Raw genomic sequence first — 120,086 nt, forward strand, 5'->3', positions numbered from 1 at the left:
GAGTTGGCTTGCAGACATCTTGGGAGACCCCCAGCCTGCCCACCCCGGCCCTGAACTTGCCCAACCTGGTCGTCTGCACCCGCTGTGGAAGCATCCAGAATGCCTGCACCTCAGCCACAAGGAAGACCCCTTCCAGGGTTGCCTGTCCCTGGCTCGTGGTCTGCGGGCCACTGGGAGACGCGGGTGCTGCAAATAGGGTACAGAGTCTGACACGGGGACCTACCTGGGGAGGTGGAGTGGGTCAACAGTGAGTGTTGAGATGTGTCCTCTGGGAAGGTTGGCAGCAGATGCGGCTGCAGGCTGAATTAGCAGCTGTGATCACCTGCCTGCAGCCTGGGGGAGGCCAGAGGGTCTGTCGGTGGGGTCTTGTCTTTGCTCCTGGGCTGGCTTCCCCATTTCGCTGTGGTGGGTTTCGCGTGTACTTGAGTAGAGATCAGTAAAATGGCCCCATGTGCCCCCCACCCCATCCCCTCCTCTGACAGGGCTTCCGGAAGGTTTCTCTGGGTGGAGAAAGGAAGGGAGGGGGCAGAGGCAGTGGGGGTGGGGGGCTATCGTCGGAGGCACGAGTAGTGCTAGCCAGTGGTGATGGGAGAGAAGGGGACAGGTCTGTAGGGTGTTTGGGGCCCAACCAGAAAGCCTGGGGACGTAGGGTGGGACGGTGGAGGTGCCAGCCAGGGCCAGATGTCCCCGCATGGAGGTGTGCCACCCTGCCCTCCCAAGCGCCCGTGTAGCTGTGGCAGGGCCGCTGCCCCACCGTCTCCCAGGCTGCCTCTCACCTCTGTGTAAGGTCGGTGCCCATTGGCAGCGTGAGGGCTCTTCAGGGAACAGGGAGCCAAAGCCCCAGCTCTGCAGTGGGAAACACCACTCTGAACCGTGGGATGGCAAGGCGGTGCTCGCTCACTCATTCCTTCGCTTGTCCACCCTTTCCGTCCTGCACAGGCTTTGTGGAGACTGGCAGGCCTGGGCTCCGGCCGGGGGACAGGCGATCCCCACCCATGGGCTCCCAGCCCTAAGCACGCGTGCCCGGCACGAAGTGGGTGCCTTTCAAGACTCGGACTTTCACAGTTATTTAAAAACAGTCTGAATGACGGAACACTTTACAAAAGAAAAGTCACCTATAATCCCTGCTCTAACAGCCTGTCTTCACCGTTCAGTGTTTTCTTCTGGTGTTTCTTTCTCTCTGCGCATGTACACACACCCATACACACCCATACGTGTGCACATATTCACACACTCGCGTATGTACGTGTATGCATACACATACACATATTCTCCTTTTGTATGTACCCTGTGCATGTACGTTCTATATACCTTCTTTATATATATATGTACTCTATATATGTATGTGTATATACATAGATATTATACATGTAAATGTAAATATACAAGTAAGCAAATTTAATTTAAACGAATACTCACCGGTTTACCCACCAGCTTTGTACTTGTCATTTTTATTGTCTGGATGATATCTCAATCTGTGACTATAACGTTATTTCTCAAAATATTCCTTGGATACTGAATGTTTGGTTCATTTTCAAAGTCCTATTCTCTAAATCTGCAGGTGCTTGGCAACCGCCCCCGCACCGGCCCTGGTAGACCTGGGCCTCACCGTGTACAACACAGACCTGCCCCCAGCACACACGGTGTGGGGGCGGCAGGCAGCGAGCAGGTGACTAGACAAAGGACGGTCACAAAGGGAGTGTGCGCTGAGGGAGGGACAGAGCGGCGGCTCTGGGACGGGCGGACAGCTGTCCTCATCACATGGGAACGGGCTTCCGCTGGCGGGGTATTTCTCTCCAGGGGGCTGAGGCGCCTTGGCTGGGCTGCGTGAGCACATCGTGCGGGTTCACCTGTTACCAAGCACCTTGGGGCCAGCGTGCGGGTGGCGGCTGGGGAAACTCTGCACGTCCCTGCGGCCCCTGCGAGAGGCCGCCGAGACGGGCTTTCAGAGTCCCGTAAAATTCGGCGGAACTGCAGCCCTCAAAACTGTGCTCGAAGCACCGGATCGCAGTCGGTGACACAGAGCGCCTGTCCCAGGTGCGCCTATGAGGCATGAGTTCGGTCCAGTTCAGGTTACGGGCGGGATCTCCAGTCCTGATTTGCTATCTTGAGTCTCTGGCCAGGAATACTGCCTTTTCCGAGCCCAGCGGGCACGTCCACGGGCAGCAGGCTCTTTACCCACTTGGTGGTAACGTCCGGACCCTGCACCTGCCCGGCCCCCTCAGTCCGCCACACAGGCCCGGGCACGTCAGGGCAGGACAGGCACAGGGCCAGGCACAAATCGAAACTCAGACCCCTTGCTCGTAACTTGTTAATAATTTCAAAACAGTGACAATGAGCCTCCAACCACGCGCTGGCCTGTCCACAAGGCCTTTGCTGCCTCTTTGGGTCAGAAGAGCTGATGTTGATATCCTGGCCTAACTGTGTCCCCGCGTTGGGGAGAAAAAAGTACTCACCCCATTGCTAACAGGGGTAAGGGACTTTTTCCAGGGGACCAGCCCAGCGGGGGGGAGGTCAGGCGCAACTCTGACCACAGCCCCCAAACGTGTGACTTATGGAGGCCAGAGAGCAGGCGAGGTGCCTCAGGGCGGATGGAGGAGACACCCCGAGGCACTGGGCCCAGCCTCTGGGCCAGGCCAGGTGATCAGCATGCGACAGTGGCCCCAGCACCAGCACGTGATGGCATCTGGAGACAGGGTCTTACAGAGGCGATTGGGTTAAAATGAGGTCACAAGGGTGGGTCCGACCCCAATGTGACTGGGTCCTTATGAGAAGAGGAGATCAGGACGCAGATACACACAGAGGGAGGGCCTGGTGAGGACTATGGCGGGGCCGGGGTGGGGAGGACAGAGCCAGCCCCGCCCCTGCCTGGTCCTCGGACATGCAGCCTCCAGGACAGAGAATGACAGCTTGCTGCCTGAGCCGCCCGCCTGTCCACCGCGGGAAAGCAGTGTGGCTGGTGTGTGTCTGCCAGACCCGTGATGCTGGCTCATTCCAGCACGAACCGCTCACGTGCTTGGCACACAGACGCTTCAGGGTATTACAAAGGCGGCCGCCGTTCCAGAGCTGGACGAGCCAGACAGACTTCGCCCCCACAGAGAGACAGACAAGAACAAGTAGACACAGGATCGCTGCGGGAATGTCAGCTCTGGGCCGGGCCCACCTGGGAGGCCGCCCTGGTCACTTGTGTTACTGTTTACGGTTCCAGATACCCCCCGGGGAAGGTTCCAGGCGATGGGAACGCAGGCTGGCACCGGGCCAGGAGTGAGAGGCGGAAGACAGGCGCGCAAGCCCCTGCCCGGCCTCCCCCACCCTGCCTGCCCTGGTTGGGGTCCTTCTGCAACCCCCGCCCATGCGCGGCACAGGGCGAGCGAGCCTGGGCCTGCATGTGGCGCTCCCTCCCAATCCCTGTCTCTGTCTGTCCCCGCCAGGAATGTGACCCACCCTCTGAGCGTCCCAGGTAGGCCTGCCCCTCCCCCCCGCCAAGGGGGCCCTGGAGGTCTCGGGAGTGACAGCCAGACCCCTGAGAGGCCGTGAGCCGTGGGACCCTCCTCCTGCTGTTGTCCCCACCTGGGCTTTCCTGGGCTGGGGACACGTGTCCCAGCTCTGCAGCCCACACGTGGCAAGGCCTGTGGCCACTCCCTCCCTCCCCATCCGGGCGTTCTACCACGGGGTCCCTGCAGGTGGGGGCTCTAGCAGCACTGACATCTGCCAACACCACCCCAACAGCTGTGCCCTACACAGGGTCCTGGGTCCCGGGCCCCCAGCCACGGCCCGTCTTCTGACTGTGGCAGGTGCCGTGAGGAAAGTAAGGCACGGTGCTGTCCGCGTGGCCTGCTGCCCCCCAACCGCCTGACTTCCTGTCTGTCCCTCACACCCTGCCTGCTCCCGTCTCCGCCTCGTCCTGCTTCATGCTCCACAGTGGTCACCCCACCTGAGGTCACCTGCTTCTGGCACGTGATCTGTCCCTCCCACTGGAACACCCCCCTCAGACCCCCGTGCCAGGACGACGTGCACCATAGAGATGACCCACAACAGAGCTTTCTCGAGTAAATGTCCGACTGGACGAGGAGGTGGCACTGAAAGGGATGTATCACGATGAGGAAACAGACGTGCGAAGGCCCTGGGGTGGGGATGAGCTGGGCCCTAGGACGGGGGAGGAGGGAGGAGCCCATGGGGGTGCAGCAGAGGTGGGCGGGCCCAGACCTCATGCTTGGACCATACTGGGGGCTCCGGGGAGCACTGGAGTGCTCCCAGCAGAGACAGGAGCACGCTGTCCACTTCTGGGGGCCATTCCCACCTGCGGGCGTCTCCCTTCCAGCCCGCGTGACCGACACTTCAGGCACCAGAAACGCAGGGGCACGGAGCCCCCAAAGCAAACACACCCCGTGAAGAGCACATTGAAACCCCACAGAAGTGGTTTTTATTTCAGTGTGCACGGCGCTCTACGTGTCCACGAAGACGGGCTGTGTCTGCGGGCCCAGTGTGGGCGACACCCGGACCTTTCGGTTTTTCTCGGTCCTAATGTGACCGGCTTCCGGGGATGGGAAGCGTGTCCTGTCGGTCCCTCTCAGGGCGGGTCACCGTGAGCACGAGTGGGAAGTCGCTGGCCTCTGTTGATTCGGAGATGGGAGGGAGGGTCCGCTCTCAGCTGAGGCCGCATCTACGGGGGCCTCCCCTCCCCCGGTGCTGCCCCGCAGACCCACGCCGTGCCGGATCAGGAGGGGAAGGTGGGCGCCTCGGCCAGCGGGCGGGCCATGCTCTGGATGGCCCACTGCAGGATGCCATCGAAGGAGTGCTGGAAGACAGGAGAGCAGAGGACTGGGAGACCTGCCTGAGCCCCCAGGGGACAGGTGCACACACCCTGGGTTCCAGCGTCCCCTGGGGTCACGAGCATCCCGCCCCTCCTAGTCACAGGTGGGGAAACTGAAGCCTGAAGCACCACAGGGCACGTCAGGCGAGGGAAGACTCCTCTTTTGGTGCTCTGCCATAGCATCCTGCAAACACGGGGCATGGCCGCCACGGCTCTCCTGCCTCCGTCTTCTTTCTGGCTCCGAGGCAAGACCCGTTCTTTCCATCGTGTGCTCCCGCAGGACGGAGGGGGCATGGGGAGACCCAACATTCCAGCATAATGGGGCGACTGCCCCCTTTCTCCAACGGCATCCGGCGACCGCCCCGCCAGAGCCACAGGGCCAACCCTGAAAGACTCCTGCCCTGAGACCCACCCGTGCCCAGCCCACCACACCGGGCAGGGCCCCACAGCCCCAGGAGGCCACGGGCGGGCCACCTGGGTGTGGGAATGGCTGGAGGGGTCTGACCTCCTGTCAAAAGAAGATGGAACCCCAAAAAGGCCCATTTTCTTCACAGCGACTATAGCTGTTGATCTTAGGGTGGAGAGGCTGGGGCTGGGAGGGGCCGTGAGAGGTCCACCGGAGGCAGAGGTTCCGGGGCGCCCCACCCCCAGGGGGAGTCATGGCATCAGAGTCAGGCTTCCGCGGTGCTGGTGCTGAGGTCCTGCAGCCACTGCCCCCCCCACCCCGGATCCGGGAACTCTGGACCAGGCTAGAAGCAGCTCCTTTGTGCGCTAGGGGCTCCCGCATGTGCTGGGGGGCCAGAGCCGTGCCCGAAGCAGCCTGGGCCTGTGGTGCTCAGTGCACCCAGCAGGGTCTCCCAGGCCCTCCTCTGGCTCCCGTGCTGGCTGCTTGGGGCTGGGGGGGGGGGGGGGGGAAGGGAGGAGAAGGAGGAGCCCCAGCCAGGTGACGCATTACCTCGCTTAGGAGGGATTCCAGGTCGTCCCTGTGCACACCCGGCTCGTGACCAGCAGAACCGTCCCCTGCCTGCAGCCCAGGAAAGGGAGGTCAGCCCAACTCCCGCACCCCTGCCGGGCACAGCTGGAACAAAGCGGGACACCGTGCAGAGGCAACAAGGGTCTAGGGGACAGTGGCTAATGCCAGGACAGAGGGCGTGCTGCCCCGAGCAGGGCCCTGGGAACTGAATTCTAACACCCAGCTCCTGCCAGGGTCGTGGGCACGAGCGAGCTTGGGGCTCTGGAAGCTGGCTGCCCAAGGCCCCCAGGCCTGCCTGCCTCCACGTGCTGCATGCAACCTTCTGGGGAAAGCCAGGTGACTCAGAACCAGCTAGAAGGGACCGTCGGGGATGGAGAAACTGAGGCCCAAAGAGGAAAGCGTCTGGTGTGGTGCCAGCCATTCACCCATCCGACTAGCATTGCCAGGGCCAACCGTGCCCCCTCCCACCCAACCCCCCCCAAGGGGCCAGGGCCTAGAGTGCCCCCCCCCCCCTTAAGGGGCCAGAGCCCGGCAGCAGGCTGTCCATGAACAGCCTAGGAGGGAGAGACGACCATGCTAAGTGGACCCACATGAGACTGCCAGGTTCTGGCTCAAAATAGCCAAATCTGAGCTCCTAAACACAGGCCCTTGGAGGCAACATCAGCCCCTGGGGCGTGAAAAGGGACCCAGCTCCAAGGTGGGGGCGGGTGGGGGGGCTGCTGGGGAAAGCGCTGGGGCCACACCCACATTTTCAGGACCGCCCCTGGGAAGGGAGCCAAGGGGCTGGGACTTCTTAGTCTCCAAAATCGTTACATTTTGCATCACAAAGACAAGGGGGTCTTTGCTAAATTGAGAAAAGAACCCAAGAGTCAATGAAGAAGCATCTTCTGGAGGGAGGGACCCTCTCTGGGGCGGGGTGGCACCCGGAAGGGCTGAGCCGTGGGCGTGCATGTAAGCCCCCTCGTGGGCAGAACAGGGGCCCCCGTGCCTGGGCTGGCATCAAACAGGCACAGTGTGTTCGCGGGAGGATGCGGCGTGGCTGGGGAGCATGACGGGGCACCGGTGGGGTAGGACTTGCCACCACCCAGGGCCCTGAGAGGTTCTTGCGGGTGGGGCGGCAGGGACACGGTCAGGCAGGATGAGGTGCGCCACCCCGAGGCTCCCGGGAACACACAGGTTCTGAGGGAGCCCGGGGTGACTGCTGGGTAGGAGGGCAGACGGAGGCCACTTCTCCCCGATGGCTCCCGGCCGCAGGATGGGGCTGGACAGGGCCCCGGGACAGGGCCACGGGGGGACTGGGGTCACACTGGGGAGTCAAGCGTGCTTGCTCATCCCCGGTGGAGCCTTCTTGCTGCGGCCGCTTCACCCCCCACCCCACTGTGGGGATCGTGCGCCCCAGGTGCTGGGAGAAGGAGGCCTTCGGGGGGGGGGGGGAGCCCTGCGCTGGGAGACCAGGGACCTAGGGGGGCCCTGCGCTGGGAGAAGGGGGCCTGGGGGGGCCCTGGCTCGGCCATCACGAAAGAACAGCCATCCCACAGCCGCTGGTTTCCAACAGACGTGATCCGAAGGGAAGCTATTTAAACAACTAAATTGTATGAAACAGTGAACGCAGGGCCACGGGGCGCGGCGCATCCGCGAAGCTGGCACTCGAGTGTCCCTGGAGGTGTGCTCGCCACCTAGACCCCGCGGGGTCCCCGCCTCCCTGGGCAGCACTGACCTTGGCGGTCCCGGGCGCGGCTCGGGCGGGGGTCGGGGCGGGCGCGCCCTCCTCGGGGGCCGGGGCGGTGTCTCCGGAGCAGGATCGGCAGCGCGGGACGGCCCTGCGCACAGCGGAGGATGGTGTCGTGGGCTGCCGGTCCCCCGCGGTGTCCCTCCCGGTCCTGCGCCCAAGCCGCCGCGCTCACCCGGGCCGCGCTGCGCCCGCGGGGAAGTGGCAGCGCCAGTGGAAGGCGGCGGCGCAGTGCGCGCACCGCAGCGCGTCCGCGCCGTCCCCGCACACGCCGCACCGCGCACCTGCCGGGCCCTGTGGGGGAACAGAGTGGTCACGGTGGGGGGGAGGGGCGCCCACGCCCTCTGCCCCGCCCCCGGGAGCCCAGCGACACCCAGCACCTTTGCTCTGCAGTCCCAAGAGACCTTGCTCCGCCTTAATGGACCCGGACCCCCTTTAGGGCTGGTCAAGGGGACCCCAGAACCGCCTCCCTTATTGTCCTGCCCCTGTGAGGGTGGGCTGGGGTAGGGGTTCTAGGAACCGGGGCGGAATGTATCACCCCTGCTGGAATCCCTCCGGGAGCCTCCCCTCCCTGGTTCTGCGTGCACAACCCCTGCCCCCCCACCCCCGTCTGGCTCCTCCTCCCTCAGCCCTGACCCCAGCCCCCCACCTGACTACTGCCCCCTTTCCCCGCATGTCACTCCTATTTCGGCTCCGTCTGGTTGTCCTGCGGGCCCTGAGCTCCCAGAAAACAGCCACCCCCACCTCAGCACCCCCTCACCTGCTGCCCCTCGGGGCCCACACACAGTAGGGGGCGCAGGGCTGAGGGGTTCAGCACCGGCAAGGGGGCTGCAGAAGGCGGGGCCAGCAGGTGCTTGTAGGGGCCGGCAGCGTCCATCCCTGCTGAGCACTCCCTGGACGGCCCCTTGGCCTCTTCCCCCGTCAGCTTCAGCCCCAGGAGGACCTGGAAGCAGAGGGCCGGTGCTTGGAGAGGCCACGGTGGCCTGTGTCTCACCACCCAGGGAGTCAGCGATCACTGGGACCCGGGAAAGCCCCGGGGGCTGGCGTGGGAACCCCACATGGGGTTGGAAAGGTTTGGGTGAAGCTCCTGGCTCTGTGTCCTCAGCAAGGTACTTGACCCTTTTGCCATCTACAGACGGGGTGCCCGTGGCCCTCACGGGCTGTCAGGGAGGACTCCGGATCTACCTGGACGTGTGTTGTATCATTCCTGTCTCTGCTGCAACAAAACGCTTAAAACATTTTTAGAGAATGTTATTAGTAGCCAAAGTGCATCCCCTGAGCCGGGTGACAGAGCCAAGGCCCCACATGGGAACATTTCCCAGTGTTAGAAGCCAAGCTGATGAGGCCAGGCCGGGGGTGGGGAGTCCCGGTTCCAAGCCTGGGGCCCCACCCATGGGAGTGGCCAGGAAGCCGGGGGTGGGGGGGGGGTGGGGGGTGGGAGGTGGGGGGGGGGCTGCGGTGGGCCTGGGCCTGGGCCCGGGCGTACCTGGGTCTCCGCGGGCGGCTCCTGGGGCTGGGACTCCTCGGCCTGGGGAGGGTCCCGCTGGCCTCCTCCCCGGAGACAACTGTAGCACCTCCAGGTCCCACTGCTCACGTGGTCCACGTGGTCACCAGCCAAAGACATGCAAGGGGGGCAGAGGGGACCGCAGACTCCCAGATACACAGGCAGGGGAGGCCTGAGTTCTCCTCCACATTGCCACTTGCCTTTCGCAGATGGGGAAACTGAGGCCCAGGCTGGACAGTGGGCAGAGCCAGGATGGGAGGACTGCCCCGGCCAGTGAGCAGGAGGGCCGGGAGGCTGGGAAGCTGAGCCCCGGGGGTGGGGGGGGGGGTGGCCCTCGCCAGTATGGTCAGTGTTCCCTCTGCTGAGCCCCAAGAATCCGGACATCTGTTGACCTGCAGAGCCCCGTGCGTGGCTCTCGCTGGCCTTGCCCTCCCGACGGGACCTCTCTGAACGGGGGACCCACCCCCGTTTCCGCAAGCGGGACAGTGCCCAGCAGAAGGGGACACGGTCAAGGGCAGGAAAAAAGAGAAGATGACCGCCCCACCCTTGGAGGCGAATGATGACCTCGGCTGAACGCCCTCATTTAGTGACAAGCATCAGAGACAAGTGGCCTGGTGAAGGCCACTCAGGGAGCAGGGGCAGGGCCAGGGCTCGAAGGTGGGTCACTTCTCCCACGCAGGCTCTTCCCCGCCAGCTGTGGTCACCCGTGGGAGCTGGCAGTAGAGGGCAGGACGCGGTGGGCGGGGGGAAGGGAGCGCCAGGAGGTAGGCGTGGGAGGACTCTGGCCCTGCCCAGGACGGGCACCCACTCTGCCCGACTTCAAGTAGGACCTTGTTTGGAGGAGGGGGGCCGGCTGCTTGTGGGACTTTGGGCTGGGGGTGTGTGGAGAGATGGGACAAGGTGGCCGCTCTTCACTGGGGGGCCTCATTCTGCTTCTCTGCCCTCTGGGGCCCTGCTGGCCAGGCTGAGAGGACCCAGCCTGGGTGACCCGAACAGAGACACTTCCGGGCAGCCCCACACCCAGGTCAGTCGGGCAGAAGAGGCCGTGAAGCCAGCTGGGGGCGGAGAGCGGCCTGCCGGGCTCACCTGGGAATCTCCCGGAGCGGCGGGGACAGGCAGGCCAGGTGGAAGGCCCGGGGGCAGCCGTCACAGCAGATGAGCTCCCCGCCGTCCCGGCACACGGCACACTCGTCCTCGTTCTTCTGACACGGGCAAGACACGCGTATCCTCTGGAAGATCCGGGGCGGCGCGGCGCCCTCCCCGAGAACCTCTCGCAACAGCTCCGCCGCGGCATCCCCAGGGGCCCCCAAGTCCCCTGCCTGCCCCCAGCCCTCCCCCACGACACTCTCCATCTCGGAGACCCTGGTCCCCTGCGCACACCCCCGGGCCAGGCCATCCCTCTTGGGAGGACGGAGCCTCCAGAAAGCCCCGTTTCCCGTGGGTGCCTGTGTCCCCAGCAGCGTCCACACTGCCCACCCCACACGCCCTTCATCACAGCGCAGTGGAGCGATGGCCGGCGGCGTTGCCATCAGCCCCAAGCACCCGCCGTCCCCGCGCCTGGAGCCTGGACGCTGCCTGTGCCCCTGCCTGAATGGCACCACAGGGCCCTCCGGGATGCCTCCTCCAGGCCAGGCCGCCCTGCACAGCAATGAGATCGCTCACTGTAATCACCCCCTGATCCTGCCAGCCGAGAGCTTGGAGGGGGGCAGGGAGACACGGGTCCTGCTCCCTCCTGGGCACCCGGGGCCCAACAGCGCCTGGCGGGGGGCTGGAGGCGGTCAGATCTGTGGTGGGTTCTGTGCTGTGCTGGATGCTCAGGTCCCTGGCTCCCAGGAGGGGCCACCTCCCCACCCCCTGGCCTGCTGGGAGACTGTGAGACCAGGGACAAGGGCACCCAGCCCAGACCCGTGGTTTTAAACACCTGGTAGGACTCACTTTCTCTGAGTTATTTGAACACAAGTTGTGTGTTATCAGGAAAACTGTTACTAAACAAGGAAGCTCGACCCTGTGAACAGAAGCTTAAGTCTCTGTCCTTATCACCCAAGGGAGAGCCCTGGACAGAGGCAAAGGGGCAGAGGGACCCCCTGTGGACGGTGGAGATGAGGGAGTTCCACTGTGGCCTGGGCATTACCTGGTGGGCCTGGGGCTCGCTGGGGAGGGCGGGAGGGGCCTGCACCCTGCCCTGTACGCCTGCTCTCGGGTCGCCTCCACCCTGCTAGGGAGAAGGGGGCGGGTCACCAGAGTGTGGAGCACCCTCTGGGCAGGCCCAGCCCCAGCTGAGCTCTGTGTTGGGGGGTGGCTATCAAGGGCAGGGCTTACAGGGGCGGAAGCCTGGGTCCCCTTGGCTCGGACCAGGGTCTTTGGACCACCGCTACGGGCCTTGTTCTTCCCGGCACTGGGGTCTTCGAACTTGCTGGGAGTATAAAACTCCCCCCCAACCTGGATGCACTTCTTGGAGCCACCTGGGAGGAGAGGCTGGCTGGCCTGGGAGGCCCAGGAGGGTGGGGGGCAGAGTGGGGGGACAGAGAGGTGGGGGGGTGGAGTGGGGGGGCACTCTGCAGCTGGCTGCGCCCCAGCCCCAGGCAGCTCTGGGACCAGGGTCCTGGGCACAGCAGGGGTCCTCTGCAGGGGACAAGGGGGTTGCTGCACCCGGCCAAGCGTGTCCACCTGGAACCTCAGAGTGTGGCCTTAGTTGGAAGCAGGGTCTTTGGTGACGGGATTAGTTAAGATGGGCTCCCGAGGGACACTGAGTCCAGTGACGGGTGTCCTCAGGAAGAGTAGAGAGGACACAGAGAGATACAGGGAGGACACCCTGAGACTTGGGGGCAGCGGCCGCGGCGGTGGGGCCCGTAGCAAGGACTGCTTGCGGGGAGAGGCAGGAAGGACTCTGCCCCGGGGCCTCTGGAGGGAGCACGGCCGCCCACATCTCCGCTTTGGAACCTCCTGCTGTTTTAAGGGCCCGGTGCGTGGCCACTGGTTATAACTGCCATGGTGAACTACTTCGGGGTCCCCGGGACCCTCCCTGGGGGCTGAGACCAGGGCCCGCATTGGCTCCCGGGGGCCAGCTGGCCCTGGCCGTCCACAGCATCCCCGGCCAGCGTCCAGCGGGAGGGAGGGGAAGGGGGTGGTATGGGGGTGGGGCAGGTGGGGCAGAACTTCCCGGAAGGGGATGAGCCCAAGACCCTGAGGGGCCCCTCCGGGTGGACAGAGTGACCCGGGAGGTGGCCCTGGACCGCTGACCTCCCAGAAGCCCAGGAGCCCCCACCCTGAGGGACGCCCTCGGTGCCCGTCCCCCCTGCAGAGGTGGCCGCCTGCGCGCCAGCTGCACGTGCACCTGGGGCCTGCGTCCCCCTGGCAGCACCCTGGCCTGGCAGTGCCGTCTACCTGACTCAAACACCTGCTGGATGAGGATGCCCTCCACTGCCCCATGGGTTCCGGGGACGTCCCCAGACGACACGGTCACGGCTCTCTGGACCGAAGTGGACGACATGGTCTGAATTCCTGGGGAAGGGAGCACGGGGCGGGGGGCGGGGGGGGGGGCGGTCATCGATTGGAAAGATGGCCCCTGAGCACCCCCTCCCTGCAGGCCGTGGGGAGTGAGAGGTGCCTTGGCTGCGGAAGCCTTTCCTTCCATCCAGGGCAGGCCTTGGAGGGGGCCCAGCCCCTCCACGGACAGCCAGCCAGCCCATGTGTAAGTGCAGAAACAGGCCATGGGTGTGTGGGGGGGTTGAGGCTGTGTGGTGTGTGTGTGCGTGTGGAGTGTGGTGTGCGAGCTGACCGAACACAGCAGGCAGGGCCGGACAGGGACCCCCAGGACATGGCCCCGGGTGGTGCTGGGAGGGAGGCCGGGTTCCCAGGGTCTGTCTTCAGGTCAGGTGACTCAGGTCTCCGGGACCCCCCACCCTGGGGCAAGGAGGGGACAGAAACGTGCCAGGCTTCATCCGGCTGAGGGACCAAGAAGGATCCTGCGGAGGAAGCACAGTCTGGGCCGGCCCTGAGGACGGGGACACTGAGACGGGCACACGTGGGGTAACCCGAGGTGCCCCTCTTTCCCCAGTGAGGCTGTGCAGCCAAGGCTGTGGGGTGGCATGCCAGGCCTGCAGGGTCCCAGCTCCCAGGACAGGCCGGCAGAGGGCAGCACCCCACGGGGCCCTTGACTCCGTGACCCCAGCCCAGGAGGTCGGGGAACCTGGCTCACCGTTCCCCAGCAGGGGGCGCTGCGGCTCTGCGTTGCTCTCCAGCTTCCTGGGGTGCTTGGCCTTTGCCTGGGAACCTGTAGGGGGAGTGTGCAGGGGGAGCCACACCAGCCTGGCCCTCCGCTCCCCACGGAAGTGGGGGGGGGGGGGTGAATGCTGGCGGCCAAGGGCGCATGCATGTGGGCGGGGCCTCCCAACTCCCGTGGTCCCCTTGCTTTACTGGCTCTGGTGTCCCCGTCAGTAAAAGGAAGTGACCCCCACCTGCCTACTTCTCGGGGTCCTGGGACGAGGGTCGGCTGGGCTCACCCACGAAGCACCCACAGGGATTCTCCGCAGCCCCGGTGGCTGGCCAGGGCGGCGGGGGCAGGGGGGCTCCACGGCAAGACAGGAGGGGGGACGGCCAGTGGTGTCGGGCCATCTGTGACCGATCAGTACCTCCGACCAGATACCTGGGGTGGAGGTGCCCCTAGGAGACAGTGCCCCGGGTGGGGCGGCCCTGGGCTCCTCCAGGGCCTTCCTCTTGGAGGGGGGTCTGGGCAGCAGCACTGGGGCCTTGGGGCCCGTCGGGGGCTTTCTCCCCTTCCTCGGCTGGCTGAGGTCCACGTCTGCGGGGCGAGCAGGGACCGGGCCTCAAGACCAGAGCCGACGCCCTGGCGAGGTGCCCGAGAGCTCGGCCCTTTGACGCTCAGGAGCCAGGACGGTCCTCGGTGGTGTCGGGGGGCTCCCTGGCCACCCCCCTCCCTTTTACAGTCCGGCTGGGATGACTCCAGCCGCCCCCGGCTCCCGCAGAACCCCAGTTCCTCTCGCAGCACTCCACCCCCCCCACCCCCGACCTTTGGGGAGACACTCTAGGATGGGCTGCAGCCGGGCGTATCTCTCCAGATTGTAGTCCTTAAAGAGAACCCTCCAGAAGTCCAGGATGGCAACTGCGTCTTGGGTCAGGAGCCACGAAAGGAGCGCGTGGAAGGCCTGCGGGCAGCCTTCCTTCTCCTTCAGGCGCAGGGTCTCCTGAAGCAAGAGTGGGGGCTGGGAGGCCCCACCTCCTGCACCCCCCCCACAGCACCCGCCTCCTGACCCCCGCCACTCCACACTGCCCCCTCCTCCTGACTCCCCCCTCCTCCCGCCCCCCCTCCTCCACGGCACCCCCACCTCCCGACACCCCTTCTGTCTTTCTGGAGGGCGGAACACCGTCCCAGAGGGTGCTGCAGGTGACCTGGGCACCGTGTCCAGGCCATCAGCTTGCAGCGGGCATGAGGCTGCCTGGGGGTGCTGGGGGTGAAGAAGGCCCACCTGGAACCCATGCTAGGGGAGCCCCTAGCTTAGAGGGCAGCTTGAGGAGGGCTGGGCAGGGGCGCTGGGGAGGCACAGGAAGTCGCCCTGGAGACCCTGTGCCTTCTCCTCTTCACCAAAACAGCCCGCCCACCCCCCCCTTCCTTCCCCCCCACGGGCGGGGCGGAGTCCGTCTGGAGCTCATCTTGCCAGACATTGGCTAGAGGGCAAGGCTTGGGGAAGGCGAGGGGGACATCGGGGGTCTGTCTGGGCCCACCTGGAACTTGTCCTCGGGGACCACGTCGTGGTCCGCCAGCGCGTGCAGCAGCGGGAAGGCGCTGTCCACAGCCATGGCGATCTCAGTGCGGTACAGCCTCAGGAGGTGACGAAGCACCGTGTCCCCACCTGCCTGGGCCTCACCCGCCGTCGCGGGGTCTGGGGGCGCGGGGCTGGGGGCCCCCTCTCCCCGCCTGGGGTCCCGCGGCCTCGGGGTACCACTGGACTTGTGGGGTGTCTGGGCCATCTCTGCCTTCTGGCCCCCGCGCTGCCCCTGACCTGCCGGGCTCCCGGGCGGGCACCCCTGGTCAGGCGCACCTGGAGGGGCACCTCTGTGAGCCAGAGCCCCGTCTCTATTATACTAGGCTCCCCAAGGACAGAGCAAAGGCCGTGTTTCCCTTGAGCCAATCAGGGCGGGAGGGAGGGGCAGGGATGGAAAGTTCCCTGTGACCCAGTAAAGAGAAGGTCCCATCCGCTCCATTCACACCTGCCAGCAGGCTGCTGGCTTCTCTTTCCTCTGTAAAGGAAGCTTCCGGACCGGACCAGGGCCCGACCCCTCCGTGAGAGGGCTGGGAGGGCTGTCAACTCCCCAGCTGTGGTTCTGTTCGAATGGGAGACAGCCAGGACAGGTGCCCTCGGCCTCACCTGGGGCCCCGTGTCTTGGGCACCAGCAGGCACTGTCCAGGTGCTCTGGGGACCGTGGGGCTGATGGGGGCAGCGTCCCAGGTGGGGAGGGGGCATTACCATCCCCACTGCGCCAGCTCAGAGCCCTGGGGCCGGGCTGTAGGGGGGCCAGACGGAAGAGTCCCTGTCTGATGGAGGACCGGGCATATGACGAGAGTCAGTGGGCACAGCAGTGGGCGTCGCCTGGAGGCTGTGTGATGCTGGGCGAGTTGCTTTCCTTCTCTGAGCCTCAGTCCCTCATCTCTAACTTGAGCACATCCCCCACTGGGGGACCCAGCTGCCCCCTACCCTCCCCTTCCTCCAGGTGTGTTAGAAAAAAGACAGCTGACCCCGTGGACTGAGGCCAGTGCGCGCCTTGTCCCACTCCCAGCCCCGGGGGAAGGGAGGGACGCCCCAGGAGCCTTCTAGGGCTGGCGACAGAGGCTGGGGGGGTGGTGTCCCAGAGGGGGTTGCAGCAGAGGGGGGCCGCATCCCAAGCTCTGGCAGGCAAGGGCCGGGGACTGGGATCTGCACGATGGTCACCCACGGTGGCCCAGTGTGGCGGGGGGCGGAGGGGCCAGGCCGTCCCCGGGCCCAGCCGCAGAGCCACAAGAGGACTTCCGGAAGAAGGACCTGGTCAGGCTGGGGTGGGGCTGGAGGTGAGCGCAGGTGCTGGGAAGCCTGGGGTCAGCACAGCGTCGCGTGCAGAGGGGCCAGGATTCTCTACTGACGTGGGAGTTTGGGCTGACACGGGAGTCCTGTCTCGGTGTGTCCCCCTCTCCAGGCCAGGGTCCCTGGGAGTTCAGTCCTAGACAAGCTGAGGCTGTCCCAGGGCGGTGTCCTGGGGCGTGTGGGAGCAAGATAGGGCTCGGTGGGGCGGGAGTGGTGGGGCTGTGGGGCTGGTCACCTCAGAGAGCTGGGCCCCGTGAGGGCAGTGAGGCTCAGAACAGGCCGGGGCTGCCGTGGAATGTTCTGGGGCTCTCGCCGGGGAGCAGGGCCCTTGGGATGCCCGCCTCTGGGGCTCCGAGCCCCCGGGCTGCGGTGCTGTGGGCGGTGGCAGTGGAGGTGTGGGACTTGGGGCGGGCCCGCCTGTCCCGCACTGTGCCACCCGCAGACACCCAGAGGGGACGCCCCCTCGGGCCCACACCGGGGCTGCCCTCTCGGAGGGCACGGGCTCGCCCCAGCCCGGGCCTGGCAGCCGCCTCCTGGCCTTTTCCTGTGCCCTCTGGCACGTGTACATCCACGGAAGCACCTGAAGGAAAGGAGAAGTCGAAGTCGCTCCTGAACGCCCCGTCCTCTGGGGCAGCCCTAGTGTCCTCACTCGTGGGGGTCGGGTCTCAGGGAGCAAAGCTCCTTCGTGGCACCTGCTGGGCCCGCCAGCTGCAGAGTTCCCACATAAAGGTCCCAGGGGCTCTGGGGCCCGGGGGCTCAGCGTCCACCTCCTTTGGGCCAGGCTGCCCCCCAGTGCCACTCCATGCTGGCAGAGTTTTCCCCCGTGGCCGACTGACCAAGGGACACTTTAGCCACCAGACAATGGTCCCCGGGGGATTGGAAACGGCCAACGATATCAAGGTCTTCACCTCACTTTTCTGGAGCCACGAAAGCCTTGTGGGTGCACCTGTGTCAGCAGCCAGGCCTGGCTCTGCAAAGAGGCTCCTTGGAGAATTTTGGACTTTCCGCCAGGCGGGGGGTTTCCCTGGCGACCCCTCGCTGCAGGTGACCTGGAGCCACCGGGGCTGGTGGGGGCGGCCTGTGAGACCCACGGAGGGGCCGGGCAAGGGGCCCCGCCCTGCCTTCGGCTGGTCACTCCTCCCGTGGGGCTGAGCCTCGCTCCGTGCCTCGGCGAGCCACCGGGCACGGCGACATGCCTGCCCCTTGATGGGCCATCTGAGCCTCTGTCCTCGCCTGCGAGGCGTCTCTTCCTCCAGCACGGTCGTTTTATGTTTCAGACACGGCTAGCCCACCCTGCACCACGCCCTGTTGTGGGCACGTTGCAATCACACTCAATCTCAGAACCGCCCTGTTAGGTCAGCGTTACTACCCCCATTCTACACATGAGGGGGGTGAGGATCAGAGAGGCTAAGGAACTTGACCAAAGTCACACGGCAAGTAAATAGCCGTGGATGGATAGTGTCTGGGCCCATGCTCTCAGCACGCAGGACACTCCTCACGTGCCCAGGCCATGTTGGGTATGTCAGCTGCAGAGAGGGGGGAACGCTTCCTGTGTGAAGTGCCCACAGATTGGGGATGAGCGAGGTCCCTGCGGCAGGGTAGGGTGGGGCCTAGAGGGACCTGCTCCTTGGCCGCTTGGCCTCGGCTCCCTCAAAGAAGCCCGGACACAGTGATCTTCTCTCCTGCCGCAGAGGGACGCTTCAGTCCAAGTGGTTCCCTGGAAAGGGCTAGGCTCCCAGCGGTAAGGAGGTACGAGGTCCCTCAGGAGCCTTAGAACACCAGCCCAGGCCTCGGCTCGGGGACCAGGGCAGGAGGGGCCCTGGGACCTGTCCCCTGGGGACTTCCCAGCTGGTGGGGTATCAGGGCAGGTTCAGTCTCCTGGTGACACTCTGTCTCTCGGCCACCAGCTAGCTGTGTGACCCTTTCTGGGTCTCAGTTTGCCCATGAAAGATGCTCCACATCATTACTCATTCGGGGGTGCAAATTAAAGCCAAATGAGATACCACCGCACCCCCAGTAGGAGAGCCATTATCAAAAAAAAGACAGAAAAGAAAGTGTTGGCGAAACCCTGGAGAAATCAGAGTGCTCCTGTACTGATGGCAGAATGCAAAATGGTGCCTCCACTGAGAAGAAGGTTGGCTGATTCAAGAAGTCTCTTAATAAGTTAATTTTTTTTAAGATTTGATTTTATATTATTTTTAATTAATTAATTTGTTTTATTTTTAGAGAAAGAGAGAGAGAGAGGCAGAGAGAGAGGGAGACACAGAATCTGAAGCAGGTCCAGGCTCTGAGCTGTCAGCACAGAGCCCGACGCGGGGCTCGAACCCACAAAATGAGAGATCATGACCTGAGCCAAAGTCGGATGCTTAACCAACTGAGCCACCCAGGAGCCCCTTAAGATTTTATTTGTAAGTAATCACATCCAGTGTGAGGCTGGAACCCACAACCCCGAGATCAAGAGTTGCATGCTCCGTTGACTGAGCCAGCTGGGGGCCCCAATATGCTAAGTTCTTAAATAAGAATTACCATATGACCCAACCGGCCCCCTCCCAGATATACCCCCCAAGAACGGAAAGGAGTTGTTCAAACAAAAATGGGTACACAAATGCTCACAGCAGCATTACTCACCACAGCTAAAGGGTGGAAATAACCCAGATATTCGTCTACAGAAGAATGGATCAATCAAATGTGGTCTGTCCACAACAGAATTATTCAGCCATGAAAAAAGATGAAGTGTTGACATGCATTACAATGTGGATACACCTCAAAAACATTATGCTAAGTGAAATAAGGCAGACATCAAAGGCCACTTATTGTATGATTTCATTTATATGAAATACCCAGAGGAGGCAAATCCACAGAGGGGATTGGGGCTGGGGGGACGGGTAAGGAGATTGCTGATGGGTATGGAGTTACCATTTGGAGTGACGGAAAGTTCTGCAAATAGACAGTGACGGTTACACAACATTACAAGATACTAATCACCGTTGCATTATCAACTTCCATAAAAATTATTAATTTTATGCGTATCTTACTACAAATAAAAATGCTAAAAATCAATCGGACATATTTGTGTGGGTCTATTCCTGGGTTCTCTACTCTGTTGCATTGATCTGTGTGTCTATCCCTCCACCAGTACCACACGGTCTTGACTACTGTAACTATATAATAAATCCAGTAGATTGCTTCTCGGCCTTTTGGCTAAGATCAAGTGTAGTATGATAAATCCAGTAGACCATCTCCTCCCATTTTATCCTTTGTTTTCAAAATTGTTTCAGTTTCTCTAGTTCCTTTGATTTACCATATACATTTTAGAATAATTCTATTTATAAAAGATCTTTCCAGGATTTTGATAGGAATTGCATTAAATCTATACATCAATTTGAAAAAACAGGAAAAAAGGGGGTGCCAGGGTGGCTCAGTAGGTTAAGTGTCTGACTTCAGCTCAGTTCATGATCTCACAGTTTGTGGGTTCGAGCCCTGTGTCAGGCTCTGTGCTGACAGCTCGGAGCCTGGAGCCTCCCTCCCATTCTGTCTCCCTTTCTGCAGCCCTCCACACTCTGTCTCTCTCTCAAAAATAAATAAACATTAAGAAATTAAAAAAAACTCTATATATCAATTTGAGGGCAATTGACATCTGGGTATTGCAATCCATGAACATGGTATGTCTCTCCATTTATACAGAGCTTCATTGATTTCTTTCATCAGGGTTTTGTAGTTTTCAGCAAACAAGTCTTAAACATGTTTTGTTAGACTTACACCTAAGCACTCACTTTTAAGTGTAAATAGTTTTGTGATTTTACTTCTGGTGTCCACCTGTTTGCTCATTATTAGCATACAAATGCTTTTTTGCATATTCATCTTGTATCCTACAACCTTGCTGAACTCCCTCTATTGGTTCTAGAAGTTTTAGGGTTTTGTTTTGTTTTGTTATAGAATCTTTGGGATTTTCTACAAACCAAATCATGTCATCTGGAAACAGAACAGTTTGAGCTCTTCCTTCCCAATCTATATGCCTGTTAATTTCCTTGCCTTGCCTTACTGCACTGCCTAGAACTTCCAGCACTATGTTGAATAAAAATGGTGAGAGGGGCGCCTGGGTGGTTCAGTCAGTTAGGCATCTGACTCTTGATTTCGGCTCAGGTCATGATCTCATGGTTCATGAGTTCAACCCCAGCACTGGGTTCTCTGCAGTCAGCACAGAACCCACTTCGGATCCTCTGTCCCCTTCTCTCTCTGCCCTTCCCTCCCTTGCTCATGCTTTTTCTCTCTAAAATAAGTAAACATTAAAACAAAACAAACAGACAAAAAAGTGGTGAGAATGGACATCCTTGCCTTGTTCCTGATCTCAGAGAGAATGTCTCCAGTCTAGCACATTAAGTATAATGTTAGCTGCAGGTTTTTTGGTAAGTTTTCTTTATCAATTTTAGAAAGCCCCTTTCTATTCCTATATTTATGAGAGTTTTTATCATGAATGTGTGTCAAAATTGTCAGATGCTTTTTCTGCATTGATCAATATGATCATGCGATTTTTTCTCTTTTTTTTAGGACTTTTAAAAAAGATTAATTTATTTTTGAGAGAGAGGGAAAGAAACAGAGCATAAGCAGAGGAGGGGCAGAGAGAGAGAGAGAAAGAGAGAGAGAGAGAATCCAAAGCAGGCTCCAGGCTCTGAGCTGTCAGCACAGAGCCCAACGAGAGGCTCAAACTCACAAGTTGTGAGTTCATGACCTGAGCCAAAGTTGGATGTTCAACTGACTGAGCCACCCAGGCACCCCTTCTCCCTTTTTTTCTTTGTCAGTCTTGCTAGATGTGTATTGATTTTTCAAAAAAATTTCTCAGAGAATCAGCTCTATTTCATGGATTTTTTCTATTATTTTCTGTTTTCACTTTTATTGATTTTTGCTCTTATTTTGACTATTTCTTTTTTTCTGCTTGCTTTGGTTTTATTTTTCTCTTTTTCTTATTATTTTTAGAGAGAGAGAGAGAGCACACAAGTGTGGGAGAGGGACAGAGGGAGAGAGAGAATCTTAAGCAGGCTCCACACTCAGCACAGAGCCCGATGTGGGGCTCAATCCCACAACCCTGGGATCGCGACTCGAATTGAAATCAAGAGTCAGGCATTCAACCAACTGAGCCACCCAGGCACCCCTGCTCTTTTTCTTCTAAGTCCTTGATGTGGGTGCATAGACTTTTGGTTTGAGACGTTTCCTCTTTCCAAGGTCTGCATGAGTGCCACAACATTCTCTTAGCTCTGTTTACCTGCATCTCACAATACTGGGTATGTTGCTGTGTTCATTTTCATTCAGTTCAATGTGTTTCTCTTTAGCTCAGGGATTATTTAGAAGCGTGGTGTTTAGTTTTCACGTGACTGGAGACTTTTCTGTCAGCCCTCTGCTATTAATTTCTAGTTTGACTCCAGTGTGATCGGAAAACACATTTTATACGATTCCACTTCTTTTAAGTTTGTTGGGGTTTGTTTTATGACCCAGGATACAGTCTGTCTTGGTACACAACTGTGGACACTTGAAAAGAAAGTGTGTGTGCTGCTGTTGGGTGGAGTGTTCTGTAAATGTTGATTAGATGTTGGCTATTAGCTGATGGTGACGTAGGGTTTCTCTACGCCTTTGTTGAAAGAGGGATGCTGATGTCTCCAGTTACCTTGTGGATTTCTCTCTTCCTTTCAGTTCTATTTGGGTTGCCATATATGTTTTTCAGCTCCATTGTTTGTTGCATACATGTCTAGGCTTTCATGAATTCCTGCTGGATTAACTGTTTCATCACTATAAATGGTGAAAGGGTCCATTTTCATTGTTCTGGTCATTTTCTTTGCTTTGAAATGTACTTTAATATAAGATGGCCATGCTGTTTTCTTCTGATCAATGTTTGCATGATACATCTTTTCCCATCCATCCTGTGACTTCCCATCTACCTACATTGTTATAGTTGAGGTGAAGTTCTTGTACACAGCATATAGTTGGTCATTTAAAAAACTCTACTCTGCCAAACCAGGCTTTTAACTGGTATACTTAGAAAATCGACATTTAATGTAATTATTGATGCGTTGGGACTTAAATCCTCTGCTTTACGTTTGTTTTCTGTGCCTTCTCTCTGCTTTTTATTTCACTGTTTTCTTTTTCCTGCCTTCCTGTAGGTTATCTGAACTTTTTGGAGTCCCATTGTGATTTGTCTATTGTATCTTCTTGTATAGATTGTTTGTGGTTGCTTCAGGTATGATATTCTCTATACATAAATTATCACAGTCTACCGGTGTCGACATTTTACCAATTTGAGTAAAGTACAGAAACCTCACCTTACTCTATCCTTTTAGCATCCCCATTTATAATGTAATTGTCTTAAATATTTCTTCTGAGTACATTTAGAACCAGTGTGATAATCTTTGCTTCCACTGTCAGACATAAATCTGTAAAACTCAAAAGAAGAAGGAAAATGGATTTACCCACATTTTTACTCTCTTCATTGTTCCTCTTTCCTTATTGATGTCCAGAATTCCTTCTTTAATCATTTCCTTACTGGTTGGGTGGGTTTTGTTTTTTTTGGTTTTGTTTTGTTTTTTCCTGTTTGGGTATTCTTTTAGGGTCAGTCTGCTGGTGACAAATCCTTTTCGTTTTCCTTTATCGGAGAACGTCTTGGCTCCTCCTTCATTTCTGAAGGAACTTGTCGCCGGATACAGAACTCTGGGTTAGCAGTTCTCCTTTCTCAACGCCTGAAAAATGGTTCTGAAATTTGGTGTCATTTGAACTGTTTTTCCTATTATAGGTATGACGTCAGATCTCACTGCTTTCAAGACTTCCTCATCTTCAGTTTTCACAAGTTTTACTGTGATGTGTCTCGGTGTGAATTTCTTTGGGTTTGTCCTATTTGGGATTTGTTCGGCTTCCTGAATCTCTAGGGCTTTTTGACTTTTGCCAAAATTTGAGACCTTTCCAGACATCGTTTCTTCAAGCACTTTTCAGGCCCGTGCTCTTTCTCTCCTCCTTCTGGGGTGGCAATGATGAATCCTGTGCTGGAGTCACCCAGGTCCCTTGAGCTCCATTCACTCTCCTCAGTATATTGTGTCTGTGTTGTTCAGACTGGGTACCTCTGTTCTGTCTTCCAGTTCACCGATTCTTTCCTCCAATCCCTCCATGGAGTTATACATTTTTTAAAAATTTTTAGTTATTTAGTTGTTATATATGTAGCTATTATATTTTCATTTCATTTTCACTGGTCTCTTCTTTGTATCTTCTGTTTCTTGTCGAGACTTTTTCTCGACTGAAACTTGCTATTTTTCCATTTCTCATGTGTTTGTCATTGTTCACTGAAGCATTAAAATTTTTTTTAATGTTTATTTATTTTGAGAGAGACAGAATGCAAGTGGGGGAGGGGCGGTGAGAGAAGGAAACACAGAATCCAGAGCAGGATCCAGGTTCCGAGCTGTCAGCACAGTGCCTGACGTGGGGCTCGAACTCACGAACCTCGAGATCATGACCTGAGCCGAAGTCGGACGCTTAACCGGCTGAGCCACCCAGGTGCCCCAACATTGCTATTTTAAAAGCACGTATTAAATACACACTCGTCCGTCCTGTGCGTGGCTGCCTAGGTGGTGTTTGCTTTGACAGAAGGTTCTGAGCTTCCTTCGCTTCCATTTTCGAGCAAGAGGCATCGGTGGGGGGACACCAGCGTGCTCCCTGCTGCAGACCCCAGGTGAGCCAGGTGCGCGTGCAGCGTGAAGTGCATGAGCATTTCTTTAGCACCTGCTCTGTGCCAGGCAGTGGTCCAGGAGAGCAAAACTGACCAAACTCCCTGCCCAGGAAGCTCCTACTCTGGCAGGAGACTATAAGCAAGTGACCCACACTGCATCCGCGGGTGGTGGGTGCAGAGGAGGAAAACAGAGCAGGACAGAAGAGACAAAGGGGCCTGGGGCAGGCGGGGCCAGTGTCTACAGAAGTGAAGCAGCCTGAGCAGACAACTCTGAATAAAGATCCTGAGTAGGGGTGCCTGGGCGGGGGGGGGGGGGGGGGTCCGAGTGGAGAGTTCTCTCTGTGGCTCCCCACTCACAGCCCCCCACCACCTTCGGCCCTCCCTGGCATTCCACTCCCAGGACCAAGGTCAAGCTTGGGCGTCCATCGAACACGCCGGGAGCAAGAGCCCACCGCTTTGAGGCCCCTCAGCCCCTGGAGGGAACCCAGCGTGGGTGTGGGTTTCCAAGGGTTTAACGAGCAGAGCCCCCCTGTCCCCTCGGCACCTTCCCTTTGCCAGGCCAGTGGCGGCGCAGGACCTTCCCGTGTGGCCCCGGCCCTCGGCGGCCTCCCCTCTGCCAGGCCTTCTACCCAGAGCCGAGGGGTGGGCGGTGGGGCATCAGAAGGACCCCGGCTCTGAGCCTCGCCCCTGGACGTGGACCCGGTCAGCCGCGGGTGTGTACCCGGAGCCCTCACTCCTGGGGGGTGGAAAGCACACCACAAGCGGCTGGCACCACAGAAAAGCCCAGAAGGAGACATGCCGGGCGCTGAACAAAGGGGGAAGCACGTTGGGGCAGCTGGGGTCTCAGCAGGGGCTTCCCACGGACAGCCCCACACGGCGGGGCCGTGACAGACGACGGCACGGCAGGACCCCTGATGTGGACTCAGATGGGAAGTGATGCCTGAGCCCTGACGGCAGATGGGGCCAGTGGAGCCGGCACAGGGGGCCCCGGAGAAACGTGTCGTCCTGACCCAGCGGGGGTCATGGTCTCTCATGTGAAGATTCCCCTTTGCCAAGACGCGCCTTCCCTGCTGGCCGCCCCAGGCAGCCCTCATGGCCCTTCCTCTGAGCCCCGGCTCAGCCTAACCTCCCCTCGCCCCCCACCCCTGTCCTCGGGCCCCTGCCCGCCTGGCCACCGGCTCCCGCCCTCCTGGCCTCTGCCAGGGCCCGTCCCGGAGCAGGGCCACACCGTGCTCGCCGAGAGGACAAGGGGATGAGCCTCCCACCCGGCCAGGTATGGGGGATGGGGAGCCAGCCCAGGAAGTGCTTGTGGCCCAGTGCTGGGGAGAGCGGAACCCTTCTGGAAGGAGGGGGGCAGGGTGCTCCACAGCATGAACGGGAAAACACAGAAGGCGCCCCCGAACCAGCGTCCCAGCCTCCCCCCTCCCCCGCCCCCCAGGGCAGACCCTGGCCACTCACTGGCCCTGCCAGGTGTCTGGTGGCGGGGACCCTGAGCCACGCAGTTGTGGACACACTGAGACCAGTGTCCCCCGGGGACATCACTCCCAAAGCACATGTCGGGAGCTGGCCCATCCCTACCTGCCTCTGTCCTGCCGAGTCTGCGGAGAACAAAGGACAGATGTGACCCGCTTCACGGTTGCAGGGGAGGCCCCTGCTGATTATGAGGAGGAAGGGTCGGAAACCACCAAAGTGTCCCTCGACAGAAGCAGGTTAGCGGCCAGACAGAGCTCTCCACAGACGCTGGACAAGCCGGCAGGGGAGACAGGGCGTGAGCACCTGCCCATGAGCATTAACTAACTGCTGTGCGTGGTGACCCAGCGTGTGCGGGGCGACTGATGATTGTGGAGAACACAGAAGGGAGGACGCTTCTGCATCTGGAAGGATCCATAGCCCATGTGAGCCCTGGGTCACTGGTGGGGTGGGGTTCACTGTGCAATCAGGATACTTCAGTATGGCTGGAGCTTTGTAACATGCATCTATATTCATTTTTCTGTAAAAGGTAGAGGATAAAAGGTAATGGAAAATATTCACAAGACCAATCAAAACATCAAATAATTAGAAATAAAGATAAGAAACGTGCAGCACCCACTTTATTTAAAACGCAGCAAGAGGGGCCCCTGGGTGGCTCAGCTGGTTGAGCGTCTGACCCTTGATTTCAGCTCAGGTCATGGTCCCAGGGTCGTGGGATTGAGCCCTAAGCTGGGCTCCGTGCTGAGTGTGGAGTCTGCTTAAGATTCTCTGTCCCTCTGCCCCTTCCTTGTGCACGCGCGCGCACACACACACACACACACACACACACACGCTGTCTCTCAAATAAAAAATTAAATAAAATAAAAAGAAGAAAGAAACAGAAAGGTAGACCATTTTCCTGGATTTAATTTCTTTAAATATTTTTTTAACGTTTCATTTTTTTCTTGAGAGAGAGAGAACATGAGTGGGGAGGGGCAGAGAGAGAGGGAGACATAGAATCAGAAACAGGCTCCAGGCCCTGAGCTGTCAGCCCGGAGCCCGACGCGGGGCTCGAACTCACGGACCGCGAGATCAGACCGGAGCCGAAGTCGGACGCTCAACCGCCTGAGCCACCCAGGCGTCCCCTTAATTTTCTTGACAGTGGATCCACAGCCCAGCGAACCCAGGACCAGCACGTGGCACCGGGATTCCGAGGTCCCCTTTGGGATTCCTGAACACTGGACGGTGCAGATACAGCGCCTGTGCACAGGTAGCAGGCGCCTCGCACTTGATGCCCGTAAATGTGCCGTAAGGACGCTGCCTCTGCATAATGCAGGTTAGCAGAGTGAGTGGAGGTGTCATCGTGGCGCGTGTCCCCCCCAGTCGCCCGGCAGCCCCATTCCCAAGGCCCCCATCCCCCGCGGCAGCCCCGGATGGGGTGCTGTTGAGAAGGGGCGCAGTTCTGGGGCTGGCTGTCTCCAGGAACCTCATCCCCAGGCGGGGGCTGGGGGGCGGCCAGTGGAATCCCCACTTCAGCCAGGAGAGGGGGATGTCTGGTCACTTTTGTGGGTGGCGTGTGCTTACGCTTACACACAGCTTGGAAGGGCATCTTGCGTCTTTCACTCCCGGTCACAGAGTGGCCTTGTCTGGGGTCGTCGGTGTGCAGCAGGAGCACACGGGGCCCGGCCAGCTCTAAGGTGTCCGGGCCGCCTTCTCTCCCTTACGCGCATCCGTCACTGAAGCTCTGAACCCACAGTTGTTCGTCCCGGTGGCCGCCGTGCCCAGCCTGGGGCCAGCGGCCAGCAGCTTCTCCCTGCTTTCGGAAATACGGTCACACGGAGCCTTGGGAACAAGGTCTGGTGGCCAGATTGGCCCAGGACATGCTTGTGCCTGTCCTCTGCTTGGGGATTCGTGACTCCCTACAATGTATAAAGTCTCTGAGAAGTCCTGCGGGAGACGTGCCAAGCCCTCCATCTGCCCAAACGTACTTAGCAGAGAATGTTCCCCTCACAGTGCATTTAAAAGCACTACACGTGAAATTGTGTTCACAGAGCTCCGGGGAATCAGCTCCAGAGTGTCGGGTGGTGACTGGGCTCAGCCTCCCACCCCCCCCCACCCCCCCCCGCCGCAGCCCCAACCCCGCTGCTTGCCATCTAGGGAGGTGTCAAGTCTGCGAGCTCCCGTACCCAGGGGCCGTTTCTGTGTCGCCTCCTTCTGAATGATCTGCAGGCAGCCAGGAGTTCCCCACTGACATCTGGAGAAAAAGTTGGACACTCACACCCTGTTGCTTCCCAGACGCTGCTTCAGGGGACTCCTGCCGCCACCTGCCCCCGGCCCCCGGCCAACAGGCGAATCAGGTGAGTCTCATGCCAGGCCCCCCTCTCTCGGCTTCATTCGCCCGAGGTTCCCCTCCGGTTGCCTGGCGTGGGGCCCCGAGCCCCTCCTGCTACTCCCAAGGCCACGGCAGCAACACAGGACAGCGTGAAGGCTGGTGTGGGGTGGGGGCATCTCTCACCGTTGCCAGGATCCAAGTGTCAAACCTGGTCGGCGCCCTGGAACCGGGGTGGGATCCACCCCCAGACCCAGCTGGGCCGGGGGCCACCTGGAGTCTGCTGGAGGCCCCCAGGCCCCAAAGCATCTGAACCCACTGAGGATCAAGCGGCGGGTGACCCTGCCAGGCCGGAAGAGGGTGTCAGCGGCCATGTGAGAGTCACCATCTGGCCAAGCGGGGCCTAATCACATAGCCCCTGTGGCTCAGAGGGTGGAGGGGCTCCCAACAAGAGTGTCAGTGGGCACCAAACCTGCGGGTGCCCTGGCCATGGAAAGGCAGGGGTAGCAGGCAGCCTGGTCTGGGTTGGGCGGGGCTAGAGAGGTTCGGGCTCAGCGAGTAATTCCCGTGGAGCTGGAGAAGGCCTGTGTTAGGTCCTGCCCTTTGCTCCCACGTGGAACCTTCCACATGTGGGATCCTAGGCTTCCTGGGGTTTCCCTGGGTGAGCACAGGTGTCCGGAGGTCCACCCAGGCCTGGCACCCGTGGCCAGCAGAATGAGCCTGCGCACCTCAGGGTCTGATCTCAGGGGGTGGCCTTGGGGACTGAGCCGGTCACCAAGAGGCCAGCACCTCTGAGGCCTGTTTCCATTCCAGCAGGGTGTCCTCTCTCTGTTCCCTGCTCCGGACAGCCACCACGGGGCACACGGGGACCCCAAGACTGACAGGAAGGCACCTGCCGTGGGGGCATCCCGGGCCACATCCGTGCTTGTCCTCCCACCCCGGGCAGAACCTTCCGTGAGCCTCTGCCTCACCGCTGCCCCTGCCCGCCAGGGTGCTCCTCCTGCTGGCTGGGCCCAACAGTGAGCACACCGTCCCTCCATGGAGCCCCCAGCCCCTTCTGGGAGCAGGAACAGTGTGGACGGGTCAGGGGTTCAGGCGCGATGCTGGGCCAGGCGGTAACTGCTCCTGGCCCTGTGATGATTTTCACTCTGGCATCTTTGTTAAAAAACGAAACTACGCTAAATAAAAGGAGGGAAAAGCAACAAAGACAATTTCCATTTAAAAAACTTAGAATTATATAAGTTATAATGTCTGTATTGCCCAAAGCAACCTACAGGCTCAAAGTAATCTCTAGCAAAACTCCGACGGCCTCTTTCACGGAAATAGAGAAAATGATCTAAAATGTGAACGGAACCACAAAGGACCCCAAACAGCCAAAGCAATCTTGAAGAACAAAGCTGGAGGCATCACCCGTCTTGATTTTAAACTATATCACAGAGCTGTAGTCGTTAAAACAGCTTGATATCGGCCTAAAAACAAACACACAGATCAGTAGACAGACACAGAAAAGAGAACGCAGAAATAAAGCCACGCATACATGGCCAATTAGCTTATGACAAAGGAGCCAAGAATACACACTGGGGAAGGGACGGTCTTCAATCAGCGGTGCTGGGAAAACCCGGCTGCCACATGCAGAAGAATGAAACCGGACCCCTATCTTATACCATCCACAAAAATCAAGTCAAAATGGATTAAAGACTTGAATGTGGGGCGCCTGGGTGGCTCAGTTGGTTAAGCATCCGGCTTGCTCAGGTCATGATCTCACGGTTCGTGGGTTCAAGCCCCGTGTCGGGCTGTGTGCTGACAGCTCGGAGCCTGGAGCCAGCTTCTGATTCTGTGTCTCCCTCTCTCCCTGCCCCTCCCCTGCTCATGCTCGGTCTTTCTCTCTCAAAAATAAATAAACATTTAAAAAAGTTAAAAAATATCTTTTAAAAGACTCAAATTTAAGACCTGAAACCATAAAACCCCACATTTGTGAATTCCGTGTCGATAAGGTGTTAATATTCCAAATATATAAGGAACGCATATAATTCAATAGCAATAAAACAATCTTATTTTAAAAATGGGCAGCAGATCTGAACAGTACATCTTTTTTCACCGAAAACCTACAGATGTCCAACAGGTACATAAAAAGATGCTCAACATCACTCATCAGGGAAACGCAAACCAAAACCACAACGAGCTCACCCTACATCTTCAGAATGGCTAGAATCAAAAAGACAAGAGACGTAGGTGTCGGTGAGGATGTGGAGAAAAGGGAACCCTTGTGCACTTCTGACGGGAACGCAAACTGGTGCAGCCGCTGTGGAGAACAGTGTGGAGGTTCCTCAAAAAGTTAAAGATAGAACCCTATGAGCCAGCAGTCCCACTTCTGGAGATGCATCCAAAGAAAACGAAAATTCGAAAACATATCCGCACCGTCCCCACCCCCGTGCTCACCGCAGCTTTGGTTGCAACAGCCAAGACATGGAAACACCCTAAGTGCCCAGCGATGGATGAATGGATAGCGAAAACATTGTGTAGATGCACCTTGGAATATTACCGTAAAAAAGAAGGAAATCTTGTCATTTGCAGCAATGTGGATGGACCTTGAGGACGTTATGCTCACTGAAATAAGACAGAGAAAGACAGATACCATACGATCTCTCTTCTCTATGTGGAATCTGAAACACACACACACACACACACACACACACACACACACACCCTGAGCACGTAGATACAGAGAACAGGTTAAAGGTTGTCAAAAGGCACAAACTTACAAAGTAAGCAAGTCATGGGAATGTAACACGCAGCATGACGGCTATAGTTAACGACACTATATTGCAAAAAAAAAAAAAAGTCATAATTTTAGAACAGTTTTATATTTACAGAAAATTCGCAGACCTGGTGATACACGGTTCCCATAAACGCCGGAGCTTCCGCATTATTAACTCCTTGTGTTTGTGTTCGTGCGACAGCTTGGTTACAATTAATGAGCCAATACTGATAGAGTGTTAACTAAACGAATACACCACAGTTTAGTCCCATTTTCTTAGTTTTCCCCCGATTCCCTTCTCTGTCCCGAGATCCCACGTGACATTTCCCCATCAGGTCCCCTGAGGCTCCTCTCGGCCGTGATGGTGTTTTGGACTTTCTTTGCTTTTGATGACTATGACAGTTTTCGGAACTTCTAGGCAGGTATTTTTTTAACACATAATTTTCTTTTTTTTTTAAGTTTATTTATTTTGAGAGACACAGAGAGAGAGAGAGAGAGAGAAAGAGAGAGAGAGAGAATCCCAAGCAGGCTCTACACCATCAGCAGAACCCCATGTGGGGCTCAGACTCACAAACTGTGAGATCATGACCTGAGCTGAAATCAAGAATGGGACGCTTAACTGACAGAGCCCCCCAGGCGCCCCCGTGGGCAGGTATTTTGTAGGGTGTCCCTCAACTGGAATCTTCCGGTGATTTTCTCATGGGTAGAGGTAGGGGTCATGGGCTGTTGGCAGGAAGGCCACGGAGGTCACGTCATGTCCAGGGGACATGCAGTCAAGGCAGGCCGTCACTGTTGAAGTCAACCCTGGGCACCCGGCAGAGCCCTGCAGAGTTACACCCCAGCCTCCCCGATTCTGCGACTTTTCACGGGGAAGTCGTCACCAGGCCCACACCCAAACTGGGAGAAAGGGAGTTATGCCCCCTCCCCAGGTGTTTCCCCAACTTCTGCCCAGCACCATAACCGTCCCGAGGGGCAGCCAGGTGGTCCCCTGCCTCTGGGCACAGCCCCTGCGCAATCCCCAGAAGGGCCCAGATGAGCCCCTCCGACCACGGCCTCCCATCGGGTGTCCCCGGGCCTGTCCCACCTGCAGTAAATGCCCTCTGCCTCCTTTTGCCTCACCCCTACTCTGGATGCCACTCCGCCCACGGGCTACCTAGCCTCCACAGATCTTCCTCGCCCTGAGCTTTGCCTGTCCTGCATCCTCCTGCTGGAGCCCTGCCTCCACCCGGGCCTGGGAGCACCAAGCCCTCTAAACCCCGCCCCTGAGTCCCTCCCCCCACCCTCCCCCACTGGGCCCCCAACCCCCATCCATCAGGAACAAGCCCCCTGCCCCCCCATGAGCCCGCACCCTTCACCCCCTGACAATGAGGGTTTTCTCGCCCCTCCCCCGCGCCTCCCCGCCCCCACACGTCACGTCACGTGGCAACCTTGCGCGCCCCCCGCTCCCCCCGACAGTGCTCCTCTGCGGGTCCTGTACCTGTGGCCCCCAGTCCTTCCACCCCACCTGTCTCCTGCTGCTTTCTGGGGAGCCCCTTTCCCTGCGTTCATGGCCCTGTCCCCGCAAGGGACCGTGAGCGTGGAGACCCTGGACGTCTCAGACCCTGACCCGCCAGAGGCGAGCTCCTGTAAGCCCTCTCTGCTCCTCCCAGCCTCAGGCCGGGTGGCCTCCGGGGAGACCACCAGCTGTGGTCTGGGGGACGCCGTGGGAGGAGAGAGCATGGGGGTGTCCAAGGGACCCACGGGGGGCCTCCATCGCCCCACCCCTCCCAAGGCCCCCTGTCCTCCCCTTTGTGGGGAGAAGCCCACCTAGCCCACACTGTGGCGGGGGCCTGGGCAGGGAGGGACGCCGCGGGGAACACACTGAGCCCCCGTCCAGATCGGCGCTCACCATAGGTCCTCCTGGCCCTGTGTCCTGGGTCCCCTGGGTCCAGAGGGAAAGGTGTCACCAAAGGAGGCGGGCGGGGCCTGAGCTGGGGCCAGGGGCTCCCAGGCAGCCGCCGACAGGCCGTTTTCCCCCTCTGTTTGTACGCGTCCCGTTTGCCCATGGGTCTCCACGGCGGTGGCCCCAGTCCCGGAGCCAGAGGCAGAGCACCACACGGACATCATCCTGCTGGGCTCCAGCGAGCCTTCAGAGCTGTCATCCCCCGCTTCCCCAGGGCCCAGCAGAGGTGAGGTGTCTTCCCTTAGGAGGTCAGCCCCAGGCCTGGCGGCGTCTGAGGCCCCAGGCTTCTGGAATAGTCACACCTCATTCACAGACGCCCCAGGCTTCTGGAATAGTCACACCTCATTCACGAGCCCCCTCCACTCCTCTGACATCACATCTGGGCCAGGTTTACATTAGAAAAAGCAGGAGAGGGAAGGATCCCCTTTTGTTTCCTTTTCAGAGCTCATTGCATATGAAGTCAAGGTCAACGAGAGGAACATAGAAGGTGAGCCCTTGCCCAGCCGAGGGGGAGCAGCTCTGGAAAGACTCAGGCGCGGGGAGCCCACCCTGGTGTCTCCCAGATACTTAGAGTTGTGCAGCCAGTTTTAGGGCCTTTTCAACACCCTTGAGAGAGACCCTGTTCCCATTAACAGTCCCTCCCCGCCCCTGCTGCTGCCTCCCCTTTTCAACCACTTTCTTTCCCTATGGATTTGCCTGTTGTGGATTCCTTGGGTTTCCACACGCAGTTCAGGATCAGTTCGTCAATTTTTGCCAAAAAAAAAAAAAAAATGGGGATTTTGAGAGGGGTCTGGGGGCCCTCTGGGGAGGCCTGGCCTTCCAACTGCGGTGTCTTCTGACCCGTTGCCCAAGGTACCTGCCCACTTCTTTAGATCTTTCAATTCTGTCCACGGCGTTCTGTGGTTTTCATTGTACGGGGCCTGCTCTCCCCTTGTTACATTTATTCCTAAACCTGTTGCTCTGCTTGCTGGTGTCGTGACACGTGTTGCACTGTGGGTGCCCACCTTAGACATCTGCATCTGCTGTGGAAGTTTCCAGGTGCACACGCAGCACCCTTTGTTTGAGGGAGGGATGTGCGCTCCGTGCAAGGTAAGCGGGGTGGTGGGGCGGCTGGGAGGCAGGGAGCCTGGGGAGGCTGGGGTGGCAGGACAGGGGGGGAGGCCGGGAGGCAGGGAGCCTGGGGAGGTGGGGAGCCTGGGAGGCTGGGCAGCAGGGAGGCGGGGAGGGGGGAGGCCGGGGCAGGGGGGAGGCTGGGGCAGCGGAGAGGCAGGCAGGGAGGCTGGGAGGAGGGGAGCCCGGGGAACCGAGGAGGCACCGGCCAGGCTCTGCCCCTTGCCAAGGACAAGTTCCTGGGCCACCTGTTCCTGTATGACGATGACGGGTACCAGTCCTACTGCTCTGTCTGCTGCTCCGGGGACACGCTGCTCATCTGTGAGAACCCCGACTGTACCCGGTGAGCCTGGGGGCAGCCCCGGGGCAGGTGCCACCACCCACCGCCCAGGCATCTCCGTCCTCGGGCTCCTCGTCCCAGAGTGTGGAGGACGTCCCCCCAAGACGAGTTCCCCCCGAGCTTCCCGTTTCCATCCCAAATATTTTGTTCGGTGTAGAGCCTTCACACGCGGGAGGCGGGGCATCGAGAGATTTGTGTTCCTGAGTTTTCTCTTTATTATCGTCACCGCCAGGATGGGCGGCACCCTCAGCGGGGACGGGGAAGCGAGGGCTGGTGGTCACAGGCAGGGGCCGGGCAGGGGCAGTTCCCCGTGGAGCTCCAGCACCCGTGGTACTTAATCTCCCTCCTCCCAAATCTGTCCCCCCCCCCCCGCCCCCAGCTGGCGTCCTTGACCCCGACTTCCTGCAGGCTCTGGAGGGTGGGGAAGACGGGCGGCCCCCCACCTCACCGACGGCAGATGGCTCCTTCCTGCCCCTCGAGGTCCCTGAGACGGACTGGACCCCCTTTCGGGGTGACGGCTCCCCCTCGCCCCCGCCCGGTGCCCGTCAGCCTGAGGGCGGCTCCCGCCCCTCGTCCCCCTGCCTGGCGGCCAGCGGATGCCCCTTCGGTCGCTGTGATGTTCTGTTTGGCTCCAGGTGCTACTGCTTCGAGTGCGTGGACACCCTGGTGGGCCCCGGGACCTCGGGGAGAGTCCAGGCCGTGAGCAACTGGGTGTGCTTCCTGTGTCTGCCCTTTCCCCGCAGCGGCCTCCTGCGGCGGCGCAAGAAGTGGCGGGGCTGGCTGAAGGCCTTCTGCGACAGCGAGTCGGTGAGGGGCGGCGGGGGGGGGGGGGGGGGGGGGGCGACCGTCAATTTCCTCACGACGCCCACCTGCGCTGACACCGGCGATGACGGAGCCCAGGCTTCCAAGCAGACGCGCTCTTCTCGTTTTCCTCTCCGGTCCCGGCTCCGCGGGGTCTAGTTTGTGGAAACGACTCTGAACTGGCAGTTTTGCTGCTTCCGAGCGGGGGACGGGGGACCTGGCAGGAGACGGACCCAGCACGGGTTGCCTCCAGGTCCGGCACGTGGGGACAAACACCCAGTCAGAGGGCAGGATGGGTGTGGAGTTGAGGCACAGATGTGGGGCACGGGCTCGGGGCACAGGTGTGGAGCTCAGACTTGGGGCACAGGCTCGGGGCACAGGCTCGGGGCACAGGCTTGGGGCACAGGCTCGGGGCATGGAACGGAGCACAGCTGCGGGACCTCCTGTGGGAGGCCAGGAGCCGTGAGCCAGGCGGGACCTATGGGCTCATCAAAGCAGGTTGCAGTATGTCCCCCAAGACCTAACACCTGGTACCCGAGAGTGTGGCTGATGCTGGAACCAGGGTCTTTGCAGATGAGGTCTTCCTGGATGGGGTGAGGCAGGAGGACAGGTGTCAGAGGGAAAGCGGAGGGGGATGGAGACATCCGGGGGGAGGCTGGCCACACGACACTGCGAGAGGGGCTGGAGTCCAGCCCAGGACTGCGGCCAGGACAGGGGATGCTCGGGGGAGGCAGGAGGACCCTCCCTGCGAGCCCCCAGAGGGAGCCAGACCCGCCACACCTGGACCTGGGACTTCTGGTGTCCACATAGAAATGCGGTAGTGGTTTTGTGCCACTGTTTATATTCACTGTTAGGGCAGCTCCGGGAAACTAAGGCTCGAGAGGGACCACCCCGGGTAAGCGGGTGCCGCGTGGGGCCCACACATAGGTCTGCAGAACTAGGGATCCCCCTGGGCCTCTCAGCCTCCTGTCCCCGCCTCTGCCTCTCCCTCCCCCTCAGCCTCACTCTCTCCCTCAGCCTCTGGCTGCTGTTTGGTGGGAGCAGGTCGGGGGAGAGGGCCGTCCAGGCCCTGGGTGTGCCCGTGCCGGCTCTCACTGGAGGGGCGGGGGGCGCTGGAAGGGGGTGTGTGCTGACCCTGGGGCACCTCCCCACCTCCATGGGCGCCCCTCTCTCCTGGAGCCAGGACTGCCCTCCCACCCCCCCGACCCTTCCCGGGTTCTCGGCCACCAGAGTTCTGGGGACTTGCTGGCCTCCAGGCACAGGCCCTGAGGCTGGACGGCGTGGGCCCCGTGGCTGAAGTGTGTTTATAGTGCTTTTCAGAAAAGGAGACGCAGCCTGGTAGTGCTTTTTTTCCGCTCTATGGGTGGGGTGCGTCCCAGGAGGGGCCATGCTCCCCAGTTGTAGGAAGTTTCCTTTCATGTTCACAAGTGTCCTTAATGCCCCAGTGCTGGGGGGAGAGAGGGAGGAAGGAGCCCCCCGCCGACAGTCACAGCAGAGGGGACCAGGACGCCCCCCCCGGCGCCCATCAGAGCCGCGCCTGTGCTGGACCAGCTGCCCTCCTCACGCCCACCTGCAAACTCACCAGCCCCCCAGCCCGTGGGCTCCAGCCACAGACAGGCCCTTCCCCACGTGGCTCGGGGTCTCCCACTCCGGCCCGGCCAGTGCACGCTCCTGGGGGCGGGGAGTCTGGGGTGCTTGTTTTACAAGTGGGCGTCCTGGGAGGGGTGGGGGGGTTTACCCATGGGCTTTCGGGTCCTTTGTCCTCAGCGGGCAGCCGTGAGGGCCACCAGGCGCCTCGGGGCCCACACTGAGGAAGGACAGTCGGGCGATCCCCCTGCTGTCCATATGCAGGATCCCCCAAGAGATCCAGAGGAAGTGCTTCCTCTTGGGATAGAATTTTCTTCCTCTGCGATCAGGAAAAGCCCCTTGCACCTGCCTTCCCTGTGTTAGAAATGGCCCGGCCTGGGGGGGCCAGCCTGCCCTGAAGGCACGTTCAGGGGTGTCTCCCCTGGTGGGGAATTGCCTCTGCTGGGGCAGAAAGAATTTTCCCTGGGCCTCATGGGCTCTGCAACTGGGCCACAGTGAGAACTGCGTTTTCTTTCGATAGGAGAACACGCTGGAGACCTACAAAACGGTGCCCGTGTGGAAGAGGGAGCCGGTCCGGGTGCTGTCCCTGTTTGGGGACATCAGGAACGGTGAGTGCAGTGAGGTCACGCCGGACCGCAACGGTCTGCCCCCAGGGAGGTCCGCGGGGGACCCGGTGTGTTCAGGCGGCTGGCAGGAAGGGAAGGGCACCAGAGAGAGCAGCGGGAGCTCACTCCTTCAGAATTGCCGACAGGACAGAAAATGCAGGAAGCAAGTATGGATGCGAGATGCCACCAAGCAGAGCTGCGGGGCCCAGGCTTTGTGCAGAGGGCAGCAGTCCAGGCCAGGCCCTGCCCGTGGCCACCCCACACACCTGACCACCCGCAGGGCTCCCTGCCCCTCCCTCTACCCAAATGTCCCAGCCTGTGCAGGCCGGCCACGTGATGCGTCCCAGCCTTGTCCTGCCCATCCCCACCCCCGGGGCCCTTCGCGGACCCCCACCTGCTGGTGCCTTGGAAATCCTGTGGATGCTTCCGGGCCCAGCAGACCTGAGAATCCATGAAAACACTCCTTAGTCTCTGGCCAGATAGAATCAGGACGTGCCCCACTTCCTGCACTGTGCCACCGCGAGCCTCGCGAACCGTGGTCACAGCGGCCCCGCGTGCACCTGTGCTGCCGACGGGGTGTCCGCGAGACATGGGGGGCAAAGCCTGCCGGCTGAAGGGGCGCAGGAGTCACGACCCCAGGCCACCCCGGCCTGCGTCTCCCCACCCAGACCATGCGTCCCTTACTCCCGTTTGTAAGGTCCTTTCTGAACTCGCCTTCCCGCCCCCAGGCCGAGGACTCTCTGAGGCTGTGACGGGGGGCCTGCAGGTCACGCCCGCCGGGTCACACAGCCAGGCTGGGTGACCTCAGCGTGGACACCACGGCCTGGCGGATTTCCTAACCCAGAGACGACACAGCAGCCCACGAAGGCCTGGTTTTGCAACCAATTGCCTGACTTTCTTAAATCCATACTCAGCGGAGTTGGCTGCTTAGCGGGTAGCGAACGGGACCTTCATCCTTCCTGCCGGTGCCCTGTCCTTGAAAAGACAGAGTTTGCTCATTAAGACAGAGACATGTTGTCTAATCAACCCTTGGCCTTTGGGTCTGTGTGGGGCCAACATCGACGCCACCCTTCTGAGCCCTATTTCTCCCCGCGCAGAACTAACGAGTTTGGGCTTCTTGGAACCTGGTTCTGACCCAGGAAGACTGAAACACTTAGAGGACGCCACCGATGTAGTGAGGAGGGACGTAAGTACCGTGGGGTGCCTCCAGATGCCAAGATGAGGGCACACGTGCAAGACCCCCACGGGTGCTGCGGGGGTTGGGGTCCCTGAGCCAGGGTGTGCGTGGGGGGCCCGCAGGAACCGGCGCCCCGCAGGCAGTGGGGGAGGCGAGAGGGGTGTTTTCGCGGCCCCCACGCCGCCCACAGCCCAGAGCGATGGGCCAGAACTCTGGTTCTTGTGGTTGTCATCCAGGGGCCCGATCCCAACACAGATGGGATGAAACGCCACCTGCCCCTTCAGATAAAATCGTGAACTGAACGGTCACTGTTTGGGGGCATTCTCCAAACACAGCCTGGAATGTTCTGGTTCCCTTGAAGGCTGTTTCCTGCTGTCCCGGACAGTGACCTTGGAGGAAGTGCCTAAAAAGTGACTCACTGGCATCCAGCTGGGCCAGGAGCCCTTGGCGACGGATGGCAAGGGTCTGGGAAGCCTCCTCCTGGTGGTCCTGGGACAGGAGTACCCGGTCCTTCGGTCTCTGGGCCCAGGAGAGAGGATTAGAGCCCATCGTCCTGAGAGCCACTAACCGTGGGCAGAGGGTCTGGGGCCAGGAGTGCTGGCCGTGGAAGGGGCCACAAGGAGGGGGCCGACGTGGGGGTTCTGTTCTGCCAGGGGCCGGCCAGGTCCTCACCTCTCTGCTCCCCGTGGGGCCTGGGAGCCTGTGGTCCAGGGGGCTAGCGCCCCGCTCTGGCCATGCCTGGAGAAGCCCCACAGCCTCGTCCCACCGAGGGCTCCCCTGCCCGGAGGCCCCGAGGACAGGTCTCTCCGTGGGACAGGGCACACCTGAACCTCATGACCTTAAACTTCATCACCATGGGCCTCATCCAAGATCCCACACGCTGCCCTCACCCTGACCCCTTGAGAGGACTGACCATTTCGAGAATCTGTCCTGCAGGCACGCCCATCCTGCCTCCTCTCCCGCCCCCGGGACCAGAGTCCGCCCTCACGGGGCAAGGCAGGGTGTGGAACGTGACGGTGACACAGGCCTCCCCTATAGCGGGGCTGCAGGGGACACCAGGGCACCGCCCTGCATGCCAGCTGTGGCTCCCAGACACCCCGTCTTCCTTAGAGAGGCCCACTGCCAACAGCAATGGGCACCCCCTGTCATCCGCAGCAAAACGGGGCCCCTGTTTTCTCAGCGATAACCTGGCCTCTATTAGCAATAGGAACGTGTCACACCCCCTATGACAGCAATGTGGGACCTCTATTTCTGATCGTGACACTGGAAACCTGTTTATTGTAGCCGTGTGTGACACCCGTGAGTGACACCTGTTACCACAGTAATCACGACTCAGGTGCGTGCAGCATCTCTGAGCGCCCCCACACCACGCCTCCTGACCTCACCTCTTTCCACGAGGCCTGTGACACGGGCTGTGCCCTTGCAGCCCCACCTAGAGACGGGGGGGTGGCCGGCTCCCACCTCCTCCTGGCCGTGGGTTTCTGTTCCAGCCCGGAGTGGGGGGCAGACAGCTTGGGGGGGGGGACCGCGTGTTCCCTCCAAGACTCCGGTGTCTTCTCCGTGAGCTGCTTCGAGGCAGCACGTACTGGGGGCCAGCGGGTGGGTGACTGCGGGGGTGCTGGTCTGGGACCGCCCGCCCGTGCTCGCCTCCTTGCCCCCCTCCCCGACCACCCTGCCTGGACAGCACCTTTGTGCCTTTGCTCCGGTCACTAGGCCGTGACGGAGGCCGGTGCCCAGACGCCCCCAGTAGCTCTCGGGGACACGGGAAGGTGCCGGAGGAGGCACAGGCTCGGGGGCTCACCGAGGGATGGGGGCTTTGGTTACGCGGTCTGGGGGACGGCCCGGGGAAGGGGGTCTGCCCTGGGGCAGGACCCGTCGGAAAACCAGCGATCCAGCACCTGGGTCTCTGTTAATGTTCTTTTAGTAGAAAGACGGGGGCTACGATTGTCATTAACGGGAGTCCCTCGGGTCCTGCAGGAGAGGGGCACGTGGGTCACTGTGGTTCCGGAGCATCCTCGTTGGCTCAGGCACGGTTGGAGGGGCGGCTTCCTCCCCCCGCCCGCAGTGACCGGCTGACTGTGGCCGGTCAGGGAAGGCTGTGGCCCCGCTGTCCGCTCCCGGCTGTCACGTCAGGCGCACGTCATACGCTTTCCGGCAAAGCACAGGAAATGCGTGTGAATCCCGGGGTCCGCGTGCCAGCCTTCCCGGGGGCGGGTCTATGAGGCCAGCGCCTGGCACGAAGGGCTCGCCTCACGTTCCAAGTGCCCTGCGGGGGGCTGGCCTCCCCTCGGGTGACGGAGGCCGGGCTCCGTGCGTCCCTGAGGCCAGTGGCGGCTGTGACCTGGGGGGGTGTCACTGCTCCCGCCAGGGCGCTGTGGGGGCTCGGCCTCATCGCGAGCCACTCACCTGGGCGCACAGGTGCCTGCTGCGGTGGGGGCCGCTCGGTGCCCGGGAGCCACCTGCCAGAACAGGCCGTCCCCACCTGCCTTCTGTGTGCCCGTGTCCTGCAGGTGGAAGGATGGGGCCCGTTCGACCTCGTGTACGGCTCCACGCCCCCCATCGGCCACGCCTGTGACCATCCTCCGGGTAAGAGACGGCGGTCTGCGCGCGTTCCCTGGCCGTCTGGTCCCCAAACCCGTTTGCACGCCCCGCCCTCGGTGCTCTGCGTCCCTGTAGCAGGTGCTCCGAGTGGGGTCATTGGCGGGAGGACGCGCACGTGCGCTCCCCACGCCGTTTTCACTGCCCTGTCCCCTCATAATGGGGGGGGGGGGGAGGCGGTCTGCGCTCAGGCCACGGCGACCGGGGCCCTTGAGGCTCAGCTGCTCTGGCGGGGACAGGCCTGCCCCGGGGAGAGGCGGGCGCCGGGTCCGGGCAGTCACCGCCGCGCCCCTCTGCCGCGACCCCACACGCACCCGGACGCCCCTCCCCCAGTGTGGTACCTGCTCCAGTTCCACCGCGTCCTGCAGTACGCGAGGCCCCGGCCGGCCCGCCAGCAGCCCTTCTTCTGGATGTTCGTGGACAATCTGGTGCTGACCCAAGAGGACCGGACCGTAGCCACTCGCTTCCTGGAGGTACGTGCCGCGCTGCGGTCCGGGGGCCGGTCCGGGGGCCTCCCCGGGACAGGCCGGCTTCCTCGGAGCCCGGCCCCTGAGCCTCCTTTTCACCCGGTTCGCGGGGGTCACCGCGCTCCCGGGGCCCAGACCCTTCAAGGTGGCCTTGGTCGGCGTGCCCTGCACGCTGCTCCCGCACTTCAGGACAGGCCAGCGTGGGGCTCTTCCTTTGAGCACACGCACGTCTCGCACACCGCACACACATCGCACGCACTGTCCCTCTGGGGCACCGACAGCCTCGTGTCTTCTCTCCGCCGACCCGAATCCTGACCACGAGAGCAGCCGCCCTGGGCTGACTGGCTCAGGGCCCCGGCCGCAGGGCCCCCCCATGGGACAGCCCCCGGTGGGGCCTGACGCCCCCCTCTCGGGAAGTCTCCCTCATGCTGAGATGCTCACAGAGTCACGGCAGAAAGTCTCGCTGCCCGCCCCGCCCCGTCCCCCTCGCCAGTCCTGTCGCCGGGGACGGTGCTTGCCCCTGCACGCAGGTGTGCGGACGCCCGCCCCGCCGCGGGCTTGAGTCACTTAGCGACCACCCTGGACGGGCCTGTTCTGGGCGGTTTTACTTTGGACGTAAAAAACGTATTTGATCTGTTCCCTAGTGGGAATGGGGTCGCTGTAGTCTTGAGGTCTAACAGACAAGCCCGCGCTGCGGGGCGTGTATGGGGACACTCGTGGGACGGTTCCAGAAGTGACACTGCTGGGCCAAGTTGTGGCATATTCGCTGCTGCACCCACCTGCCCGGTCGGGCTGTCCCAGCCCCTAGACCCCTGCAGGGACGCAGGGCCCACAGGGTCAGGCTGTCCCATGCAGTCTCGCTGTGTTTCTGCCCGTGCGTCACCGCACCTTACGTTCTCCTAGAGTACAATCTGTGAATTATAGTTGTTTTTATTAAAAAAATTTTTTTTAATGTTTATTTATTTTGGGGGGGGAGGGGCAGAGAGGGGGAGACAGAATCCAAAACAGGCTCCAGGCTCCGAGCTGTCAGTACAGAGCCCGACGTGGGGCTCGAACCCACGGACCGTGAGATCGTGACCCGAGCCGAAGTCGGACGCTCAACCGACTGAGCCACCCAGGCGCCCCCTGTGACTTACGGTTTTAAAAGTCATTTTCACAGGGCTGAGCAAAACGTTCCCATGATTCTTCCGCTTCCCTCCGCGTCTGTGGTTATTCTCCTCGTTAGGAAGTCTGGAATTTTTAAAATAGCAACATGCCCCCCTAGAAGCTGCCAGGACCAGGTTTGAATCCTGAATCATTTATCAAAAAAAACAAAACAAAAAAAATCTAAGAGTAAGTGATAGCGGGTCCAGCCACAAGGTGCAGGTTCCAAACCTGGACGCCAGTGATCCGCACACGTAGAGCCCATCAAAAATCCTGCCTTTGGATGGTTTTGCACACACGTTTGGGAGGTCACAACTGGTCCCAGATCAGGATGGCCAGAAAGGGAGCGTCCCGCATTTCCTGTGACGGCTCCCGTCTCGCTGTGGAACATCGCTCCTGCTGAAGGCAGGGAAGATCTAGACATTCGGTCTCCTTCGGCTCTGGCGAGTGCCGGGCTGTCTGGTGTCTCTCTCCCGGCGAGGTGTCTGGGTCCAGGAGGAGGCTGGGGTGTCCACGGGCGGGGTGGGGGGGCCCGGGAACGGTGCACATGGGACTCTGTAGGCTCCCTGAGTCCATGTGGGTGGGGTCAGCCTACCTTGCGTTGGGCGTCAGGGGCCAGGGGGCTTCTTGCCTCAGTTTCTCCTCTAGCCTCTCCCCCTCCCACTGGCGGAAGGCCCGTCTCCCTCCCGCCCCCTCCCCTTCCAGGGCCCTCTAGGGTCCAGGCAGCCCGCTTGGCTCCTGAAACACCGGCACTTTAGAAAACCCTTCGTTGCCAGCAAAGCCTCTTATCTTCCTGAGGCAGAAAGGCTGTTGGCTCAAAGATAAAGGACCCCTTTATCCTTCAGGGAAGTTCACCTCCGAGCTGGAGCCCGTGGGGAAGCCCTGCCCACGTGACCTCTGGGACTGGAAGGTCTGCTGGTAAAGGTTTCCCAGCGATGTCTCAGCCTCCTTCCCGCAGAGGATTTCTAGGAAATCAGATGCGAGACGTCAGCAACGGTGACTGACAGCCACAGTCTGTCTAGAAAGGTGGCCGAGGCCTGTGGGCACCGTGAGGGGCAGAGGTCGTTGCCCGGGTCACGCCGAGCCGCAGCCCAAGTCTCCCTCCCCCAGGCCGACCCCGTGACCATCCAGGACATCTGTGGCAGAACCATCCAGAACGTGAACGCCGTGCACGTGTGGAGCAACATCCCGGCCGTGAGAAGGTGCTCCCGGCGCGCCCCAGGGCCTCGGGGTGCTTGCAGTGGGGGTGGGGACGCCGGCCCAGCATAAGTCTGGGAACGTGGAGTTTTCTAGACGGAGCCATGCCCGGGCAGCCTCCGTGCCCCGGTCAGTGGCTGTGTCCGGTGTGCCTCTTTTCCGCCAGATTCTGGGCTTGATCCAGGTCAGGAATGCCCGCTCCCACTTTGGGGACCTTTCCCCAGCCTCTTGCATCAAGGCTGCCTGAGGCTGTCCCCTCAGGACTTTGCAGGGCCTCCCTGGGTCCTGAGAAGAAAGTCAACTCCCGGACACCCGTCACCTGGCCCTGGAAACCACCCAGCCTTCTGGAGCTCTGCCCTGCCCTGCCCTGCCCTGCCCTGCACACGTGCACACCCACTCCCACCCACCTGCTCACACTCATTCACACACACAGCCTCACACACACTGTCACACTCACACAAGCTCACTCACAGTGCATTTCTGGCCTGTACGAACCACTCAAACACACCAGGCCTTGGGCCCTTCTCTGTTGCCAGAACATGCCTGGGACCATTCATTCTCGTGAGCATCCAGCCCCCCCACCCACGCCCCCTGCCCCCTCCCCTGGATAGCTTTCTGCTCCTCGGACACCCGCCCTCGCTCATCCGTCCTCATCCACACAATGTGCCCCAGAGCCCCTGAGGACACGGCCGCCTCCCTCCCCCACAGCCCACACCGTGCGGCACCTGCCCTGTGGTGAGCCAGTGTTGACGGCATCTGAGCTAAGCCACGCCTTCTGCTTCTGACAGAGAGTTTCTGGAAACTTCTATGCCCCCCCCCCCGACCATGTCCAGCATTCCCCACATTGCAGTGTGGCGTGTGCTCGTGGCAGGAAGTGCCAAGGCTTGGCGTGTGCCAGGCCCACACCCAGGCTCCGTGTTCGGTGGAGCGGAGCGAAGCAGCTTTCCCCATGTCTTCGGAAGCGTTGAGCGTCAGGCCGCCTCCTCTCCCTGCCCTCCTCCCTCTTCCCCACCCCCCGGAGTTCTGCCGGTGCAGGCGCCTGGTTCCCAGAATAAAGCTGGAAGCAGCGTCTTCACGTGGGCCTTTGCCTCCAGGCTCATGTCTCAGTAGCGAGGACAGAGCCTCACGCTCGCTGAGAGTGGAAGCATTGAGCTGAGATGGTTGGCAGCTGCCTGTGGATGGCCACGGCCACGGCCACGGCCACGGTCATCCCTCAGGCAGTAGGCCTGTCCCCGGGGAGGCATTTGGGGAGGGTGCTGGGATGGGCGCCGTGTGTTTCTGCCGCCTCACCTGTGGCCTTCATCCCTAACGTAAACCCAGTGATGTCCCCCGACCCTAGTGTGGGTGCTGGGCACCAAGTCCGTGAAGACTTGAGTCCTACGGGCGACATCAAATCGCAGGCCAGGGTGCACGTGATCTCCCCATGCACCTGCCCCACACACAGGGCCCCCAGCACTGGGGGCCACGGCACCCTCAGGGGACATGCGTGGTACCGTCCTGGGTCTCGGGTATAGGAAGTCCTTGGGAGTGATACACGGCGCAGTCTGGCCAACCTTGGCCGCGCAGTCCCGCCCCTTCTTGTGCACGGGTTTTCTCCATGGTGGCTCTTCACACTGAAAGTGGACTGCCGAGCTGGGCCCGGGGCTCCGGCTGCTCCCCAGAGGAGCCATCTGGTCCCCTGCTGTCCAAGGACTGCTTGTCATTCTACGCTGGCTGGAAAGCTTACGGAAGATGGGTGGGGGCTTCCAAGGATGTCTATTTCCGAGGCCTCTGGATAATCCGGTGGGAGCCCGTGCGCCCACTCACGGCGCCACCACCCCCACCCCTGGGGAGCCTGTGCGGGGCCCGGGTTGGTAATGAGCCTCCTTCTCTCCTTTGCAGCAAGCATTCCGCCCTGGTTTCCCAAGAGGCATTGTCCTCGCTGGCTCAGGACAGGCGGAGAATGAAGCCCCCCGCCCAGGGGCCAGCCAAGCTGGTGAAGAATTGTTTTCTCCCCCTGAGAGAATATTTTAAGTGTTTTTCAACAGGGCTCACTTCCTCTTTATAAATGATTCATTTTACCATGAAAAAAAAAAAAGTCTTCCTAGAACCGGGCAACTTTCCTTGCATTGTTTCTTTTTTTTCTCTCTTCAAACTATTATTTTATTTGGCTGACTTTGGATTTCCCAAGGTGGCCTCAGACAGAGGCACCTCCTGCTCGGTGCGGTGATGCAGGGCCCGGCCCGGCCGGCCCCGCCCTTTCTCATGGGGGCGACATTCTCAGCCTCTAACCTTGGACAAGACCCTGACGTTATGAAGCATATTTGTTGCTGAAAACGTTTGTGTGTGCCGGTTGAGACGTTACAAATATATTCATTGTGGTTGTTACTGGTCATATTCTGGTGTTTTTATGTGCAAGGATAGCCTTTCTTTTATCCCGTAGGACGTGGGAGTGTGTGTGAGGAAGATAGGCAGGACAGGTTGTCACGGTGGGTGTGGCCCGTGTCCCCTGTGCACATGTGGCCCCTGTGGGTGCGTGACTGCCGCCGGCTGAGAGTGAACCCCGCTCCCCCCGATTATAGCCGCACCAAACATCCCAAACCCTTGCAAAGCGTAGACTAGGACGGTTGGTAAACAAAGGGAGAAAGAGCTGAGTGGACAGCACAGAGGCCAAGGTCCGATCCCCGTTCGAGCCCACGGGTGCTCCTTAAACCAGAGGCAATTGCCCGTAGGAAGTGGGATTCCCGCTCGCCACGGGTCCCGGTGAGGACAGACGTGTTACAGGGCATCGACTCAAGCTGGCTTCAAATCACATGTAATGAATCCCAAAGGGACCTTTCCAGATTAGCCAGAAACTCCCCCAAAGTGAGGTAGACTTAATGAAACAGACCCAGCTTATCCTGGGCGTCGCAACTGGGGTGAGGGGAGCCTCGGGGCCCACGCTTTGCGGAAGAAAAGTGGGGTTAAAATTGGGCCTTCTCAAGATAAAAAAAAAAAAAAAATACCTGGAAGGAGAATAGAAGTTGTAATGGTTAATTTTATGTTTCGACTTGGCTGGGCCACGGGGCCCAGATACTTGTTCAAACGTTATTCCGGATGCTTCTGTGAAGGTGTTTTTTGGATGAAATTGACATTTAAGTTGGTGGGCTTGGAGTAAAGGAGACTGCCCTCCATAATGCGGGTGGGTGCTACCGGCTGAAGGTCTGTGTCTCCCCAAGATTTACATGTTGAAATCCTAACCCCCCAGATGGTGGTGTTGGGACATGGGGCCTTCAGGAGGGGACTCCAAAATGGGACCAGCGCCCTCATCCACGAGGCCCCAGAGGGCCCCCTCGCCCCTTCTGCCACTCGAGGCTGCACTGAAAGTGTGTGATGAGGAAGAGGGTTCTCACGTGACCCTGCAGGCCTCCTGACCTCAGACTTCCCTTCTCCAGAACCGTGAGCCACACGTTCGGGCCCTTTAGAAGCCATTCGGCGTACGATAGCGTGTTATGGCAGCCCAATCAGACTGACACGCGGGCCTCTACCGGTCCACCGAAGGCTGACTAGAGCCAGCTGACCTCCTCCGAGCAGGGGATTCTTCAGCAGGCCGCCCGCGGGCTCCCCTCCTCCCCGGGTCTCTGGACAGCCAGCGCACCCCCAAACTGTGGAATTACCAAGCCTCCATGGTCCCATGAGCCCCTTCCTTGAAGTAAGTTTCCCTCTGTATATATAGGCACATCCCGTGGGTTCCGTTTCTCTAGAGAGCCCTGATTAATTCAGAGGCCTTCACGGAGTCCCTAGGAACCTTCTCTCCTGGGTGGACAGGAGGACAATGCTGGGCTTTGATGTCACAGGTCTTGGGTCCAGGGGCTCATTTAGCATGATCTGTAATGGGACAGAGGCCACAGGAGCCCCAGAAAAGGTGGGGAGTGGAGACCACATCATACAAGCACAGATAGGACCTTCCCGGTAGGTCAAGTTCTGGGGCCAGTCTGACAAAAATGCGAGCTCATCACAACTGTCTGGACAGGGTGAGGTGACGGGGGTGGGGGGGATAGGAGGGTGGGGAGGGGCTGACTCCAGGCTGCTTCCACCCCAGGGAACCAGTGCTGTGGGGCCAATGTGTTAGTGTCCACTTTCTTTTTCTTTTCTTTTTAATTTTTTAATGTGTATTTATTTTTGAGAGAGAGAGAGAGAGACAGAGTGTGAGTGGGGGAGTTGCAGGGAGAGAGGGAGACACAGAATCGGAAGCAGGCTCCAGGCTCCGAGCTGTCGGCACAGAGCCAGACGCGGGGCTCGAACCCCCAACCCGGAGGTCATGACCTGAGCTGAAGTGGGACGCTCAACCCACCAAGCCCCCCAGGCGCCCCTGGTGTGTGCTTTCTATCAGACTGCTCCCAAGTAGGGGCCCAGAGCTGCTCAAACAGCAGAACACCGTCGATCCTCAAATACCCCAAAATTCTCCAAGTATTTAATCCCACCCACAGATCCCAAAAGATGTCCCTGTCCTACTCCCTGCAGCCTGTGAATGTCACCTTATATGGCAAAAAAGATGTAGCTGACATTGTGAAATCGAGATGGGGAGCCTGTCGGGAATTACTGGTGGGGGGGGGGGGCTAAATGTGATCACAAAGGTTCTTATGGGGAGAGGCAGAGGGAGACTTGACCTCATACAGAGGAGAAGGTCATGACCCTGGAGACAGAGAAGCAGCTGCAAGCCGCGGGAGCCGGGGGCCACCAAGAGCAGAAGACATGGGAAGTAGCCTCATGTCAAGTCCCCAAAGGAGCTCTGATTCCAGACCTCCAGCCTCCAGAACTTTGAGAGAATACATTTCTGTTGTTTTAAGACGCCAAGTTTTGGTGATTCGTTACGGCTCGCCCAGGAAACTGGCACACGCACCAGAAGGGTGGGCTCTCTGGGACCAGGGACGCCCACATGTCAACAGCAAGGCGCTGTGCCAGACCCCAAGGGAGCTGCTCGGGACAGCTGACAGGAAGCCTGGGTCTCCAGCAGCAAAGTGCAGCCTGCTCCTTCCTCGTCTGTGCCAAGGACTTCCAATTCCCAGCACGAATACAACTGCTGCTTGGTGCCCAGGGAGGCCTGGATGTTCTCTCTCTCCACTCTCTGACCACCTGAGAAACAGGGTCACTGTCAAGGGGAAGAAAGGGAAACCTTTCCTCCACTGCAGGAAGCCTTCAGAGGAATGTTCTGTTTTTCCACTTGTCTTAAAATCCTCGTGCCATTATTGGTGTGAATGTTTTATGTGTATCCGCTCGCAATAGCCACGTATTAAGTCAGCTGCTTTTCTGAGGAAGGTGTTGTAACTGTCTCCGCTCCGCAGATGAGCAAAGGCAGGCACAGAGGAGTTAACTAACTTGTCTCAGGTCACACAGCTCCTGAACCCAACATGCATTCATCAGGCTGAGGTCCCTGAGACTGGTCTTGGGTGCGCCACTTCCCCCAGACCCGGGTCCTGCCCGGATGTCCCTTCCGACCCAGCTGCTGCTCTCCCTGCCACTCCTCTACCTGCTCAACAAACAGCGCTTCCTTGGTCCGAGTGCCCATTCTTGGCTGGCCTGGCAGCAGCACTTGACCTTCTGGGGTCTGCGGCGAGGGGTGGGGGCGCTGCTCAGAAAGCAGAACCTGGTGCCTCCCCACCAGCCACAGCACCCCTCAGCTCTGCAGATTAGCCCCTGCAAGCCCCCTCCCTCCCGCCTCCCCGCTGCCGTGGGGCACTGCCCGGGCTGCATCGAGGGCCTGCGTTTCCGGGGCCCACCCGACTGGGCACCTTCCTTGCCCTCGCCAGCGACTCCGGCGGCGATCGCACTGGGGGTGGGGGTGGGGCAACCAGACCCGCGGAGTGGGCTCCCCGGGGAGCTTCCGGAGGTGGAGCGCCACCCAGGCGTTGGCCAATCAGTGCAGCGTAGCCCGTTCCCCGCCCAATCAGAGGGAACCCCGGCGCTTGTGGGCGGGGCTGGACCCCCGAGGGCCGGGAGGTGGAGTTGCTCCCACCCGGCGCTCTCGCTCCTCACCCGCGGGCCCTCCGCTGCCAGTCGCTGCCAACCCAAGGGGCAGCAAGGCCACCCGCGTCGTGTCCCCTTGCGGACCCGCTGGGTCTGAGCCGGTGCCCTTCCCCCAAGCGTGCCCGGCTGCGCGCAGAATATGGCCCTGGCGTTCTGGTTCCGGGAATAGGAAGCGTCCTGAGACCTCTCTAGGATTTGATTCACGCCCACACCCTGCTCTCCCAGCCGTATCTTACCTTTCCTGCGGGCCCCCATCTCCCGCCCCCTTCACGACGCCGCCACACGCCGAGTTCGGACGGCCCGGCCCCTCTCCGGACACGTGAATGGAGCCCTGGCCTGGCCCCCTGGCCCTGGCTCCCCGGCTAAAACGGAGGGCGGCCCCGCTTGGCCTGGGTACGCCCTCCACCCAATTTCCCAGAGGCCCGGAAGGGGTGCAGCCCTAGAGCTTCGGGACTGCCGGCCCCGCCCCTGCCTGGCCGCGGGTCTCACCTGCAGGCTCCGCCCCTCCCTGGCCGCCCTCCCCGGCGGTCGGCCCAGTCTCCCGGGCCCCGCTTCCTCCCTTGTTTCCCCGGGAATGTTCACTTTCCCGGGACGGCCTGTCTGGTTTTAACAGTCGGTCCTTGGCGCTCACAAAGGACCTGGCCCGCGGTGGGTGTGCGCTACATCTTTGGTGAACGGAGGACGGGCTGCTGGAGGTGGCTGGGCTCAGGGGACCCCTCCTCGTTGGCCCTCACCTCCAAAGGCCGGCCTCTGCCTCCCCATCGGGGCGCGGACGTTCTGCGCGACACCGGGGGGCAGCACTTAGCCTCCCACGGCCCCGCCAGCCCCGCCAGCCTCCCGCAGAGCCCTCGGCCGCCCTCCTCCCCGGGACCACGCACCACCCTCCCAACTCGGCGCCCAGCGGCCGGGGAGGGCTTAACTTTGTGGAGCCTGTGACTGAGCTTCCGTTTTTCCGAGCCCCGCCTGCGGCCAAGGGCGTGGGAGGGACTGGGCAGGGGGTGGGAACAGGGGCGAGGCCCCGGGCGGGCGCCGGGGAAAGTCAGCTCTTGCGATTCACTTAGCGCGCAGAGCGGCGGAGGCGCGCAGTGAGACCTGGGCTCCCGCGCTCCGACGCCTCCGGCGGCCCGAGGACTTTCTCGCTCCGACGGCTCCGGCGGCCCGAGGTCCCGCCCCCACCATGCGGCTGACAAGGTGAGCGTGCGGGGGCGGGGAGGACGGGTCCTGCGGGTGCACCGGAAGAAGAGAAGCTGGAGCAGGGAGCAGGATCCCCAGGGGGCCGGGTAGGATCCCCCCCCCCCCCCCCCCGCCCACCTGGCGGCGCCGGCCGGATCCGCGGGCAGGGCCGGCCGCTGGGAGCGCCGCTGCGCCCGGAGCCCTACCTGCAGGAGGGTGGCCTCCGCCCAGCGGCGGGGCGCGCTGTGGGGGGCCGACGGCGGCGCGTGGGTGTGCCTGGGGGCGGGTGCCCGCCGCGAGAGGGCGAGAGCGAAAGCTAAAGGAGAGCAGCCGCGCGCCGCACTAAGGGGACGAGGGCACGGACTGCCCAGCGGTGGGGCGCGACCTCGCAGTGCCGTGGCCACTCCCTCCAAGGCCAGCTGGTGCCCACTGTTGGGTGACATGTCTTCCCGTCGGCAGAACCAACCCGGAGGAGATGCGAAGCTGGCACCCCGGCTCAGCTCACCGCTCGCGGTGCCGGCGGGAGAGCTGGGGGACTCTGCCTTGCTCTCCGCTTTTGGCCAGAGCGCCCCCTTCAGGTCAGGTCGGGGGCGTGCCCGCCTTGATAAGCTGGCTGCCACCGGGTGTCCCCAGTTATAAATGCAGGTAGTTACAACCATTTTCTCAAGCGAAGAAAATACGTCCTCATGGTCACCCACACCCCAGAGTCTGGGGTGTAGGCTGGGGACCAGGTGGGCCAGCATGGGGCCCAGGGCGCACCTAGGAAGCAGGCCGACCCAGCTCCCTCCCCAGAGCCAGTGCTTGTGACCCAGGTTGCCCCCAGATAACCAGAGGAGGCCCAGCAGGTGTATGCTCCCTGGATCCTCAGTGCAGAAGGGGGTCTGATGGGCACCACGGGAGCCACCAGGGTGTTCGCAGCTCTTGTGTTTTGGAAGGTTGCTCTGGCTCCAGGGAAGGGGGCTGCAGGTGGCGGTTATGGGAGCTGTCCCCGCGAGCAGCAATGGTGGCCCCAACAGAGACAGGAGAGACGACAGGCCTGTCTGCAGGCTGTGGCCTCTGGCGTGAGGGAGCCCCTGGTGGCCTGGGCCCAGCTGGGCCGGACAGCCATGCAGACCTGAGTTTACTCGGCAAGGGACACGCGTCTGTGCACATTCAGATGACGGCTGTGGCGGACGAGGCAGGGGTTTCTCTGGGTCCAGAGCTCAGCGGACACCGAAGCCTGGGAGGCCTTCAGGAGGGGGTGGCTGGGCTGAGCTGCACATGGTGTGGAGTCCCTGGGGTCAAAGGTCTGGGTCGAAGAGCCTCGGAAGTCCCCAGAGGGGTTTGCTGGCCCCGGGCAGCTGAGCCACCCACCTGCTCTGGAAGAGCCACCAGATGCAGTCAGCAATCGTGTCCTTTCAGAACGCCGCCCTGCACTCAGTCGACCCTGCCGCGGGGCGTGTTACAGCCTCTCTGTCTCCCCAAACCTAAGTGTAGCTCTGACTAGAAACACCCTGAAAGCGTATTCTCCTTTTTTCTTTCTTTTTTGTTTAAGATTTATTTACTTTTGAGAGAGAGAGAGAGAGAGCACAAGTGGGGGGGGGGGGCAAAGAGAGAGAGGGGGGCACAGGATCGGAAGCAGGCTCCAGGCTCTGCGCTGACAGCAGTGAGCCCGACGCGGGGCTCGAACTCACAAACCGCAAGATAGTGACCTGAGCCGAAGTCGGACACTTAACTGACCTAGCCACCCAGGTGTCCCTGAGAGTGTATTTTTCTGATTTCATGTAGTCTCTTGGAATCCATCCCCGGCAAAGGCCAGGCGGGCACAGGGTTGAAGGCAGTGGCTTGGGGGGTGGCTCCCTCCACCCTGTGAGCTGGCTGGTGGCTCCGGACTTGCTGTGCGTGGGGGGAGGGCGCGTCCGACCGGCTGGGCTGTGGGTGTGTTCACATTCCTCTGTGGGCATGAGCACCGCTGCCCACGAGGTTGGGGAGGAGCGGGAACTCACCTGCCTTTCCGGTCGTTTCTTTCCAGCGCTGGAATGTTCCTGCTCCTGTTCAGCGCCCTGCAAGCCAGTAAGTTCAGAGAGGCTCCTGCCGGGGCTGCGGATGCGGGTGCCACCTCACTGCGGCCCTTCTGGCCTTTGCAGGGGGCCCTACGGGAAAGCGGGGCTCGGGGCCAAGGGGAACGTGCAGATTCAAGGCCACGAAGGGGCCGCTTGTGCAGCCCCTGCAGTTCTTGTCTTAGTTCGTGTTTAGCGACAGTCGTTTCCGTCCCTCCGCGTTCCAGATGAGCTGGGGCTTCCCACTTCTCTTGACCCCTTTGCCCCAGTCAGCCCCGGGGAGCCTCCAGAGCCACCACCTTCCAGAAGAGCAAGGAACAGGGATCTGGCACCACAGCCGAGGCTGAGACCTTGCGGAGCCTTCCAACCCCGAGGGTGGCAGGACAGGGGACACGGGCATTGCCGTGGCCGCACCGGTGGTGCGGCAGCTCTAGACTCGGCACGTGGGCCTTTCTGATGCCCTGCGAGCAGCGTCTTAATACAATGCTGTTGCTGAGAAACTGCTTTCTTGTAAATGTCCTAATTAAAAAAAAAAAAACTTTTTACTTTGAGTTAATTATAAACACCCAAGAGGTGGCCCAAACCGTGCAGAGCTGTCCTGGGTGCCCGCCCCTCCCCTGACTCCTCCCGATGCCGGCCTCTCCCACCGGGGCGGAAATCCACGCCAGAGAATATAGTGCTTTCCAAAACTGTTTGAATTTTAAACATGCCAGCACATTCCTATGTCTGTTTGATTAATGCATTAACATTTCTACTGAAATGAGTCAGAATAGGTATCTGATTGACCCTTGCTACCCAAAAGCCTCCCTCCCCCTAGTTAGAGAACTTCGCGGGCTAGGAATCAACCGTAGCAGGTAAATTTCGTGCTTTCTGAACCACAGCAGATGTTCAAGAGAAAGAAGTCAGGGCGCTGGTGGGCAGCGACGTGGAGCTCAGCTGCGTTTTCCCCGAAAGACACAGTTTTGATTTAAATGACCTTTATGTGTACTGGCAAACCAGTGTCGTCGGCACACCGAAGACCGTGGTCACCTACTACCTCTCCGGGAACAGCTCCGCGGGCCACGAGGACAACCGCTACAGGGACAGGGCCCGGCTGTCGCTGGAGAGCATGAAGCGGGGTGACTTCTCTCTCCATCTGCACAACATCACCCCCCAGGACGAACAGAGGTTCAACTGCCTGGTGTTTAGGAAATCCCTGGAGTTAGAAAAGATTCTGGATGTTGTGGTGACGTTACACGTGGCAGGTAAGACCGTGGAAGCTGACGGGACAGACCCCACCCCAGCCTTGCGTCCCAGAGAAAGTATTAACGAGGCCCATTCTCGGGCTCATTCACCTGTTTCTTCCGTAAAGAACGTCCTAGTCTCTGCCAGCGGGTTTCTGTCCAACCGAGCGGGAAGCTGAACTGGTTGAAAACTCATTCAGCTCGTGGGAAGTTTTCCGTAGCCTGAGGTCACCTGGTGTCACAGAAGAACTCCTAACCTTGCTGTCTGGGCCTTAAATTCTGCATCTCAAGTCCAACTAGGTGTTCTTAATGAAATTAGGGGAGAATGCTGTGAAGCACCAAGGGAGATCCGAGTTTAGGAAGAAAATTAAAGTCGACCAAGGACCCCGGACCCTGTCCCCTCCGGAAGGCCTGCGAGCCTCCCGTGTCACCGGAGATCCACACGCGCCCCGCGCCTGCTCACATGGGGGAAGGGGTGCGGGCCCAGCAGCCCTGCTGGGGGGCGGCGGTGTGTGCGGGCTGCCCGGCCCGCAGCCCCGGTCCTGCCTCTCCCCCCGCGGTCAGGGCACGCTGGGCCACCTCCCCTCTACCCTGGCCCTGGGCACCAACCGTGTGCCCCTCTGTTTCTGACCTTCAGAACCTGCCTCCCTCACCACCCATCTCCCCCCTGCAGCCAACTACAGTATGCCCGTGGTCAGGGCCCCAAGCGGCCCCTCCGAGAACGAGGAGCTGACGTTCACGTGCACGTCCGTGAATGGCTACCCGAGGCCCAACGTGTACTGGATCAACAGGACGGACAACAGCCTGCTGAATGAGACCTTGCAGAACAACACGGTCTCCTTGAATGCGCAGGGCTTGTACGACGTGGTCAGTGTCCTGACGATCCGGCAGACCCCCAGCGTGAACGTCGGCTGCTGCATAGAGAACGTGCTCTTGCACCAAAACTTGACGACGATCAGCACCCAGGCAGGTAAGGTCCCCCGGGGTCTGTCCCCTGACACCGACCCAAGACTGTGGGCCTGCGGTGACTCAGGAGGTCCTCTGAGCCAGAAGACCGAGCCCCTGCAAGGTGCCTGGGCAGTGGCTTCCGGAAGCTGGAAGGAAGGGGGAGGAGGTGACAGGCAGCACTCGACGACGAAATTCACCACGGCTGCCGAGGGCGGGAATGGGGCCGGGCGCTCAGTGCTTAAGTGGTTTCACTTAATCTTCGCTCTCAAGCTCGGGTTTGGTGACTCACTTCACAGACGAGGGGCTGAGGCCTGGAAGGTTGTGTAGGACCGGGCAGCGGCGGCATCAGGGTTGAAGGCATGGCTGAGCCTCTGCCGCTTAGAGGGCCAGAGCGCCCATGCTGGGGTTCCAGCCGCCGGCAGCTGGCCCGGCTGCGGGCTCGGGGCTTCCCCGTGGGAGGGGTGCAGGCAGGCGACTCCACAGAGGCCTTGGGCTCTCTCATTCTGCGTCCCTGTCACTAGTGTTGAGATGACAGGTCCCCTGGGTGGAGGCGGGAGAGCTCCAGGATGGATGGACTCTGTGGGCCTGCCCGTGCCCTACAGGGCCGCGCACAGGTTGGAGAGAAAGCACAGCTCCTGGTTCGGGCCTTATGAGAGTCCCAGGGGGCCGTGGCAGCAGTCATGCCGAGCACAAGCCCCTGAGTGTGGGCCCGTGAGCCCGCGTGGGTCGCATGCTGTGAGACTGGCCCTGACCCCCAGGAATCTCTGCGGGCCCGACATCTTCCTCCCTGAAGTCAACGCACGGCCTCGTGACCCAGTGGTCCTGGCCTCTCTGCCCAAATGGACCAAGACGAGGGCTGTACCAAAAAGCCTGCCTCTGATGGCCGCCTCCCAGCAGTGGTCTCCCCGGCAAGGCGGCCCCGGCAGCAGGTGAAAGGGGAACCAGAAGGTTCTCTTAGGGCTGTGGTCTCGGCTCCTGTGCTGTGGGATGGCTGGGAAGCCCATAAAAGTCCCCAAGCCCCGACCCATTGGATTTGCTCCCCTGGGCTAGCCGGGCACCAGGACACGTTTAAAGGCTTCCAGATGATTCCAAGGTGCATTCAAGGCCTAGCCACTGAGTGGTGTCTCCCATTTTGGAGACGTACGGGGCATTTATCACAAGCTTCCCTTCCTCGTGTGCCCGGGAGAGCCACTTTCCAAGGGGCTAAGCGATCACGTTAAGAGAGGAGGGATGAACCCTTCATGCACTGTGGGGGGTGGGGGGGTGGGGACGCAAAATGGTGCAGCCACTTTGGAAAACAGCCTGGCGGTGCCTCTGAAGGTCGTTGTAGCGTCTCCATGTGACCCAGCGATTCCGCTCCTGGGTTGTACACCCGGCAGCATTGCAGTGAATGTTCACAGCAGCATTACTCACAACGAGCAGCGAACGGATTAGCACTTCCGTCCAGGCACTGATACTCACTGCCACGCGGATGGAGCTGGAGAACGCCGTGGTCAGTGAGGAGCCAGAAAGCACACACGCCGTGTGACCGCGTTTCTATGAAACGTCCAGAATAGGTCAATCCTTAGAGACAGAAAGTCCATGAGTGGGGGCGGGGGCAGGGGAAGGGCGGTGGCTGCCAATGGAGACGGCGTCTCCGGGAGCGACGCAGAAGCTCTGCACCCAGACGGTGGCGATGGCCGTGCCCCACTGGAAACGTACAAAATGCTGCTGCTCTGTTCACTGCCTTATGTGACTTTTGCCTTTCTTTTTTTAAATCTGTCTATAAGACTAAATAATAATAATAAAAATAAAAATAAAATGATACATTAAATCACAGTAAACATTTTTTTGAAAGCCAGGAGGACCCTGTGCTTCCCACCATGCCCTGCCCAGGTGGCGGCGGCTAGAAAGGGCTGGGGTTCCAGGTCGCGAAAAGGTGGAGTTCCACCCCCCCCCACCCCCCCGGAAGAGCCGCAGATTTTAAACATCACAGAGCAAAGCCAGGGAAGTTCTGAGGCCTCGGTGCCTCCCCCGGTTCTCTCCTGCTCAGGATGGAAGGGGTCCCTCCCCTTTCCTCCCCACCCTTTCAGTCTTGTGTTATTTTCCTCTCCCATAGAAACGGTCACCGGAACTGAATATGGCATCACCGAGAGCCAAGCCGATGCCCCGAAGAAACAAGGGGCGGTCCTCAGCGCCCTCATCGTGCTGGGCGTGGTCGTGGCCGTGGCCGTGGCTACAGGCTGGGTGTGCCGAAGCAGGTGCCCCCCGCGGGATCCACGCAGGTACCCGTTAAAAGTTCCGCAAGACGTTGCTTTCCTGCGAAGTGCGGCTTTAATAGCGTTCACGCTCACGAGTTCTAGCGGCTCTGAACTCTGGGACGTGGGTCCTGGGCGTGGCCCCTGATGTTGTGGGCTCCATAGTTCTGACACAGCCGAGTCGAGGGCGCCTTGTGAGGCTTTCTCCCAGTGTGGGGTGGGAGTGCCAGCTTCTGAATTTAGACGTCAGGACGGAGCCCTTTTCTATGGAGGCCAAGCCGCCTTTGGTCCTGACGAGGCTGTTGAACTCTGGCCAAACTCAAAGGGGTTTAGAAAGAGTGAGAAAGGCTGGGTGTTGACCCTACAAAACAAAGCAGCAGAACTCACAGAAGAGGCAGGAAAGCCCAGAACATGAACACGGTCACAACCATGTCAACCAGGGTCAGTAGGGAAGGCCCTGAGCGGGGGGCACAGGGAAGAGGCGTCTCCCCAGCTCGGCCTGGCGGGCATCCCCCAAGATACTGACAGAGTTGGGGATCTCCCGGGTCTTCCGGGAGGGTCGGGGCACGGGGAGCGCTGGTTCCCTGATGTAAGTCTGCATGTGCTGCTGGAGTTTCTGGTTTGTTGCCAATGCCTTCATCCCAGAAACACTTCCCACGGCCCATGGCCCACTGCCGATCTGGCCAGGCCCTGGAGAGGCGCCTTGAGTCCGGAGCACAGACCTCTTACAAAGCATCTTCCCGGAAAACCAGGTGGCCCGAGGGACCCTCCCCTGTGAATCTGTCCCTGCTGTGCGTGGCACCCAGGGCCACTGGGGACTCTAGAGCAACGCCTCTCTACCCCTGCTACCTGCCCTGAGTGTTTCCGGTTTGTTCCAACAGGAGCTGGGCTGCAAGGCCAGAGCAGACGTTCTCTTCGGTGAGTTTGCCAGGAGGGAAGGGGGCCCGTGGACAGCAGGTGCAGGTTCACGTGAGCGGATGGCTGGGCGGTGGCTTTGTCAGTGTTGGCCTCTGGCACGAGCTATCCTCGATGACGGGGAGCTGGATGTGGACATTTTCAGAAACACGATGAGCCCCTAGAGAAGGCGTGTCACGCTTTCCCCTTCGGCATGCAATCCTATCCTTGTATACGCTTGCTGACTGACCTTGGGTTACAGAATTCTCCAGACATTCACGAAAGCAGTGAGCCTCTGATGATGACCCCCGGGCACGTCTGCCAAACTTCATCCCTTCTCCCTGGGCCCCCTCCTCCCTACCCTTCCCACCCCACCCCCACGGGGGTCTCAAGGGAGTCCGGACGCTAAGCCCTTTGTCACAGAACAGTTACTCCGGGTCTCCTGGTAGAAGCAGGCAGCCCGCTGTCCCAGGAGCAAAGGTCGAGTGATTCCCACCCAGTTTGGGAAAAGCGTCCACACACAAGAGCCTCCAGTTTCCCAAGTGGCAGGTGCCTCGGGCTGCAAAGGGCAGTGGGGCTCGTAGGGGGGCTGGCCCGCACTGGACACTTTCGGCAGACGGCCACCCCTCTCTGAGCCCCGTCTGCACCCCTGTGAGCCACGCTTGTCCTGGGGAGGCTGGGCCGGGCTGAGCCTGGTCACACCGGTGCTCCTGAGGCCACGCAAGCCAGTTTCAGACAACTGCAGAACACAACTTGCCAAAACACCAGGGCCCGCCCGTCAGGCAAAGGACACTGTTTGTGGGTTTTCCGAGTTTCCGGTCCTTCGTTTCCACCATCCTATGTCCTGAGAAAGCAGCCGCCCGCCCGCGAGAGGAGGGAAGCAGTCACAGTGCTCCGTGACGCTCTCCCTTCTGTTTCTTTCCAAGACCGTGTCTGATGAGAACTCACCACCCGGAGCGTGGACAGGGTTTCTGTGAGATCCCACCAGGAGGGACGGCGGATGGCAGCTTGGGAGTTGACTCTGGTGGCCAAGAGGGGACCGTCTGCCCCCATCGGTGCCATTAACAAGGGGGCTTCACGGACACGGGGGCTCTCTGGCCTGGAAGGGACACGTAGGACCATGCCTGATCCCAGGGAGAATGTTCCAGGTGCCGCCCGGATCCTGGAACGAGGACCTCTCACAAGGGCCAACAGCTCCGAACGCATATGCCCCCAAGTGAGCGGGCTCCCCGCCTTTGCTGCCAAATGCAGGAGGGAGGTGCCTCGTGATGGCTCCTCCCCCCGCCCCAGCCCCCCGGAGCCCACGGAACCCTTCTCAATCCCAAAAACGCGTGGGGGTTTTGGGGGATGGGGGCTCTCTGAGACCAGAGGAAGGGTGGCTCTTTTAGGAAGGAGTGAGGCGAGCTGGGTCTCCTCCAGGACCTCCCCTGCCGGCTGGAGGTCACTCAGGGCTGTTGGGAGAGGCACACGTGCGGGGCCCCCTCCCCTCCTGCACCCTGAGCTGCGTGTGCGTGTGTGAGTACGTGTGTCTGTGCGTGTGTGAGTGTGTCCAGAATGCAGGAACCGGTCAACACTGGAAGGTCCCTGGGAGCTCCTTTTCCTCTGGGATCTTCACCGGGGAGAAAACCTGACCTTGTTTGTTTTAGTCAAAAGCTGGATGTCCCTCCTAAAAAGGCACAGTGGAGTTTTTTCGAGAAGACATTGTGCTGCTGGGGCCATCGTGACAGAAGCAGGGGAAAGAGCAGAACGCAGAAACTTGCTCAGGCAGGACTGGGGACCCGTGTTTCCAGTGGACACGGGCTTCACTGCGTGGCCATCGAGGTCCTTCAACTTGGTGCCGTGACGCGCACGGAGGGGGCGCTCTCCCCGCAGAGTGACAGCCGTTCAAAATGTGGCACTAATTCCATGCCACCCTCCGCACCTGTCACCCCCGGCTTCCCCCGGGACCTGCACGGCTGCCGTGGGGCCCACGAGGCCCAGCGGGGGACGGGAGAGGCGCGGTGGCCCAAGTCCACCCAGGGGTGTGCGGCCCGTGGCCTCGACCCTCGCCGCGTGGTTTCCATGTTGTTGCCCCCACTGAATCTAGCAGCTGACGTTTCTGGAAGGTTCTGCACAGCCGGCTGCCCACTAACCCTGGTGTGCACGCCCCTGGGAAAGGCGGTGTCCCGCCCGCGGTCATTCAGCACTGGTGGCGGGCGTGATGGCAAAAACAAGGACCAGGCTCAGTGGGAATGCTGAGCCCAGTCCGTTACAAGAAGTGTTCACTGTCTGTGTTTGTACCCAAAACTCCTTGCCTGGCTGTCACAGCGTGCCGCGGACTGCACCCAGACTTTACCCGAAAGCATCAGGAGAGGCGTGTTCCCAAAGGGGGACGAGAAGGTCGCCGACTGGCATCCAGAGCAAAAAGCAGAAGGACCACTTGGGTGCAGGCAGGGGCTGCGGAGCCTGCCTATGGCCTCGGGCAGGGGTGCCGGCATAGCCGCCCTCCCCGGGGGCCCCCCGAGTCCAGGCTGAGGGTCCTGCATCTCCTGCAGCCCGCCCGTCCACAGCAGACCCTGGTCACTGGGCGCCCACCCAGACGGGACGGAATGGGGTCTGTTTCCAGTGCTCCCCTGTCCGAGCGGGCTTCTCCCTGGGGGGGGGCAAGGGGGGCCAGCTGCCCAGACCCCCAGCCGCTCTCCCACCACCGCCTGTTTGTGGGTCTGCCTGGACCCGGGGCTCCCAAGGGATGCCAGCAGGACCCCCCCCCACTCCCTCGGGCCTGGGAGGGTGCACAGTGACCCCTTGCCCTTCGGCCTGGACGTCACTGTCCACTCCTTACGCTGTACTGTGAACAGGCCGAAGGCCAGTGTTTTTACATCTGTTTCTGGAAACCTGATTTATAAGAATAACAAGATGGAAAGTGGTGTCTGTGTCCAGTGGTTTTGGTCAGCGTGACAGTCACCTGCACACTCAGCTCGGCTCGTCCTTACTGTCGGCCTCAGGGGTGCCTGCAGGGCTCAGCCGGTTAAGCATCTGACTTCGGCTCGGGTCATGATCTCGCGGTTCGTGGGTTCGAGCCCCGCGCCCGGTGTCGGGCTCTGTGCAGACAGCTCAGAGCCTGGAGCCCGCTTCGGATTTTGTGTCTCCCTCTCTCTCTGCCCCTCCCCCATTTGCAATCTCTCTCTCTCAAAAATAAACATTAAAACAAAACCTTACTGCCAGCCTAGGGACCCTGCCCCTGTCCCATTGGTTTTCACCCAGGAAAGGTCTGTCCCCCAGGGGACGCTGGACACGGTCTGGTGGCAGTTTTGGTCGTCACACTTGGGGTTGCCACTGGCCTTTAATGTGTAGAGGCACATGGGACGGCCCAGCACAGAGAAGTAGCCACGTTAGAGGTCAGTGGCCCGAGAGTCAGAACCTGTGCCTTCCTGTGGGAGGCGGGGGGGGGGGGGGGGGGGCGCTTCCTGTCCCCGTCCGCGCTGGGGCCCCTGCCCACGGCTGGCTGTGGCATAGGTGAGGGGTTCCTGGTTAACAGGTCCAGGCTGGGGGATGCCCTAGCTCGGGGTTGGGGGCCTCCCTCCCACTCAGCTCAGCCCACTGCCTGTCTGACCCTCCGTGTGGGGCCCGGAAGCTGCCCGTCCCGTTGCTCTCGGAGCCTGGCCGGTGGGCGCCTGGCAGTGCTGTGGGCAGAGGCCCCGCCAGACACGCGAGCCTTCGGGAATCCCGCGACGCTGCCCACCTGCGCATAGCAGGTGCGGCGAAACCCATGGGGAGGCGGAGCCAAAGCCAACAAACAGGGTGGCCCATCACTAGGGCAGGGGACAGAGCAGGGTCAGCTGCCCGTGTGACCTGAGCACGTCACTTCTCCCTGCACCTCGGTTTCCCCTCCTGTGAGGCGAGGAGGCTGAAACTAGGCTCCGCGAACGGGCCCCTGCCGCTCGGATGCTTCCTACGACCGACCGTGGCCACTGCGGCCGTTCTGTTCGACCCGGGGGAGGGCAGCCGTGGCTTTGGAATGGCCGTTCAGGCCCGGACTCCTCGAGAGTAGGCCCCAGGAGCTGGTCAGGGGCAGAAGCCAGCAGGCTGACTCTGGGCAGTGCTGAGAAACCCCCAGCCGCACATCTGATTTTCACCCCCCTCCACGCTCAGCTTTCCCAAACAGAAGGCGGCTCTCCTGATTTAATCTGAGATAATTCTATCCTTAGAGAAGGAGTCCACCCTGACGGCCCCTGGCCCGTCAGGACCCACACCCCAGCCCGCGGGCCGCCGCTGCATTCCTGAGCGTTCTCTGGCCCTGGCACAGCCCGCCCCAGCCCCCTCCTTCCCCGGCATCGGGTCTGCTCACTCCCACTCTCCCAGTGAGGGTCCCCCCTCTCGGTGAATCCAGGGGGGTCCTGCCGGAACCGGGGCAAGGCAGGCAGCTGGGGGCAACTGTGAGGGGGGGCAGGGGCAGCCCAGCTCCCGACACGGGGGGCTGGATTCCGAGCCCCAGGGCCCGGGGGTGCTGTAGGCTGACAATCCAGGGGCCTCCCGTGCTGTCAGCCTGCCTTCCGTGTCCAGAAGCTGAGCTGGGGGGGGGGGGGGGCTTCTCCTGCCACGGTCCCTGCTGGGAGGTGCTGGGGAGGACCCTGGGCCCCCATTAACACGCACGAACAGAAGCTCTGATGTGCGGGTGTCCTGTCACATCCTGCCAGCCAGCTCCCTGTATGACCGGGCCGGGCTGGACACTGCAGCAAAGGCCCTGCACCCTGATCTGGGCCCTGGGGTGTGCAAGCCGAGACCGGTCCAGGGCCCTCCTTCCCTCCTGTGTGCTCCCTCCCTGTCCTCCTTCCTACTGTGTTCCTGCCCCCTGCCCTCCCTTCCCCACTACCTTCCCTCCCCCCATCCCCCCCACTGTGCTCCCTCCCCCCTCGTCCTCCCTCTGACTTCCCCCCCTCATCCTCCCTCCCACTGTCCTCCCCCCCCCATCCCCTCTCAGGGTCTTGGCCTGAGCTCAGGGCTGCACCCCTCCCCTGGGAGAGTGTGATTCATCTCCCTGCCCGCCCCCCACGACCCCAGGTCTGTCGGGGCACGTGCCACCAGGAAGGCAGAGGACACCTGTCCCATCAGAGTGGCGGCTCCTAGGCTGTGAGGGGGGGTCGCCCAAAGGGCCCCGTGGATCTGCACTCGAGGTGCCCGCACAGCGTAGTTTCTCAGAGAGTGTAGACGCCACAGGTGTGGTGCAAAGTGTGGCCAAGAACGGACCCGTGGTGGGGACAAGGGGACGGCGAAGACTCCTGCCCTCGGATCCGGGCTGAGTCCCTCCCTCACGCTGTCCTTGAGCCCAGAGAGTGACCAGAAGGTAACAAGAGCAAACGCCAGGATTCGGCAAAATACAAACCCGGGAGCTTCGGGGCCCGGATGGCGAGGGCCAGGCGGAGGCTGTGAGGCTGCAGCCCAAGAGGAAGGTGCTGGCGGGCCGGTCCTGTAGGCGCTCGGAGGGAGGACCCTCAACGCCCCCTCCAGCTGCTGGCGGCTCACAGCCATTCCTGGGTGAGCTGTGCCCCGTCTCTGCTGCTCCCCGCGTCTGTCTCCCCCGGAGCACCACACCCCGACCCAGGCTGACCTCAACTTGACTAAAACTGGGGCGGGGGGGGACACCATTCAGCCCAATCCAGCGGCCAAGAGGAGGAGAGGAAGAGGGAGACAGCAGACAGGGGCCAGGGAGCAGGTGAGGAGAGGGGAGAGGGGCCCGGGTGGGGTTCCGCAGTCCGGCTGAGGTCCAGACGCGCTTGCGGGGTGCGGGGGCAGCACGACGCTCACCGGCCTGGGTCCCGGCTCCATGTGGCACGGACACCCGTGTTCACTCCTCTCCAGGGAGCATCTACCACGGGGCAGACCCAGCGGTGAGTCCCGCCCTGCCGGCTCACCCGCTACACAGGCACTGGCCCTGGCACCGTGTCACCCTTCCGTGGCCCCACTCTTAGCCAGTCTCTAACGGTGGGGACCGGGGTCGGGCCGTAGTCCACAATGCAGCTGGCAAGGGAGGCTGACTGGGGAGCGGGGCATCCCAGCGCCCCCCAGGCCCCTGCCTTCCTTAGAGCCCATCCCCCTCCCTGCAGGGGCCTCCCCACCCAAGGACGTGCACTCTGGACACGGCTCTGCTGCAAGGGGTGCTGGGAAACAGGGCTGGGTGCGGCCTGGGCTGAGGCCGGAGGAAGCCATGGGGGTCTGGCGGCAGGGGTGGGGCAAGGCTGGTGGGGAGTCCTTAGAAAGAGAAGTGGCCGATCCCAGAGGTGTGATAGGGAAGATACAACACGTGGCAAAGGCCACCAGGGAGGGGTTTCAGGATCAGGAATCCCCAGGCTCTGGAGGACTGAGAGCCAGCAGAGCCCATTTAACCGCAAACATCAGGCTCTGTCCTCGGTGGCCCCACCCCCTGCCCTGCGAGGCCCCCACTGGCAAAGAGCGACGAGATCCACGGAGGCCAGCCTCTACCTGGCCAAAAGGAGGCCGGTGGCCCGACTCTGGCCGGGGTGCAGAAGTCCCTGATGAGATTTCACTCCAGACTCCAAGAGCAAGAGGCTAGAGCCACACTGTAGTCTTTAGGGGGCAGAAAAGTTACTTTTTAAAAAAGTCACTTCCTAGAAAAGCAAGGGCGGGGAATGGATCGCAAACCTGGGATGTAATGGCTTTTCTCTCTTAGCTGTAGGTGAGGCGCAGCGATCACGGCAGAGCCACGGCCCCGTCAGATGTCTCAGGGCCGTGCTGACCATGCAGGGCGCATTCAGGGTCTAGTGCAGTCTGTGTAGGGGCCCCCGGACTCTGCCGCACGGTGTCAGGGGCGTGTCGGGCAGGAGGGCCGTGGAGCCCGCCACCCGGGGAAGGCGTGGGCTCTCCCACGTGGCCCGGCTGCTGCCTGGCAGCCCGGCACCCGGGCTCGCCACGGACTCTGCACGCTGCCCTCGACCCCGGACGGGCCACGGCTGGGGCTGTTTGCACAAAGGGGTTCAGCATCTCAGGCTTCCGGGCAAGTTTCCACTTGCTCCTGTGCCTGTAATCGAGATCCCGGAGCCCTCCACGTGTGTTTTACCACTGACTGGGTTTCTGTTCGTCCTCCAACAAAACCTCCAAATTTGAAAAAGAAAATCGGTTCCTGTGAGTCTCAGCAGACCTGGTGGGGAAGGAAGAGAACTCCGGTCACCACCTAAAAGTGACCTGTCCCCTCCGGGGCCAGGTGGAAATGAGACAGAGGGTCAGGCTGGCGGGAACCTGCGCGGAGGAGCCGGCACTGTGTCCTTCCGAGGACAGGAAAGCCCACCGGGGCGGGTTGTTTATAGAACAGACTTAATGACGAACACGCTCGGGATTCCTTTTCCCACTGGAATAAAATAAGCATCAAGCAAAGGCTGGGAGTAACATATGCCAATAAAGGGCACAATGCAAGATCGTTCATTACGAGGGCCCGAGTCTGGGAAAGGCTACTGGCTGCAGACGGGGGACCCCCAGTAGAGGGGAGACCCAGAGTCAGAAGGGGACCCACAGTCGGGGTGGAGCCCACAGTCAGAGGGGGGACCCACGGTCAGAGGGGGAGACCCATAGTCGGGGGAGACCCAAGGTCAGAAGGAGACCTGTGGCCGGGGGGTACCCACAGTTGGGGGGGGACCAAGGTCAGAGAGGGGACCCACCATGCCCTGAGGAAGGGATTGTGCTGGGTTGTTATGAACAATTGTGACACAAGATCAGAATTTGAGCTGCTCGTGAATAAGGTGTTCCAGCTGAGGACTTCCTGGCGACGGCTGCCAGCTGGTGTCCTGGCCTGTAAGCCCTTCTCGGGGGGCAGCGGGGCCTGGGCACCGGAGAGCGAGCGCGGGGAGCATTCGCTTCTGGGCTGAGTTCTGGGCTTTGGGAGAGTGGCTCCGAGCTGCCCAGGACACACGCTTTAACCAGCGAGCACGTTCCGCGTGGGCCAGAAGCGCCCTTGACAAACGTTGGCAACGGCCACAGGGAAAACTGCATAAAACCCAACCTGCTTAGAGGAAAAGGCAACAGACTTTTAGTTAAAATTACCTCCCTGAACTTCCTGTCTGCTCTTTGGGCCAGAAAGAGGAAGTGACACTTTCATAGCCCAAGATGCCAATTCGGAAAGGACCCTCTCGAACTTGTAGGCTTTCCCAGAGCCGGCCCTGGTGCTCCTTCCAGAACAGGGAGAATTGAGGTGGGGGGGGGCTCCCCAGTTCCCATGGAGGCACGGGGGCAGTTGGGCAGCCGCAGCTGGGAGCCAGGGCCCAAACCAGCCAGTCCTGACCACTATGCTGTGCACTCAGCCAAGTGACTCAGCCCCTCTGTGGGGACAAAGGAGAGGGCACGCTCTTCTGGCAGCCTCTTGACTGAACTCCTGGGGCTCCCCAGAGAGGCTGATGGTGTCCCATATGGAGGTGAGACTAGTAAGGTCAGGGGAGGGGGTCCCACATCCCTCCTGGACCCCTGCTGTGGGCCTTCAGAAGTGTGCCTGGGGCCACCCATGGTGCCCCACCCAAGGGAGGGCCTGTCCGGGGCCACAGCCGGTGGACGTGCAGCCACGCTCCAGGGTTGGTCCCTGCCAGACCACAGGGTGTCCCTGAGCCCTGAGATGTCAGCGAGTGCAGTTCACGGCATCGTGTGCAGACGCGAGCCTGGCAGCAGGCAGCCCAGGGAGGCAGAGGTGAGGCAGCCGTGTAGGAGGGGAAGGTTCAGACAGGAAACCATGGGCAACCGATGGACACGATTACATAAATATACAAACCAGTTTTCAAAGTTTTTGCATCAAATTCCACAACGCTTGCAATTTTTTTCCGGAAAAAAAAAAAAAAAATCCAGAACAGCTGGATTCCCCGCTCTAGACCCTCAGGCCAACCTCCTGATCTCACTCCGCAAATGAGAGACTGGGCTCCTTCGTTCAGACACGAACATCTAAGAGATGGACCCCAATCCCTGGGGACCTCGGGTTCTGCTGGCGGAGGGGCGGGGGAGGGGGAGAGGACTGGCATCTCCCGGCAGCTCCCTCTGCAGGGGATCCATCCGGCTGCGCTGGGCTCAGGGCCCTGACGCAGGTGTGGCCACTGCAGGTGCCCACACACAGCCGGAGCAGTCACACTCTGTGGCTTGCGTGTGTGTGTGTGTCGCTTGTGGGCGCTAACGCCCCCAGACGTGGAAACAAGCCTCTTGGCCCTATTGTGCCTTCCTCTGAAGCCACACCACCAGTGGGGAGCATTTGCATGGCAGGTTGTTAGAAGTCACGGCTCATTGATCTTCATAACATTGTTGAGCAGGCAGAGCAAGCAAGGTGGCTCCTTCCCAGTGGCAACAAAAGAAAAAAGAATCCCATCACAGAGCTAATGGCGGAATCTTCCAGTTCCACATTACGGCCTCCTTCTACGGTGCTAAAGAGTCCCCGCCGCACCAGCTGAGCTCCTCGGTGTCCTCCCGGCGGGTCCAAATGTTGGTACACATGCTGGGATCATGTTAGGACTTCTTGGGCCCTGCTAGCAAAATCTAGCAAAATTCCACCCCAGGCCAATGACATCACAAGGTCTGGAGCAGACCCCAGGCACCGGGTGTTTAAAGCTCCCCGGATGAAGAACCACCGTGAACGTTCCGGGAGCCAACCCAGCCTGGCTCTGGGGACCGGGGGAGCTTGTGACACCTACAACTGAAGGAAGTCCCACCTCCCAATTTTTCTGAAAGGTCAGGCCCCAGGGTCTGTGACCCAAGGCAGGAACTGAGTGGGGCCCAAGTCCAGGACGGCACCCGGGGGGAAAGTCGGAGGCAGTGTTCACCCACAGGGGCTCAAACCCCCCAGCATGCCTCCCTATAGCTTGGAGCTCCGGGCACGGTGCCTCAGTGCCTCGTTCTGGCCCTGCTGACCCCAGACAGCGGGAAACAGTGGTTGGGTGTTCAGAAATTCTGCAGCCGGTTGAAAGGGGCTGGTAGCGTGCAGACGGCTGCAGCAGGTAAGTCGCGCTCTGGCTGCAGAGATTGGCACGCGCCGCAGGGCTGCTGTGGGGCTCCACCCGGTCTTGGAAGGACACTTAGCCAGCACACACTGTTGCCGGGTCTCTGAGCCTAGGACCCTCCCCAAGTTATTCATCTGGACCTTTGCATTTCCCGTCCGAATGTCCTACCTTGTGGAGTGCTGTTTGTCGACACAAATTAGCCAAGGGCATTTTGTCTCAATGACTACCCTCTAGATGAGGCTCACAGTTTATGTGCAAAGCCCAGGAGTGAACGGTCAGTGTCTTTTTAAAATGTTGAATGGCTGCTTTCCGCAGGACCACCCCCCACCCCAAAGGACTGCCAGCACATGCGCAGCTCTCCCCGGCAGCAGAGGTCACTTAGGCTCCCCCAGGGAAACCCCCAGAGATTACACCGTGGGCCCAAGAAACAGTCCTCAGCTCCTGGACACACCACGTTTGTGGCTTGATCTACAGTAGTTCCTTTGATAAGGGGAATTTCCATCAGTTCGTTACAAAACGTTTTTAACAGCCTCTATTTTTAACACTTTCAGCTAGGCCCCCTTTGTCTTTGTGAGTCCAGGATCCAAGTGTTTTCTCTTCTCAGAAACTGTCTTGCTATAGCAGTCTTGACACAGCACATGTGGTGGCTTTCAGTCATGCATGTATCCATCCACCCACCCATCCATCCATCCATTCATCCATCCATCCACCCACCCATCTATACATCCACTCACCTACCCACCCACCCACCCATCCATCCATTCATCTATCCATCCATCCATCCATCCATCCACCCATCTATACATCTGCTCACCTACCCACCCACCCACCCACCCACCCATCTATCCATCCACCCACCCATCCATCCATTCATCCATCCATCCACCCACCCGTCTATACATCTGCTCACCTACCCACCCATCTATCCATCCACCCACCCATCCATCCATTCATCCATCCATCCACCCACCCGTCTATACATCTGCTCACCTACCCACCCACCCACCCACCCATCTATCCATCCACCCACCCATCCATCCATTCATCCATCCATCCACCCACCCGTCTATACATCTGCTCACCTACCCACCCACCCACCCACCCATCTATCCATCCACCCACCCATCCATCCATTCATCCATCCATCCACCCACCCGTCTATACATCTGCTCACCTACCCACCCACCCACCCATCTATCCATCCACCCATCCATCCACCCACCCATCTATACATCCGCTCACCTACCCACCCACCCACCCACCTATCCATCCATCCACCCATCTATACATCCGCTCACCTACCCACCCACCCACCCACCCATCTATCCATCCACCCACCCATCTGTCCATTCATCCATCCATCCACCCACCTGTCTATACATCCGCTCACCTACCTACCCACCCATCTATCCATCCACCCACCCATGCACCCATCCATCGATCCATCAATCCATCCATCCATCCATCCATCCATCCATCCATCCATCCATCCATCCACCTACCCATCTATACATTCACTCACCTACCCACCCACCTACCTATCCATCCATCCATCCATACCCACACAGCATCCATCCACCATCCACCCATCTACCTACCTATCCATCCATTCACCCATCCACCTATCCATCCATCCATCTACCCACCCATCTATACATCCACCCACCCACCCACCCACCCATCTATCCACCGATCCATCGACCCACCCATCTGCCTACCTATCCATCCATCCACCTATCCATCTATCCATCCATCCATCCATCCATCCATCCATCCACCTATCCATCCATCCCACCCACACAGCTTCTATCCACCATCTAGCCATCTACCTACCTATCCATCCATCATCTACCCATCCACCTATTCATCCATCTATCCATCCACCCACTCATCCACTCATCCATCCATCCATCCATCCATCCATCCACCTACCCATCTACCTACCATTCATCCATCCATCCACTCATCTATCCACTTATCTATCCATCCATCAATCCACCCACTCACCTACATATCCATCCATCCACCCACCATTCATCCACCCACCCACCCACCCAGCATCCACCCACTCAGCATCCATCCATCCACCGACCCACCCACAAAGCATCCACCCATCCATCCATCCATCTACCCACCATTCATTCACTTGATATTCACTCTGCCCCCCCAAGAGGGTTCAAATGTTCACTGAGTGCTGAGTTGGGGCAGGAACTATTCTAGACATTGGGGATGTGGGTGTGCTACACGGAAATCAGGTGAGCGCCTGCCCTCTCCTGACATCACCACCTCCAGCTACACGGAAATCAGGTGAACAAGAGAGTATCGGAGCGATCGGGACTCTGGAAGAGAAAAAAGAGGGTAGCAGGGTTGAAGGACACCTTCTTGTGTTCTTTAGAAGGTTCTGAGGAGGTGATGTGTGTGCAGACGTAATCCCTGTATCCACCATGCATTCATTCCAGGCAGTGAGGAGCAGTGACCTGCTGGAGAGAGGACACATGCTCAGCTACCAACCCTTGCCCAGGGGTGAGCCTGAGCCAACACTCACCGATGGAGAAACCAGTAATGTTCCTCCCACAGTGGTTGGGGAGGCCAGTGGAGGAGGGGAGCTTTGCCTACAGGGGCAGGGCTCGCTCAGTGGTGAGTCAGGACTCGGGGCCCCGCAGACCCACTCCTTAAGACAGAGAATGGCTACGCTTATCTTGAAGCTGGTGGGTTTTTGAAGAGTTAGAACGTATGCTAAGTTGATAAGGATGTTCCCTCATGGAGACAATGAATGCTCCTTGTTCCCTCGCCTTTCCTTAGTTCTAGCTGTGTGTCATTTTGCCTGAATCCACAGCCCGCTGGCTTGGGAGGGCTCTTCCTGCCAGGGGGGGCCCAGTCATCCAGGGACCTGGCTGGGTGTGTCACGAGTGCCTGATAACTGCGTGGGGTTTGCCGCCCACAGCATGACGTGTCTGCACAGGCTCCAGATCCCCTGGGGTGTTTTGGCACTGGTGGGGGTGGGGCCGGGGGCTGGCACGCATGTCTGGAAGGGTGCTGGGTGAGCAGGGTGGGAGCGCCTGCCCTCTCCTGACATCACCACCTCCAGATGCTGGAAAGGCCCCAAATCTCAGCGTCTCAGCACTGTTAAGGGCCTGCCCACCGTGAGGGCTGGGGGGTTAATGGCTGTTGGCAGGGAAGGGCGGGGACGCAGACTCTGAGACAGCGGTCAATTTTCCCTTGGTGGGTGGAGGAAGGAGGGAGAGCTGAGCCTCTCTCTCATGTTGGATAGGAGCCTGGTGAACCTTCTTCCAGAATCAGTCCCGAGACAACTTCTGACATTATCTGACACGGGTGATGCCTCTGTGTTTCAGCCACAAAAGACCTGAAAATGACCCACCAGTGCCCTTGGCTTTCAGGTCCCAGTGGTCTGTCAGATGTCACGTGATGGGGCCCTGCTCTGTGGTCCAGACCCCCATGGGGCCCACCTCTGCGGTCCTGACTTCATGGGGCCCATCTCTGTGGTCCTGACCCCCATGGGACCCACCTCTGTGGTCCTGACCTCCACTGACCCCACCTCTGTGGTCCCAACCCCCACGGAGATATGCTCTGCAGTTAATGGAACAAGCTATACGTTCATCTTCTGACCTGAAAACACAAAAAAGGAGTTCGAATGATATGCCCAGGAGAGTCCCTTAAGCATGTGCCTGTGCACCCAGGGGACGGCCTTCTGTGAGCAGGAGGAGGCACAGAAGTGGACACCGCTGAGGGGACACCCTCCAGGTCAGCGTCCTGATGTTGAGCCTCTGCCCCTGTCTCCAGGGCCAGCCTCACGGCTGTGTTACGGCCCCCCCCCCCCCCCCCGACCTCACAGAGCTCATGTGACCAGTAGACAAGACGGCCCGGGTCTGTGTGGCACGTCAGGGCCCACTGCTCCGTTCGCCACCTCCGTGGGCTCACGCCGTCCCTGGCCTTCTGAGGGGCCTTGATTCCCCCCACGGTGTCCCCTCACCTGCCCTGCCTCTGCTTCCCTCCCGGGCCCACCCCACTCACACGTGCCTCAGGCCCCCCGGGGACCCCCACATCCCGCACAAAGCCTTCCCCGTGGCTCCAGTGGTGACAGCAGGACAGGATGCCATCACCTCTGCAGGAGGCAGAGAGCAACAATGTGGGGCCCAACGGGTCACCCAGGCCTGGTATTCTTCACCTGCTGTGAGGAGCCGGAACCCAGTGATGCGGGTTTTAACACCACCACCCCCTGCGACTCATTCTGCCATCGTGTGTCCCCGGAGAGAGGACAGCTTCTCCAGGCGAGGAGGAAGGACGCGGAGGGACAGGAGGACACAGATGCGGAAGGCACGCCCACCGCAGCCGGGGCTGAAGAGAGCAACGTGGGCTTGGGGGGATGTGCCGAGCAGGACGGGTCACGGGGCAGTGGGCACGGGCGACGTCAACATGCCAACGTCAACCCGAGGAGTTAAGCGCAGGTTTGTCTAGAGTGGGCTTCTCCCCAGGCTCCACGGACTCCGGGGCCACGTCACTCTCTGTCCTGGGCGCCGTGGGATGCGCGGCAGCCCGGCCGTCCCCACCCCTTGCCGGCAGCACCGGTCCCCGGCGGTGACAGCCCAGAATGCCTCCAGACTCTGAGTTTTGAGAACTCTTGTGTGGGCCAAGCTGTGCCCCTGGATAAGGACGGTATCCTAGCCGCCCGGCCCCGGAGGGTCCGAGTTACCCGGCCGGGCCAGGGCGGTGGTGACACTGGTCACTCTGTGTGTGCAGCAGACCCCCGTCTTCCCGGTGGCCGCGACAGTGTCGGGGACAAGCACACCACCGCGCGTAAGGATGAGTGGCAGGGGGTCCCGGGGGACAGCGGCCTGTGTGGATTTGAGCTTCTGCACCACAGCCCCCTTCCCCCCCACCCCTGCCCTGAAGGAGAATTCGCTGTCTAACTTCGGAAAACCCCTCCAGAAAAGCCTGATAAAAGCAGGTGTGTGGTTTACCGTGGGAGGAAATAAAACACAACAGAGCCGCGTCGAGCTTGGGCAGCCGTCGGTGAACAGCCGGGGCCCGGAACCCTTCCTGCGCGGGGTCAGGGGGCGAGGCCGGGCTCAGAGCTGGCCCGGTGCGCTTGCTGGTGGTCTGTCCCTCTGTGGCCAGTGCTGGGCGGCGGGGTCTCCCGGGAGGCGCCAGCAGTGTGAATGACCGCCCCCGGCCTCAAGTGATCTTGTGTGTAGCGCCTGTGGCCGGGCGGCCCTGCAGGTGCCGGGTGGGAGGGGCGGCCCCTGGACAGAGCGGAGGTCACAGACCAGGCGGGCAGTGAGGCCCAGCCCACCGACGCCCGCTAGGATCACCATCACTGCCTTTGTGGCCGGCAGTGGTGGTACTGGATTCTATGGCGTGGGAGCAGGACGCGGCAGGAGCCACGTGAGCGGTCGGGCGAAGAGGGGCCGCTTGAGAAGCGGCTGCGGCCCGCTGGGCACTCCAGCCACCTGGAGAGGGGCCAGGGCTGAGCAGGTGCCAGAGGCCTTGCTCACGGCCCAGGCCCCAGTGGCGCCTTCTCTGCACGGCCACGGAGGAGGCCCCGGGGGTGCAGGGCCCCGGCTGCCCCGGTGTCGGGGGCCCCACTCGGGACCTCACTGGTGCACAAGGAGAGCGGGCCGCGTCCCCCTAGACGACATCCTGACTGCCGGAACCAGCCGTTTCCTGAGGCCCCACCAGACCTGAACAGGCCTGCTCTCAGGGGCTCATTTCCTCTGGTTTCAAAGCTGATTATGCCTCCTGGGATTACAGCCATTTCCCCCATGAGCACTTTGACTTATTTATTTTCTTGAATCATGAGTAAGTAGTTGGCACAGGTGTTTGGATCGGCAGCCAAGAGGCCGACTTTATATCCAGAAGTTTCTATTTCACAGTCCGGACATCACACAAGCTCCGAGATAATCTTCGCCAAGAGGTAAAATCATGTCTCATACAGACATAAAAAGAATGCGTGTTAGAGATTTCACGTAACTTATTGTTAGCGAGGGACCCGTTAAGCCCTTCCAGAGAGTTCGGAGCAGAAGCGAGAAGGCACAAATTCGAGGGGAGCAAGGGAATGGCAACAGGAGTTCAGGGGCAGGTGGGTGGCTTTCCCAGGGGTGGGCGGAGGAAGCTGACCGCAGGGCAGAATTGACCTGCAGGCCGAGTTAGCCTGGGCGGTGGGGGGGAGGCTGGCACAGCCTGGGTAGCTGCAGCCGAGCAGACACTGGCACTCTCGGGCTCTCAAGGTCTGGAGGCCAGGAGTCTTAAGTCACGGATGCCTCCCGCCTCCTCCCCAGCTGCTGTTGGCAGCCATCCCCGGCTGTTCCTCCTGTGAATGTCCCGTCTCACGCCTCCTTTCCCTTTCTCTGACAAGCACACCAGCCTTGGGTTTTAGGGCCAGCCTAATTCAGGATGATCTCATCCCAAGGTCCTTACGTTGGTTAACATCTGCAAATACTACTTCCGTTCATCCGCGCTGGGGGCAGGGGGCAGGCGGCAAGCAGATCTCTTTGGGGCCAAGGTTCAACCTCGTCCATGAGTAAGAATTACCCGCTTCAGGCTATCGGTTGTGTATAACGTACAGAGAGCAGAACTGCTCAAAGGCAGCAGAAGCCTAGTACTGGAGACCCCGGGAGGAGTTCTTGTTCCTGCAGGACACCAGCTTTGAATCTCTGTGGCTCGTCCGAATTTCCTTACACTCAGTTGCTAGAAACCGAATTAGGCCCCTAGAATGACAGACGTGCCCTTCACACCCACTGGTCGCTGGTCAGCAGGGGCTGCAGGCACACCTCCCGGGGAACCTGGTAAGCTCTGTCTTGGACACGGGGCCTGAGGGTCCCACGGTAGGTGTCCCAAGAACCCGCAGGCCTGAGTCACAGGCTGAGACTCGGGAGTTTGTGTTCAGGGTGGGGAGGGGCACAGATGAAACCTTAAAAAAGACCCACCCCGAGAGTCCCTGCTCTCCCCTTCAGCTTTCCCTTTCTCTCTTACCCTTCGCTTTCTCTTCCCCGAATCTGTCCCCTCAGCACCCAAGCACAGACATCATTCCCATCCCGAAAGCCCAAACTCCCACCAGCAAACACCAGTCTTCTGCCCTCCCCTCCCTTCCCCCGCCCCATTCCTTCAGAGCTTGCAGAGGGCCAGCCTGCCTCCCGGCCTTTGCATCTGCTGGTCTCTCCTCCTGTGCCCCTTCCTAGGCATCTGGAGGAAATTCCTCACTCCAGTTGGTCTCTGCTCCAGGAGGCCCCACGGACCCTGCTCCCGTCCCGTCCCCACAGAGTCATGGCCAAGCTGCACTGCAGTCCTGGGGAACTTTGTCTTCTCCACTCCAGGGCCCCAGAGCCTGGACCAGTGCCTGTCCTGCAGCTGTCATGGACAATGCCCTCGGTGCTCAGCAGACACCATGTCCGCGGATGAGCGAGGAGCCCTTGCTCCTCTGGCCTGGGGGAGGTGGCTTCCTCTTTGCCTCCCTCTCTTCCCACCCAGGTCCACCTCCAGTGCAGCCTTCCCCCACACCCTCCTGGGCTGGCCTTAGGTTGACTGGTGTCTGGGTCCCCTCTGCCTCCTCTCTGGGGACAAAAAGCCTGAAGGGTCATGGGAGGTGGGGTGTTCACAGGGAACACGGCTGGGTGGGAAGTGCTGGGCCAGGGGGGAAGTGCTGGGCTGGGGGGGAAGTGCTGGGCTGGGGGGGGAAGTGCTGGGCAGCAGTGGGGGGACTGCTGGGCTGGGGGGGAAGTGCTGGGCAATGGGGGGGAAGTGTTGGGGAGGGCGGAGTGCTGGGCTGGGGGGGAAAGTGCTGGGCTGGGGGGGGAAGTGCTGGGCTGGGGGGGGAAGTGCTGGGCTGGGGGGGGAAGTGCTGGGCAGCAGGGGAAGTGTTGGGGGGGGGCGGAGTGCTGGGCGGGGGGGGGAAGTGCTGGGCAATGGGGGGAAGTGTTGGGGAGGGCGGAGTGCTGGGCTGGGGGGGGAAGTGCTGGGCAATGGGGGGAAGTGTTGGGGAGGGTGGAGTGCTGGGCTGGGGGGGGGAAGTGCTGGGCAATGGGGGGAAGTGTTGGGGAGGGCGGAGTGCTGGGCTGGGGGGGGAAGTGCTGGGCTGGGGGGAAAGTGCTGGGCGGGGGGAAGTGCTGGGCTGGTGGAGTGCTGGGCGGGGGGGAAGTGCTGGGCTGGGGGGGGAAGTGCTGGGCAGCAGGGGAAGTGTTGGGAGGGCGGGTAGAGTGCTGGGCTGGGGGGGGAAGTGCTGGGCTGGGGGGGAAGTGCTGGGCAGTGGGGGGAAGTGTTGGGGGGGCGGAGTACTGGGCTGGGGGGGAAGTGCTGGGCTGGGGGGGGAAGTGCTGGGCTGGTGGGGGAGTGCTGGGCAGCGGCAGGGGGAAGTGCTGGGCAGCAGGGTGGGGGTGGGCTGCTGGGCTAGGGGGGAAGTGCTGGGCTGGGGGGGAAGTGCTGGGCAGCTGGGGGAAGTGTTGGGCTGGGGGGAAGTGCGGGGTTGCGGGGGGGAAGTGCTGGGCTGGCGGGGGAGTGCTGGGCTAGGGGGAAGTGCTGGGCAGAGGGGGGACTGCTGGGTTGGGGGGGAAGTGCTGGGCTGGGGGGGGAAGTGCTGGGCAGGGGGGGAAATGCTGGGCAGAGGGGGGAGTGCTGGGCAGAGGGAGGAGTGCTGGGCAGGGTGGGAAGTGCTGGGCTGGGGGGGAAGTGCTGGGTTGGGGGGAAGTGCTGGGCTGAGGGGGAAGTGTTGGGGGGGCGGAGTGCTGGGCTGGGGGGGAAACGTTGGGGAGGGGGGGAAGTACTGGGCTGGGGGGGAAGTGCGGGGTTGGTAGGGGAAGTGCTGGGCAGGGGGTAGTGCTGTGCTGAATGGGAAGTGCTGGGCTGGGGGAGGGAGTGCTGGGCAGGGGGGGAAGTGCTATGCTGGGTTGGGGGGGAAGTGCTGGGCTGGGCAGGGAGTGCTAGGCTGGGGGGGAAGCTGGGCAGAGGGGGATAGTGCTGGGCTGGGGGGGAAGTGCTGGGCTGGGGGGAAGTGTGGGGTTGGGGGGGGGAAATGCTGGGCTGGCGGGGGTGTGCTGGGCTGGGGGGAAGTGCTGGGCAGGGGGGGAGTGCTGGGCTGGGGGGGAAGTGCTGGGCAGGGGGGGAAGTGCTGGGCAGGGGGGGAGTGCTGGGCAGGGGGGGAAGTGCTGGGCAGGGGGGGAGTGCTGGGCTGGGGGAGAAGCGCTGGGCTGGGGGGAAGTGTGGGGTTGGGGGGGGGAAATGCTGGGCTGGCAGAGGTGTGCTGGGCTGGGGGGAAGTGTGGGGTTGGGGGGGGGAAGTGCTGGGCAGGGGGGGAGTGCTGGGCTGGGGGGGAAGTGCTGGGCTGGGGGGAAGTGTGGGGTTGGGGGGGGAAGTGCTGGGCAGGGGGGGAGTGCTGGGCTGGGGGGAAGTGCTGGGCGGGGGGGAGTGCTGGGCTGGGGGGGAGTGCTGGGCTGGGGGGAAGTGTGGGGTTGTGGGGGGGAAATGCTGGGCTGGCGGGGGTGTGCTGGGCTGGGGGGAAGTGCTGGACAGGGGGGGAGTGGTGGGCTGGGGGGGAAGTGCTGGGCTGGGGGGGAAGTGCTGGGCAGGGGGAAAGTGCTGGGCAGGGGGGGAGTGCTGGGCTGGGGGAGAAGCGCTGGGCTGGGTGGATCAGGCACCTGGGGAGACAGCAGGGTCACAGGAGAGGAAAGTGGGGGGAAGGGCATGCTACCACCAGGTGTGATGGACTCACCGCGGTCCTGGCACACCTTCCATCCCACATGGGCTGAGCCAACCTCCAACAGGCTGCTCTGCAGCTGGCTCAGGTGGTGTCAGTTCCTAGGCGAGGGGCACCAGGCCTCTGCAGGGGTAACTGGAGGGAATCAGGCGCAGCCTGGAGCTACCAGCTGTGGGGGTGTGGCAGGCAGTGCTCTGGGTCATGGCCTTATCCCTGGAGACCCACCTCGAGCCACCTGCTCCTCCCTCTGTGGAAGCCACCCCAAGAGACTCTTCCAAGGTCAGGGTGAGTCTGGGGGCTCCGAAAGAAACCTGGACAGTGTCCCCAGTGACCATGGACCGAGTAGACTGGAATCTCGGAGGAAATTCTAGGGATTTTCAGGAGACCAACGGATGTTTCTCTTCCCCAAACACTCACAGGGAACTCAGAAAGCCCCAAAGATGAGGGCCACTGGGATTTATTTTCCAGAGAAGCACATTCCAAGTCTGCACTCTGCCTGCAATTAATGGGGTCCAGTCCCTCCGTGTCCATGGGTCCCGGGACAGCAAACAGAACCCACATGGCAGGGTATCTACCCAGCCCTAACCCGAGGCCCCTCCGGGCAGCACGTGCCTTGTCGGTCAATTCACTGTTCTGGCCACCCCTCTGCAAGCATTTACTGAGTGCCCACTCCAATCTCGGCACCAGGAACTCAAGAGGCAGGATGGTGACACAGACAGTATCTGTCCTGGGTGACTTCTACCTGGCCCCCTCTCCTTCAAGGAAGCCCCTCATTCTGCGGGGTTCCGTGAGAGGAAGCAGGGTGCGTGTAATAAACAGGAAAGAGCCCCCTGCTTCATCAGGGTCAACCCCACTGGGCGTCAACAGGAGGAAGGGCGTCGCATCATGGAGCATCTATTTGCACAAACTGATATTCAGGGGCTGAGGTCACCTGGGGGAGGTGTCATGACCAGCTCCCAGGGAGAGAGTGGAGAGGTGGGGAGGAAGAGGGGTGTGTAAGAAAAAAGCAAAGCAAAGCATGTAGAAAGACCGGGAAAAACATAAGGCAGTATCAGAAAGGCAATCATAACGTACCCCTGGTCTTTGCTGTAAGCGATATTTACTTAGTCAAAATAATACAAAACATCATCACTGTGGACTAAAAATCCTGACATCGAATGAGGAGCTAACATCAAATTACTCATAGCAAAAGGCCACTAAATAAGGTCTGAAAATGGTATCGCCCAGGTGGCAGGCTATGTGGGTTGTGGTTATGGGTGATGCCCCGGTGCACTCATAGCAGTGTCTACAGGGCGCACACACCTCCCCGGGGCCCCTGGGAACCCCCCAACCCATCAGAGGGGTGCCACAGTGGACCACTGGCAGAGTCCCTGACTGTCCATCCTTTTAGAACACACAGGAGCCATCCTCCACCACGTAGGGCGCTTAGCAGTATCCCCAGCCTTGACCTGCTAGGTGCCGACGGCAGATACGTCCTCAGGCACAGACGCGTGTTCCCTGCCAAGTGCCCCCGGGTGAAAACCGTTACGGATCTGATATTCACTAGCCTGTGACCACCAAAGCGGAAAGAGTTGAAGTATGAACAAACAGCGGGCTTGAAATTCTGAACGGATGACGTCAGCCGGCAACGTTGTAAGCAACGGAGGTGTAGTAATTACACGTTTATACCTAGTGCGCAGGAGGAAGCCCACCCAGCAGGCGCTCAGATCCCACAGAAAGCCGAAAACGCTCTCTGCCGATCAGGCTTTACCTAACCAGAGTTCAGCATCTGCACAGAATGCAGCGGTGCTTGGTACATTTGTAGACCAGACCTCTTCTTATTAATGGAAACGCTGCTTCTAAAATTTTCTCTCAGGAGTTGGCTCTTCCCTTGCATCTACTTTTGGAAAACTCACTCTTTTGATCCTGTAAGGGAAGTTTTGTGTTGTCCAAATTTTTTATAAACTGACACCGAGACTCGAAAGGTGGTTACCAGGGGCTGGGGCTGGGGAAACAGGCAGATGTTGGTCAAAGGGAACAAACTTCCAGTTACAAAATGAGTAAATTCTGGGGATCTAATTACAGCACGGTGGCCATAGTTAATAATACTGTGCTATACGCACGAAGTTGCCTAGAGACTCGCTCTTAAATGTCCTCACCACAAAAGAAAGGGTAATCACGTGAGCTGGCGGAGGTGTTAGCCAGCATGACAGTGGTCCTCGTTTTGCAGTAAGCGTGTCACATCAACACGCCGTATGCCTTTTAAAGAAAAAAAAGTTTTTTTTTAATGTTTATTCATTTTTGAGAGACAGAGCAAGAGAGCGTGAGCAGGGGAGGGGCGAGAGAGAGGGAGACACAGAATCCCAAGCGGGCTCCAGGCTCCGAGCGGTCAGCACAGAGCCTGACGCGGGGCTCGAACCCATGAACTGTGAGATGGTGACCTGAGTCGAAGTCGGACGCTTAACCGACTGAGCCCCCCAGGCGCCCCACGCACTGTTCACCTTAAACGTATGAAATGTTACCTGTCAATTCTACCTCAAGAAAAGTGGGGAAAGATGAAAAGTCACACGATGAAGAAAAGGACAGTGAGGGTCTCGGACTGAAGTAGGGCAGTTACGCTGCTTCTCCGGTGAACTGTGCAGGAGCGCCCGGCCAAGTTTTATTTCTATTTGGCCAGCAGGACAATCAGTCCCACATAAAGTCTGTAAATGGACTCTTGTTGGCAAAGACGTTTCACAGAAGAGAGGAAAAGACGGCTGGATGGTCACCGTCGGCCTCCATGAGAAAGACAGAAGCCTCCCACAAGGGTCCTCGGGTTCCCCGCAGCCGGCGTCCCGGCTGGAGAGGACCTGGCCGCCCTGGAACCTGCCGCGGTGCCGTGTGCGGGTGCCAGGCTCTCCCCTCCAAGGGCTCTAACGGGCACCGAGCAAAACCTGGTCTGAGCACAGCTTTTCTCAGTCGTCAATGGGGGGTTTTCATACCTGTTTTCTGGGCCGTCACGGGTTAATCCGGTTTTCTCGGGAGGAGCCCAGTGTCCAAGAACGATGGGCTCCAGCCGGCCAGCTTCCAGGACGGCGGGTGGTCACTCCAGGAAAGCCAATTTCACCACAAAGAACGGCATTCCTGGGGAGTTTCACATTCTGGAATCCAGCGAGTGGGGCTCTGGCTTGCTTCGCTCCATCTGTCAACCAGCCCCTGCTCTTGGTGCTGAGTAACTGCTCCCAGCTGGGAGCAGGGTGCTGGCCTCGGGGGGCGCACGCCTGACATTGAGAGAGTGAGGTCACTGCAGATCTGGGTGCTCCTCGTCAAGGGTCCTCAGCAGCCCACGGTCTGGACCAGGCCGCAGAGCACCCTGCATCCCGGTGGTTTCGTTTCTGGGGGTCTCTCTGAACCCCCGCCATGTGGGGCAGCTGGGAAGGAAGGTGGGGTCGGGCCTCTCCTTCCTCTGTCCCCGCCTTCCCGGCTGCCGGGGCCGCATCTTGTCCTGGAGTGACCACCCGCCGTCCTGGAAGCTGGCCGGCTGGAGCCCATCGTTCTTGGACACTGGGCCGCCAGCCCCCGGGGCTTGGCCGGCTGCGCTTGTGTGGAAACATCTCCAGTGATGCAACCGGGAGGCCGTCTTACTCTCCTAAGTGGCGAAATAAGTATCAGAGTCAAGGTCCCGGCTCGAGGCCACCCCGTTTGTGAAGATGCGTGTGCAGCAGTCGGTTAGAAAGCTGCTTGACTAATTACTTCTCGTTCTCCCTTGGCTTCTCCCTAGTATGGTCTTCGGACGTGAGCCGTATAACCACGACCCAGATGTCTGCCCTCTCCTGCCGCTCAGGAGCCTTGTAGGGAAATTTGACTACGGCAGGCTGTTCGTCCCCTACTGCTGCCGTAATAAATCATCACATTTAGTGGCTTACAGCAAATGCCCCCGTCGCCCTACCGTCCTGGAGATCGAGTCCAAAATCAGTCTCAGTCTCAGTGCGCTCAAATGAAGGCATCGGCAGGGCGTGATCCTTCCGCAGGGTCCAGGGCAGGACCCATTTCCTGCCTCTTCTGGTTTCTCGAGGCCACCCTCGTGGCCACTCCCGCTGGCATCTCCCTCTCTGTCCCCTGCTTCCGCCGTCACACCTCCTCTCTCTGACTCTGAGCCTCCTGCGTCCTTTATAAGATGCCTCTGGTGACGCCGGGCGCCAGGTAACCCAGGATCACCTCCCTGCTCAAGCGCCCCAATTTAATCCCATCTGCAAAGCGCCTTTCTCCCGTAAGGTGACTCACTCACAGGCTCCTGGGATTAGTCTGCGGGCGTCTCTGAGGGGCCATCATTCCACCCACTACACCGAGGCTGTGTGAGTGTTCACCAAAGCCTTCCAGTTAAATAGGAAAATATCTGAAGATTAAAAAGAAAATACAAAGAGGGGCCCCCCGGGTGGCTCAGTCGGTTAAGCATCCGGCTCTTGATTGCAGCTCAGGACACGATCCCAGGGTTGTGGGTTCAAGCCCTGCATCAGGCTCTGTGCGGACAGTGTGGAGCCTGCTTGGGATTCTCTCTCTCCTTCTTTCTCTGCCCCTCCCCTGCTTGCTCTCTGCTCCTCCCCTCTTTAGAATGAATAAACAAACTTTAAAAAAACACAAAGAGTAGCAGAGATGACCCTCAGAACCAACAGCAAAAAGGGTCAGAAGTAGTCCTTTTAGGGGCCAGCCCCAGACATAGGCATCATGGGGACACAAGCCCTCCTCTTTACAGACTTTTCAGACTTGAAGTTTTTTGGGTGGCGGCGGGGTGTATGTGTGTGTGTGTGTGTGTGTGTGTGTGTGTGTTTGTTTTACTAAATGCAGCTATTACATAGTAACCTATTTTCAATGACAAAAACAAAACAAAATGACTCCACCAGGAACAATGGCAGGTCTCCTGTCCCCAGGACACTGGCAGTCGGAGGAGGAGACCCACCTGTGCCTCACGTACAGGTGGAGGACGCCAGACTAGGCGAGGCAGGGGGACAAGGGGCCAGAGCAGCGGGGGCTCTCTCAGCTGCTGACCTTCATACTGAGGGCACAGAAGTACCCCTTCCCCAGGGGCATACGCAGGGGACCAGCTGCCAGAGCTTCAACTTCTGTACGTTCCTTTCTGGAGACGTGGGGACACTCTGGTGGCCAGGGAGTCAGAGCCGGGGGGTGGACCCCCAGGCACAGCAAAGAGCCCGGCATGAGCACCAATTCTGTGTGCTCAGGGGCAACCCCCTCCGCAGCCGCCCGCCAGCCTCCCGGGGCGGACGCGGCCCTGGGGTCTGGGAGCTCGGCGCACGCCTCCCAAGCGTCCTGCACAAAAGCCACGTCTCCCGCGGCCCGCCAGCTAAGACGAGCGTGCCCTCCCAGCTGGGCTCCGGACCAGCAGGTCTGGGCCACGCGATCCTTTCTGTTCTACCAAACACACGGCAAAACTTGACCTCTGTGGGCACGGAATCAATCGTGTTGACCTGCTCGATGCTTGACTCTTACGTAATACCGAACGAACGCAACGTCCAGGTTCGTGCACAACGCGTACACCCACACCCCCTCGTGGGTGGGTGGACCCGAACCCGACACGTCCTCACACACACACACACACACACACACACACACACACACACACTCAGTGCACCAAGGAACGCTGCAAACGGCGATGAGGGTTTACGATGTACCGTGAAGGCAGCGGCTAAGCACAGCACGCTCGCTGTTTCCACCCGCGGCTCCCGTGATCTCTGAAGTTCATGCTGGTGCGTGTCCATGAACTGAGAGCCGAGCCCCCGGCTGGCAGGACGCACGGTGGCCGGTGAGGCGGCACAGCGGATGCTCCCCGCTCGCCCGGGCCCCCGATGTGTAGTTTGGGGTTTTCCGACAAAAACACAATCGAAGCACCTAAAGACATATTTATAACTTAATCGATTTTACAACGGAGAAACGTGTAACGAAATGACCACGACTTTTACAAAATTTCCCAGCCTTCTGTGAACAGGTAAGGAACTAGCCTCCAAGTGTAAGAGGCCCGACAGCCACCCTGGGACGGGTCCATCCCCAGAGATTAAGATGACAACGCTGTATCTGGCTGCAGAAGGAACCCATTTGTAAACCGCGAGATCTGGGCTCTCCAAAACCAAGAAGGGCCTCATGGTGCTGACACCTGGCAGGGCCTCACCAGCCATTTGTCCCATGACTGTGGCCACTCACCCAGACACTTTGCTGAAAAACCCCTTCCCATCCCATGTATAAAATATTTTTATAATTATTTTAGTGTATGTTTAATTTTGAGAGAGAGAGAGAGCAAGCATGAGTGGGGGAGGGGCAGAGAGACAGAGGGGGACACAGAATCCGAAGCAGGCTCCAGGCTCTGAGCTGTCAGCACAAGGTTCACACGGGGCGTGAACTCATGAACCGCAACTTCATGACCTGAGCCAAAGTCAGACGCGTAACTGACTGAGCCACCCAGGCGCCCCGCCGTGTATAAAATGAAAGAAAAGACCAGAGCGGGTGCTGAGCTCTGGGTCAGCAATGAGAAAGCTCGTCCCTAGAAGCACAAGCAAAACGAGGCCTCCCTCACCTCCTACAGAGACGCCCTCCCACCCAAGTCTGACTGGCGTATGTGACAATCGCTTGTCTAAGAGAACACGAGCCGTGTTCATGGAACACAGACCGATCTCCTACTGCACAACCCAGAGGAAAAGTTGAAGCGTTTAGAGCCTCGCGGTCCCAGGAAACAAAACGGACTCTGCTTCTCCACTGATGGAGAATTTTGCTGCAGAGCAGCAAGAAAGTGGTCAAGAAAAGACCTTCAAGCAAAAGCGTGTTAGAAGAAGGTTCTCCGGGAACAGATGAATGAAAATGTGACCTCGAGGGGGAGAAGAGGGCAAGGTATGAGATGTCTCCGTGGTGGTGACCGGTCTGGTCTTGTACGTTCGGAAGCAGATGGTGGGGGCGTGAAGCCGCAGGTCTTGGGGTGCAAAGAGTGACTTCGGGGTCACCTCTCCAGTGTCACCTTTCACAGTAACTACTGAAACTTACGATGAGACACTAAAGAGAGGAGAGCCGGAGTGGACGCCCAGAGCCCTGAGCAGCCTGCAGCAGCCGGCCAGCATCCGCGGGCCACCCTGCGGGAAGGTGGCCTGCTGCCTCCAGTGACGGCGACAGTGACAGCCCCTCCAGCTCAGGACCAGACCTGCCCCACCCAGCCCCAGGGGTGCCTGCCCCCCAGCCTCCCCTGCCCTGTCCCCTCGGCTTCCCCGCCCCCCCACTGCCTACACCTCCCCCATTCCCCCCCACACCTCCCCCATCTTCCCCCTCCCCCGCTCCTCCCCTCCCCTCCCTCCAGACTCCCTCCCCCCCTAGACTCCCCCACCCATAGCTCTCCCCCACTGCACCCCCTGCCTCTCCCCAGGGTCCCTGTCACCCACCCACACCTCCCTCACTTCCCCCCTCCCTTCCCCCAACTTCTCACCGCTCCCCAGGCTCCCCCCCACCCCCATCCCCACCCCCATCCCCTGCCCACACCACCCCTGCTTCCCCCCTCCCCTCCCCTCAGCTTCCCCCACTCCCCTCCCCTCCCCCCAGCATCTCCCCACCAGCTTCCCCTGCTCCCCAGCCTCCCCCACCCACATCTCCCCACCCCCCACCACTCTGCCACCCCCCGCCCTGCCTCCCTATAAGCACAAGCAGTCCCTCTTGCCCCCACCCCTAATCCGCTCACAGGATGCCAGGGGGACCCTCCTGCTAGAGCAACCTGGAAAATAACCTTGATTCGGGTGGTTTTTGTTAACTGTAGAAAGTGCTGAGGGGCACAGAGTGTCTCAAAATGGGCTCAGGACCTTGTGAAAGATGGGGCCTGGAAAGGAAACCACTGGTCCGGGGGAGAAGTGAGGGGCAGCACAGGCCGAAGAGGGCCCGGGGCCTGGTGCGGGCAGGTGGGCAGCAGCCCCAGGGACACGCCAGTCTCCTCAGCACCCACGCTGCATCCGGGGGGCAGTGGGGGCCACGAGGGGCTCGCTGGGGGGGGGGGGGTGGAGCGCGGGACCCAGACACAGGAAGTCAGCCGCCGCTGAGGGAGGCGAGGCAGGTGCTGGACCCCAGGGAGGTCGAGGGCGCCCCAGAGGCTTAACCCCACACGGGTTCCCCTGAGCGCCAGAGTCCAAGAGTCTAGCCCAAGAGTCTAGCCCGGGGTGTGTGACAGCTCCTCCCTCGGGCTCCGCCCCCCCCCCTCCCCCCAGGCAGGGAGCACAGGGTAGGGACAGGGCAGGGCTATAGGGCCAGGCCCGGAGGTGGAGCCCTGTCACTTCCGCCCCTGCTCAGTGTCAGGGCAGCTGGGAGGTGTGGATTTGCTGTGCTCCCAGAAGGAAAAGGACGGCGGCCTGCTCTGCATACAGATGGTCACTGCCCCAGGAGGGACGGGGGACACTGGTCCACGGCCTGCCCCTCCCAGCCAAGCTGAGGCACCATGCCACCTCTAGGACCACCTCTACCTGGGTTTGAATTCCAGGCTCCTTCCTGCTCCCCAAACTTGGGCCACACCGCCAGGCACTCTGACCATCACCTGCCACCTTGTTCATGCCAGCATCTGTCATGGGACACGGTGGTGTCCACTCTCGAGACAAACTGAGCACCTCTAATTCTACGCTTGGTTATCCTTTGCTTTGGGGAATCGTACGGGTCAGCATCTGCTGCAGCAACAAACAGCCCCAGAGCCTCGCGACAGGAAGCGTGTGTTTCCGGCTCACTGTCCTTGCACCGGATGCAGCTCTGTGGGCGCTGACCTCGGAGGGCCCGGCTGCATCCCAGGGTCTTCTGGAACATCTGTTCGCACGGCGGACGCTACAGCCAGAGGGAAGAACCCAACGCGTTGACGGTTTTGGCTGGGGTGCGGCCACGTCCCATCGGCCAAAGCCAAGTGGCCTGGTCAGGCTCCACAGCAGTGGGGCCAGGGAGGCCGGCAGGGAGGGAGGGAGCGACACCGGGTGCCCCAGAGAGCACCGGCCTCTCCTGACACCATGGCGGTCTTCTCTGCCCTTACGCCCGCGTCCCCAGCAGCGGAGAGTAGACTGTGGTGCTGCTCTCTCCTTCCCGCCCACCCACCAGCAAAGAGCCACAACGGGACGCACGCCCACAGAGCAAGGAGAAGGGACAGCGACAGCAAGGGGCAGGGGAAGGTGAGGCTCCCGTGTTGGTGTTGCCACTGACACTGTCTCTGTCTCCTGGAGTGACCCGTGAGGAAGGCAGGAGCTGAGCCCTTCAGGTCTGGGTTTGTCTCCCTAGAACATTCTCCTGCAGGCCTGAGGGGCGACCCAGAGGCCAGGGGAGGCCCCAGGGATAGGAGGCAGACCGGGAGTCAAGAAGGAGCCACTCACAGGTCTATTTTTCTCGGGGTTTTCCTGGGACTCTCTGGGGACAGAAGAGAAAGCCTGACGCGTCAGTCCCTCTCAGCATCCTTTCTGGACAGCAGGCTCGTGGCCGCTGGGCCCCTGTGATGTCCTAGCCTGTGCATCTGGGAGGCCTGGTGGGGAGCCAAGCCTGTGCCTGCAGCTGCTAGAAGTTTCTCAGAAAGAAGCCGGATGGGTGAGGACTGGAGGCAGAAGGGGGTGGGGAAGACAAGCCCCCACCCAGGCGCCTGGGGCAGAACCCGTCTTCCTGTCAGCTCCCCCAGGTGTGCCCCCACATCTGGCCACCACCACGTGCTGTGGGGTGAGGAGCCCCCACCTGGCAGGGCCCGGCCGGGGCTGTACAGCTGGGCAATGGAAGAGCCGGGCTTGCCCGGCGGCCCCGAGACACGGCTGCACGCTGTCCCCTTGGGCCACACGACCTGGAAGTTGTGGGCTAGTGATGGCGGAGAGCTAGAACATCCCACCCGTGCGGCCGTGTTGCCAAGCTCCTGGGACACAAAGACCGGCGGTGAGGGGTGGAGGGGGGAGCCCTTGCCCCAGGGGAGTCCCGGTCCCCAGGCCTGACGCCCACGAGGACACCTGCGCGCGGCTGGAAGCCCTGGATTGTGAAATTCAGAGGTGACGTCTGCAGAGGCGGGGGGTGGAGGCCCAGGGAGGCTGTCGCGGGGTCCAATCCCTGCTCCCTGGCCACAGGGGTGAGGGGCAGAGTCCACGCCAGCCCTGCCGCTTACCTCCGGGGCCACTGTCTTCCTCTGAGAAACGGGCATGCGACCTGCACCCTCGGGGCTTGTGAGGAGTGGGGTCACCGTGCCATCACACATGAAGGGTCAGAGCGCGGCTGGGCAGGGTCGGTGTGCCTGGGCGTTAGCGAGCACCGTCACTGCTCACACCTGCCCAGGTTCAGCCCCCCCAGCTACCCCCGCACCACCCAGCGCCTCGGGGCCTGCTCCACAGTCATTCACGGGACACTGTTAACTGGGGACCCGTCACACACCAAAGCATCACGGCAAACGTCGGGGGATCGCTTTCAGCTCTGTGTCCCATTCCCAAGGGCTGAGGCCTCGCCCTGGTCCCAGACCACAGAAGGAGCCAAATCCCCAGAGGCCCCGGAGGGCGCCGGAGCCCAGAGATGTTGCCGACACCCCAGGGAACACACGAGACCAAGGTCAGGGAGAGACTGGAAAACAGGCCTGGCTGCCCAGCAGGGCTGTGGCCCCGACTCGCGGCCCAGCAACAGGGGCCAGCAGGCCAGGGGCGCCGGCTGGGGACCGACTCAGTCTCCTGGCTAAGGGACACTCCCAGACCCTTATGCAGGAAGCACCACTGAGCTTTCTGGCTCCTCCTACCTCTCCGTCACACCCGGACAGGGGCTGCATGTGGCTCTCAGCCTTTCTAGACAAGGCCACCTGCCTCCGCCCCGACCCGCAGGACTTCCTCTGCACCTGCTCGGCCACCCAGGTCGGAGGGGGTGTCGCCTGACTCGGCCGGCAGCCTGCAGGTGCCAGGCACGGGCAGGGCTCCGCTCTCCCGGGATGCACACGGCCCCCATCCAGCCTCGCCCTGGCCCAGGTCCCCCACGTGCGCCCATCAGGAATGCGCCCCGTGTGTCTCCCGCCGCAGACAGAGACAAGCGAGCCAGCGGGCAGGGCCGGAACCCTCGAGGGGCACCGGACCCAGCAGGGGACGTGAGGCCCAATCTTGAGGCTGAGGAGCCACCTGACCGGAGGGAGGGACGATAGGAGGGAGCGGGAGCAGGAGCGGGGGGGCCCCACGTCCACACCCGAGGGCCCACGTGAGCACAGACGCCCTCACGATCGAGGTGCAGGGAGAGGCACGACTGGGGTCCGTGGATGAGGGAGGCTGCCCAGGTCTGCAAGCCCCAGTCCCGGCCGGGCGGGAGGGCAGGGGGCACCCCGAGACGGCTCGTCCGGGGCGCAGCCACCGTGACCGGCAACCGGGCCAGAACTCACGCTCTCGTCCGTGTTCACATCGCCACGGGGCCGCCAGAGCCGTGTGCCCGGCCGCCCACATGACTTTCACATTGTCAGATTCTGTGTGCCTGCAAATTTTTATTGTTTTCAGCTGACATTCCCCAAGCAGTTTTGCTCGTCGACCTCTGAGCCAGTTGACTTGGCGGGGCAAGTTCAAGCCAATTTTAAACAGATGGCCTCAATTAAACAATCACCCTGCCCGGCTCCACAGCCCGCCCGAAGTGCGGCCAGCGAGACCCTGGCTAGCTCTTCTAGAAAAAGCCCACGCCTCACACAAAAACTGACTCACACTGGACCCAGGCCTGAATGTAAGAGCCTGAGCTATAAAATTCTTAGAGGAGGGGGCACCTGGGTGACTCAGCCAGTCAAGCGTCCGACTCTTGATTTCAGCTCAGGCCACGATCCCAGGGTCGTGGGATCGAGCCCTGCGTCGGGTTCTGCGCGGACAGTGTGGAGCCTGCTTGGGGTTCTTTGTCTCCCCCTCGCTCTGCTCCCCCTACCCCCACCCAAATAAATAAGCATAAAAAAAAAAAGCCTCTTAGAGAAAAGAATGCAGGACAAGCTTCACACACTGGATCGGACAGCAATTTCTTGGATATGACACCAGAATCAGAAACATCAAAAGAAAAAATAAATGAACCAAAATTAAAAACTCGTGTGCTCCGAAGGACAGAGTCAGCAGAGTGAAAGCCCCCAGAATGAGAGAAAATACCCACAGACCACGGACCTGACAGGGGCTGCTGTCCAGAGTATGCAAAGAGCTCCGAAGGTTCAACAAGAAACAAAACCACCCTGATTTTCAAAATGAGCAAAGGACTTGAATGCATGTTTCTCCAAGGAAGATAAAAACTGGCAAGAAGCACAAGAAAAGATGCTGTACTAATCCCTCGGGACTGACCCTGGCGAGCTGTCACTTCACACCCTCAGGACGGCTACGATGAACACGACAAACAGAACAAGAAAACCAAAGGACTCAGGAAAGAATCAATGGGACTCTTTGTGCTTTCTTTGCCTTTTTAACATTTATGTACTTTGGAGGCAGGGAGCACGCGTATGCATGTGGGGGAGAAGGGTGGAGAGGGAGAGAGAGAGAATCCCAAGCAGGCTCCTCACTGTCTGCGCAGAGCCCGATGCGGGGCTCGATCCCCCCAAACTGTGAGGTCACGACCTGAGCTGAAATCCAGAGCCGGATGCTTAACCAACTGAGCCACCCCGGTGCCCCAGAATTCTTTGTACTTTCCGCTGAATGCCTCTTAAACCCAAAACTGCCCTAAAAAATGAAGTCTATTCATTTTTTTAAGTGTTTACATAAAAATCAAATTGAGAGCCTTAACCTGGGAAAAAAAAAAAAAAAAAAGGAAAAAAGTGTTGGCAAGGACGTGGAGGTGGGGGGACCCTCGTGCGCTGTGGATGGGGACACAGGGTGGCGGAACACAGGACGGGGGCCCCTCGAAAAATCAGAGCAAGCTGCCACGCCATCCAGCAAGTCTGCTTCTGGGCACCTGCCCCCAAAAAGGGAAAGCAGGGGGGTGGGTGGGTATTTGTATGCCCACGTTCACGCGGCACTATTCACACAGCCAAGCCGTGGAAGGAGACAAGCCCAGTGTCCAGCAGCAGGAGGATGGATACATAAAATGTGGGCAACAGACAACGGCTGTTCCGGAGTCTTTGAAAGGAAGGACATTCTGACAGCTGCCATGACATGATGAACCTCGATGACATTTCGGGCCAGTCACCGGAGGACAGACGTGGGGTGGTCCGCTCATCCAGGGGCCTGGACTAGTCGATTTGGAGACAGAAAGTAGGGCGGTGGGCGCTGGGGACGGGGGAGCAGGCGTTCCAGGGGGACAGAGTCACCGTCCGGGAAGACGCAGAGTCCTGGGGGTGGACGGGCCGGCTGTGCAGCAGGGTGGATGTGCTCGATGCCGCTGAGACGTGCACTTGGAAACGGTCAGAAGGGCAAACCTCACGTGCTGTATCATCCATCACAACTGAACAGGTAAAGCCCCCAAACACGCCTACGTACGTGTTTTCGTAATGCGCGCGTTACGCCTTACAGTTCATCACGGTCTCTACGGATCTACCGCAGCGGGTGCCACACGGAGACCTCACGGAAGCCACGCGCTACGTCGGCCGGTGCATTTGGTGGCCTTCAAACTCAAGCGTAGGAACGACCTGTTATTTCTGTAGTGGTTCCAAGCTGACCGCGAGAAGTAACTTAATTCGCAAACCGGCAGTGGAATCCGCGAGTGAACCCTATTTGCTCTAAGCTGACTTATTACCAAGTAAGAGTAATCACAGCGTTTGGGCAGTTTGGTTTGCGTTGTAAGTGGTTCTTGTCAGGCACCTGAAATGCTTAGAAAACGAAATGAGAACATCACGCTTTCAGGGAACTTAGACATTAGAGGGAAGTAAACTTCAATAAAGAGCCAATCCACACCCATCGGGGTAAGAAAAGGTCGGCGGTCACCCAGCTCCCTGGTCCCAAACGGACCCGCTTGCCACGCCAGATGGCATTTGCCGAGGACCGCTCCACAGTGGCGGCGGGGACGGCACCTGCTCAGACAGCGACGTTGGGAGTAGAGGTGTGCGCGGGCCAGGGGTCAGGAAGGCGTGGTGAGGTGAAGGGTCGGGCAGATCCCCGCTCTGCCCCGTCCCTCTGCTCCAGTCCTGCGGTGGCGGGGGCGGGGGCGGTGAGGGGGGCCCTGTGCTCCCGAGGAAGGGGTCCAGCTGACCTTCCTGGACTGGAGCCCACTCTGGGCAGAGGCAGGGTCAGGTTGTCCCACAGGCAGTTCAGGCAGGGGGCGGGCAGTTCAGAGAATACCCTTCCCCCTCTCCCCTCCTCTCCCCTTCGGAGGAGGCCAGCAATCGGCAGGCCGGGAAGGCTGGGCTAAGACCACACAGGCCAAGCTCATGCTGGCATCCCAAGTGAGTTGGATGTTTAAGTGTTTATCCGGTGGGCGTGATAAACAGTAAAGACAGGCAAGACAGCTGAAGAATGTGACAGCGGGTCACAGAAACCACGCGCGTACATCTGTCAAACACACAAGCATTCCGCCCACAGCCAAGCAGCCGCACCTGCGCACGTCACGAAATCCAGGGCAGCTCTTTGATGATGTCTGATCCCCGGTTCACGGTCCAGTTTCCCAAACTGCCCGGGACCATCAGCTACAGCCGCTCTCTCTCCGCAAGGGGGATTCAGTGGAGACCACACACACGGTTGTTAATCCCAGAGGCGCACACTTGCTCTGGGGACGGGCCAGCTGTCCCGAGGACGCCCGCTCCCTGGAGCCCCACCTTTCTCGTCAGAGTCAAGTTCGAGAGCGCCCTGCGGCTGATGCCGGCCGGTAGGACCGTATCCTCAGAGAGACATGAAATCCGGCTTTCGCCCTGTTGTGGGCTCAAGGTCAACTTCCGGACCGATCCAGTGATTTCAAATGAGTATGCTGAAATTGGCCATGTGACTCAGGGTGATTAAACAACAACAGATGACTTCCTTCCCCAGGGAAAACCGTTATGTAATCAAAAACCAGCCATTTGAATCTGCAGCGATGAGCGTCCAAAATCCTCATCAACTCCTTCTGGGCCTGTCTTGAAGAAGGTCGATTTGGTTTTCACCCCAGAGACACTCAGCAGGAAACCTGGCCCTCGCTCCCTTCCCTTCCCTCTGGGGATCCCCCTCCCCCCACCCCATCTGGGGTCCCGCCCCTACTGCTGGGGTCTCCCGGGATCCCTACACCCACACCCGGTGCCCATCCTATCCGAGGCTCCAGCAAGGAACCCCAGCACAGAGCTGGGTGCACACCCTCGCCGTGTGGGCCCTGGGGAAGTTCCTCCCTTTGGCTGTGTTTCCAGAGTGGAACCCTCTTCCTGACATAGCACAGCGGGGCAGGGACGGGCAGGACCACGGAGACATGGTGCACACGCTCCCACCAGGCAGCCCACGTGCAGGGCCGGGGTGTGGGCCGCGTCTGACCAGAGTCCACGGGGTCAGGTCCCCAGGCTCCAGGAAGCACTCGGGCCCTGCTTTCCCCGTGGGGCAGGCTGGCAGATCTCCGAGGGGATCCTGGGGTCCTGGGGTCCACGCAGGCTGCACGTGGCCAGGTATTCCTGCTCAGCGGGGTCCTCAGGGTCAGAACGCACCACCTTGAACTATTCTGGTGCCCAGAGGAGGCCACGAAAGGCTGCGTGGGCTACAACACGCACACAGACACAGACACACGTGTGGATAGGTACACACGCGGCACCGTGGGCACAGTGGCTGGGGCAGGGGAGTATTCTGACAACAGACGCCGGACGACCTGGGACGGGAGAGGAGGACCTGCTGGCCCCCGGGCCGGGGGTGGGGTCAGCGAGTCCTGTCGGAGTTGCTGGTGGCACGGAGCGCGAGCCCCGTGAGCCGCTCGCGGTGTGGACCTCGGACAGCGGCCCGGGACTTGCAGATCCCGCGCCTGTGTTTCAGAGGCCCCCAGGTGCCTCGTGTGCACGGGCTTCTGAGCAGTCCTGCGGCGGGCAGGACACTGGTAGAAGGGACAACAAGCCAGCAGGTAACTTGGTCAGTAAAGGGCCTGGTCTCTGCCCCGTGCCGCTCCCGGGACCCGTGCCGGGCCTCCGCACCGCGCTGGACGTCTGCCTACGGACGCAGCTGAGCGCGGGCTGTGAGTTCATCCCATTTACTGACTTCTGTCGTGCCAAACTACGCAGTAACGTAACTTGCCTTTCTACGTATTTTCAAATGCACAGCGCGGCGGCATTCAGCACGCTCACGGTGCCGTGAACCACCGCTTCTATCTGCTTTCAGAACCTTTTGCAGAAAAGTGGCCCCAAATTCAGGTCTCTGGAAACTCGCCCGGAGAAAGTTGTGGGTCTTGGCCAGAGGCCACGGGAGCTGTGGGAAGTCCCTGCCGGACATTCACCAGCCAGGCCACCACGCAGACCGTTTCCTCCTCCTGGCAAGCCCCACCCATGTTTACTTTCTCCAAGTCGCGGGGGAAACTCCACAGCCGGCACTCGAGAAGAAAACGTTCCACCCACTGCAAACTTCGGGCACAGCGAAGACGTGAGCGTTCTCCAGCCCCCAAATGCTCCAGTGTGTGCTACCTGGTGGGGGGAAGGAAGGCGTCTGCCCTGCTCTTGACCTTGGCCACCTCGGTGAGCAGGGCACCTTCCCCAGGATTCCTGGGCGTCCTGGCTGGCACCCACGTCCGGGAATTTTCCAGGGGAGAAGCCGGACTCTATGCAGGTGCAGGGGTGGGGGCGCTGGTCTGCACTTGGCCTTTGTGGCAGGGTGTGGGCTGACGGGGGCTGCAGGCACCCCTGGCCCACGGCGAGGAACCTGGGAGGCTGCAGACCCAGGCTTGCCCCAGCACCCGCTGCCCCAGCACCTGCCACCTGGGTTACATCTGCTCCCCTGGGCCCCGTGTCTCCTTCCTGGAGAGGAGTTTCTGCAAAATGCAACAGCTCTTCCTGACCCAGCCACGGATCCACCCGCCCACGCGCACACAAGTCCACGTGCACGAGAGCGTAGACGTGACCCGGCCGTGGATCCGTCTGCCCGAACACATACAATTGCACGTTCACGAGAACATAAACGTGACCCACAGGTCAGGAGGGTTACTGCCCAACACACTGCAGCGGCCACCTGCCTTTCCCCTTCCTGGAACCAGATGGACGTATGGGGTGGGGATCGGGCAGGATCGTTCTGGTTCCTCTTCTGTCTGCACCCAGACTCATTCTAGAATCTTCTTTCCGCCCCTCTAATAACTGAAGAGATTAACCAAGTCCCACCACTCCGGCCCCTCCAAGTCCACCAGCATCAGCTTTCTTATTTGGATCGTTTTCATTTTTGCAGGAGACCCCAACGAAGGTCCAGACCTCATCAGCCCTCAGGACACTCCACGTGCCCCCTCACGCCTGGGACGGTGGGGACGGGACGGCACCGTGTGTTCCTGGCCTGGCAGGACGGCTTCAGGGAGGGACGGAAGCAGGACCCAGGTGTGTGCACGGAGATGTGTCGTGGCTGTGAGATCAGATCCCGCGTGCAGCCACCTTCCCAGTGCTGTTAACGCAGATGCCATGCCTTCTGACTATAACCTCGTCTAAGGCACTTTGTGGGGAGCTTGGAAAGTACAGAAGAACTCAGCTGCTGGTTTGTGGCCAGCAACTGCAGTCTGTGAGTGCCCCCCAGCCTTTAACCTTCAAAGAGGTTTCAATTAGAACAGGATGGATCAAAAGCAAGGTACGGGAAGACTTCACACGTGTACCAGTGGGGACAGGACTCCTGGGAGAGAGTACAGGGACTCAGCACTGGGGACTCCCCCCCCCCCCAGCACCACAAGCCTGGACAGAGCAGGTGGGGCGTCTCGGGCCGAGGAGCGGCGCAGGCCCAGGGGCCCGGGGGTAGGACAGGTGGGAAGGTGCCAGCTGGCAGCTGTGGCCATGGCTCAGAGGGGACAGGCTTGGGGGTGGTAGCTGACATCTCAGCTGCCCCGCCTAAGGGACAATCGGCAACCAAACTCCCAGCCCTCCCCACTCCTCACCCTGCCACCCACCGTCCCCAGGAGCAGCTTCCCAGACCCCAGGATGGGTTGGTTTTAAGACGTTCAGTGTGGCGGGGGGGGTGGGGGGGCCGAGGAGGGGAGTCCCGCCAGCAAGGATGGCTCACCAGCCCCCCAGTCCTGCCAGGGCATGTCCCTTCCCTTTCTGTCCCTGGAGCAGGAGCAGGAAAGCCCTTCCCACCGCCCATCCTCTCTCAGCCCTGGACCCCCGTAAGGACACAGACCCCCTGGAAAGTGCCTGGCCTCAGCTGGAACCCTCTGCTTCCCAGTGTGGGGTGAGCATCGTCCTCTGTCATCCTGCCACCCCAGAATGGCATGTGCCCCCCCCCCACCCCCCAGGCTCCATCAGCAGTCCCCGGAGCCCAGGGGTCTGGACCCCATCCCCCAGCTTTACCAGCTCACAGACCACTGTGCCATTTTGCCATTTATAAATGGCACACCATGAAAAAGTGAGTTTAGTTAAGAAATGTTAAAAAAAAAGTGAATTTTGTATCTGCATCTTATTACAGATTTAACATTTATACTGACATAAAAAGGGACATTTACGCTAAACATAAAAAAATAAGAAATATAAGAAAACCCTCCACTTGTCAAATGACACGTACTGTGTATTTCACTTGTGTGAGAAGATGTATGTGTAAGGCAGGATCCGGGGTGTCTGTGATCAGATCCCGCATACAGACGCGTGCGGATCTGTCACACGCCTTCCCGCTGCTGTTAACACAGACGCCAGTCTTTAAACTGCCACTTTATTTTCTTTAAATATTTTTTTGACGTTTATTTATTTTGGAAGGAGAGAGAGGCAGAGCGGGAGCGAGGGAGGGGCAGAGAGAGAGACACGCAGAATCTGAAGGAGCTCCAGGGTCTGAGCTGTCAGCACAGAGCCCAAGGTGGAGCCTGAACTCACGAACCACAGGATCACGACCTGAGCCGAAGTCAGATGCTTAACCGACTGAGCCACCCAGGTAGGTGCCCCTTAAATCCTCGCTTTAAAAGGTAGCAGCGTGTGTTTGATTTGGGAACCGAACCTACCCCCAAACGTAGATGATGTTTAACTTCGCGTCAGAGCCCCAAACGCAAACACACACTTCGGAGTTGTTACCTGGCTGGGCGTGACGAGGTGGGGGTTCCATCTCCAGGTGAGGAGGGTGACGGCTGCTGCAGAAAGGGGGTCTTCGTGCTGAGAGGGGCAAGCCCGTGAATGTCACGCCCAGCCCGGACCCTCGGCCCCTGCTCCAGGGCAGCGAGACGCATGGTGAGGACCGGACCCGGCCTGGGAGGAGCGCCCTGCCGAACCACCCAGAGCACACGCTCCCACCGCCTCCTGCCCTTGGCTCCCGGTGGAAGATGCGGGAATAAACACGCGGCTCTCTCAGTAAGGCTGTGCTCGCGCGGATACGTGCAAACGAACAGAAAGCCGTGTGCAGAGGTGTCCCCGGACGTACGTGGTCAGGGGCAGGACCAGGCAGGTGGGAACCTGAGCCTGAGCAGGCCCGTCTGAGCCACGCTTGGAGCACACGGGGCCCCACGTGCACGTTTGAAGGAATGTCATCGGCGTTCTTCTCCGTTGTCGGTTATTTGCTTGTTTCCTGGGAGTCGCACAGAAGTGGCCCCAACAACGACATGCCCCTTTCCTGGCCCTGGGAAGGCTGCCCCGGGAGGAGACTGGCTGGCCCCAGGAAGGTGTCGTGCTCTACTCCCCACTGGGATTTGGGGTGCCTTCCTCACCGGAGCCCTGAGGCCCACACGGCACTGGCTGGCTGTCGTCTGCCAGGGGCTCGACACCTGCTCTCCCGGGGGGCCAGAGCACCTGACCCGCCTGCCGATCTACCTTCCACCTTGTCCCAGTGCCAGGACACCACGTGCACTGCTGCTGGGGTGGGTAGGACAGCAGCAGGCCACTCCGCGCCGGGGAAAAGCCCGGGGGGCCTGGGGGGCAAGAGTCACGGTGGCCGGTGTGGATGGAGCCCCCGAGGTCCACTGTGCACCCGAACCTGTTCTTGTCACAGCAAGCAGAGGCCCGGGCGCTGCTGAGGAAACTGAGGCCGGGCCGGTGGGGGAGCCAGCCCGTGCCCAGGCCAGGAGTGGGGAGGCGCAGGCCGCCGGGCCAGGTCCAGGGCACTTCAGGCCAGTGACGACCCGCCTTCCAAGCTCACCAACCTAGTCCCCCAGGGACTAGGTTCAGGGGGCGTGCCCCCAAGCCAGCCCGGAAGCCACACGCAGCACGTGCCAGCTCCTGGCCAGCAGGGTGTGGCGTCCGCACACCTGTTTACGGCCCTTATCTGTTCTGGAATGTTTCACTTGGCGGGACGTGGCCCTCTACCCCCTGCTCGGTGCCAGCCAGAAAGTTCTGCAAGAGCTCACTTCCTCCCAGCCTGGCCTGTCTCAGGGTCAGGTTCCCACACGGGAGAAACGAAAACTCAGGGCGAGTCCCCCTGCCACTTCCCAGGAAAGTCCCGGCAAAGTCCCGCTCCCTCCCGACATTTTCATGAGGCTTATTTTAGCCCAAGTGGGAAAGGGGATTTCTCTCTCCTGAAAGCCTGTCTCACAGGCATCCTGTGCCTATCACATCCCCTAACGCAGCCCTCGTGGCCATCATGCTCCGGGGAGAGGGCGCCCTCGCTGACGGGCTGCCCGAGAAGAGGCGAGGGGCGCCCCAGCCAGGCCAGGGCCCGTCACCCCCCCCCCCCCCCCCACCGACCGGGGTGTGCTAAACCCCAGCACAAAGCGCTGTCCTGACCAGTCTGCCTCATGCCTTCTAGATCTTTCTTGGGGTAACAGGGTTTGCATATCAGAAATCTGCAGGTACCTTCCAGGAACCAGAGGCTGCCGTAGAAAGGGGACTGGAAGCAGGTATGCTTGGGGTCAGAAGAAGGCGATGGGTATCTTGGGCCCCAGCCAGTGTGGTGGGTCCCCAAGGACCCTGCTGGGGGGACAGTTACCTGGAGGACTCAGACATGCTTGGCCCCTCTTCCCTCACATGCCTGGCCTCACGGCCGTGCCTCTAGCCCTCACCTCCTGGAGCCTTGTAAGGCCGCCTCGTCCCAGCCCCTAACTCCAGCCCTCCTAGACCCTCGACTGCCCGCATCCCTCTCCTGTGGCCCCAGCACCCTTTCCTTTGATCTACGCTCTCTTCAAGTCCAAGAACTCCGTGCTGCTGTGCGCTTTCATCCAACGAGCCCGTGATGCGTATCCACACGGTGCCAGGTCCCTCCCTGCAAAGGCCCTTAGTAAGCAGGCATGGGAACGGCCTGTGCAAAGGCCCTGGGGCAGAGGCGCATGGACACAGCAGACCGGCTGGGCTCATCTCCAGGCGTGACCTCACTCCACCCTGAGTGTGAGGAGGTGCTGCCCTTCGTCGCCCAGAGGGCGGGTCTCCCCTTAGGGCCCTGGTTTAGCCAGCACTCTCTCCACCGCCCCGCTCGCTGACCTGGGTGATTCCACTTTCACACGGGATTTCCCCGGGAGCCGGCTCTGTGGCAAGGAGCCTGACCAGGAAATTCCCAGACCACAGTCAACGAGGAAAAGTTGGCCTTGGGCCAGGCCTTGCCTGAGGAGGCCCGCAGGGGCTCCGGCTGCTCCCGGAGCAGGGGGTGGGGTGTCCCCCGCCCCTGAACCCCCACACCACCAGGGGCCTCTCTTGCAGGGACAGTGCTCGCCTCCTGCCTGTGTGCTGCCCGGCCCTCTGTCGTGCAGCGACATCCAGGGATGTGGGCAAGGGCCACGGGGCCAGGAGAGAGCAGACTTGCTGTGGCCAGCACTGGCAGGGGACAAAACAAGGGTGTTGGGGCCCTGACAGCTAGGTTGCCATCTAGAAAGTGACCCCAACTCAGAAGGCAAGAGGACCGGCCAGGGAGGCAGGCAGGTGCAGAGCAGGGCGTGGTGCCCATGGGAGTCTGGAGCTCAAGGTCGCCAGCCAACCACCACCCACCGGCGGGGGAGGGAGGTGCCAAGTGAGTGGGGGCGGGGCACGCGCGCCTCACTGCCACCCTTCAAGGGCCGGTGGCAGAGGGGCCCTTGTTCCCACCCCACAGGCTGCCCCACTGGCTGGTCACTGTCCCCCAGTGTGTCCCCTGAGCTGCTCACTGGCCCCGTCTGCCCTCTGGATGGTGCCTGACCTCCTGGGTGCCTCCTCCTTCCAGGTGGGGCCTCCCCAGCTCCTTCATCGTCCTGGGGCAGACTGACACCCCTGCCACTCTGGTCCCTGCCCCTGTGATCAGGGCTCCTCAGGTACATAGGGCCCACACAGAATACACTGGTTTCTCCGCAAGTGACCCCACTGACCAGAGTCCACTCAGGGAGTGGCCACCCCAACCTCGGCATCGTCTTCTTTTGGGTCTGGGACACAGGGTCCTCCCTGACCACCAGCCCCCGTGCCTCCAGGGTCTGTAACCCCCCCCCCCCCACCCCACCGACAGCGACAGCTCTCACCCTGCTCCCCTCCCAGGAGACACCCTCCAAGTCAGCGTCCCAGCCCGAGCTATCTCAGGTGCACCTTGGGGAGAGCCAAACTCCCACCACCCCGAGAACCGGCACCCCCAAAGCCCCTAATTTCTGCCAGCTGGCATTCGCGGCCCGCCGGCCACAACTGGCCCTCTCTTCCCAGCCCTCAGCTCGGCCTCCAGCCACGGCCGCCGGGTGACGCTCCCTGTTCTGGCTCCTGGGTAGCTCTCCAGAGACACCGGCTAGGGGTCAACCCCAGACCCCCGTTCAAGATCCCCACCACCTTCCTGTGCCCTGGCCCCTAGGACGGCTCTCCTCCCCCGTCGTCCCATCTGCCTCTGCCCGGCAGGTACGCCCTTGGCATGAAGGTGGCAGGCTCTCTGGGCAGTGGAGCGGACACCTGCCTCGTTCTACGGAGTCTACGGGCTGACAACATAGCCATGTCCTCACAGGCCTGGCGCCCGCCACGCCCCTTGCCGGGAGCGCTGCCCTAGCCTGCCCCAACCGCCAAGTGTCCGAGGAAGGAGCGCCTTCAGTTTCCACATTTCACAGGTGAGGAAGTTGAGGCCCAGAGAGGTGGACAGCTTGCCCAGGCCTACCCAGCAGGAAACGCCCCCCCCCCCCCCACCCCCCCGGAGGAAGCGGGCAGCTTGGGAGAAGAAAGCCGGAGCCACCCACGTGCTCCTGCTGACACAGAACAAGGGGGCGGGATGCCCCAGGCGCAGGCGGACGGTGCCGGGGTAGGGGGGGGGGGGGGTAGCTGGGAGATCGTGGACACGCACTGCTGTGAAACCCCAGCCCGAGGCAGGCAGCAGAGCAGGGCAGGAGGGAGCCCAGGGCCCCGTCTGGACCCAAGGCAGCCAGCGAACACTCAGGTGGGCTGGGGCCAGGCCGCAGGCATCCGGGGGAGGCCACCGGTCTGGGAGCTGGCGGAGACACGGTACCACGCCGCCCCACTGTCCCGTCGGAGCATCCCGCGAGGGCGGGAAGGAGGTGACGGGCGGGCGGCATGTGCTGGGCCACGGACACGAGGCGGAGTCCCTACCCCAGGGCGGGGTGAGGTGCGGCCTCCGAAAACACTGACACTGTCGAGTATATTTTCAAGATTTGGAAGAAGAAAGCCCACGTGCCAAGTATTACTTTTGGTATTTTGAGGAAACAGTGTTCGACTTCAAACAGTCTCTAAACCGGTGACGTGCCCGTTCAGACAAGTGAATTTGCGGCGGGACGAGTGTGCGCGTGGGTTTCCGGTCCCTCCTCCCGGGCAGGGCTGGTGCCCAGCGAGGCCGAGGCCCGGAGCCCCAGGAAACCTGAGCCCTCAGCGGCGCCCAGGCCCTCGGGGCTGCAGTTGTGAAACCAGGCACTCCCGGAGACCCAGAGACTGAGTAATACAGCGAAGTTCTTAGAAACCGAGAGTTTCAAAATAAGAAAAAGGTGACAAGAGCCGAGGTTAACAGCCCTCACGACGCCACACTTAAAATGGAAACGTCAACTGTGCTTTCAAAGTTTCCTACGTGTCCTCTCTGCATTCTGCGTCTGTCCCCGGCTGGTCCCACGAGTAACCTAGAAAGCACGCGCTGGTCGCGTCTGATCTGGCCTGGCTCCTGGTTTGGAAATCTCAGCCCCTCCGGAAAGGAAGTGGGGAAGTGGCTGACCCCGCGTCTGCAACGGGGCCCCGGGTGAGGCCCGGAGGAAAGGGCGCTTGACGAGTGGGACGGCCGGGACAGTCTGTGCTTCCAGCAGAAGGACGGCTGCGGTTTCCCCGTGACACCTGGAACGAACAAGAATCCTTGGGTCCAGAGACGTTTCATGAAATCTAACACTGAAACTAAACCAAAAAGAAAAAAGCAAAAGAGGCCGGGCAGAAGGAGAAATGAAGGCAGGCTTTTCCTTACCCAGGAACACCGTGGAATTAGAACGTCGTGCTCTGCAGCCCCCAACGTGATCGCCGACTTCTCCTGGGACTGCAGGGGTGGTGGAGGCCTCCAGGAAGGGTCTCTGGTGACCAGGGCATCTATCGGGGCTGTGGCGGGCGCCCCGTGGGACTGAGTAGCTGCCGAGGGGTGGTCACGTACCTCTTGGCCAGGAGGCCAAAGTCGGGGGCCGGACACCAGACGGCGGCCTGCTGGTGAGCAAGCACCTGCAGCAGCCACAGGGCCCGGCCAGAGACGTGCGGCCCGGAGCTCAGCGAGCCTCTACACCAGGGTTCTTGTCCGCAGTGCCGCGGGTGCCTTGTGCCCTGAAGTGCTGGGCAGTACCCTGCTCCAACGTGAGGCCACAGCCATCCCTGGGTGCCACAAGTACCTCCTGAGGGCAGAGTCAGAGCTAAGAAGGGCCGCTCTGGACCCACCCTCCAGGTGACAGGAAGCCAGGGAGGGGACGGCAGGCGAGTCAGAGACCCCGGAGGGGCAGTTAGACCCAGAGTGCGGGTCACTGTCCCCAGCAAAGTGAAATGTCATCGGGAACTGAGTGTAGGCTGAGAGGGGCAGGTGGGGGCCAGCGTGGAGTGGGGAGGCATTTGGGGGGGCCGCAGAGACAGCCCCATGGGAACTACTATGGAAGTTCCAGGGCAGGGAGACCGTGAGGACGTTCTCCTCATCCCAGGAGCAGTCTGCCGGTAGTTAGCCTCAAATGTCTGCGGCTTTCAAAACAACATCAAAAACAACGTGCAGGTCAACAGGGAGTGAGGCCGAGGGAAGACGTTCACGGGGCCCCCGGGGGCGGGCAGGGGGTGCGCTCTCCCGGTCCTCCGCGCGCTTCACGGTTTTCACCGCACACGCCCACAAAGCCACAACACTACAGGGGTTGGCGAGGACGTGGAGACCTCGGAAGCCTGGACGCGGCCGGTGGGAACGCAAGGGGTGCAGCCGCCGTGGGGACAGGACGGCGCTTCCTCAAAACGCCGAAAACGGAACTGCCGCGTCACCCAGAAATTCCACGACTGGGTCGAAAATGCCCACCGCTGGGTATTTATCCAAAAGAAGTGAAAGCGGGATCTCCCGGATGGCCGTGCACCCGCGTTCTCAGTGGCGTCACGGCAGCCAGGAGGCAGGGGCAGCCCGTGGCCGTCCACGTGATGAAACATCAGCCTTAAAAAGGAAGAAGTCCCGACACCTGCCGCAACAGCGAGTGGCACGAGCCGGTCACCAAAGGCCAAAGACCGTGCGCTGCACCCGCATGAGGTCCCCGCGGGCGTCCGGCCCTAGGGACAAGGTGGACGGAGGGCGCGGGGGAGGGAGGGCGGGGGCCAGTGTGTCGCACAGTGTGAGAGGACTGACTGCCACCGATCGGTGCACGTAAGGTGGTCAAAATGATCAGTTTTACTTTTTGCGCAGTTCACCACAATTTTAAGAAGGCGATAAATATCGGTTCGAGAGAGCGTCTTCAGAACAAAACTGAGAAAGCTTTCAGTGTTCTGAACCACAGCTCCTAGCACTCAGGGTCCAGAAACCCGGGCCCGTCACCCCTGTTGTGTGACCACATGAAGGCGCCTCTGGGGGGGGGGGTCGGGTGAAAGGGGAACCGCTGGGGCTGGGGGGGGGGGGGGCGGACTTCCGCTCTGAGTGCTGCCAGCTCAGTCATCCTGAAATTCAGGCCCTGCCGCCCACCAGCCCCGAGCACTTCCTGAACGTTTCCTGAGACCGTGGCCTCGGACTTTCGGGTCTGAGAGGGGCCAGCCCTGGCCTGGGACACGCAGTCAGCCACCCCGGTTCCGGGGCGTTCGCGGGGTTTGTTTCTATTTCTCTCCAGGGCAGCCTCCCGGTCCCCCTGTGGCCTGTGCCCCATCCCTCACAGCCTGTCCCAGACCCGGACCCGTGGGAGTCAGTGGGGCCAGGCCGGTGGGGGGCACGGCTCCAGGACGACCTGGCGGGAACACACAGCCACCACCGGGGTGGGGGCAGGGGGGTTGCTGCAAGAGGCAGACCTGGGGACTGGTAGGTCTGTCCCACTGTCCACAAGTTTGGAGGCCCTGCCGAGCCAGGCGGCCCAGCCAGGAGGGGTGGGGGTGGGGGGGGGCAGGGTTCCTGGGAGGGGCCCCAGGTGCCTCCCAGTGAGTCGTGGCTGTCCTTCCTCGATCACATCGCAAAGGTGGCCCTGGTGTGGCCCTGGGTCTGAAACCCCTCAGACCTGCACCTGCCCCTCACAGAGGCTTCCCTCTGGGTCCTCCTCACATCACTGTGGGGCGCAAAGAAACTGGAGCCTGGCGGCCCCTCCAGCAAAGCTGGGCCAAGCAGGGCCAGAGGCTCCAGCACCAGGAAGGGACGGGCTGGGGTTCAGAGCGTTCTGTCTGGACAGCAAGCGTCCCCTCCGTGGTGGTGACTTCAGGCTAGAATGCCAGATTCTGGAACCCCACACTGGGGGATGCGCTGCAGGTCGCAGGTCAAGGAGGGAGCGTGGCCCCCAGAGAGCCCCCTTTATGAGTCCGACTCCCAGTGGGTTGAACGTGGGAGGGTTTCTGGGCACATGTTCAGGCTACAGGGAAGGTCCTTGCTTCCCCGCAGACAAGGACAGCATGTGGTCCGAGATCAACACCCCGGGGACAGACGGGAGGCTTGGCGTGAAGGTCACGGGTAGGGAACCGCTGGGACCTCGGCGTGGGGCTCCTCTTCCACCTTGGGGAGGCAGCGGATGGGGTGGGGGGCCCAGATGAGTGCAGGGTGATCGCCCCCACGGCAAACTCCTGCTGAGAGCAAATGGGGTGCACTTGTGCAGGGCCTGGGGTGGGGGAGGAGGTGCTGGAGACACTGAAGAGACCCCCGAGCAGGGGCGCAGGGGACACGGTCAGCTTGGCTACCGGGGGTGAGGGACTCAGCAGGGGCAGACCCGGAAGCCCCAGGCTGAGCCCAGCGTGGAGCCTGGCTGAGATCTGGCCAGAGGACATTTGTCTGGCCCCTCAGCAGGCCACAATGTGAGGAGGAAGCAACGCGTGGGGCCCGTCCCTGCCAGAAAGGGCGAGCAGAGGGGTCTGGGTGTGTGCAGGGCAGGGGCGCGCGGGAGAGAGAGGGGCACACAGGTCGGGTGGGAGGAGCTGACTCTTCCTGCTGTTGGTGGGCACCTGGGTTTGCTGGTTTCCAGGAAGATGAACTCAGGGGAGAAGGGACACTGAGGGCCAGCCACCTACATGTGCAGAGGGGCCCGGGGAGCCCCGGCGCTGAGCGTCCGGGGGCCTGTGCGGGCTCCCACCTGCCTCAGGTCAGCGGGAAGACGAGCTGGACAGGTGCGGCGGCGGCACTAGAGTGAGCCGCTAAAGCGGAGCGCAGCTCAGCCCCAGGCCTGACCCAGCACCCCCCGCCCCGGGCTCCGAGACCTGCCGGCCACCCAGCCATCCAGAGAAGGCGGAGTTAGTGTGTTCAGAGCCCGGCTCCTTTCAGACTATTACGAAGAGTGGGGAGCCCTCCACTAAAAGGCAGCAGAGCCCCCAGTGGTGCCTCTCACCAGGGCCGAGGGAGCACAGAGGGAATGAGACTCGGCCACGGCCACGGCCACAGCGGCCTGGCAGTGGGGCTTCCCAGGAGAAGGGCATCTCACCACAAAAGCCCGCAGGGAAGGCCCTGGGGACCCTCCTGCACCCCCCCACTCCACCCCCTGCCCCGCAGCGGATGGGCCCTGGAGTCAGGCCCTCAGGACAGCAGGGGCCCAGAAGCATCCAAGAAAAAAGAGCTCACAGGGCTGGAAACTATCCCCAACCCGACACCCCGATTCTATGACCCCACTTCTGAGAAAGTGCCCTGAGCAAAAAGTCTCAGAGACCAAAACATCCTTCCCAACTTCATTTTAATCAGGAAAAGTTGCAAACAATCCCCAAGGTCAGTTAGGACAAGGCGGTGGGGAGGGAGTCTTATGCAAATGCCCCTTGAGGAAATGCCCAGGGCCAGCAGGAAGGACCAAGGGAAGGCAGGGAGGCAGGGAGGCAGGGAGGCAGGGAGGCAGGGAGGCTGGGAGGCAGGGAGGCAGGATGGAATGGCAGTAACGCTCGGGTTGTTACAACGTGCTAAACGGTGCACAATCACCAGGTCTGTGAGCCGGCCGCGTGTGCGCGGAGACACCACAAACACAAGCACGGCGGCGCCGGCTCCAGGCTGGCAGGGGAGACGCTGGATTTTCCGTCCTCCGGTTTTGGCAAGTTGGCTATGACGCGTCCACGGCGGGGACGTAACCGAGTACGAGGCGCGTGGCCGGCTCAGCTCTCGGAGGCGGCCCCCTGGACGGTCCTCCCTCTCCTTCTCCTTCCCCGCGCCGCCGTCCTGAGCGGGGGCCGGGGACAACCACGTCGGGCGGGACCATCCCTGTGTCCGCCGGGACGGTGGGCAGCACCTGCACCGCCCAGGGGCCGGTGCCCAGCCCAGCGGGAGGCGGCGCCCCCCACCGCCTGCCCTCACGGCTAGCCTGGCCCCGGGAGCCTCCCGGGGGAGTGGAGCGCGGGCCAAGCCCCTCATCAGGACGGCAGCTGAGATCTGATGTCTGGGGACTTGGCCAGCAGGGGGGTGTCCCGCAGGCTCCACGCGGTCCCGGTGTCGGCCTGGGTTTCCTGGTGTCGGGCTTTGCGGGGGTGCGGGGGGAAGCGGGCAAGAGCTCACCGAATCAAATGCCAGGCTCGCCAGGAAACACCCTCACAGACGCACAGAAATGCAGGTGACACACAGAAGTAACCACCGCGGACACGGCGCCCGCCCGCCGGGACGGATGGAGGGCCGGGCTGAGGAGGCCTGCCTTGGCCCTCCCTCCAGAGCCTGGCCTGGACCCGCCCGGCCACCGAGCCAGGGCACAGCTCGGGACCCCAAGATGCTGTGGCCGCTGTCTCCCCTCCAAGGTGACTCATTTGATAAAGGACAGACCTTTCAGGCCCATTAAGCACTTTCAATAAAAACTGGGCCCTGGCTGGAAATCCCCCTCAAAATCCCCTACGGGGCTCCGGAGACCAACTTCCTCCACCAGAGGCAGCTGAGGGCTGTGACGCCCGCACCACCTGCCCCTCTCCGCTCTGGCCGAGGCCCCGAGCGCCACCCTGCCCTGCGGGAGCAGCTGGGCAGGTGGGGAAGCCAGGCCGGGCGCCACCCCCTCCCCCCACAGGCTGCTGGAGGGACTGCATCCCCACAGAAGCCCTTCCACATCCCCTCCGGCCCTTCTGGCCTCGGCCCTCACCGCCCCCACCCCACTGAGGGGCACTCTGGGCACTCAGGCTCCCGTGGCCAGCGCTTCGGCTCTTGTCTGGGCTGGGAGGCAAAAGGGAGCGTGTGTGCCAGGACTGACGGACGAGGCGGGGGCAATCCTGAGGCTAACTCACCCTCCAGGGCCCCACGACCCACCCCCACCTGCACGTCCCTCCTCTGAGAATCCCTGGACACCCGGGTCAGGTTGTTTCTGGAGAAGGAGTCTCGGACAGCCAGCTGGGGGCCCCGGGGGCACGGTGTCTGGCCTGGGGAGCGCCAGCGCCTTCCGAGCCCTGCGTCCTGGGCCGTGCCGCGGTGGCTAGGGCGAGGCCCCTGGAGGCTGTCAGAGGGGCCCGGACGGCCGCCTCCCGTGGCCCCCAGGGCAAGCTCACCTTCCACCTCGCATTGACTTAGAAAACAACAAAGATGGTCTTATGGGCTGAGTTAGGTCCCCCTAAGATCCATGCCGAATACGACTGTGGAGACGAGGCCTTTACAGAGGGGATCGAGTTGAAGTGAGGTCACTGGGGTGGCCCCGAACCCACGTGACTGTGCCCGTGTGAGGAGGGGACATGACACAGACACGCACGGAGGCACGGCCGGGTGAGGACACGGGACAGGACAGCCTCTACCAGAGAGGCGTCCAGGGCTGGGAGAAGTGTCTGCTCAGAAGCCCGAGGACACGAACACAGGTTCCTAGTTTCCCCCAAAACGTGTCTTCTCCCCAGTAAGCTAACGGTGTCCTCCCGAGCCAGGAGGAACGGGTCCCTCCCTGGTGGAGAGTCTGAGTGCTCCTGTGGGACCCCAGGTCATGTGCACGGAGTCCTTGGTGGACACAGAGACTTCTGGAGACATGTCCCACAGAACTTCCTGTTTTGGGCCAGCCCAGAAGTACCATGAGACACTTAAGGAGAAATATTTCAGTACTTCTGCTATCTGACCTCAGCCAAAACCAGGAAGTGCAGGGAAGCGTGGAAAGGAGGCAGAAGACGCTGAAGAGAACATCCAGAAAACACACTGACGTTTGTGTTCTCTAAAGACGGTTCCAGGTATTTTTCTCTCGCCGTACTCCCTGCAGAGCGCCCTTTTCTTTTGGACCCAAGAGCTAAGACCACATCAGGGGCGCACGCGCAGACCAGGAGGGAGGCCAGGGGCCGACGGCTAGCTCGGGGGGCGGCCTCCAGAGGGGAAGTTACAGAGGGAGATCAGAGCAGTCAGGGGCACTGTGACGGCCCCTCGGCCCCACATTCTCAGCGGCAGAGGCGTGGGGCTGGGCCTGTGCCTTCGAGGAGCTTCAGGGGGTCCTGGGAGATGCTGCACAGAGACAAGACCCATGAGGTTGAGAGGCGGACGTCCTCTCGGGCAGCCCAGCCAGTGTGACCTTCAGCCAGAGTCACAGGGAACCTGAGGGCAGACTTACCACAGGCCCCGACCACCAAGACGCAGGAGGGCCTGGAAGCCATGGTCGGGGGGCAGGTGCAGAGAGAGCATCTGGGGTCCCCCCAGTGGCCCTCCTTGGGGCTGCGGGGCCTCTGGAGGGACCCTCGCTTTGCACCTCAGTTCCTCGCTTACAAACGAGATCCTAGCGCCTACCGTAAAGGACTGAACGTGTCCTCCCCAGATTCACGCTGGCATATTCTAACCTCCAGTACCTGGGGATGTGACCCTATTTGGCATCAGGGTCTTTGCAGATGTGAGCATGTTGAAACAAGGTCACCGGGCTGGGCCTGCTCCACGGACTGGCGTCCCTCTGCAACACGGCGGTGTGCACGCAGGCACAGGGGAGCACGTCTCGTTGAGGATTCGGGCAGCGATGGACGGAGGCCTCTACGGGCCGAGCAACCGCCGAGCCATCAGCAAACGCCAGCAGCTAAGACAGCACGGGACACTCTCCCTCGCGGCCTCAGGAGGAAGCCAGCCTCCCGACCCGTGACCTTGGACTCGTGGCCTCGACTATGGGAGTCTGCTGTGTGGTCGGTGGTGGCACCACGGCGATGTTCCGGGTCCACAGGGACAGGTGAGATCAAATATGGATGGTACCTGGACTGTGGGGCCATGCCCTGGAGACCCATGGTGACCTAATCGATGGGGCCCCAAAACTAGAAGGTTCTGGGAAGCCTAAGGAATGGGGGGCAAATGTGAGCAGAGCCGTGAGGCTGACCACTGAGTAGAAACCAGGGGTGTGCCTGCTGGGCCTGAGGGCCGAGAGGAGACCCTCTGCAGTCCCGCACGGCAAACCCCAAGGCCTCCCTGGACAGGGTTTTGGTGCGGATGTGCCAGTCTCGTCTGCGAAGCCTCACGCAGGTGTGACCTCACTTGGCCCTCAGAACGGCCCGAGGGAAGGGTGCCGGCAGCTCCTGAGGACACTTCTGCGGCGGCCTGTGGACAGGGCGGGCAGGCCACCCCCGGGCGCCACTGACCCCTGCACCCCACGAATCGCAGACGCTCCAGGGCAGCACCCAAGCCCCTTGGGGTCGCGGCAGTCGGGACCCTTCCGGCTTCCTGCTGGGCACATCTGGTCCCCTGGGTTCCGCCCCTCCGGCTGGAGAGGTGGGGGTCCCCGGAGCCGCCCAAAGCTTTTCCCAGCAAGGCAGAGGTGGGGCAGGAGACCCGGCCCCCTGTTGCCAGAGCCGCAGGCGGTGCACCCTGCGGCGGCCCGCGGTCAGAAGCGGCACCCACCCAGCCCGTTCCTCTCCCTCGCTGCTCCCCACACGGCTCACAGCGCCGGGCCACTGGCCCACGGCCCCACCCGACCGCTCGGGGGTCGTTTTTCTGCGGCTGAGGTGGTTTCCGAACAGGAAACTCACACTGCGAGATACTCAATAAACACAGTCACCGCTGACGCAGCGCCTGCAGGCTGGCACCTCCCTGATGCCATCCCAGAGGCACATTCACGCGCACATCCCGCAGGCCTGCACGCGTATGTGACACACCCGTGTGCCCACACACGTGTATGTGCCAACATACGCTACACGCTACCACACACACCTCCGTGTGTACAAGCACACGTACCTACACGTGCACACACCTACACATGCGCACACGCCTACACACGCAAATACCCACACGCGCACACACCCACACAGACGCACATACCTACACACATACCTACCCATGCACACACACTTACACGTGTACACACCTACACGTGCACACACACCTACAAATGTGCAACTACACACACACACCTACTTGTGTGCACACACCTACAAGCGCGCACATACCTACACGTGCGCACACGCCTACACACGCAAATACCCACACACGCACACACCTACAAGCGAACACACACCTAAACGTGCACACACACCCAGAGACACACATACCTACACACATACCTACCCATGCGCACACACACGTGTACACACCTACATGTGCACACACACCTACTTGTGCGCACACACCTACAAACGTACACACACCTACACGTGAGCACACGCACACACCCACACACATACCTACGTGTGCACACACACCCACACACACATACATACACAAGCGTACGTAACTACACTCGCGCACACACCTACACGTGTGTACATATCTACACATGTCCACCCACCTACACACATATACACACCTACACGCACGCACATACCCACATGCACACACACACCTACACTAATGCACACACCTACACACGTGTACACACCTGCACACACGTACACGCCTAAACATGCATACAAACACACGCGCACATAACTACACTCCTGCACACACCTACACGTGTGCACATACCTACACTCATGCACACACCTACACATGATTACACATACCTACGTAGGCACCTCCGAGCACACATACCTACGCACGCATACGTACCAACATGTACGCGCGATCACACGTACCTATACGTATACCTCTGAGCACACATACCAGCCCACGTGCACACACAGCAACATATACACACAACTGCACACGCCTGCATATACACAGAGGTGCGCACATACCACCGTATGCATACAGCCACACTCACCCCAAGCTCCCGTGAGCCCCGTGGGCAGGTGTTCTCACTGCCCCTCTATGGTCATGACAGTCTTGGGAATCTGCTTGAGCGGGAACCGGGATCCAGGCCCTCCTGGCCAAACGCTGCCCCCGGCACAGGAGATGCCCTGGGCCCCAGGCGGTGCTGGTGGCGGTCAAGGGGCACGTGCTCTCAGCACAGACCGGCACGGACCGGTGGCACCAGTAGGTGATGGAGCGCGTCTGAATTCCTCCAGAGCTCCAGCCTTTGCCAAGTCTACTCCGTCATCAGAGATGGGGACCTGTCGGCCTCTCAGACATCCAAAGCAACACACCCGTGGCTCCCGAAGCAGCTCCCCAGAGGCCGTACGTACACTCGGGGAGCACAGGTTCAGGACCCGACCGGAGCCCCACGGCCACCGGGGGGAGCTGGGCCTGTCTCTTTGGGGATGTCTGTTATAGAGAGCCCCTGTTCACACACGGGCGAACCCTGAGCACACAAACACCTAGAGTGTCCCCCTCTCCCCACTAAAAGCTCTGTTTCTCTCCTGGATGGACAATGCTTTCCGATTTTCACAACACCCGGGACCCCTGAAGCCCCTCGCAAAGAGCTCGCCAAGCCCCGCCACAGCCCCCGCAGCCCTGGCACCAGGGGCGGACGCACCAGGGGAGGCTCAGAGGTGAGTCCGGCCAGGCTTCCTGAAGGTGTCTCTGCTGGCCCAGAGGTCCCCATGGCACTGCCGCTCCTAAGGACCCCTCTCCTGACCCCTACTGTCCACCCAGGATCTAGCTCAGGGACCACGTATGGCAGCCACTCAGCACAGAAGTGAATGAGGGACACGCAGGGTCACAGCCGGGGCTCTGGGTCACTTGTGTGTCCAGCACAGTTCGTGGGCGGGGGCAGCAGAACCACTGAGAAATGACCTACGAGGCCAAGAGCGGCTCCCTGGGGAGCACTGTAGACAAGGCCCGGCAAGAAACCCCCACGACCGCCTCACACCCACTAGGATGGCAGTTATCTGGAAGGGACAAGTGTGGGCAAGGGTGTGCAGAGGAGAACCGCTCGCAGCCGGCGGCAACGCAAAACGGGGCAGCCGCTGCACGCAACAGCACGAGGTTCCTCAAAACATAAACACAGATGCCACCTCTGGTATCTCCCGAAAAGAACTGAAGTCAGGCACTTGGTGCCCATATAGTCGTGCTCACGGGACCATCACGCACAAAGCCTAAAGGGGGAGGTGCCGGAGCGAATTCAGACCCATAGTAGGCTGGGGGCCGGGGAGGGGAGAGGAGTTAGTGCTCTATGGGGACAGAGTCCCCGCTCGGGAAGACGGAGATGGGTTCTGGCCACAGACGGGGATGACGGGTGCACGCCACAAACTTAATGCCACTGAAGTTTAGAATGGCTGAGATGCTAAACTTTACGTTATGCGCATTTTATCACAAGAAGAAAAGAAGAACAACAACGATTAAAAACAAAGGAAAGGGGCGCCTGGGTGGCTCAGTCGGTTGAGCCTCCGACTTCGGCTCAGGTCATGATCTCACAGTTCGTGAGTTCGAGCCCCGCGTCGGGCTCTGTGCTGATGGCTCAGAGCCTGGAGCCTGTTTCGGATTCTGTGTCTCCCTCTCTCTCTCTGACCCTCCCCGGTTCATGCTCTGTCTCTCTCTGTCTCAAAAGTAAATAAACGTTAAAAAAAAAAAATTAAAAAAAAACAAAAACAAAAACAAAGGAAAGCCTGACAAGACAGCAGCCTGGCCAGGAACCGTGGCAGGGTGACTCCAGTGCCATGGCGCCCTGACGCCAGCCGAGGACTCACCCCGCGGCACTCTCGCCTGGCAGTTCCCCCGTTCTCCCTCCTCCTGATCCTCAGAGCCCAAGCCTGTGGGGGTGGGGGTGGGGGTGGTGGGGGTGGCGGGGGTGAGGGAGCAGCACATGGCACAGCAGGGGGCCAGGCCCCAGCGCAGGTAGGACGGTCTCAAGTTACAGACGGCCAGTCCCACCGTGGACTGCCAAGGCATGGGCCTCCCTGCGCCCCAGCCACGGGCGGGCTGTGACCCGGCCATCCACCCGCTTCCTTGTTTCTACCGCCTGCCCGGATGCGGTGTCTGGGAGATCTGCTGACTCTCCAGACCCCAACCCCTGCTGTCCGACCTGAGCAGTCGTGCAAGCCCTGGGGTACAGAATTTACCTGTCGAGCCCACAGGTACCGATTCAGGGCACACCTCACACCAGGCCCTATGCAGGGGACTCTGCCCCCCTATGAACAAGAATAGCCCCGTCCACCCCCTGGGGCTCAGCCAGAGGCACAGACCCCTGGATCGGGGGATGGAACAGGTCCCCAGACCAGCCTGGGCCGGGGCCTATCAGTCACCTCTTCTGAGTAACAAACTACCCTGAAGCCTCGTGACTTACTTAAAACATCATTTTATCTGTTCGTGGTTGTGTGAGTCCACAATCTGGGCTGGTCGGCCCCAGACTGCAAGTGTGTCTGCGGGCATTTGCTCACCAGTGCAGCTGCCAGACTCGGGCACCCCAGCTCGCCACCCGGAGCAGGGCCTCTGGGGCTCCCGCTCCCCACCCCTAGGGAGCACTCGGCCTTGGACTCTGTGCGGCCAGCGCCTCCCACCCGCCCAGGCCGGCACAGCTGTGGCACCGCCCTCCCGCCGCGCACGCCCACTCCTTTCTCACACTCCTTTCTCACACGGGGGAAGCACTTCCAGATCCAACAAGAGCCAGTGAGAACGTCCAAAGCCACACAACCTTCCTGCTTCTGTGCGTCAGAGAGGAGACACTGCAGCATCTGCTGGGCTAGAGCCAGGGCCGCCTTTCCAGAACAGTCTGTGCTGCTGGGAGCAGTGCCTAGGGGCTCAGCCTTGCCCTCAGCGTAGAGCATGTTCAAGGCGGCAGGCCACAAATCTCTAACTAGGCCTGTCATATTCAGACTGCAGGAGATCAAGAAAGTCTTGAAAAGAAGCCAGAGAAGAAAAAAACAGCTTACCGACCAAGGAGCAAAGAACGACCTCCTGTGTCTCCCCAGATACCATGTGACGGGAAGACGGTGCAGTGAATATTTAAAAGGGTTGAGAGATAAAGCCCACCAGCTTAGATGTCTACACCCTGGGAAATCATCTTTCTCAGACAAAAACTGAGGGGATCTGTTGCCAGTAGACCTGCCTTGCAAGAAACATTAAAATCTCCTTAAAGGAACATAAGTCACTGAAGGAAAAGTTACAAGTTGTATTTCTCTTTTCCTTACTTGATCTAACAGCAGTTCGTTCAAAGTAACAGCAAGGAGGGTAGTCGCCGTGACTGAGGAGTCTGTGAAATGAACGACAATGGCACTGTGCGAGGCACAGGAGGGAGGAGCGGGATGGTCGTGTTACCATAAGGGGCCCCTGTACCTGGGAGCAGGCAGCGTTATCCGAAAGGGGATCAGGATTAGCTGTAAATGTATGGCAAGCTGCAGGGCAACCACCGAAAAAGGTAAAAAAGAAGTAACCTGAGATGCTAAGAAAGGAGAGAAAATGGAACCATATCAACTGCTCAGTTAAAACCATGAAAGGCAGAAAGAGAGTGGAAGACAAAAACAGGACAAAGACCAAGGGCGACAGAGAAACAAGGATGGCAGGCAGTCACCCAACTCCACCAGTTACCTCTGTGAATGTCCAGGGTCCAAGTGCACCAACAGAAAGACAGAGATCGTCAGAGTGGATCAAAAGACACAGCTCAACCATCGGTAGTCTAGAAGAAACCTACTCTAAATACAGAAACACATTTAGGTTAAAAGTAAATGGATGAAGAAACACATACCATGTAAATGCTAACCAAAAGTGGAAGTAGCCTTATTAATTTCAGACACAGCATTTTAGAACCGAGGGAATTAGCAGGAATAAAGAAGGGTATTACATCATGACAACACAATCAATCCTCCAAGAGGACATAACAACCCTTACCATAAATGTGCCTGATAACAGGGTGTCAAACTACACGTGGCAAAAACAGATAGACTGCAAGGAGAAATTATGAACCCACTGCTACAGCTGGAGGCTTCAAAAGGCCTGTCTCAGAAAAGGGCAGATCCAGCAGGCAGGAAATCTGTAAGGACACAGTCCAACTCAACGCCACCATCCATCAACTGGACATTGGGCACATCTGTGACCGCTTCATCCAACAGCAGCAGGAAATACTTTCCTCTCAGGCTCACCGGAGCACTCACCAAGACAGACCACGTTCTGGGCCATAAATACATCTCAACAAATCTAACAGAATGGAAACCATACAATGTCTGCTCTCAGACCACAGTGGAATTCAACCAGAAATCAGTAACTGAAAGACAACTGAAATTCCTAAATACTTGGAGACTGGACAACACACTTGTAAATAACACAGGGATCAAACAAGTCTCAAGAGAAAGTTAAAAATACTTCACACTAAATGACAATCTGAACTTATCAAAATACGTGGGATGCACCAAAAGCAGAGCTCAGAAGGAAATTTATAGCATCGGATGTATATGCTAGAAAATAAAAAAAGATCTGAGATGAACAATCAGAACTTCCACTTTAGAAAATCTGAAAAGGAAAAGCATATTGTAAATCCAAAACAAACAAAGATGTAATAAAAATTAGAGCAGAAATCAATGAAACGGCAGGGTGCCTCGGGGTTCAGTCGGTTAAGCATCCGACTTCGGCTCAGATCATGATCTCGCAGTTCGGGGGTTCGAGCCCCGCATGGGGCTCTGTGCTGACAGCTCGGAGCCTGGAGCCTGGAGCCTGCTTCGGATTCTGTGTCTCCCTCCCTCTCTGCCCCTCCCCTCCTCGCGCACACTCTCTCAAAACTAAAATATTTTAAAAAAAGAAGAAGAAAGTTAAAACACTGGTACTACCCAACTCCAAAAATTCCTATAAAGCCACCATCATCAAGACAATGTGGTGCTGGTACCAGCACAGCTAAACAGACCAACGGAACAGAACAGAGAGCCCAGAAATAGATCCACGCAAAAACAACCGAACTCGGACAAAGGCGCAAAAACAATATAGTGGGAGAACTGTCTATTCTACAGAGGGTACACGAACAACTGACTATTCACATGCAAAAAACCAAATCTTCACAAAAATGAACTCAAAATGGGTCACAGGCATAAATGTGCAAGGCCAAACTATAAAACTCCTAGAACATGACATCAGAGAAAGCGTGGTCGGCCCAGACGGTGAAGCCTTCTTAGGTCAACACTGAAGGTACAATCTGTGAAGGACATAACTGATAAACTAAAATTCATTCACAGTAAAAACAAGCACATTGCCAAAGAGCCCGCCAAGTGTGAGAACACAAGCCACCAACTGAGGAGACTTTGACAAAGTGCTAATATCCACAGGACTTTTTTTTTTTTTTTTTTTTTTTTTTTTTAATTTATTTTTGAGACAGAGAGAGACAGAGCATGAGCAGGGGCGGGGTAGAGAGAGAGGGAGACACAGAATCCGAAGCAGGCCCCAGGCTCCGAGCTGTCAGCACAGAGCCCGACGCAGGGCTCGAACTCACGAGCTGTGAGATCATGACCCGAGCCGAAGTCAGATGCTTAACCGACTGAGCCACCCAGGCGCCCGCCCCCACAGGACTTTTTAAATTCAACAAAATGAACAACAGATTTTAAAATGGCCAAAAGACCTGAAGAGACACCTCACCAGAGAAGACATACAGACATCACACGTCATCAGGGAAACGAAAATGAAAACGACAACGACGTCACCGTGCACCCGTGAGAACGGCCACAACCCGGAACCCTGACAACACGGATCGCTGGCGGGGACGTGGAGCAGAAGGAACGCTCCCTCACTGCTGGCGGGAAAGCAGAGAGGGGCAGCCGCCGCGGAGGAAGGTTTGCCGGTTTCTTACAAAACCGAACACGCTCTGACCATACGACCCAGCGGTCGTGCTCCTTGAGGTCTACCCAGAGGAGGTGAACGTTCACGTCCACACGACAACCCGCAGGCGGATGTTTACGGCAGCTTTATTCATAACTGCCAGACCTTGGAAGCAACCAAGGTGCCCTTCGGGAGGTGATGGGCAAACACACGGGTGCATCCAGACGACGGGATGGTATTCGGCGCTAAGAAGGAGCGGGCCGTCACGCCACGAAGACACGGAGGGTGCGCAGGTGCATCTCACTAAGAGACAGCAGCCAATCTGAAAAGGCTGCATCCTGTACGATTCTATCTGTGCGACGCCCTGGAAAAGGCGGGACCATGGAGACAACAGCAAGGTCAGGGGTTGCCAGGGGCTGAGAAGGGAGGGAGGGATAAATAGAGCACAGAAAACCGTCAGCACCAACTACCCTGTAAGACACCGTAGCGGGAGCTGCGTGACATTACACATTTGTCCAAACCCACGGAATGCGCACCACCGAGAGTGGGTCTGACGTAAACTGTGGGCGACGATGACGTGTCAGTGCAGGTTCGCAAGAGGCACCACCCAGTGGGAGACAGTGATAATGGGGGGGGGGGGTCTATGCATATCTGAGAGCAGCAGGTGTAAGGGAGCCCTTGTCAATTTTGCTGTGAACCTAAAATTGCTCTAGAAAACAGTCAGTACCGAGCAAACACTGCTACCAAGGGAAGCCTTGCAGAAGAAATGCAGGAAAAGCAGGTGTCGCTCAGAGGTGGGGAGGGGTGAGGAAGGGGGCCCTGGAGCTGGGCTGAGGGCGGGCATCCACCGGTACATTCAGGCCGAGCCTACCCTCCTTGGGGCTCCCGGTACACGTATGAGGCTGGTGTCTTCCTTCCCGGAACCCCTGGCCCATGCAGAGGGCAGATGAGAAACCTGTAACGCGTAGATACAGAGCACGAGCTCACAACAGCGGGCCAGGGGGTGTGGGACGCCTTCTGGGGGCTGATGTTAAAGCAAGGAGCCGAGGGGCCAGGGGCGCTGGGCTTTCTGGGTGGAGGGGACAGGACAGGTGAAGAGAGGCCCCGCGGGGGCAGGGCCCAAGCCACGGGCATCCTCCTCAGCCTGTCCTCTGTGTCAAGGGCCTTGGGCACCGGAACCGCCCTGTCGCGGACACCAGCCACGTCACCCGTACCCTCTGCCGCCCCACGCCGGCGCCGCCCTTGAATTAACTCTCTGGCCGTAGGTTCCGGGGTTCCATCTGGAACGTTGTTCACACACGGCCAGCCACCTCGCATTCACCTGTCCCCCCACCCCTGGGACAGTGCCTGCCACGCAGGAGGCACTCGTTCATCGTCAATGAAGAGATGGCCGCACCCCCTTGGTTCCGGTCCGCTGGGCTACTCTCCGGGCTTTCCCGACGCTTGGGGTTTACTTCCAGAGCACGGGCTCCAACGCGGGTCCTTCCGCCTGACCTTTCAGCGTGGGGCAATCCGGGCCCCCTCCCACGGCTGCCGCAAGGATTAAGTGAGCGGGTGCGAGTGCCGCCGGGTTCTGGCACGTGGAAGCCACACACGCTGGCGGTCACCGCACGCATCGCGGCGGCGGGATTTTAGGAGGAAAGGCGCGCGTGTCCTTCTGAACTGGGAGAGCAGATACTTCGTCTCTTTGAAAAGGGACAGGATGGACGGCGACGGCCAGCACGCAGAACTGTGCGAACGCTACGCCATCACACAAGCACTTCCGTGGGGACCATCCCTCACGTTCTCCCCGCCCCTTCTAGGGCCCCTCCGGGGAAGCACAGCGAGAGGAGGTGACAGCCAGCCAGCCTGCCACTTCTTGAGCACGGGCTCTGGGTCCCGCACCACCTGACGTCACCCGAGCCCCGTGGGGAGACCCCCGAGCGGGCGGAGGCGGGAGGGGGCTCCAGGCGGTGCCAGCGGCGACCCCCGCGCAGGGCCCAGCTCCCGGGGGCGCCGTGGCCACGTGGGGACTGCTCCCGGGCCACCGTGCACGGCCCGCAGAGCAGGTGAATTCGTAAACGCGGCCTCCAGACAGACCACTGACATACGGGTGGAGAGAGACAACAGGGAGCGGGAAGACGCCTTCCTGACCTGGGGAGCGAAGTTCAAGACAACCCCACACACCGGGGAGGGCGGGGGACGGGCCTGCACAAGCACTGGGAGGGGCTGCTCGTCACGGCCCCTTGAGGAAGAAAAGGGAGTAGACACGTGCAGCCTACGTACCCACGGAGGACGTGTAACCAGAACGCACGAGTAGCTTCAATGAGAAACCTAACCACGTGCTTCACCAAACCAGATCGTCAGAAGGCCGAGAAATAGACAAAAGGCGATGGGCCTCAGCGGACGTCAAGGAGACACCAGAAAAAAACCAAGGGCCACGCCATCCATGCCCACCAGGTGGCGGGGAGGACACAGAGGAGGCCGGCCAGGCCCCAGCGCCACATGGACCCTCCCCACTAAAGCCAAGCTCGAAACATCCCTGCAACCCGGCGGCCTCACCCCTGGATGTGGCAACAGCCGGGGCCGCGACACGCGCCAAAACACCGACAAGGACATTCGTGAAGGCAGCGCTCAGGCGACATGGGAAAGCCCCAGTGGAGAAGCCCATTTGGGAACATTTCCACAGGGAAAAGCCTGTACACAGAGCCAAGACGTGCACCATCCCTGGTGGCGGGCGGGGGGGGGGGGTGTGTGTGTGTGGCAGGGACGGGTCCTCTGGTTCCACAGCTGTGTTCGCCTTATGATAACTCTGTGAGCCACACGCTGGTGATCCAGCCCCCCCCCCCCCCCCACGTGCACAGGTGTACAGGGAACAAGTGTTTACACATACAAGTTTCTTAAGAGAGAGGTGGTCGTCCGTGACCTGACCCCTGACGGGCCCCGGGACAGCGCACAGGGCAAGGACCATCCCAGCCAGCGAGGCTGGTGCCGGTGGGTGTGCCGAGGGGGCTCCTGCTTCAGCGGGGGAAGGTCAGGCCGCAGAGAATGGAGTGCCCACGGAGGAAGGGCCGGAAACGTCGCGGCCGGCTGGCACAGACACCAGGCGAGCGGGGGGACCGGGGAGCACGCGATCAGGCATTACTGCCCTGTCCACAGGCCCTGCTCTCCGTGCTCCCCTCCAAGCCCGGAAAACCACAAGGCTCATTGTCACTTACCTCTCACGGCAGCAGAGGGTGCTGAAGGGTGGCGTGGGGGGCCTGTGCCTCGGTGCCCCGTTCCCAGGCCAGCACCCACACAGTTCGGCGTCGGCT

General features: G+C 60.4%; 3 protein-coding genes, 1 non-coding gene and 1 pseudogene across 4 annotated transcripts; 3 read left to right on the forward strand and 2 right to left on the reverse strand.

The window, feature by feature from the left end:
- Positions 1-4,397: 4,397 nt before the first annotated feature.
- On the reverse strand, positions 4,398-15,007 carry AIRE (autoimmune regulator). The gene is made up of 14 exons (XM_060638007.3): positions 14,762-15,007; positions 14,049-14,223; positions 13,665-13,820; positions 13,218-13,292; positions 12,404-12,520; positions 11,339-11,481; positions 11,151-11,231; positions 10,106-10,221; positions 9,002-9,101; positions 8,276-8,458; positions 7,691-7,809; positions 7,504-7,606; positions 5,769-5,837; positions 4,398-4,798 (listed from the first exon to the last, which is right to left on the reverse strand). Exons 1-14 carry the CDS (start codon positions 15,005-15,007, stop codon positions 4,718-4,720), a joined length of 1,764 nt encoding a protein of 587 aa, XP_060493990.1. The 3' UTR covers positions 4,398-4,717.
- A 4,269-nt stretch (positions 15,008-19,276) lies between these two features.
- LOC132684514 (U2 spliceosomal RNA) lies at positions 19,277-19,378 on the forward strand (annotated as a pseudogene).
- A 12,501-nt stretch (positions 19,379-31,879) lies between these two features.
- DNMT3L (DNA methyltransferase 3 like) lies at positions 31,880-45,610 on the forward strand. The gene is made up of 12 exons (XM_060641013.3): positions 31,880-31,958; positions 32,403-32,501; positions 32,718-32,762; positions 33,285-33,364; positions 33,616-33,728; positions 34,361-34,532; positions 36,634-36,721; positions 37,816-37,904; positions 40,406-40,481; positions 40,827-40,966; positions 43,214-43,305; positions 45,182-45,610. The coding sequence occupies exons 1-12, from the start codon at positions 31,880-31,882 to the stop codon at positions 45,345-45,347; spliced, it is 1,239 nt and encodes a 412-aa protein (XP_060496996.2). The 3' UTR covers positions 45,348-45,610.
- TRNAR-UCG (transfer RNA arginine (anticodon UCG)) lies at positions 41,996-42,080 on the reverse strand. The gene has a single exon. It is a non-coding gene; the product is annotated as a tRNA-Arg (tRNA).
- Positions 45,611-50,293: 4,683 nt separating the features above from the next.
- Positions 50,294-60,705, forward strand: ICOSLG (inducible T cell costimulator ligand). The gene is made up of 7 exons (XM_060640570.3): positions 50,294-50,476; positions 52,470-52,510; positions 53,379-53,741; positions 54,394-54,690; positions 56,767-56,932; positions 57,787-57,823; positions 58,726-60,705. Exons 1-7 carry the CDS (start codon positions 50,463-50,465, stop codon positions 58,774-58,776), a joined length of 969 nt encoding a protein of 322 aa, XP_060496553.1. The 5' UTR covers positions 50,294-50,462; the 3' UTR covers positions 58,777-60,705.
- The last annotated feature ends 59,381 nt before the right edge of the window (positions 60,706-120,086 follow it).

The sequence above is a fragment of the Panthera onca genome, chromosome C2, assembly GCF_046562875.1.
Source record: "Panthera onca isolate mPanOnc1 chromosome C2, mPanOnc1 haplotype 2, whole genome shotgun sequence".
NCBI lineage: Eukaryota > Metazoa > Chordata > Mammalia > Carnivora > Felidae > Panthera > Panthera onca.

Coding starts and splice junctions, on each gene's coding strand:
- AIRE (XM_060638007.3), bottom strand. CDS start 15,007: ATGGCCCAGACACCCCACAAGTCCAGTGGTACCCCGAGGCCGCGGGAC. Junction 13,821..14,048: donor CCTAGAGTGTCTCCCCAAAG/GTCGGGGGTGGG, acceptor CTCGCCCCGCAG/ACGTGGACCTCAGCCAGCCG. Junction 11,232..11,338: donor GGACCCAGGCTTCCGCCCCT/GTAAGCCCTGCC, acceptor TCTCCCTAGCAG/GGTGGAGGCGACCCGAGAGC.
- DNMT3L (XM_060641013.3), top strand. CDS start 31,880: ATGGCCCTGTCCCCGCAAGGGACCGTGAGCGTGGAGACCCTGGACGTC. Junction 31,959..32,402: donor CCCGCCAGAGGCGAGCTCCT/GTAAGCCCTCTC, acceptor CGGTGGCCCCAG/TCCCGGAGCCAGAGGCAGAG. Junction 37,905..40,405: donor CCGATGTAGTGAGGAGGGAC/GTAAGTACCGTG, acceptor CGTGTCCTGCAG/GTGGAAGGATGGGGCCCGTT.
- ICOSLG (XM_060640570.3), top strand. Junction 53,742..54,393: donor GGTGACGTTACACGTGGCAG/GTAAGACCGTGG, acceptor TCCCCCCTGCAG/CCAACTACAGTATGCCCGTG. Junction 56,933..57,786: donor CCCCCGCGGGATCCACGCAG/GTACCCGTTAAA, acceptor TTGTTCCAACAG/GAGCTGGGCTGCAAGGCCAG.